This window comes from Botryllus schlosseri, chromosome 10, assembly GCF_051294905.1.
Source record: "Botryllus schlosseri isolate E-star chromosome 10, Bs_hap1, whole genome shotgun sequence".
In the NCBI taxonomy this organism is placed as follows: Eukaryota; Metazoa; Chordata; class Ascidiacea; order Stolidobranchia; family Styelidae; genus Botryllus; species Botryllus schlosseri.
In genome coordinates this window covers 22,407,821-22,551,999 of record NC_137245.1, presented here as the reverse complement: position 1 = coordinate 22,551,999, position 144,179 = coordinate 22,407,821, and the positions used below count along the sequence as shown (strand labels likewise).

General features: G+C 41.4%; 8 protein-coding genes across 10 annotated transcripts; 4 read left to right on the top strand and 4 right to left on the bottom strand.

Annotated features, from left to right (window-relative positions):
- Positions 1–16,013: 16,013 nt before the first annotated feature.
- Positions 16,014–24,322, top strand: LOC145448430 (ornithine decarboxylase-like). The gene is made up of 9 exons (XM_080326820.1): positions 16,014–16,121; positions 17,074–17,247; positions 18,477–18,649; positions 18,713–18,847; positions 21,272–21,437; positions 21,490–21,628; positions 21,833–21,954; positions 22,032–22,149; positions 22,528–24,322. The coding sequence occupies exons 1-9, from the start codon at positions 16,059–16,061 to the stop codon at positions 22,647–22,649; spliced, it is 1,212 nt and encodes a 403-aa protein (XP_080182946.1). The 5' UTR covers positions 16,014–16,058; the 3' UTR covers positions 22,650–24,322.
- An 11,110-nt stretch (positions 24,323–35,432) lies between these two features.
- On the top strand, positions 35,433–43,182 carry LOC145448517 (ornithine decarboxylase-like). The gene is made up of 9 exons (XM_080326922.1): positions 35,433–35,638; positions 36,546–36,719; positions 36,783–36,955; positions 37,018–37,152; positions 37,417–37,582; positions 37,638–37,776; positions 42,035–42,156; positions 42,265–42,382; positions 42,920–43,182. Exons 1-9 carry the CDS (start codon positions 35,567–35,569, stop codon positions 43,039–43,041), a joined length of 1,221 nt encoding a protein of 406 aa, XP_080183048.1. The 5' UTR covers positions 35,433–35,566; the 3' UTR covers positions 43,042–43,182.
- Positions 43,183–48,664: 5,482 nt separating this feature from the next.
- LOC145447887 (kinesin-like protein KIF1A) lies at positions 48,665–63,384 on the top strand. The gene is made up of 16 exons (XM_080326154.1): positions 48,665–49,031; positions 52,050–52,126; positions 52,186–52,365; positions 52,976–53,220; positions 54,575–54,686; positions 55,381–55,524; positions 55,582–55,736; positions 58,716–58,894; positions 58,991–59,055; positions 59,424–59,503; positions 59,565–59,720; positions 60,304–60,407; positions 60,466–60,606; positions 61,036–61,165; positions 61,665–61,716; positions 62,426–63,384. Exons 1-16 carry the CDS (start codon positions 48,932–48,934, stop codon positions 63,245–63,247), a joined length of 2,742 nt encoding a protein of 913 aa, XP_080182280.1. The 5' UTR covers positions 48,665–48,931; the 3' UTR covers positions 63,248–63,384.
- Positions 63,385–69,971: 6,587 nt separating this feature from the next.
- Positions 69,972–72,176, bottom strand: LOC145447886 (uncharacterized). Its single transcript, XM_080326153.1, has 4 exons — positions 71,046–72,176; positions 70,845–70,980; positions 70,589–70,776; positions 69,972–70,486 (listed from the first exon to the last, which is right to left on the bottom strand). Exons 1-4 carry the CDS (start codon positions 71,927–71,929, stop codon positions 70,234–70,236), a joined length of 1,461 nt encoding a protein of 486 aa, XP_080182279.1. The 5' UTR covers positions 71,930–72,176; the 3' UTR covers positions 69,972–70,233.
- A 14,298-nt stretch (positions 72,177–86,474) lies between these two features.
- Positions 86,475–93,812, top strand: LOC145447859 (betaine--homocysteine S-methyltransferase 1-like). The gene is made up of 7 exons (XM_080326124.1): positions 86,475–86,793; positions 88,990–89,184; positions 89,538–89,700; positions 89,853–90,026; positions 90,113–90,243; positions 93,264–93,370; positions 93,426–93,812. Exons 1-7 carry the CDS (start codon positions 86,548–86,550, stop codon positions 93,538–93,540), a joined length of 1,131 nt encoding a protein of 376 aa, XP_080182250.1. The 5' UTR covers positions 86,475–86,547; the 3' UTR covers positions 93,541–93,812.
- On the bottom strand, positions 93,694–104,759 carry LOC145447857 (uncharacterized). 2 transcript variants are annotated; one of them, XM_080326122.1, is made up of 11 exons: positions 104,619–104,759; positions 101,740–102,320; positions 101,647–101,673; positions 100,725–100,781; positions 100,534–100,667; positions 97,239–97,346; positions 96,185–96,282; positions 95,617–95,779; positions 95,436–95,556; positions 95,220–95,368; positions 93,694–94,016 (listed from the first exon to the last, which is right to left on the bottom strand). In XM_080326122.1, the coding sequence occupies exons 1-11, from the start codon at positions 104,684–104,686 to the stop codon at positions 93,831–93,833; spliced, it is 1,692 nt and encodes a 563-aa protein (XP_080182248.1). In that variant the 5' UTR covers positions 104,687–104,759; the 3' UTR covers positions 93,694–93,830. The 2 variants fall into 2 exon arrangements, with proteins under 2 accessions (XP_080182248.1, XP_080182249.1); XM_080326123.1 differs by having other exon boundaries at positions 104,585–104,726.
- Positions 104,760–119,986: 15,227 nt separating this feature from the next.
- LOC145448924 (uncharacterized) lies at positions 119,987–122,969 on the bottom strand. The gene has a single exon (XM_080327379.1). The coding sequence runs from the start codon at positions 121,543–121,545 to the stop codon at positions 120,523–120,525; it is 1,023 nt and encodes a 340-aa protein (XP_080183505.1). The 5' UTR covers positions 121,546–122,969; the 3' UTR covers positions 119,987–120,522.
- A 2,552-nt stretch (positions 122,970–125,521) lies between these two features.
- On the bottom strand, positions 125,522–143,427 carry LOC145447909 (uncharacterized). 2 transcript variants are annotated; one of them, XM_080326180.1, is made up of 29 exons: positions 143,296–143,427; positions 142,522–142,602; positions 141,407–141,520; positions 141,181–141,337; positions 140,647–140,800; positions 140,460–140,586; positions 139,713–139,823; positions 139,476–139,653; positions 139,275–139,411; positions 137,857–137,978; positions 137,205–137,385; positions 136,328–136,486; positions 135,596–135,786; positions 135,457–135,529; positions 135,360–135,393; positions 134,675–134,882; positions 133,503–133,585; positions 133,272–133,330; positions 132,271–132,610; positions 132,095–132,207; positions 131,153–131,215; positions 131,008–131,090; positions 130,823–130,947; positions 129,757–129,905; positions 129,614–129,692; positions 128,999–129,063; positions 128,860–128,922; positions 127,366–127,557; positions 125,522–125,933 (listed from the first exon to the last, which is right to left on the bottom strand). In XM_080326180.1, the coding sequence occupies exons 1-29, from the start codon at positions 143,368–143,370 to the stop codon at positions 125,862–125,864; spliced, it is 3,588 nt and encodes a 1,195-aa protein (XP_080182306.1). In that variant the 5' UTR covers positions 143,371–143,427; the 3' UTR covers positions 125,522–125,861. The 2 variants fall into 2 exon arrangements, with proteins under 2 accessions (XP_080182306.1, XP_080182307.1); XM_080326181.1 differs by having other exon boundaries at positions 140,460–140,580.
- Between the last annotated feature and the right edge of the window lie 752 nt (positions 143,428–144,179).

Sequence of the window (144,179 nt, the reverse complement as noted above, 5' to 3'; positions counted from 1 at the left end):
ATGAGAGATTTTTAAATATGAAATTCAGTCTAAATACAGTGCAACAATTATTAATGGTATGTAAATCGTGCAGAGCGCGAAAATTTTTTTCAGTTGAGCTCAGCTTCGCCCCTTTCTTCAGATGCTTTCAAGCCCCCAAGGGGGTGCGTGCCCAGTTTGAGAACCACTGTCTTAGAATTATCATGGTGAAATATGCTAAGACAAAGTTTAATCAATTCGCTGCATTATTGCGATTTTTATTGCGCATTTAATCAATATGTTTAATAGGTTTCTTTGGACTCTCGCGGGCCGCATAGAACGATGTGGAGGGCCGCATGCGGCCCGCGGGCCGTAGTTTGCCCACCCCTACCCTATAATGTTGGGCATTGGTATATTATGACGTAATAAGCAAATGACGCATGATGTATGAAGAGAGTTGATATCTCATTAAGCCTTTTCATCGCAATCCTGGTATTGTCTTCCAGTATATCATTTAAGATTATAGTCCTAAGAAGCAAAACAAATGTTATCGTGAGTAATCGTGATTACTTTTCCAATGTAATCGTAATCGTAATCGACTACTTCCTGATTTTGCTGTAATCGTAATCGTAATCGTAATCGCGTGATTCTGAAGTAATCGTAATCGCAATCGATTACATTCATGAAGTAATCACCCCATGTCTGCTTGGGACTAGGACTTGACTCGGTGGTGAATTGAAAATGACTCGACTCATGGCCTGCTAGTAGGCCATGCCCGACTTGACTAGAGTCAAAACTATGAAAGTAAGATTGACTTGTGACTCGGAACCTTTGTTACTCGATCACAACCCGCTCCGATCGATTTTTGATATTCCCTGAAATGAAATATCGCACAATGAACCTCTTTAACCGAACTAAATTCTTCTATGGGCACATTGCTGAATGAACGATTGTGCATTTCCGATACGACGCCAATAAATGTTCATTGTCAAGTTTGGATGCCGGGCTCGGAGACGTACAATCACACATGTCATCACTTTCGTAAGCGAGTCCCTTGTATATTGTAGTTTTCCATTGTCTCGTCAGGCAATGACAGAAAATTTTAACCAATAGCAATGCTTTCATCACCAACGCCTACCTGTATGTGCAAATCTATTAAAACGAAGCCAGCAATGATGGTTGTAACAAGTAGGCATACATAAAAAATAAAGCACCGGATGTCTGTCAAGGTATGTCAGACTCGTTTGTATGTGAATATATTCAACTCAAGCCCACATAAGCGGGGTGGCCTCGGTAGAAATCAAAGATGTCCAGCAAATTACCAAGGTAGGCTATACAACGCCCGACACACCTTAACGAGGATGAACTATTCCTACTCCGACGACACAAATCATTGGCCGTCTTAATAGGTCCGACACCTCCCTCCGTGTAAAATTACATTATAATTATAATAATTTATAAAGCACCGAATATAGCAATAAATCATCCGTACACTACAGCGTTGTAAAACAAGGCTAATAGAATATTCGAAGTATAAAGATGGGTATGAAAGATAGAGTTTATAGTTATACGGAATGAATGAACACTATACTCAGTATACTGCATTTGGCCGACAAAAGTACAAAAAAGTTTCAGCGAACGTAATGTTCTTCTGGTATTGTAGATTGTCACGCGCTTACGAAGATACGCTGGAGCACTTCCCCATGCAATTGAATGCATAAATAATGATTTAATAGGAAGCCAATGCAGCGATATAACAGTCATTGTTACGTAATCAGCGGATCACTCTTCGTCGATCGAGTTACCAAACAAGACGCGTTGTTTTCAATATTCTGTAACTTATCAACGTGTTTTTGGTGTACCCTGAAAAGGAGACCATTCCTAGTCAAGACGTGATATCACCAACGACAGTATTATGGCTTTACAGTGCATCCTCAGATAGGTATAGCTCACAGCTGACTCAGTATAATTCGGGCACCTGATGACATGGACAGCCGTTTTATTCTACCAAAATGCTCCGGAACATATCAAAAATATAAAAACTTCACCTAAAAATGGGGTAATTTGGGCAATTATTCGCTTAATTGGGACACAGGGTCGCAATCCTTATTGTTAGGTTATGACGCAATAAACCGGTGGTTCTCAAACTTTTTTTAGACACGCCCCTCACTATGATAGTGAAAAATTTCGCGCCCGCCTTATTGTCATATCACAAAATGCATGCAGAATGCTAGCAATCCCACCAGAGAGTTTGATGGCATGGAAGCTATGACTGTTGATGAGAGAATTCTCAAATATGAAATTCGTTTTATATACAGAGCAATAAGTATGAATTGGAGGTAAATCGCGCGAAACGCGAATTTTTTTCAGTTGACCGCACCTTCGCGCCCCCTTTAGACGCTTTCACGCCACCCCCCCCCCCCAAGAGGGGCGCGCGCTCCGGTTTGAGAACCACTGCAGTAAACAGTACTTCGTTCATTTTAACACAGGATGATTGGTTATGGTGAAACAACGTCGATCTCTCCTTCAACAATCCACAAAGAACTCAACGGAGGCCGTGGTAGCCTTATACTTGCTTTTAATTTGGTTCGAAATTTTATGAGATCAGCGAAGCGTTTAGTCTTACTGCTTATTTTTATCACTTTTTGTAACAGAACCGGCTGAAAAAGTTGAGTAGTGTTGGTTCTGTCAGTTCGACTGCAAAGTTAATAGAATATCACCACTAGGCTTACCATATTTTGGAAATCTAAAAAGAGGACGCTTTTTCAGAAATTTGAGACTTGGAAAACCGGAGAAGAATTTTTGAAAACCGGTTAATTTTTCCCACTTTGTAATCGGTTGACTAAAAAAAAGGTCATCTTTCCGCTCAGAGCTCAAAATACCGTTTTTCTCTCCACATTGCTAGGTGGATGACAAAAAACGGTCAGCTTCTCGCTCAGAGCTAAAATCACCGTTTTTCACTCCGAAATCCCCGCCGGAGCGTCATTTCTGTGCTAATTTACGGCATATCACTCGCAATTTGCTCTAAATCTGACCTAAATTTTCAAAAAAGAGGACAAAATCTCAAAAAAGAGGACGAAAGGGCGTCCTCCGAGGACACTTTCAAAAAAGTCAAAAAAAAGGACAAATCCTCTTAAAAGAGGACGTATGGTAACCCTAATCACCACTGTCTTAAGTCCCGGGCATATATTGTTCTCAATAATATGGCGAGCACTAGACCGGCAGTTTGTGGAGTTTGCTATTCTTAATTATTATGCATACGATATTTTGATTGCAAAATTTTAGTCGAAACCATATGGATATGTTCGATATTCGTTATTTACAGAGTAACCTATATATAAGAAATGCAATTTCGCGCGGTGGGGCAAGCAGTCGCATACTATACTTTTAATCTGCCACAAATGGGCGTAAGGTGAGTGATAGAATACTATATATGCAACACTTTTAACATGGACTTCACTTATCGTTGTTGCGCAGGACCTTTTCAGGCAATGAGCATCATTGTTGCTGTGTTACGATAATGATAATTGAGTCCGTGCAATGGAGTCGCAATCGATGTATCATTGATTGTTCTTAATAGGGTATAGACCCATTCTATTCTCGGGTGTCTAATATTTTTAAATTTTCACACTGATTTAGTGATGCGGTTGTCCCATGCACTTCATTTTTATGGCAATTCAGGTTTCCAGGATGGTTGCAGGATCAGCGCTCTCATCGATTCAGCACGAGTTCGTGCACTTATGGCCATCGTGCTCTGTGCGACTGCGACAGCGCAATGTCGTTTAAATGTCGCCGTTATGACAACATATCTCTCAGTAACAGCATGATATTGACAAATAAGATGCCAATTAAGTGCCAAATCGAAAAGTTATCATAGAGCCATATCATATCCTCGAAAGAGCCATACAAGGCTCGCGAGCCATAGGTTGAAGACCCTTGCCCGATATGGGTTAGAATTGATCATAGGTAAATATACTGAATACTGAAAACAATTTAACATTCATTTTGTTTCTCATAATGATAATGAGCTAAACCCGGCAATGATATCAAAATATTTGATTGCTGTAGCAGTCGCACGGCCAGATAGCCAAACCCCGCCATTACGCTTTCAAATAAACTGATCTCCAGGTGAATCCTTTAAAATTTATCAATTCGATCTCCTCCCAGAATATCGACCACTCCTTTTGGACTTTGCGACCTTGGCGAGGCCAAGAAAAAACTGGATATGTGGAACGACCTGATTCCCAGGGTGACTCCGTATTTTGCGAAGAAGAGTGCACCTCACGTGCCTCTTATAAAATTACTCGCCGACTGTGGAGCGGTTGTGGCCTGCGCGAGTCAGGTAACATATCAAGGTCGGGCTGTACAACAGCTGTATAAGCCTATATTTGGATACAGTTTTGGCGCGTGAAATGAATATGACGCCATCCCCTATTTAGGACCTGCCGATGTTAGGAATCTGTTAATCACTTTAATCGTGATGCAGGAATCTTGTACTTCTTCAAAAATGTATATTGGTGGCCTATGGCCAATCCTACGCAGAGCGTCTCGAAACTCTTCATATCCAATCCCGATAGCTTATACCAGCGGTGGCCAACCGTTTTGCGATTTACGGCCGCATTTTGATTACTTATGCCGCCTACGGCAAAATTCCAGGGCAAAGCCGTTATGAACTAACTGAACGCCAAAATACCCATGTCCATTTCCGGTGAACCCCGGACTAATCTGCGTTTTCATATCGGCTTACTGAACCAACCGAAATCACGAGTAGTCATGTTATTAACAGTTTCTGGGGATCGTTATTGTTGCACAAAGCGCGAAAATGTTTTCAGTTCGCGAATAAATTTCGTCATTGATGTTAGTAGTTTCACATATCAATATCAAATATTTATCCTTTCTCAGCCCATGGGATCAGATTCGCCGGTAGAGTTGATGGAGAGAGTGTTTTTGAAAATTCAGGGTAAATTAAAAATGATGATGCATCTTCGGGTGGGCCAATTGTTATTAGTCATGTCCTTACTTGTATGCTGTAATTTCTTGCTCTCCTATCAGGATTGTCGGTATAGCATAAAGATATCGTAATAACCCAAACGTACCAGAAACAAATTTCTTTCGTGAGGAGCACATGATTCCATGTTGGTATTTCAATATGGGGCGCATCATTTTCCTCTGCTCTTCGCGTCTATACTGTAGGGATCAGATTGAAAAGAGTGCCACGCCTGGCCCAATGCCACTGCATTTCGAACCTACAGCAGTTGGTTGGCATCAATCTACCCCTGGAAACGTGAAAGTTATGATGGGGTTAGCCTTAGCATCAGACCATCAGACTACTATAGTTTGGACCGTAAAATGGTACGCGAGGGGAGGTACTATCGGGCCGGGGCGCATGATGTACAGCTGCTAACCCATAGCAGCCACCGCGCGGCTACGCGGCCGCGCTACCTCCGCCCAGGATGGATGATCTGAGAGGTGGGTGTTAGAAGTTATGTTGTTGTTTTGAGCGTTAAATGTCTTTCGATTACATTGGTAATTTTACATCAGGCCGATATTCTTTATTATGAATTATGATTCAGCCTGAATTGTAGCACGGCCGACTTTCGTTCTCGGTCAGTGGTTCTTGACCTTTTGTAAACTGACGATCCTCAGATATTCGCCTTATCAATTACAGTATTCATTTAATACATTACTATCAAATACTGACGCAAAAAATGAAATGTGTGTGCATCAACAATCGAAACCATTCGAACATGATTATGATGAATATTTAATGCAAATCAGTGTGACGTCAGCTGTGTCAATCGCGTGTGACCGTGTGTGTGTCGTGACCTCCACGGCACCCTTGCCACTAAATCAGCGAGCGCCTGGCGTTCGTGTTAGCCCTGGTTAAGAGTCACTGTTCTAGCCTTTTGTGAGACGAGATTGGTGCGGTCTTGGTCATGCGTGGCCGCTGATCAGTAACAGAGCGCGATTGAATATCAACTCATTTCAGTTAAATTCATGTCACATATCGTTGATGGCTTCAACCATACAACCTTCAATATATTTTGCTTTCACACATGGCTGGCTATTAATTTGGTTGACTAATGTAAATCCTGCTATCTGATCGATCTTCCAAGCAATCCACGCCTAAGCAAGCGAAAAGAGGATGTATTTCCACCCGTGTACAGTACACCCCTGATATACGGGTGTGATTGTACAGCCATGGCACACGAACCCAGAACCTACCTCGGACATATACCACGGTATAAGTCGAGTACAACATTTTAATCCAAGTTATGCATGCACGGAGGAAGGTATGCACATAGGCACGTAGGTTTATGACAGCGATATAATTTCTAGTTAGTTTCTGTTTTCGTGTACCACCCTTCTCGGCTCTTTGGGTATGAATAGACACTCTTTTGGCCGAGAGTGTATGATTGCTTGAAAGTTTCGCCGACCGCCCATCTATGATCCACCTCTGGTAGTATTCTGGCAGGTTCGCTGCGCTTTCGAGAGTATAATTGTCCTGATTACTCGGCGGTAACCTCGTAAATTGCACCCGTTTTTGTCGCCATTTGTACTTATTCTTTTGTCGCGGATACGCAAAATTTGCTTTAATAAAATCCCAGGCGACTATTTGACATAATTTCGGGATTGTGACCCACAGTATCAAATGTAGGGATGGTGTGAACCTTTAACAGGTTCTGGTTCGTGTGAACGCAAACCTTTTTGAAAGGTTCTGTGTGAACACGAACGTGAACCTCTTGACGTCATATTTATATTTCAAACCCTATATTTCAGTGAAGTGGTAGCCTATATTGATGTACACGATAACTAGCGACGACTTGGGCCACATAAGACGCCGCCAAATGTATCATCAACCGGGGCAATCAAATGATATAATAACCCCATAAAACCAATATCGTCTGTCGCTTTGCTAACAATTTCGACGATGACTTGCAAGGGAATATAAGCTTACGCCATAACGGTCAAGGCCCGACCGGATAATGTATTCGGCGTCTGAGTATTGCTACGTTGATATTAAGCAGAGTGTAAAACGGGTTTGTATACTTGCTACCGATATTACCCCGATAACAAGTTATACAGCAGTAGCCAACACCCCCACAGTCGCACGGATTTGGTTTTTATGATACAATGAACATATGAAGATTGGCACCGTACTCTTGCTGGATTTTTTTTTATATCAGATAACAATATCAAGTTCATTGATTGGTTGAATAATATCATTCACTGACTACATGCATAGTGTATTTGCTCTTGATGTTGTGTGATTGCGGTTCAAGCTCAAAGCATAGAGTCACCAAATAAATATTCACAAACGAAAAGCTGGATATTTCGAGCAAACTTTTGTAACAAAGCAAGTAAAATTTTTGAGATTGGCAAGGTGTATGGTCGTTTAGAGTTTATTTTGTATGCTGCCCGCGCCATGCACAGTGTTGCCCGCAATTGAAATGCAATAAATTTCAACCAAAGATATTATATTGAAGTGAATATTGTAATATAAGAAAAAGGTTCACAGTGCAGAACCTATAACTAAGGTTCGTTTGTGAACGTGAACCTCTAAATTTCTAAGGTTCACACCAGTGTTGGGATGACTCGAGTCAGACTCGAGTCACCTTTTTCGTATGACTTGACTTGACTCGAGTCACTTTGATAAAATGACTTGACTTGACTCGGCGTGTCATAAATGTGGATTGACTCGAGACTCGGAGCAAAATTCACGAGTCAATTTCAAGTCGTCAAGTAATCAGTGTCGATAAAAATCACTGTATCTTGCATATGTTCGGATGTTCACGAAACGCTGCTGTAACCCGTGAGAGCGACCAATCATTCAATGATCGTGCGTTTTACTGAGCCTCCATTGTTCTATCACAAATATATTGACCGCAAACGAAGTGATCGAAGCTTACAGCTTACGTTGTCGTAAATGAGTATGGTAAAGTAATTTAATAGCAAAATATATATTTCTCTTCTCTCTGTTCTTATACCTTAACCAAACCTCTTGTTTTATTAAAATTGAATTCCAATATAGTTTACATATAGTCCTCAACCATTGGCGCAGGCTCGAATTGTATCATATCAATTTGTGAATGGGTAATGCATTGCATCCTATCAATTCGTTTCTCTATTCTCTATTTTGGCTGGTAACTATAAACTGAGGCTTTGCAATTACTTAAATAGTTTAGCAGTTCTACGTAGCCTATATGTGGGTGATACAGCGCCTTCTTGCGTGTATATTTACCTCTATATTCGTTCATCGGTTCAAAATCAATGACCACTCAATCTGTATTTCAGACAGCTAGCAAAATCCAATGACGTAATCATGCCTCATACTTCCAAAAGGCAACTTGACTTGAGTTGTGACTTGACTCGTGACTTGACTCGACTTGACTCGAGTCACCTCCAAAAATTGAGTGACTTGACTTGAATCGAGTCACTTCCGAAAATCGATTGACTTGACTTGACTCGAGTCAAAATGTGCAATGACTCGAAATGATTCGTGACTCGAAGGGAGTGACTTGATCCCAACACTGGTTCACACACAGAAAGCCAACGTGAACCCCACGTTCACACCATCCCTAATCAAAAGTCCTGCGCTAATGAACGCAAAACTGCAACTAATTTGATACCAACTTGCCAATTTGCGATTACTGAGGATCTTACATCGTGAAATAATCGCATTGGCCTATTCGTGAAGTAGAAAACAAATCTTGTCATTGCTATGATTGAGAGTCATATTTATTGTCGATTTTGTACTTACCTTTTACACGCTTTTTCATTTTCCAGCGCAAGTAAGGTGGCGCTACCCAATACAGTCAGGAGTCGGCAATCATCGGCCGTACGTGGCGAAACCCCCCTCCCTACCAGGCAATAGAAGAGGAGGCCTCTCCGCTCCCACATTCACCTGGAGTCTATCCTCCCAACATGCAGCAAAGGACTACAGACCTCATCTAGCCGAATCAACTACAAATCGGCGACAATTTGAAACGTTATCAACCCCAAAGTTTAACAAACACTCCTCTGATGGAGCAAGCACCGATGTATATGGTATCCCCAAGCGGACAGCCGGGCAGAAACACGCTTACCAACAAGCAAATGCGACGCGCTAATAGCGAGATCCCAACGGGATACTCCGCCAAGCCTAGTCATGTCTTGCCGCACCCGCAGTCGGCGTCTACTTATTATCCGTCTGATATTCATTCGAAAAGCAATCCGACCACTCCGGACGTGGATCCCAAGCGCAACAGTTTTTTCCGGGATCAAGTCGACCCGTCGCAAATGCGAAAGAGGCATCCTAGTGGCAAGTCGGTAAGTGAGGATGTGTTGATATCAACGTGCGTGTGTCTGGAAAGACCCTGTTGGCATTTAGCATGCACTCATAACTGGGCTGGGTGAAATCTGGTACCTGAGTGATTCGATTCTGAATTGAGAATTAGGTAGGCTCCCTACGTGTTTGGCGAGATCAAATCAAAGCCCGCCTTATAGGTCTGTTGCGTAGAAATATCGGTTTCGCTCTATCGCTCTACTCCGGACAATAGTAATCGGCCTGTCAAATGACGTGATCGCTTCTACAACTCTTCTAGTGTGATCGGTCTTCAGTGCTGTTGGATTGATTTGTAGGGGTTCACTTCGTGCGGATACCGGTAAACTTAGTTTGCCGAATTCCAAGTATGCCTGTTGTACTCAAAGTAATCATTTCTTAATAAGCTGCAAATTTAATGTAAGTAATGTGAAGTTTAAATACGGGGTGCTATAGTTCGATGTCCTTGTTGAAATTTGTCACAATTTGATTTCGGCGTAAAATATCTGGTAAAATATACTATATCGTTAAACTCAACATTTTAGTATATCAGTCGGGATATATAAGGCTGCTTATAAACGGCATAGCTTACTTCATCCCAACAAATTAAACGCCAGCGTCATTATGGAATTATCAGTAGCCGAAATACAACCGAGTATCCGCATTGGCGCATTCGTAATGCGTGATTGTTTTCAACAGACAACGCCTACGTCAAAAGAGTTCCCCGAGCGACCAGACGTCATACTATTCGCTAACCAACCGGTGGAGACAACCCATCTAGAAATCAGTCAAAGCGACCAAACTGTCTGACGGGGTCCGCCAACATCGGCGTTTCATTCATTCATTTAGTGCACTTTTCGCGATTTTATATACTGCCTGCCAACTAACATCTGCTTTTCGATACTTTAAAACGGAGCCCGATATTTTTTTCATGTCTATGATGGGCTGCGATGTCAGGGGTTGATAATGACCATTCCATTCCATTCCATACCATACCATGTCTTGGTTGTACATTTTTTACGAGTATGGTTCTCAACGGGGGTCCGCGAACCCTCTGTTTTTGCAAAATGATCGATAACTTATTCAAAATATTACACTGGTCAACAAAATGAAAAAAAAAATTTAGGCAGAACATCTGAGAGCCGTTTCTGCGGTTTTTGAGGTTGCTGATTGCGAATATCACATTAGTTTTGTCAGATTGGCTCTTTGTCAGAAGATATTCATACCCCTAAAAAAGCCCAAAATTACTGAATTTACCCTAAAATATTTCACTTGGTAGGAAAAAAATCGTGTTTTTTCTAATTTTATGCTGTGCGTAAATAACTAATTGATTAGGAAGAACCCTTATGCCATTCTATCAATATTATTATGACAAGATGCGAAATATTTGTTTGTCAAAAAAGCAGTTTGTCAAGCCTGAAAATTGTACTTTTGCACAACGGAAATATATATTCTCCTGTATCGATTGGTCATTCTACCAAGATTAAGGAGGAGTATAAAACTATAACATTTGTCCTTGGAAGGCTTACCTACAATTCTCATGTGCGTCTCCATTCTTTTGACTGGTAAATGGATAATTTTCCGCTGAGTGAACAAAGTGGGTATACCTAGTATAACCCTACCAAACGAGAAGCTTAAATCTGGTATCTGGTATATTCGAATACCGTTGAAAGATTCCAATTTCACATTAGGAAGGAGTTCACTGCGTGTAATTTTTCCTAAGATGTAGTAAATAAAACTTTTTAGATGATCATAAAGCACCCAACCACAAACAGTTGGTCCGAAAATTCGTATCTGCATATCGAACACTTGAGCACAAACATGAGCATAAAAGTTCACTTCCTGTTCAGAAATCTCGATATATTTCCTGACCATCTTGTTGATTAGCAAGGGGAGAGACTCTACCAAGACATCAGAACAACAAAAGAAAGATATCAGGGCAGATGAGATGAACAATTGGACATTTTATGACAGACCATTGCCGTAACCTTTCAAGAAACTGCACTAAATAGCTAACAGGCGAAAATCTTACAAAAAAAAAACAATTTTGATTTGAAATATATCAATAATATTATATTCCAACTGATTATTTCAAATTTAGAATAGGTGGTTGACGTAAAACTGATTGAATTAATGCCACGTTATTTGAATATCTAGGTAAATACTTATGTATACATGACTGGACTTTATTTATGTACATGATATCCGTGAAAATCTGTAACTTTGATAAATCTATTACACCTAAATATAGTGCTGTTGCTGTATTTTGATTTAAAAGAGTCTTCTGCGTGTAAAAATAACAAGTAGATTGATTTTCTAAACTTTATAGTACGACTGAGCCGATTTTATATCTAGTCATTACCGCGAAAATGGGAGATTTTGGTCAAAATAGCCCCATGGGTTATCTCCACAACAAGAGCCAATTTGAAATAATTAAGGTCATATTCGGAATCAGTGCCCTTCAAAACCCCCCAAACCACTCTTACTTTGTCTGCCTAAAAATATGTGTTGACCAGTGTTATTGAAATGACGAGTCAGTTAACTGCTAAAACTTCAGGACTCTCATCATCAGAATGATGAAATATCCTACCGTGCTAATACATTTCAATACCAAATTGCCGATAGCCCACTGATGCATTGCTGTTCAGAGATGTTTGTTGGGTTTGTGAAAATATGTTTTTTTATTTCGTGATTCGTAATTTGTACCCAAAAATAATTGAAACCTCGTCACCGACGATGAACTGCTATACTCGAAGGTGTCGTCGTAAGCGTTACGCATTAATATTACATTCGCCTCTAACAATCTTTGTGAAAATGATTTTCGGTACTTGTGTTCACATTATATCGAAGACGCGACCACATATTTTCAGAAATGCAGCTGTAGAATTCGCTTTGAAACAATAAAACTCCCCCCTCCTAGTTTTTACATAGTATGATGTTGTTTTCAAGAAAAATCTTTTTGCTGTTGTTCATCACTAGCGCACAGTTAATATTTGCACAAGACAGACGGTGGTTACACGATAATTGAGCTAAATATGAACTAGAACTTGTGAGGTCCGCGGAGGCCAGTGGCGGTCCAAACGGGGTCCGCGAACACACAAAGGCTGCGAACCACTGTTTTAGACTACACGTGGATGATGATCCCGTGCCGTGCATTGTTGAGTAGATGTGATATGCTGCAGCTGCAGAGCAGAAAAACATAAAACAGTTGAACTATTGGTGCGATTAAAAGCGATTCGAATTTGTGACAAAAGGATTCTTACCAGAACCCTATAGTTAGAGGAGCCAATGAGCTGGAGTGATCGTGCTCATTGTGAAAAATTACTCTTCGAATAAAAATCAGCGTCGACCATTGGTAATGAATATGTATGGATATTCGTCTCCAAATACGATATCGCGCTGTGTGTATCGTAATACTCCGACCGATTTTTAATATCACCAGAAATGTAATATCGAACAATGAGCCGCTTTACGTGCTTATACGATACATGTTCGTGGAACATTGCCGACTGAACGACTGCGTATATCCGATGCGACGACATTTATGTTTATTCTCTAGATTGGATGTCGGGATGGGATACGTACAATCGTGCATGTCATTGTCATCACTTTCGTAATAGAGTTCCTCGTATATTCTAGTTTTTCATTGACTCGTCATGCAATGATAGAAAGTTAACCAATAGCAATGCTTTCATCACGAACGCCTACCTGTTTTTGCAAATATATACTATGAAGCCAGAAATTATGGTTTCAACAAGTAGGCCTATTACATATGAAGTAAAGCACCGGATGTCTGATAATTGAGCCAGACTCGTTTATATATGAATATATTCAACTCAAGCCTGCATTTAGCGGGGCGGGTTCTACTAGAGAATTATTCAGAGGGTAGGCAAGATACAGTCAAAGATGTCCAGCTAGGGTTGCATTAAAAACAAACGGTGTTTTGAAACACTTTGTTCAAAACATGTTTTAAACAGTGTTTTAAACAAAGGCCTTGAAAAAAGATTTTTTTTTAAGTTGTAAAATTATGCCACATAATTGTGTAAATACTTTCCAAAAAACATGTTGCATGAGCCTGCGGACGATTACCACCCGACTGTTAATGGTCTTTTGCACCAGATGTATGATGATTGTATATCGTTTTGTATCTTTATATATTTCGACCAGCAGTTAGTATAGGACATATTCTAATTGATAGCACCGAGGCATGGAACCTCGTGGTTCGGAACGAATTTGGGTAAAAGTAATTTTCTGCATTGCTGAAAAACTCTGATTTCCATTTGAACTCGCAATGTTCTTGGATGTCAGTAAACTCAACTTCGGTAAAAGTCAAGCCTTGTTTTATGAAAAGACACAGCCTTACTCGACGAATGTTTCGGTCTGTGCGCTCTAGCAATTTTTGGTTTATATTTGGTTACGATCTTTGTATTATGAAACATTTCAGTTCGTTTCTTTTTCTGCAGATGCCTCGATGTAGATGCCGTTTCGTTATCTCTGCGACTATTGTCACAGTTATTCCATCGCGATCTCCGACGGATAATTTTGTATGCCAGATGGGCTTGGAATTAGCTCATGTATCGGATTTGTGCTGGTTTTTGGATGGGTAGGCCTACTGTTCTATTTCCGGTGGTGTGAAGGGGCGTAGTCGCGGGCGTGTCTATGTCATTTGCGATGACTGATTTATTAATCGTTGTTATAGAGGACTGTATGTACCTAATCTTGTTTCTACCCTGCGCACATGGATGGAGACTTGTCTACTTGTGTTGTTGATCGGTGGCGTAAATGAGAAATCTGGCCGAGTGTGTTACTCTGTGCGAGAGTGTGAAAGTGAAATTGGCGGAGTGTGGAAGTTTATTCCGAAGTTGCTGTTGTGTGTGATATTCATGCTGTTTATCGACTACTATTCAGAAGTTCTGTCCGGCTGATCTTGATATGGTCTCTGCACACTCACCCTCCGCGAGGGACGTCAATGTGCCTCGAATGACTTCAGTGACGAGCTGAAGAATCCCATGGCTGGAATGGAGATCATTTCCTCTTTGTGTGTCACTACTTGGATTAATGTTGCGACTAGGCAACGACGGAAATTCGGTTTCCTATACGATGTTGGGTGCGGAATGTTGCTGTTGCAACGTTCGTTTCGCATCCCAGTAATTAATGTTCGAGTCAGTCATTACTAGGGTTGCATTAAAAACAAAAATCGATGTAAAACAAACATGTTTCTAACAAGGCCCTTGATTAAAACATGTCTTTTTTTGTTTAGCCATGAAGTAACTAATATTTAATTGTGATGTCACAATGGATCGGCATTGGCAATTGAAAATGTAGGGTAAATATGGCTCCTTCGACGAAAAGGGCTTCCGATCACTGTCATAAACAGACCAAAAATATCTTTAACCAGGACTACATCGTTATGCTGCATTTAACGGTCGGCAGTCATCATCATCATAACACCCATTCCGTACCAGTGCAAAAACTATTGAACCGATTTCGATTTCGAGGGTTCCAGCCACCCCACATCGTATGCGTCGACTATTTTGGGTGGAAATCGTCCGTAGGCTCATACTACATGGTTTTTAGGACTTATTTACACAATTATGGCATAATTGGACAACGATTAAAAAATTGCTTTTTTTCAAAAATGCATTTCATTAAAACACTGTTTAAAACATGTTAAAACAAAGAGTTGCAAAACACCGTTTGTTTTAAATGCAACCCTGGTCATTACTGTGTTAAGTTTGACCTCTTGTCGATGTCGTGCGCATCCTGCATAACCCGCCGAGTGTGAACCTCCACAATTTACACGGCATGGTTCGTTTTGACAATCTTTGTACTTATGTCGCTTGCCGCATTTTTTGTATCTCTGGGCGTTACGACAGAATTTCGCTTTAGTCCAAATCGGGGGCAATTGTAGCAACGGACAGGCGGGGGATCGTTCGATATGTGAATCTACGTACAAATGACACTTTCTGATCCGTCCACTTAATTTTAATTTCTTCAGCCGTCATTTTAATGGCACATCCACGATTACACCCCGAACCTCTACCGCTCTTGTTCTTGTTCTATATAACTGAACTTTCACAAAGATAGGCTTTTCTTGGGTGCCCAGATTGTCACAAGCTAGTAGCTTTGCGAGTTGTGTACTATTATCATTTTCGCATTCTACGCATAATGAACCGGATTGCAAAAAACGAATATCCTTATATGGACAACCAAGCAAATTGTGAAGGTTCCCGTATATGACCAATTTCGAAGTGCCTTTTCCGTGACAGTTATAACGACCGAAAGCGTAGGCTCGAATTGACCAATACTAGACAAACCTTTCAGTTGAGGTCCCTCTGGTCCTCGGACCGCTTTGTTCTAGGCTTCTGTAAGACACCACTTACGACCATCAAGTGGGGAGGACGAGCCTATAGATAAGCTATCAACGCTTCGGTAGGAGTTCTTGAGTCAGCAGGTCTCAGCTGTTCGATGTAGCCTCCACACGAAATTTAATGAGATCAGGAAAGTATGTAGCGTTACTGGTTACTTTGTGTCACTTTTGTAACAGAAGCGGCTGAAAAATTTGAGCTGTGTTGGTTTTGCCAGTTCGCCTGAAAAATAAATTGAGTATCACCACTGTCTTGAGTCCCGGGCATGTATTGTTTTCAACATGACGGCCACTAGACAGGCAGTTTGTGCAATATTTTGGTATTCTTATATTTTATGCATACGATATTTTGATTTCAATAAAACTTTATTCGAGACCATATTGATATATTTTATGTTCGTTATATAAAACAGAATAACCTATACATATGATATGCAATTTCCGACAGTGGAGCAAGCAGTCGCATATTTTTCATCTGCCAAAAATGGTCGTAGGGTGAGTGATATACTTTTGTAATTCAACGCTTTTTATCATGGACTTCAGTTATCGTTGTGCAATGAGCATCATTGTTGATGTGTCACAATATCTAATGTAAATATTCGATAGTTACAATAATGGTAATTGAGTCCGTGCAATGGAGTTGCAATTGATGTATCATCAATTGTTCTTAATATGGTGTGGACTAATGTTGTTCAAAAATAACTTTTTTCCGGAATCCGGGATTGACTGAATAAATTGTTACGGCGCTCTACACCAAATTTTGCTCGATTCCAGCCAGTAAAAGCCGACGCAGAGCCAAATAAAAATTTTGAATTTATATATAAAAAAATTCAAATTTTACTGTCAGCCCCATAAAATTGTCTCTGCCTCAAAGAACGTTGCATAACAATATTTGCTCAATTCCAACGAGTAGAAGTGAAGCTATTGCAGTTTTGAAAGTTTTAAATTTGCAAATATAGCATCAACGGTGGGAAAACCAAGATTTATTAATGTAAAACTCAAATAACTTCGCATCTTAGGGTTGGATTTGCGTCAAACAGGTTTATAGTAAAATTTGAAAAAGAAATTTAAATTATAAATTAATAAATGTCAATTTCTACGTCGAATTCTCCTGGTGGGATCTGAGCCAATTTGGTGTGCAAAGCTTATTTGAGCAACCTATCAATTTAATAAATGAATCCCCGGGATTCGTAAAAAAGTTCGTTTACAACATACCTACTGTACAGTATACAACGTTTTTAAAGTAATATAAATATAATTTGTAGCTTAAAAAATTCATTTTGCAAGGCAAGAAAATAATAATGAGCTACTCAAAACGCCGCAATGATAGCAAAATATTAGATTGCTGTAGCAGCAGCGCGGTCAGTTCGCCGTACCCCAATGCTTTCTAATAAACTGATCTTCAGGTGATTCCTTTAAATTTTATCAATTCGGTCTCGATTCCCAGAATATCGACGACTCGTTTTGGATTTGCGACCTTGGCGACGCCAAGAAAAAACTGGATATGTGGAACGACCTGATGCCCAGGGTGACTCCGTATTTTGCAATGAAGAGTGCACCTCACGTGCCCCTTATAAAATTACTCACCGACTGTGGAGCGGGTGTGGACTGCGCGAGTCAGGTAACATATCAAGGTTGGGCTGTACAAGAGTATATTTCGGTTTGGCGCGTGAAATATATATGTCGTTTTCGCCTATTTAGTAGGGATGGTGTGAGCCAATGAAGGTTCTGAAAGACTCTCTCTCTCTCTCTCTCTATTTCTCTTTGTCATATTGCTAATTTCAACCCTACATTTCAGTGAAGTGATAGCCTACATTAATATACACAATACTTAGCGACGACTCGGGCCGCATAATGCCACAATGCTGAAGTACATACTGACGTTTTAAACGTCGTCTGATGTATTACTATTGGGCAATTAAATGATATAATAATCCCATAAACTCAATATCTTCTGTCGCTTTGCCAACAATTTTGACGAGGACTTGCAATGGAAAATAAGCTTACGTGAACCTCACGTTCACACCGTCCCTACTATTTAGGACCGCGCGGTTCTAGTGTAATGCGATCATTATAAGAACTGTATGCATTCTCCGCAGGAGGGCGCACTTGCTTCATATCTACTTGCTGATGGAACTGGTGGCTGCATCAGGTCATGACTAAAGTAGCGAAACTAGGCTACCTAGGCATATGGTGCCATAATTATTCTTTGTACGGATGCTGAGAATGCGTTGATGTACACAAATAAATAAATAATCTCACATATGCAAATAATGATCACTGTACCGACTTAGGCGTATAGTCAAGTCCCAAATCAAATCCTGCTCTCACAGTAAGTTATGTGAAAGGGTTCATTGAATATCGGCAGATATTATACTCTTCGGCATTTATGACATGCTTTAGTCCCTGTTACGGAAGAATATAGGAATGAATAGAACTGAAATAAACCTATACTGGGAATTTGTGAGAGATAGGATGCATCGCAAATACCTTTTCCCCTATCTGACATCAGAAGTCCGGCTTTGTATTTGCAGACCTGCGTTAGCTCCTATAGATTCTGAAACGAAATATTTGATTTATTTTTCTATTCACAGCTCGTACCCACGATTATGCCTTTACACTAATGTTTATTGGTCAAGCCAATATGGTGACTATACTAACTTTACCTCAAAAAGAAATGTATGCCTATACCTATAACTAGCTGTAAGTTTGTGGTCTCTCTGCTTTTCACATTATATGAGGTTTACAATCCCACTATATTGGCACATGACATCATAGGCTCGCATTTAATCCTCTTTAAATCGCATGTTTAATGGTCACACGTTTGGATACATCTTATTTTACGGGTAGGAGGAAATGGACATAGTGTTGGGGATGGGGTTAAGTCCCGATCGAATCGTATATTCGAATACGTCGAAGCAAATTTCACATCTTCTGCACGCCCGGGAGTTAGGAGTCAAACTGGCCACGTTCGACTCCCGGGAGGAATTGGAAAAAATAAAAGATTTCTTTCCGGAATCCGAGTATGGATGAGTCGTGACAATAACGACATGCAAGTACTGTTACACATCCCGCTATGTATTCAGGCTTCTACTACGAATCAAAACCGACTCCAAAGAATCGTATTACGACCTGAGTGAGAGGTTTGGGGCCACCATTGAAGATAGTTTTGCGCTGCTCGATTTGGCAAGGGATTTGGCGATGAACGTCGCGGGAGTGAGGTAACCATTCTTCCGGCTTCGAGTATTCGTCAATTAAAGCAGTGCTCTTCAACCTTTTTCGTCATGGTACACCCTTTTAACATTTTCTCAAAACTCGTACACCCCTGACCATATAACACATCGATAACGCAGAAAGCCGCATTTTGATTACATATACAATACGTCCGGATTCCAGCGGGGAGTCGCCATGGCCCATGGACGACAAATACTCATATGAAATTTGATACTGGGAACTTAACACCGCGGAGAGCCCTTGCAGTGTTCTGTGCCTTCACTTATTTCTTGAGATATGCCTTGCGTTGATTTTATTATTGTAGAAGCAAAACATCCCAGCAGGCTTACAATATATAATTTATGTACCGAGATTGCGAGTATAAATGTCAAGAAAAGATAACAGATTTATGTTTGCAGTCGCGCTGAGCGCGAAAATTTTGCCCCTTGAATGGATTTCATCGAAAATGTTGGTAGTTTCACATATTATCGTCAAAAGTTTATTCATTCTCACCTCATGTGATCAGATTAACCCGTAGAGCTGATGGAGGGTGTCTTCGAAAATATTAGGCACAATATTGATGATGATGCATCTTCCGGTTTTTATAAATCACTTAGTTGCATGTTGTTATTTTTTGGCCTCCCACCAGGATTGTTTGTATTGTTGTTATTAGTATTTCTATTACACATCAATGACAGTGGCGATAATCGCATGTTTAGAATTTGTGCACCTCGACAGTGCATTTCTTAAAGTTTAGTGTCTTTGCTTTGGGTAATGAGGACGACTTTCGCTTGCACGTGCACTCTCACTCTTCATTCTCTCTCGCTAATGTGCGTCCACTTTCAGGACTCTGCTGCTGACTTTGGAGCTCGGCTCACTCTTCTTCTAGCTAGGCTTTTCAAGACGCTACGACGGCGACGAGGAGCCTAGATAAACCTCCGACACATAAAAACATGGCTGAGCCGAGACTCGAATCAGCAACAATTGGTTGCGTAATGACGGCCGCCAACACACGCTAATTTAAATATGTGTAGAACGTCGCAAAATTATGGGTTTGCGGCTGAATGAGGCCGTACGCCCGCAGGTTGAGCACCCCGGGCCTAGCCGAAATAAGGATGAACATTTGATCAAGGCTGCAACGAATAGTAAATGCTAAATACGAATCAGGGCTCGAGGTTACTGGACCACCATCTAACGCAGTGGTTCGCAAACTCGACCACCTGGCTGCGCAAAAGCATGTATTCTGCGCTATTCATAAGCTTGCCGCAGGAAGCACCAATTCGAAATGTCTGAGCTGTAGCGGTGGTTTCCTCGAGAATCGTCAGACAGATATCGCAAGCTGAACACATGCTAACTCCACCCTGCTCTACTCGAAAAGGGTGTCCGGTCAATACCGAGAATGGACATTACCGAGAATGGACAATACCGAGAATGGACAGTACCGAGAATGCAATACATGCAATACAGGCATGTTATTCATATGAACAGGTCGAGTGTGTGCATAACGGCGTTGCCACACATTCGGTATCGATTCTCAGGTATAAATTTCTCCACAACGTCCGTTACATTAAGCTAGATTCTTGGCATTGGCCATTCACGGTAATGATCATTCTCGGTAATGTCCGTTCTCGGTAATGTCCATTCTCGGTAATGTCCGTTTTCGGTAATGTCCACTATCGGTAATAGCATTCTTGGTAATCGTACGGAACCCTCGAAAAGGAAGTAATGAGTCCATTACCAATGGTTAACTGATGAGAAACATTTGCTTATGACATCACATTGTACGATATTACACATCCAGTCAATCTGTTATGAAGCGTAAACTGGCGTATCCATTGTGTTGTGATAGCTATATAGTCATCGTACCATCGGTTCATCATAATGTGGATCTGGTACACCCCTGTACACCCAATCCGAGTGGTACACACTTCAAAAATTATGGTGCACCCTGGGGTGTACGAAACACCCGGTTGAAGAGCACTGCCATATTGCTCATTAACCTGTTCGTCAACCTGTACTGACGCATAAACCTGCCTTTGTGATAGCTAGCCATCGGCTCATTGTAATTCGGATCTGGTACACCCCTGTACACCCCATTCGAGTGGTACACCCTTTAAAAATTCTGGTACACCCTAGGGTGTACGAAAACCCCGGTTGAAGAGCACTGAATTAAAGCCAATTCCTACACATATATGGTCAAAGTAGTAATTGATGATCCTCAAGCGCAATTAATAGTAATTCAATAAATTTATACTCTATTTTAAAAGAATAAATTTTCAAGATATGCGCTAACTACTTGTAGATGTATAAATTAAAAGGTATGAAAATTACTCCAGTAAGCAGAAAAGCATGATCCCGTCTTTATTCCTGCATTTGTCATTTTAAGGAAGTCGCAGTCTTTCAAATTCACTCGCAGTTATCACCAATTTCAGCTTTCACGTTGGTAGCGGATGCGAAAATCCTGCTGCGTTCACAACAGCGCTGAGTGATGCCAAACGACTTTTCGACTACGCCGCCACCATTGGATTGAGGTTCGGAATGCTGGATATTGGCGGTGGATTTCACGGAACTCTTAACAAATCACCGAGTGTGGAGAAGGTAAGAAATCAGTCGAAGAGTGCCTAACTAAGGCTGAACGACTTGTGTTTAGTTTGCGTCTGTCATCAACGAAGGTTTGAAGGGATTGTTTCCAACTGCTGATTACCCTGATCTTCGAGTAATATCAGAGCCTGGAAGATACTTAGCCACCGGAACATTTTCGCTGGTCTCAACTATAATTGCTAAAAGAAGTGAGTTGGTGATTAAAACATAATACATTTGTTTGTTAAGCAGACGTTGTCAACAGTAAACGCCAGTAGACTTTTTCTAATTACGCTGTAGTCACTGAAGTGAGTATGCTTTTAGGGCCTAGTGGTTCTCAAACTGGGGGCCACTCCCCTATAGACCGATAGTTTTCTTGATGCTGGATGAACCATGAACGATGGTACATTTAGGTGTTTCCCGTAATGAGGATTACAGCTTAATTTACACAACAAATGAAGGAATCTGCAGCTGTTTCATGCCAGTTGTCGGATGTCCGATTCCGGATATGGAGGACATCTCCATACTCGGCGGGGTAGGATTTTGTTTCTGTATGAATGCGTAGATTTAAAATCCCGCTCTATTTCATTTGACGAAATGTTATTCTTGTAGGATTCGGGAAGAAAATATGTCAAATCTCGCATGTATGGCCCGATATGTTCCAACGTCGACGTACTTATGACACGACTGTTACCGGAGATGGAAGTTGGAGATAGACTAATATGGAAAAGTATATTACACAATATGTATTTGTCTCGTATAGTTTTGGCTCGTGATGCTGGGGGAAAACATAAGTGTTGATCAAGAAAGTAATATTCCATGTCATTCTCGCATGCAATCTCCATAATTGATTGTAACATAATTACTAATCAACTCCTTCAATTTATTCTGACCCTGCACAATGGATTCCGTGAAAAATGGAAATACTGAACACTATGGCCAATGACAATATACCTATTTTAAGCAAGAGTATGAAAATCATGTTAGGAATTATAGTTAACCTTGGAAGCAATATGAATTTTCTTCAATGCTAAATATTTGGTTCCATTCATCATTTACGGCCAACCATAAGGTTTACTATTGCATTAACGAGATTGTTCCGTCACAGACACGGGGGCCTACACGTTCAGTTGTGGAGGAAGGTTCAATGGATTCGGGGCAACAGTATTTTATGATATCGCAACTTCTGACATCACACCGGCTCGATCGGACACTCCGACGTCTTTGTAAATTCAATTGTATATTCGGAACACAGAGGCCTGACATATTAATTTTCTATTTCCCCAATGGATCAACTGTATCGAAATTAGCTTTATGATTCAGTAGAGTAGACGTAGTAATAAACATGGATGCCTGCTGTTGTGGAATATATCGAGAATCGAGACAGCCTCTTGGACGGTTTCAATAATACAAGGTCATAAATTATGCTGCAAGTTATAACCTGACATATAGATCTCGCCTTCCGTCACTTGCCACTTGATTTTGTCTCTTGTTATTATATATTATCTTCTGTTACTTTCAGTATGCATTAGGGATGGTGTGAACCTCTGAAAGGTTCAGGTTCGTATGAAAGCGAACCTTTTTGGTTGGTTCTGTGTGAACGCGAACGTGAACCTCATGACGTCACGAGATATCATTTTGCTAATTCCAACCCTACATTTCAGTGAAGTGATAGTATATATTATTGTACGCGATAGCCTATACCTAGCGACCACTCGGGCCACTATGCCGAAGCACAAATTGACGTTTCAAACGTCGGCAAATCTATCAACTGGAGCAATCAAATGGTGTAATAATCCCGTAAAATCAATATCTTCCGTCGCTTTGCCAACAATTTTGACGAGGACTTGCAAGGGAATATAAGCTTGCGCCTTAACGGTCTACGCCAGACCGGACAATGTATTCGGCGTCTGAGTATTACGACGTTGATATTGAGCAGAGTGTAAAACGGGTTCTATACTTGCTACCGATATTACCCCAAGTTGTACAGCAGTAGCTGACACCACATCCGCACGGATTTTGTTTCTATGATACAATAAACATATGAAGTCACCGTACACCTGCTAGATATTTTACATTAGACAACGATATCAATTCCATTGATTGGTTGAATAAGCATCATTTGCTGACTACATGTAGTGTTTTCGCTCTTGATGTTGTGTCATCGCGGGTCAAGCTCACAACAGAGAGTCACTAAATAGTCACAAACGGAAAGCTGGTTGTTTCGAGCAAACTTTTGTAATAAAGCAAGTAAAATTTTTGAGATTGTCAAGGTGCAGCATGCTCGTTTAGAGTTGATTTTATATGTTGCCAGCGCCATGCAGTGCAGAACCCACCAAGGTTCGTTTGTTAGCGTGAACCTCTAAATTTGTGAGGTTCACACACAGAACGCGAACGTCAACCTCACGTTCACACTATCACTAGTGTGCATGCCTCCTCCTTCCATCGCCTAGGCCCTGGTGGCTGTCTGATCTCAAGGACTACTCCCAGTCGTTTCGACACCTCCCTATCTTTTCATTGTATTGCAGTTTTGTGGTAATTTGAAATGGTGAAAATATCAATAAACTGATACCGATACTGATACTGATACCTGTAATAATTCTTACGGACATGGGCACTCTGCCCGCTTTACAATTGTCCCCGGCCGTGGTATCATCGGATAGTTCTTCAATTTATGTTGTTCAGGATGCTCACCATAATCAAACTGCATGGCATGCATTTCCAAACTTCAGCAAGTATAGTTAATCTAGAGTAGTGTTTCGAATGTCACCACTGACATTGCACACTTTACTAATATCATCAGGCACTTTTAAATCGAAGCATAAACCGTGGATATATTTGTGAATTGTTGTGACACCCATATACAGAACGTTCACGTTATAATATAATTGTATTGTGATGAACTGTGCGTGATCACTGATTTGAGTCAAAAGTGCAGTCAGCCATCTGTGGGATGGAGATTTTCCACCTGACGTCACTGATGCCGTTGCCAGCTGCAGATTAGCGGTTGGTGGGATTCATTGCTTGAAACGCTTAATATGACAAAATAAAAATGTTTGGCACGCCCGTTGTTAATATTTTGACAGTTTTTGACATATTGGCACGCTGCGTACGAAAGGTTGCCAATCCCTGGCTAAGTAAAGTTAGCCAATTTGTTGCACATCTGAAGAAAATATTCTTAAGTATCTTCATTTTCCTTTTGTATAACAATATGGGTTTGTTTATGTTTAGTTTGGTTGGTTTGTGCGAATGAAAATCATTTTCTAAAAAAAGTGCGAATGGAACACAATAAGGTTGAAAATCACTGCCGTAGGGTTTTCAGGGGTCTCAAAACTCAAATGTGTTCGCGGGCCAATTTCCTAGTTATTTAACACGCCGCGAGTCGCGGCACCAAAAGTTTCAATATTTAATATTCAATGTATTTATGAGTAAGTCTTATTTGATGGCATCAAATTGTCCTATTGAAAGTGAGACAGTCTTGCTGATTGACATTCCCCTCACATCGTGAAAATGTGATATACTGTTGTAGCAATTGATGCCTGGCACGAAATAAAATCACATTAATAAATATAGTTGAATGAATTTGTTGTCGTACTTGGTATATAGGTTATGTCTAGCTTGAAAATGACCATCGCCGAAATGCCGGATCATATAATAGTCGCCCTCTCGCATGAGGTAGGGCATGGAATGGTATGGTATGGAACGAGAATTTTCCATACTCCATACTTGCCTTACTCTCTCCATACCATACTTGCAATTTTCCATACCATACCAACATTGTTCCATACCATACTTGATACATATTACATACTTTCAAATACTTCAATATCATAAGTAGTACCTTTTCTAGCACCTATAATATTGATATTTCGCATGTCATTATTACTTAAACTAGCCATGATGCGAATATAACTCCTGGTAATAGTTTCATATAGTCTGTTTTGATGAGGTTTAGTTCACAGTGGTGAGGTGCCGTGTACCTCTACTCTACGGCTTCCGCGAGCAAAATGAGATAGTCAGCAGATTATTATCTAGGACCGTCCATAAAAGGGACTGGCAACATACGGCCCGCCACGAGATTTTGTCCGGCCCGCGGACAGTTTACCGTCTTACATGATAATGTGGCCCGCGGCAGATTCAACACTACTTGCCTAAACGTCAAATTTTCGTGACTGCATGTTATTATATAGGTCTGCCCACTGCGCAGCGTGCGGGAGTGGAGCTTACGGGTAAGTTCTTCGAGGCGAGAAGACTTGCATTATCGGCATTTACGATGTACTCAGCCCTAATGAACTGATATCTTGGTAAATTTTGGGTAAAGGGACTTATCAAACGCTTTGAAGGCGATAAATACTGCAGCGATCGGGGTGATTATTTTATTAGTACAGTATTTGGTTGGGGTTAGTGTGACGAGAATTTCAAACTATATCTACTCCACTCCCTGATCTATAGTCCTAATGCGAGAGCGTTTGAAATAGTACCAATGAGATATTTCGGTATGTAAATAGTATAAATGTGCGGATAATGTTTCAGAAGAAATGTAATCATCAATCACATTGAGCATTAAGTACGTTACATCATGATTGCTTGTAAGCTCTCGTCACTCAAGGAATGAGGTAGTTGGAGTGCCAACATTACCAGTTATAGCGTCACATGATAGACCAGGCCTGGGCAAAGTGCGGCCCGCGAAACCATTCTGTGTGGCTCGCGAAAGGTTGCTTGGAATTCATAACATTAAACTTGCTTTTTGAATGTTGATGCGTGGACTAAAACCCTAGGCTGTACCAACTAAACCATTAATATGCCACGATTACGCTGCCTACGTAACTCGCATGCGTAATCCAGATTCAAAAGAAATTCAATGTGGCGAAGTATGAGTACTTGAGTAGCAATTGAAGTTACAAGAAATCACCCTTTACATAAAGTTTAGGTCAAACCTTTTTTGTTGCCATTGTCTCATTACGCATTCTACAGTACGTGTATCAAATTCTTACGTGAGGCGTTTCCAAATCCCTAATTCGTGAAATCGATCAGTGGTCAGTGCTCGCGATTACTATATGACTCATCAATCATCATATCTATCAACCATAAAGGATGAACGGGCATGTCAAAAAGAGAAAGCCAAAAGCTGAAATTCAAAGAAGGTTTAGAGCACTAAATATTTGTATACTGGAGTTACGGGTAAACCCGTCCTTTTAGTTTTTGCCGAGCATGCCGCCGAGATTAAGGATTTTAATTATGACAAAAACACGAAACACTCGGTCAAGGGAGGGCGAATCTCAGAATAACCGCAAACTTCGCTCAACATCAAGGCTGATTGAGCTGCACATGCACATGCTCACTGCTAGGAATGCAGCGACCAAGACAAGCTTTGTACTATCCCATATACATTCCAGTGCAGTGGTTTTCGAACTGGGGGGCGTGACAGCATCTGAAGGGAGGCGCGAAGCCCAAGTTAAACGAAATTTTCTTCCGCGCACCGCGCGATTTACCCCCAGCTCATAACACAGTTAATGCTCTGTGTATTTTCCGACTTTGATATCACAGAATTCTCTCATCAACGCAATAATCTACCTTGCCTTCAAACCATCTGTTGGGATTGCTAGCATTCTGGTCGCTCTTTTTAATATGCTGAGATATCATGATAGGATTGGGGGGGGGGACCAAATTTTTCACTATTATAAAGGGGGCGTGCCTTAAAAAAGTGTGAGAACCACTGCTTTATTGTCTTAATAGAAAAACATGGATTGTGGTTTAAAGAGAGGTAAAAATGTATCATCTTTAACATTGTTTCGAATCACGACGGCAAATAAATATTTTTTAACTAACCGCCATATTCTCATTACCTAACATCAACACATTCACAGAGCATCATTTATTAACAATGTAATTTAGAAATAAAATTAAAAAACGCTGGAGAATATAGCTGAAAATTTTCACTCGGCCCGCCAACGTATTTTCTACTTCTCATTTGGCCCGCGGAAGAAAATAATTGCCCACCCCTGTGATAGACTATGCTCGGAGACGTCGTGTCTAAACTCCATAGAATATCGGATCAACATTACTGTTTTCATTATTACATCACAAAATCATGTCATTCCAAGTGCTCCTAAAACCGTTGCACAAGTGTGTATTTGATCCTACACAGCGTTCAATAGTTCACGTTCACACATAACAAAAGAGATCGTATTCTGTGAACAGTGAACAACGTACGCTTCATGGAAGCTTGCACAGATCTCGATAAAATGTATAAAACACCAAAGTATGGAAGTATGGAAATTGGGTTCCATACCATAGATTAAAATCTTCCATTCCATACCATACTTGCATTGTTCCATATTCCATACCAAAATATCGATCCATACCATACCATACTTCAATACCATACCATACCATACCATACCATACCATGCCCTGCTCGCAGGCTACACACTCCCGGACTAAAGAATCGAAACGGTTGCATACAATATCAGGTCGCCGTTCTTTCACAATTGGTAATACAGTTGGACTCATTTCTGTACATTTTGCATATTTAAAAAAAAATATTATAAGTATATTTCGGGAGTTCCTACGTTGTAATCAAGAATCCAGGTTCCAAGAAATCGCGGAAGCGGGGAAAAAAATTTCAAGGTAAAGGAAATCTGCCCCAAAAGACTCTATTTATGTTTTCATTCACGAAATAATTTTGGGTCGATTTCGAGCTTTGTACATTTCAAAAACTTATGTTTCACTTTTGCAAGACTTGGTTATAATATGTCGTGTGTGTCAAATCGTTTGGCGTGCGATGAAAAATCATCTCTCGTGCCGGGTATTGCCGACCCCTGACGTAGGCCATCAAGTGTCTCATTAAAAAGGCAACTCTTTTCCCTCGTTTTGATTTCAACTATTTCACTAAAACCCTTCTCGGTCAAACAAGTTGTTGGGTTTTTAGGCTACAAGAACGTATTTTAGTTCTTGGGTGGCCAGGTATTAGGAACTGTTCTGCACTCCTATCCAAAATACAGCGTATGTTCCGCGAATGAAAAATACTTGCAGGCAGAAATCGTTTTTGAGAGATGACACAAAGGTCACGGAGGCTTCAGTTTGTCGAATGGGGGAAAAATCCACATAATTCTGTTGAGGCTTTGGTCGGATGTCTTGGAAAATAAGCTGCAAAAACGGTCAAGGAGAGTAGGCACAGTAGAGGTCGCTACCTTATGATATGTTTCTCCAACTTGTGTTCTGTTTTTATAGACTTCCCACTTTCTGTCTCGCGAGTAATTGAAAAGAGCAAAGAATGTCACGATCCCGTGTGTACGGCTCTTTAGCTCAATATATCTCGAAAGTTCATAACAGCTCACTTCAATAACCAAGAACCAGTTTCTTAGACCACGACAAAAATCAGAGTTTTAGTGCCATTTCGCGACCCGAGTCTCACAGTTGAAAAAGAATGCATTTTTAGATTACAGTTGTATGCTACGATTTTGCGTACATGTATGACATACAGAACGCGTACACCACAATTGTACCCAACACGAAATATGTCTGACGCACGCAATTGCAAGTAGGGGCCATTTAAATTCCTCTGCTCGTCGCATTTGTTCTACCAGTGGTCGGGAACCTTTTTTGTCCGAAGAACCATATTGGCCCTATTTTTTCCATTTTAACTCCCAAAGAGCCATACATGTAGATCGACCGTTACGTCACAATTGAAAATTCGTGACGTCACGGTAGCACTAATTTCAACTAACTACATGGGATCCGTCGGGTGCGCCACATTTTCTCTGTTAAAACCCGTTCTAATCATACTGGTTACCTTATTTAAGCATGCAAAACATGAGTTACTAGAACGTAGATTCGTCGTGATTGTCCTTTTAAATGCGAGAACCCATGATCACATACGTAGGTGGAGCCAAACATGGCCACTACTGCAGTAATATGCCTACCAATCTAAAATTTGTGATACATCAGTGACGTCGGGTTAGGGGAGGCAAGTGAGGCAGTACCTCACCTGTCGTCAGGATGAGTGAACGAAAATTTTGAAACCTTCAATTAATTTTGGTATCTTCTATCGATGTTAAGTGGAAGGGAGAATTTTAAGTTCACTTTTTCATTTTCTCATATGACTACTTGAAACGGGCGCCAATCGTTATTTCACAATTCTTCACTCGACATTTATACCTGTCGTCATAGCCACCCGCTTATACACCATGTTAACGTGAGTTGTAGGTACAATTCGGACCAAAACAGCAATTCGTCCCACACTACAAACGTTGGTATTGGTAAGGCTGTAACCAAGTTACGATGTTCCGAGTCACAAGTCAATCTCACTTTTATAGTTTTGACTCGAGTCAAGTCGATTCATTTTCAATTCACCCCCGAGTCAAGTCCGAGTCCAAGTCAGCTAGTATAGGGTCGAGTCATATTTTTTGACTCGACTACGAGTCCGAGTCATGATGTTCACAGATCAGTTTTCTGATCAATCCGGTTCAACCCACTTTTTTCAACTCTGCTCGAGTGATATAGAATGGCTCGTATTCATAATATAGTAATTTTCATCAGTTTACGGCCCCATTTCCAAGTATCAGGACTGATAGACGATAGACAAATAATGTGGTAACTTTACTATTCTTCGAAGTTACATGGAATGTCTGTCTTTGCCGTTCTAGTCTCGAGTCATATGACTTGGTTCGAGTCATGCAAAATGAATCCAGTACAAGTCGAGTCAATACAAAAAATGACTCGAGTCAAGTCTAGTCACCAAAAAATCGCGACTCGAGTCGAGTCATGACTCGACTCATTACAACCCTGGGTATTGGGGCCCCATAGGGTGGTCAGTTTTCAAATTGATGACTGAATTTCGTCAATGATATTGGTAATTGCATTATCTTGCTAATCATTCAGATTTACCGGTAGAGCTGGAGGCAAGTAATTCATAATTATAGCATCTGGTATGTTGTTGTAATTTCATTATTGTATGTTGGTAATTCGTGACCTCCCGCCTTTTATATAATCAAAAGATACTGTAGTCGCCCAAATGTAGCAGACTAAATGAAAAAAAACTTTCGCGAGACGCACACACAAATTGCCATGTCTTCATTCCTCTGTGAGTGCCCCGGGTGGCATCTTCATTGTTAGGGCTCAGATTGGAAGGACCCGACTATTCGTCACGCCCACAGAGCGCGGCTACTGACAATGGATACATACCCAACGTTTTGGCCAAGGTCATTCTTTGGTAGCACACTTTGTGGAGTTGCATGTTGGCCGAAATTGCATACGTCTTTTGGTGTGTCGTGGCGGGGTAATGAACGCCACCGAAATGCCTATTCCTATAAATTATGCATGCTTTTTTTCTTGAGGGGGAGAGGTATGCATTTCAAAATCAAGCTATTTAGAGACATTAAATCCCGAAGCTCGAAGAAAATTTTCAAGTTAATTAACTCTCTAGAAAATATGTTGATTTACGAAATACTTTGGAGTCCCCTTAGAGCCCGCTTCCGGTCCTATTGGGGAGTTTGGGGTGTGGCATGTTACGGACCTGGCAAGAATGAAAATCGCTGGGTGCGACGAATAGTCCTGCATAGCGGTGGGCTATGGGTGCATTATGACGTAACAAGCAAATGACGTATGATTTATAAAGAAAGTTGTTATCTCATTAGACCTTTTCATCGCAAGCCATATTTATATTGTCTTCCAATATCTCTTCTAAAATTAGTTCTAAGAAGCAAAACAAATGTAATCGTGAGTAATCGTGATTACTTTTGAAAAGTAATCGTAATCGCAATCGACTACTTCCTGATTTGGCTGTAATCGTAATCGTAATCGTAATCGCGGGATTCACAAGTAATCGTAATCGCATTCGATTACATTCGTGAAGTAATCACCCCATGTCTGTTGATAACACAATTCATCGTAAATAGCTTATATGATTTATTATAACTGATATTAATCTAGTCTAATTGTCCCCGTGATTCCGAAGATCTAAATACTGATCGAATTCTCAATCCTCAAAGTATTCGGCAGTTACACATAACGTTGCGCCGCACGCCTACGTCTTATTTCCGGTAGTACAGAGCTACTTAGGCCTACCAATCAAAAACATGGATAGCTACTACATTTTTTGTAATTTGAGTATTGTAATTGTGAACGTAACGTCCACGGCATTTCATTTCGCGCCGTAGATCAGTAAGATAATATGTATTTGAAAACTGCGTTGTCATATGGGCGTCGCCATGTCTGCTAATCTCTTTGATCAATCAACGTATTGTGCAATCCAAGATTTCGTGTCGGGTACATCGAATTCGCGAGTGATATTGGTCGCCGGCGCGACAGTACCTTAAATTTGATGATTTTGAAAAGAGGGGGTTCCTGCCCCCAAACCTGAAGACGGCGTTGTATTTACCTCTCAAAGCCATGTGTATATTGCCACGAGAATACTTATTCTGGCCGTGATGAAAATTTTCTAGCAAGTTGCTGCAATATTGACCAATTCAGTACAACAATATATATTTGGCAAAGAAGCATATTTAAATGCTCGAAAGAGCTACATATGGCTCGCAGTGCCTCACCTGTCTACTAGATTTTGAACATTTTTACTACCAAAATCACGTAACTTATTGCCTATTTATTGTCAGAAAATAAAGTTCGAAACAGAGGACAAGGTATTGTGATAGGGCAATTCATCGTAAATATCATTGAATGTATAATGACTGATATTATTCGAATGTAATTGTCTCACTGATACCGATTCGGCTTCTTAATTATCACGTGTTCGGCGGTAACATTTGCGCAACACGCCTACAGCGTCTACATTCTACAAAGCTACGTTATCAATCAAGAACGTGGATAGCTATGGCGTTGTTTGTAATTTGTATTTGTAATTGTGAATGTCACTGCCATCGCAGTTTATTTCTCGCCGCAGATCAGAAAGACAATGCATATTTGAAAACTGCATTGTGATACAGGCGCCGCCATGTCTCCTCGTCTCTTTGATCAATGAATGCATCGTGCAATTCAAGATTTCGTACCGGGTACTAGGGCTGGGCACAATGATTCGAGTACTCGAATCTTAATCGAGTATTAATTTTAATGATTCGAGTCGAGTAGTAAAAGTCGATTTTTTCGAATACTGAAATTATACGTTCCTCGCCACTGAAAGGTAATTTGTCAACGAGAATTATAATTCCGATACTAATTTCCTCTGTGGAAGCCTTGAAACCTTGATTGGACATATCGCAGCATACGAAACAGATAATGCAAGCTACTAACGTTACAGAAAATAACACATTTCCAAAATTATGATCATCCCACAACATTGTTACAAAGTGCAAAGAAATCCGTATGGTTGAAAAATACCGGAGTATCTGTAATGTGACGGAATACAGGCATCATATTCTTTGTGGTAGCATAAAAAGTGCTCAGTTGATCTTTGACATATGACATTCTGTTATGACGTCATAATGTTTGATACTCGAATACTCGACTCGAAGCATATTACGTGATTCAGAATCGAATCACTCAGGTACTCGATTTTGCCCAGCCCTACCGGGTACATCGAATTTATTGCGAGTGATATTGGTCGCTGACGCGACAGCAACTTCAATTTGAGGATTTTGTACAGGAAGTCCGAATTCTTAACCTTGAATACGTCACTGTAATAACCTCTCAAATACATTTTATACTGCCACAAGAATAATTATACTGCTCGTCCTGAAGATTTTATAACTCGTTGCTTCAATATTGAAAAATTGGGCACAAAAATAAAAAAATTCGCAGAGCCATATGTTATGCCCAAAAGAGCCATATATGGCTCGCGAGCCATAGGTTCCCGACCACTGTTCTATACTGTCACCTCAGGTAGCAAGAACGGGACTATTATCTGCCGACTGCCGACAACGGAGTATATCGATATCGAAAGGTTTGGACTTGGGCGCAACTATTTGTAGAATTACTGTAGAACTCAGACTCACTGTGTAATAAAAAGACTCGAGTTGAGTCGCATCAAACGTTACAATCAGAGAACGACTTATTGTGACTCGGTACGCCGTGATTTGGTGCAGCCACGCACGCAACAAACTATGAAACTGGTATGGGGAATGGTAATATATCGAAACGTCCTGGCTTGTGTTGAGTAGCATATTTAGATATCTAAGCAGCCCGGTGTCGTAACCATTGGCATTATGTTGCCCTCTTGATGTATACGGTAGTTAGTTGCATCCTCCGTCATCTTGGGTATCTTTATCCTTGTTATCATCGCCAATTAAATGTGGCGAGTATTATAAAGTAGTTGTAACCTACGCTTCACAGCTGTAACACCAATGGATTCTTCTATTGCTATGGCACGGTAATCATTATATTCAAGTTGTTAAAGATCTGTTCCAAGATTCGCAGATAAATCTAACGCTGATTTAATTTGACTTTGGTAATAACATGATCAATAGCCTAGTTATCAGGAGTATACAACTATACATGCCCGAAACCAGGATCAGGCTGAACTGCTCCAATGTTCTGATATAAGATTGATCAATCTTTGTAAAATTCTAAAATATTCTAAAACCTATAATTGTGACACGTCAAATGTCCGCTAACTGTAAAATTTTAATGCAACAGCTTTTACGATATCCTGGTGCATTTATACTGTTTATTGGTGTCTGCAACTAAATATACAGCTACTATGCCAAGTACAGCAACAAATTTTATTCGAATATATCTATGTTAAAATGTGATTTTTTTTCGTGCCAGGCGTGAATTGACAATAGTAATTCACTTTTTCACGGTGCATGTGGAATGTCAGTCTGCAAGGTCCCGTCAAATAAGACCTACCTGGATATACATTGAATTCCCCTATTATTGGTGCTGCGGCCCGCGGCGCTATCAAAGAGTAGGAAATTGGCCCGCGAGCACGATTGAGTTTGAGACCTCTTGTCTACACATTATAGTTCACCCCTACCGTCTTTGGCCATGTTTTCCAAAAAACCAGTCGGACAAATCTTATCGTGAATTTTCAAACCAAAGATCGGCAGATCTTCATGATCAAGCCATATTTTCTGTGTGTCTCGCTTAATGGCTATGGTACCCAACACAATAACCTTGGATATGTAAAAACCATCGCAGGTTTTTTTTTGCAATAAATTCAACAAATAATACATACATATTAACACATAGCTCTGGCACCGTGTCGACACAAAATTATACTCTTTGCGGTCCATACTTGAACAACCCTTGAAGGGGTAAAAATTTGCGTTACAGTAACTTGCAAATGTGAGTCTGTAATGTTGTTATTTACTACTATCCTCGTGCCTCGCGCTGATCGAACTGTTATTACCAAAATATGATCGCCGGCTCGCATGGGCTGATATACACTGTGTGTCTGCCACCACAACGACTTTCAAACCAGGCATTTGGTTATGTAACAGTCATAGTGCGAAATTATTAATTTACTATTACCGCTTAGTATTGCGTTGTAAGTCAAACAAGTTTTTACAATTGCGTCGCAAACGTTAGGGAGATACTGCCCTATTAGGTTCATTTGAATTATTCCTCGTCGGAAAAATTACCAATTATTTACGATTTTCATCCGCACTCATCCGGATATTCACTTGCACCACCTTCGTCATTCGCACTGCAAATTCCCACAGGTTGAAAAGCGCTGCCCTACGGTTTGGGTGCGACAATTAGTAGAATTACGCGATTCTCGTTTATAGACTTAAAGTGTATGACCCCATGATGAAAAGACGATGCGTTTTATCTATCTTTTATGCCCCCGCGGCCCCACCACTAATAAAACACCACCTCATTCTATTTGAATCTTGCCTCGGTCGAGAGTTCAAGGATTTTATTTCACCATATTTTAAACGCACTTCCCACTCATTGAGTAACGTTTCAAACAAGAATACTTCCGAAACCGGATATCATTTCACCTAACATAATTTCTCATTTTTATAGATATCCTTCCTGGCATCAATATGGAGACTCGTTCGGATGCCTCCGTCGGCTGACTCAAACTAAGCGTTTATTTAATCCGGAATCTGACGAAACTCAAAATCATACGGCAATGGTTTTATAGTTGCACGTTTCGCGAGTCGCGATTCATAGAGAGTAGCTAATCTGAGTTCGATATCCTTTCCACATCTGTCAGTTTCTGTATTTATATTTACCAACCCCGCTATATGTACAAAATGGAATTCACTACAGTGGATGAGGCTGCGGAACACTTCGCATCCAACTTGAATGGCCGCAAGGTGAGGATTGTTTGCTTTGTGGTATTCGTGGAGTTTTTGGACGACATATTAAACGTACAGATAAAAATGCTGGTCGACAATAAATGGTTACAAATTACAGTATGAGTGAAATTATACCCCCGCGGATAGACTTTAATTAATTCAAATCCACAATGCCCTATCCTATCCGGTGTTATGTTTATTGTACAATCGCAGTGTATTAAACAACTTGGTATTTTGATAACGTATTCTCATTCAACATTTGACTATACATAACATAAGGGTTACCATACGTCCTCCTTTAGGGGGATTTGTCCTCCTTTTTCAAGTTTTTAAAAATGTCCTCCGAGGACGCCTAAATGTCTTACTTTTTGACAATTCGTCCTCCTTTGCAGCTTTTAGAGCTATGATAATGTATAGATTTGAGTGAAATGGGCATAAATGACGTTAAATATGAGATTCGTGGTTCGAACGAAAGCGACGGTTTATTTTTCTTAGTCAACCAACGAAAAGTATGAAAGAAAGACTGTATTTCGGAGGTTGAGCCGGAAAGCTGACCTTCTTTTAGTGAACAAACCACAATGTCGTGAAAAAATTACCATTTTTCCGGTTTTTACTCCAGTGTTGTGAGTCTGAAAATTTTGAAGAGTGTCCTACTTTCCCGATTCCAAAATATGGTAACCCTATATAGCATTATAACAGATATGACGGGGTCCGACAAGGCCGTAACTGTTACTTCACAATTCACATGAATATATGATTTTCGAAGGATTGTACCAATGGCACAAGTTGGATGGATACTAGACAGTATAATGTGGCTTCATGCGTTTTGTGCTGCTTGATAGGTGTATTGTCGCTTTTAAGGCGTCACAATCAGGTTATGATGTCTCTTGTTATGTACATCGTCCGAATGCTCTCTTATTCGCAGAATATCGATGATTCCTTCTGGATTTGCGACCTCGCAGATGTGAAGAACAAACTGGATAGATGGAACGAACTGATGCCGCGCGTGACCCCATTCTACGCAATGAAGAGCGCCCCTCATTTGCCATTGATTAAATTGCTTATCGATTCCGGAGCGGGAGTTGACTGCGCCAGCCAGGTTACATTTAGGAAATATTTGAACGGCTTTTGAAGGCGCGGGATAACGAATCGCTCTTTGCAGCAAGAAATGGATGCTGTGCTGCGACTGGGACTTAGTCCGGACCGAGTCGTATATTCAAACACGGCCAAGCAGATTTCTCATGTTTTGCATGCGAAAAGTCACGGAATCAAATTGGCTACCTTTGACTCGCGAGAAGAACTGGAAAAAATGAAACAAGTATTCCCAGAATCTGAGTAAGTATTAATTACACATGATCACGATTCGGCTTCTTTGTGATTTCACGCTCTGTTGACAGACTTCTGTTGCGAATCAAGACCGATTCCAAGGAGTCCTATTTCGACCTTAGCGAAAGATTCGGAGCCACCATTGAGGAGAGCTTCGCCTTGCTTGAATTGGCGAGCCATTTGGGAATGAATGTCGTAGGCATAAGGTATGTCGTGTCATCTTGGGCGCGCCCAGCTTCTCGAGATAGTGGATTTCATTGGCATATTTCGGTGATACAAAAGTGGTTGCTTATTGAATTATGACTGAGCATGAGCGTTGTCCGATGTCCAGTCGATGCGGTATAACTCTTCATTTTGTTACGCAACGAAAAGCTTTAACAACACCGACGACTGCTTCAATCGACTGTAATGATATGAGAGTCTCCTGATACCCAATCGGTTAGCGGACTAAAGCTGCGACTGTCTTCCAGCTTTCACGTCGGTAGCGGTTGTAAAAATACTTCCGCGTTTGCTACGGCGCTGAGTGATTCCAGACGACTTTTTGACTACGCCGCAACAGTTGGATTGCGATTAAAGATGCTGGATATTGGCGGTGGATTCCACGGTAGCATGAACAAGTCTCCCAGCGTAGAAAAGGTGAGTTCGTTGGACAGATGAAAGAATTGATAATTGAACACAAATGAATTTCTAGTTCGCGTCTGTGATCAACGACAGTTTGGACGAATTATTTCCCGCGATCGAATATCCTGATCTACGCGTGATTTCAGAGCCGGGGAGATATTTTGCGTCGGAAGCATTTACCCTGGTTTCGAGCATAATTGGGAAACAGAGTGGGTATAGAGCAATTATTCTCGACCTTCGTGCTGGTCCATTTATATGTAATTTATTGTTGCCCACTCATCAACTGTTGACAGGTTGTGAGAGAAGGCCCTATAGATAATTCCCTACCGCTTGGTAACAATTTGAGAATTATTCAGGGTGACATTCGTCAATCGATAACTCCCACGGGCTTGGTATTCCTTAGTCATCGTATTCAATGCGAAACTGATTAGCGGCATTTTAAACTATCGAACACCATCCGTGTCCACATCGAAATTACAAATCGGAGATGAGAGCACACAACGCTGAACTCTGAATTTTTTTGATTCGCATGAAAAATTAAAACCATTCAACATTCCACGTCCAAATCCAAATCCTCCCGGGATCCGGGTTCATCAGCAGAAGAATAAATCCGGTTCCAATCCAACTCTGGCCAAGAAATATAATGAATGCGGCGGATATCCAGTCCATTAACTAGCTATCCATGCCCCACTCTGTATTAGCTATCCGTGTCCAGCTGTTCACCCGTCTTGCATGCGCTGAGCGCGTGGCTGGCTCTGCGAGTGAATGATGTCTGGGAATGGTGCTCAGTAGAGACTCCTTCTCTTCTGTCATTAAAAATTGTCCCCATATAAATTGTCAGGGACTTACACTGGAATCGTCAGTAACTAGCAGACTGTAGAGAATTGGAAAGAACATTGTATATCAACAATCTTATCACCGGGGACGTCATATATTGTGATATGATGGTTGATATACAATGTTCTTTCCAATTCTCTACAGTCTCTACGGTCTGATAGTTGCTGACGATTAGCCCTGACGAGTGTCAGCCGAAAATATTCGGGTTCATTTCAATAGGAATATACTATTCAATTGTCTATCAGTGTTGGGAAGACTCGAGTCATGACTTGACTCGAGTCAGACTCGAGTCAACTTTTTCGTATGACTTGACTTGACTCGAGTCACTTTGCCAAAATGACTTGACTTGACTTGACTCAGCGCTTCAGAAATGTGTATTGACTTGTGACTCGGAGCAAAATATACGAGTCAATTTCAAGTCATCAAGTAAACGGTGTAGATTAAATCTCTGCATTTTGTTTATGTTCGGATTATTCGCCATACGCTGTTGTAACTTGTGACAGCAACCGGCCCTTCACTGATTGTACCTTTCACCGGTCCTCCATTGTTATATCACAAATACCATTGTTATATCACAAATAAATTTACCGAAAACGAACTGATGACAGGTTACGTTTATGTACTAGCAGTAGCATAATCTAATATCAACATATCTATGCTTCTTAGACGGCTCAGTGATTATATCGCGAAGTGCCCACCTTAACCAATAACCCTGTTGAATGATCTAAATCGAACGAATATAGTTTATGCGTTTATATTCTCACGGATTTGTAGATGGGTAGTATATTATATCATATCATTTTCTTTCAAATTCTTGACGCTTCGTATTCGATCCTCTATTTTGGCTCACGTATTTGATTAGCTGCTCTACGTCTGCGTGAGCAATCCAGCGCCCTTTTGCATGTAGGCCTATATTTGACCTTATACTCATTATTTGATTCAAGATATATGACCTATACATATGTCTTTTACACATCTAGCAAAATGTAATGACATTGAATCATCATTCATACTTTGAAAATTCAATTTGACTCGAATTGTGACTTGACTCGTGACTTGACTTGACTTGACTTGACTTGACTCGATTTGACTCGAGTCACCTCCAAAAAACGAGTGACTTGACTTGACTCGAGTCACCTTCGAAAATCGATTGACTTGACTTGACTCGAGTCAAAATGTGCAATGACTCGAAATGACTCGTGACTCGAAGGTAGTGACTTGATCCCAACACCGTTGTCTATTTCTATTGATTAAAGGACTAAAAGGACAAATAAGAATAAAAACCGTACTCAAGTTCGAGTATGTTTCCGAGACAGTTCGGTTTCAGGCAACAACCGCAACTCATCGTGCAAAAGTGGGTATTATGAATTCTCGAATATGTATACCATGAACCTTTCGGAACGTTTCTTCCAGACTTATACGAGTCGATGTGCAGTATCTAACTTTCGAAATCCATCAGCGTGATTACTAGATAGTTTCCGTTTTGTTATATAATGAGATGCTATTCCGCAACTAATTTCCGTTCAATAATGGAGGAGACATATTGATGCATCCGCGAATGTAAAAAATTTCATTCACAAAAACGGCGGAAACACGTCAGTAAACAGCTTTCCACTTAAACATGAGATATTAAGTAGGCTAACTTGATAAACGAAATCTAAGTAGCATATCTCTCTATATATATGACAGTCAATTAGTCATTTCTTGACATTTTTGTCGATTGAAAACACCACGGTATCGTGACATGGTGAAAAGATAGGTGTCGAAACGGCGTGGGGTGGTCTTTTAATTCAGACACCCACATCGGCGCAGAACATGTAAATGCGTAAGAGGCATGCACACATAAAAAAGGACAAGAGATAAAAAGGAAGAGGCATATGTGACGGAAGGCGCAGTCGATATATCTGATCGACGTTCGTTAATATTGAGCGTTTACTATATAGCATTTATCCAGAGATTTAATAAGATTGGATAGGATAAGACGTAGTATATTTTTGACCTTGATGTTTTTGCGGCATTGATATGCATACACACGGTCTGCGCCTATGCATACCATGAATGCATCTGAACGATGTGCATGTGCAGTGTGCACTGTGCATGTGCATGTGCCGCTGGACAAGGAAGGTTCACATCTAGCCGTGTGAGGCTTTCTAAGTCTTGCACCACCCCGAAATGCTATACCCCGAAATGTTGAGCGCCAAGCGAGGAAGTCGTGGATACCAGTGTTAGGCTACTAATCTGTTCTTTGGTCTGACCCGGCCGTGGATTAAATTCTCGCCCTCCCGATCAAGAATCCCGACGCTCCACCATTACGCTATCGCTTGTCGGTTCATATACCCTAAAAAGGATATTACAAGTGAAGGCATATGTATTACAGACATATAGCTTACCCTTTAGATATGGGTGGCTCCAAGTCATATATAGCTGTCACCAACGTTATCATAGACCAATCAATTTCCGCCGAAATATTGGTTAGAGCCTTTACACCATATGGCACCGGCCGGCTCATTTACTTTACTAAAATTGACTATTGATGAGACACAATCTATACGATCATCACGCTCGACAAGAGGCTCACCTTTGACTCATCCCCTGAAGCTTGATTCAGAACGGGCAAAGCCCATAAATTCTGCCATTAGCAAACATTTGTTGGATAATCCTGTTTACTCGAAAAATTATCGGGATGACAGACTTGGACTTTGGAGTTGTTAGGAGTGGCCGTTCACACTTCATTTGGGTACCATGGACATGACTTTTATCAAATACGCCAACCATCTCTGTGCCTGCAGAAGGAGTTCTTATACAATCTACAAACAGTACATTAAGCTCTTGAGTGTCAGCCGAAAACACTCGGGTTCATTTCAATATGAATTTGAATATACCATACAATCTATTGTCCATAGCATACCGCGCAGTTTTACTCATTGGAAATACTTTTTGAATGAATGAATGAATGAATGAATGAATGAATGAATGAATGAATGAATGAATGAATGAATGAATGAATGAATGAATGAATGAATGAATGAATGAATGAATGAATGAATGAATGAATGAATGAATGAATGAATGAATGAATGAATGAATGAATGAATGAATGAATTGAATGAAGATATCTACCAATCCTCGTTATTTGATTCAATGCGTACAGAATCGCCTCGCTCCCTTATAGGCTCAATGAGATTTTCGTCCGTTTGCAATCCGCCGTATTTTCGGAATCCCAATACTTGCAGCATGATAAAAATAAACAATTTTTATGCATGTTCATTGTTCATCCATCCATAATCAATTACAAAAGTAGATGTAGCAGCCAATGTAGGATCGTTGCATAAAACTTCTCTTATCCAAATGACGTATTCTGACATGGAAATGTGCCTTCACGGCGGTTACACAATACCTTGAGAGCATCGCTCTTCAACAGATGTGCACCTTCGCAATATTGCATATTCCAGAATAATCAATAATATCCACTTTGATAGTGAGTTCCAGTTTCGACACACTTCATCAAATCTTCCATAAATTGTAGCAAACGTTGCGCAAAGGAAAGGAAACCAAAAGTTGTTAATATCAAATATGGAGTTATAGTTCGTCTTGCTAACTTAACCGATTCTCGCAAATCTGTATCTTTAGAAACATACTGTAATGAAGATCACAGCGTCAGTTACGTCACGAATGAGGGGGTGTTCAGTTCATTTCTTCCTAAAATAGGAGCACCAGTGCCGGATATGGAAGATGTGTACATACTTGGAGGGGTAAGTTTTATCATAATTTTTATTAGATATAACATAAGTATTGTATCAAAAGAGATTGTGATCGACCAACAATATTTAATATGATAATATTAACATATATTCTGCCAGGACTCAGGGAGAAAGTGCACGAAGGCTCGACTGTATGGTCCCACTTGTGCCAATACAGATGTTCTGATGACACGACTGCTACCAGATATGACCGTGGGAGATAGAATACTATGGAAAAGTATGTCGTGTGCAATGTGCATATCGCGTGGATTCTTGAACGGATTTCAATAATTAATTTATTCAGACATTTGACTGCAATGAGACTCAATTGTATACACATCACTGCAGTCCCTTTAAATAGGAGTACTCTGCTTTTAAAATTATCCAATGCTTGAAAATGATTCGCTATTGGAAAGCTTCTCTCGATGAAACGGGATTGGATTAAGCTCACGCGTCTAAATATGGCTCATCGCAGCACAGCCTGACACCATCGTTGTTCGCAAAGGGACCGGAAGACCTGTATGATATCAGTGTAAACTTAGATATGAAAACCCACTTCGATTTACGACTATTCCGTAACAAATGGTATGAGATATAAATTTGGATATCGAATTTACATTGGATTCAGCGAGTTTTGTTTGATTCAGAATCAAATACGGGCTTGTATTTACATCTATAATAAGAAATACATTATGAATTTAACTCGAGTTTCAAGGTCAAACCCGGCGCTTGAATTTTTCGTATTTGAAATAATAATTCACATTTTTCTCAACAGATACGGGTGCATACACATTCAGTATTGGAGGGAAATTCAACGGATTCGGAGCATCTATGTTTTACGATATTATAACTGCTGATATTGCACGGATGCGATCTGAAACGCCGCCATCAGTATAGAGCCTAAAAGGAATTAATAGCGAGAAAACAGACGCACTTACTCGAGCCTATTTTTATGAATGCGTGATTATTGTAAATATAGTGCCTGAAATTATATATATAAGAGGAATAAATACATAGGTTATCTATACATCCAAAGAATATGTTTACGTGAGTGCATTTATAATAGGGTTACCATATTTTGGAATCGGGAAAGAAGGACAGTTTTCAAAATTTTCAGACTTACAATACTGTAGTAAAATCCGGAGAAATGGTAAATTTACCACGATATTGTGGTTGGTTGACTAAAAAAAGGGTCAACTTTCCGGCTCAACTCACTCCCGAAGTACAGTTTTCTGTCGCGTTTTTCGTTGGTTGACTATAAAAAAAATGGTCGTCGCTCACGTTCGAAACACGAATTTCCAGTTTAGCGTCATCTATGCCCATTTTCACTCGAATATATCCATCATCTTAGCTTTAAAAGCTGTAAAGCAGACCTGGGCATAGTGCGGCCCGCGGGCCAATTGCGGCCCACGGAGCCATTCTGTGCGACAGGTTGCTTGGAATTTTTAACAATAAACCTGCTTTTTTAATGTTGATGTGTGGACTAAAACCATAGCCTGTATCAACTTAACAGGAAATTCGTCTACTTTCAAGCCTGTTCACGATAAAGCTGCGTACCTTGCGTGCGTAATCCAGATTTTAAAAAAGGCTTTGTGGCAAAGTATGAGTAACAATTAAATTCACAAAGAATTATTCTTTCCATTAGTTTGACTAAAACCTTTGTTGCCATTGTCACATTACGCATTATAGGCCTACGGTAGGCCTACGTGTTTCAAATTGCAACGTGAGGCATTTCCAAATCCCTAATTCGTAAAACCAGTCAATCAGTGCTCGCGATTACTACATGACTGAGCTTATCTATCACCTATTAAGGATGAACGGGCATGCCCAAAAGATGAAGATGAAAGCTGAATTTCAAAGAATGTTCAGGGCCCTAACTATTTGTATATTGGAGTCAGGGGTAACCCTGTCTTTTTAGTTTTTGCTGAGCATGTCGCCGAGATTAAGGATTTTAATTGTGACAAAAACACGAAACACTTGGTCAAGGGATGGTGAATTAAAAAAAACGCTAACTTCGCTCAACATCAAGGCTATTTGATTTGTAGTCTGCTGGGAATGCAACGACCAAGACCAGCTTTGTACTATCCCGTATACATTTCAGTGCAGTGGCTGTCGAAATTGAGGGTGCGGGAAAGCATCTGAAGGGGGTCGCGAAACCAAAGAAAATGAAAAAAAATTTGCGCTCGCGCTCGAATCAACTTTTTCGTATGACTTGACTTGACTCGAGTCACTTTGAAAAAATGACTTGACTTGACTTGACTTGACTCGACGCCTCAGAAATGTGGATTGACTCGTGACTCGGAGAAAAATTGACGAGTCAATTTCAAGTCATCAATAAGTAAAAGGTGTCGACTAAATCACTGTATCATATGTAGGCTATGTTCGGATTATTTATAGATAACTAATCTACAGATAGATACGCAACACCCGTCGTCACGCTTGCTTGATCGGAGGAAATTACTGCTCAGCAATCTGAACGCAATATAATTGCTAATCCCATAGCTGACGACCCGCGAGCTTAAATTCAATAAAGTTGATCTTATTTGAAAGCTACTGTCTCACTGATTCCGAAAATATACATTAAAATCCAACCAGGGCAATGGAACCCCCTTTAAATACACCTCAAAGTTTGAAAATCGGCATTGTTTTGAACAATCGTGACCACGCAAGGGCCATTGTTATGGTCATTATGCTACGTCACCGCCGATGGACCGATGCGGGATCTGGGACCGGCTTCTTGATCGTTAGGTCGTGGGTTCGATCCCCGGCCGGGTCAGACCAAAGACCTGATTAGTAACACTGGTATCCATAACTTCCCTGCTTGGCGCTCATGCATTACTGGGATAGCATGGAGGGGTGGTGCATGACTTAGAAAGCCGTAAAGGCTATATCTGCACTTCCTTGTCCAGCGGCATATGCACATCATGCACTCATGGTATGCATATGCCCAGATCGTGTGTAGGCTATGTGTATCATGAGCAGGGCTTTGGAGCAGCCGTAAATTTGCATTGCTCCAGCTCCGGCTCCGGAGCTTTCTTCTATCATACATTAGCTCCGGCTCCTGCTCCGAAGCCGCATTTTTACCACTGCTCCGGCTCCAGCTCCGGCTCCAGCTCCGGCTCCGGCTCTGAAAACTATGGAAGGTGTCTGTCTATATCAGGGGGGGGGGGCAACCCGCGGCCTGCGGGCCATATGTGGCCCGCGAGAAGGTTTTGAGTAACCCGCGAGCTAATTTCCCATTATATTATCGAAATTCCGTTATATTATCGAAATTGAATTGCTCAGATTTTGAACTTGCAAGGCCAACCAAAAATATAATTAGTACGGCCGCGACACTTGGGATGTTGATGACTAAAATATCAGTTCCGACGCATTGACAGATCCAGGGTCCAGCAGTCACATTTTTAGAAAATCGTCGTACATTACAAGAAACTAAAAAAGCAGTAAAATTTTTCTTCACGCTTCGCGTGTTTAATTGCCACGCGATTTCTTTCTCTGTAGCCTACCCCCACTTGAAAATGAATAAACGTCCGATTTAGCCGATTGAGTCTAACTGTATTAGCAATTACGAGGGAAAGTATATTTACGTTTGCGCTCGCAGAAAGATCGTAGACGATGAAATGTAGGCACAAAATGATTGTCGTATATTAGCGGAAATCTTCGATATCGATATGTCCCGATGCCGAATAGTCCTGTCCTTACGAACTAAGCCCAGCGGGCGGTAGGCTATACAGTCGACCCGCAATATACCCAAGTAATAATAATACTAACTTTGAAAATTTTACGCGCCTGGCGCGGCTAGGGGGCAACGCACTCGTTCGTCAATTTCACGTGGCCCTTTAGCCGAAAAGTTTGGCCACCTCTGGTCTATATAGATTACTAATTTACTCGTAGGTTAGTTATCTATAGTAATCTAGAGTCTGTCAGCCGTCAGTAACATCGGATGCAGCCACGAAGACAAAGGTGCCACCGTGCCGGCTTGTGACGACATAATGAATACTCGTCAATTGTCGATAACTAACATCATAGTTGCACTAGACCGCACTTTACTCCGTGCCATTGCTGGTACACTGTACAGTGTACACTTGTACAGCATTAAAATTCTGATGCGGCGTTTTAACACTGGCACTGTACTCGTTAACATTAAGCCATACAGCTCAATTCAATCTTTAAATGTGCGATTATTATTCAACTGTAACTGTAGTAAGAGCAATATGGGCGGATATAACGACGTGATCAATCGAAATTCGATTTGTATCAAATGACCAATGGTGTGACGTTCCATGTTGGTGCACTCGTTACCAGCAGTCCATCCGGTGTCGACCAAGTTTATCAGAATATAATATTTTCCCGTTGAAACGAATCGAATAATCGAATTAAACACCGTGCCATGCACATTGCGCCATGTCCATAACGAATTAAACTATGCAGTATGCACATTGCACATTTACAAGTTTACGAAACAGATGATTACAAATTGGAAATCGCGTATCAAATCAGTAATTTGACTCCAACATAAAATCCCATGGGGTTTTGGGCTATTCTTCTGCCATCCCCTATTTACGCTAGAAAATCCTTACTGGAGTGAATGACGATGATGCGCAGTAATGAATCCCAATTAGCATGCATAATTTCATACTCAATAACACTGTCCAATATCGCAGACCGATGAAAGAACTATCACGAAAGAACGAGTATTTGCTCATCCAATTCATAGCAACGATGAGATGGAATTTCTCGGCTCATACTCGTCATATCGACATGTGCTTCGAAATCCCGTTTTTATCCTCTCTCCCATTTCGCGTAATACATAGTGATCATTATTTTCGAGCCGTATACAATTGACCAACAAGGTTGTGCTGATGATGAAATTGCGGGTATGCCGAATACCCACAATATTCACAGGCATATTTCGCATACCGAGGTTCGGCACTAATGTATGAAAATTGAACATTCAACATCCGACTGCTCTGCTGTTAAATCCCCAGGAACATGGTTAGCCGGAAAAGGTAGCGCCAAAGAGGAAAATATTCTTAATTTCGCGAAGGCCTGCTGTTGAATTATGTGAACTCAGCAGATTTGGTTGTTGCATATATAATAGCATCCTATGAAATACGTCGGAGCAGGAGCTACCCCTCAAATAACTGGCTCCAGCTCCGGATCCGGCTCCGGCTGAATTTTATGTAGAGCTCCGGCTCTGGCTCCAGCTCCGGTAAAAATGCACCGCTCCGGGACTCCGGCTCCGGGCTCCGGCTTCGGCTCCGGGCTCCGGCTCCAGCTCCGGCTCCAAAGCCCTGATCATGAGTCGGTGTATATGCCGCAAAAAAATCAAGGACAAAAATACACTACATCCTCCTCCTCCTACAGTAGCTGCCGTGAAATAAGTCTGAGTAAAGCTTCAGCGAAGCGGAACGAAGTTGCAAAATCGGTCGTTGCCATTCCATGTTTACATTCTATAATGGTACCATAGTGTCCTATATGGTGTCGACACAAGCAAATCTCACGGCTCAGTGAAATTGTATCACGTCACAATTTCCATTTTGCTACAGGCAATTTGACGGTCATTTTTGACCGGCTTGCCGAGCATTAAATTTGGTAAAACGGGTATCAATCGAAAGCCGACTCTGCACTGATGACGAAAATATAAATTTTATTCCGCTCGTGGCCCTGGAACTCCCACAATCAGCCTCGAATTTTTCATTGTTATGTAGATTGGCATTGGGACGCAACAATGCTGTCTAGCGAAACGAGAGAGTAGCTCATGACGCAACAATGCTGTCCGGCGAAACGAGAGAGTAGCTCAAGAGAAAACAGCCAGAAAGCATTGTTGCGTCCCAATGCCAACCTACATAACAATGAAAAATTCGAGGCTGATTGTGGGTGTTCCATCATCATCATCATTTGTTTATTAGCAATTTTATCAGTTCAATACACCACACAAAATGCGATACAATGAAAAGAAAGGAAGATGTCGAAGCGACTAGGAGTTGTCTATGGAATCGGGCACCCACCTTGGCCTAGGCGATGTAAAGAGAGAGAGAGAGAGAGAGATATGATATTCTTTCTCGCCTGCACTGCGCACTGAATGAAAGTAAAGAAGATAGTATAGTAAAAGGAAGCGACAAGAAATAGGGCGGCATGTCATGGGAAACGAGATCGATAGGTCTGTCGTGGTCCGGTAATCCAGGGCCGCGAGCGGAATAAAATTTATATTTTCGTCATCATTGCAGAGTCGTTTTTCGATTGATACCCGTTTTACCAAATTTAATGCTCGGTAAGCCGGTCAAAAATGACCGTCAAATTGCCTGTAGCCAAATGGAAATTGTGACGTGATACAATTTCACTGAGCCGTGAGATTTGCTTGTGTCGACACCATATAGGACACTATGATCATAGCAATTTATAACGTACGTTGTAAATTGCTATGCTATGATGGTACTCTACTGCCATAAAATACGTGGTAGCGATATATTCGATATGGTTGAGGGGGAACTCACTTAAACGCACCCTGGCATTGTTGTGATGAAATTTAGTGCTATTCGTGTTGTTTGTGTTCATGCAGGTCTTTACTGCTGCAGCTGCTCCCGTGCTGCATGCATATGAATGCATCTATGTGGGTTGGATAACAGCAAAATCTTACTAAAGATTCTGAGGAAAATCAAGATAATTTCGATAAAGGGGCATTGTCCTTCATCTGCAAGCTAGGATACATACTGATGAATGATGATCACCACGCTTGCCACGGTATAGTTCTACGAGACAACATCACGCAACTCTCGTCAAGCTCATGTCTTCTGTCAAAGTGGCAGTGCGTGTGCGGCCATTCAACAGCAGAGAGAAACAACTCAATTCGAAATGTATTATAGAAATGAAAGATACTATGACAGGTGAGTCTTCAATAAATCACATTCACACTCTTTGCACAGCATAACGTTTTGTTGTCCTCTGTTGTCCTCTGCCAGACTGTTCAGAGTCAAGTGTACCTGTTTGATGCTGGTGTAATCAGACTAGATGACCTTCACGGTCTTATCGATTATTCCTATCGAATACCGTGCGCGCATATTTTCTGTACCACCATCACTGCCGTTTGTTATGTATTTTGGTTAGATGAAAATAAAGACTCTCTCTCTCTTTCTCTCTCCTCTAACTCTTTCCAGATAAGTATCATCTATCGTTGATAATGATAAAGGAAAGTTTTATTTACAAACTTTATTTACTATTAGAATTATTGGACAGCCTATAAATATGAAAATATGGATTTTATAGGTTTTATACAATATATGTTGCCTTTTCCCGAACTAATAACTGGCTGTTTTCTATTGATTTGATTGTTAGTAACGATAAGTAACTGAGGATATTGAAAATTGTGGAAATGAGGTCGATACCTATAGGCCTAATGTAACCAACATATTTTATTTGAGCAAATGTCTAACATTAGCGACTAAGCGTAGCCTCATGTGGCATCAGCGTCCAACCAAATGAAGTAGTTGCTGAAAATGCTATCATCGATGTAAGTGATTACTGATCACAATTAGAGACCATCTGCTGCAAACATCAGTGATTATTTAGTCAGTTAAGCATTGTAGTTAGAGAGAGAGAGAGTCTTTATTTTCATCCAACCAAAATACATGAAAAACAGACGGCAATGGTGGTGGTACAGAAAATATGCGTGCACATTATTCAGTATCTGATAGGAATGATTGATACGACCGTGAGTGTCAACTAGTCTGATCACACCAGGTACACTTGACTCTATACAGTCTAGCTGTAAAAAATGTCGGTATAAAAAAGGAACATTGAAAAGAAAAGTAAGTGACGGTAGCAAATGATCAATGAAGCAATGTCCGGGCAAGGCAGGACAATGATGTTAATATAACGACAAGAGGTGATTAAGTAGGTCTTTTTTAAATCTCTTATAAGGCAATTCACGGATATCTTGTGGTAATTCATTTAAGATGATAGGTCCTGAGTAGTCGATAGATCTCTTAGCTTGATTGCTATTGGGTGGGGGCAAGTAGATATTTCCCTTTGATGAGGATATCGTGTAATGGGAGTAGACATTTTTAGCAGGCATGAAAAAGTCATCAAACACATGAGGCAAACTATTGGAAAAATATTTGAGTATAACTTTTGATACTTCGAAGCGATATAGTTCGTCAACTTGAAAAATCAGCTTGTATATTGTGCATTGCCTGATACAGGCTAATGCACCTGTCACTCCACAAACTTGAAGAGCAAGGGTATATGCCTAGCCGATGAATACAAGGTTGCATTGTAATTGAACTGTATCTACTCAGTCTCTCAAGGGAGCCCTTCTTCGTTTCAAATCAAGACAGTCTGGCTCAGTCTCATGGGAATGCTTAGTGTGGTGTGAGTCATTTAACCATAACCATTGCATAAGGAAGATTCACTTGGAAACCTCAACCATTAACCAGCACACAATTGAACAAACAGTTATACTTATAAACACTATGATGTGATTAATAATCTATAAGCAGGGCTATAGAGTGGGCTCAATTTACCACCAACTTCAATTCCGACAGGCATTTTCAATATACCGGTACTGACTTAGATGCCTAAAATTTGAATTACGCTGACTCCAGCTCTTACTCCTAATATTTTCTTCACGGAACAGAAATTTTCTAATAACAAGTATTAGGTTGACGAAATCATATCTAATTGTGACATTGACTGCAATTTTTGCTGTGCAGTGACGACGACAGGGCTGAATTAGAGATATATATTTCTTTGTTTTGTCAGTTATCATTCTACGTTAATCAAAATTCATGTATTTCATGACTTAGTCATGCCATGAATATTTTCATATGTATGACTCATCGCTACACAATATAATTATGCCCTACCATGTTGTTAAATCAGCAGAAATATGATTAAAAGTAAGAGAAGTGTAGTGCTTGTGTATGTTATCAACACAGAAAACAACAATAAAGAGTCGTAATTATCCAAACTACAGAACTGATAATCAGCTGCTTTATTATTTTCAGCCGTTCAACACACAATGTAGGCCTACTGTACAGTGTACAATGCAATACACAGGACACAATGCAATGAAGCATTCTATCTTGATCTTCCGGTCTTTCCTCACTCTTTTCATTCGCTTCCTTGTATTTGTCCGTCACTGCGTCTTCCTCTAGGCTTATATAAAAAGATGCCATAAGAACACCCCTGATACAAGCACACACTATCTAACTACTGATCACAAGCAAACAGTGCTCGAGTACTCGTGAGTGCAGGAAGTTTTACCCACTATAGGATTTTTAAACATGCAGATATATTTCTATCACCAACTTGACAAACTTGTTAATTTCTGTTACTGCAAGTAATATACGTAGATGCATACAATCATAAATGATTGTATCAATTTTTTTTTGGTAATTATAATTTCAATTACCCTGCTTACTAGTTTATGTATAGCTTCTAAATTTTACAGACTTTGTCGCTGTAGAGTGCATGAGATGCATCACTGTCAAGCTATCAAACTTTTCCGCACTCCGTTTTGTTCGACGTTATTGCCAGTAAATTTTCACGATTTGTGATATAGCCTATTGCCTATAGCCTACCCAAACCCATGAATCCGAAGGGTGTAACAAAATTTCTACGACTCTGACTCCAACAAGAAGAAAAAAATAACTGTAACTCCGACTCCACATCCCTATCTATAACAGTGTTATGGTAACGAGTATCGGCCTTGATATACTGTCTCATACTAAGCTTTGATGCCTCATCGCGTGTTGCTTCCATTGAGAAATATCAGGATATAAGATCTCTCTGTATTCATTTGATCGGAAGAGTTTTTAAATACGCTCAAAAGTTAGGATTAATAAAATCGGATAAAAATTAGCATGTATGCAAGTCTATTTTATGCCCGCACCCCATATTTTCAGTGATCAAAAATCCAAAGTTACCAAACGAAAAACCAAGAACCTTCAACTACGACTTTTCATACTCCTCCTTCGACAAGGTAAGCTGACATCGTCGATTCCAACAATTCAACCTATATTCTATATTATATTCCATCAGGATGCAAACGGGAATTATGCGTCACAAAAAACTGTCTACAACGAGTTAGGCAAAGAAATGCTTGAGCATGCAGTGCAAGGTTACAATATATGCATTTTTGCGTACGGTCAAACTGGTGCGGGAAAATCATACACAATGATGGGCAAGTCAACAGACGAAGAACCTGGGATTATACCTCAGGTGATATTTAGAAATATGTGCCACTGCATCTGCATGGACTGACAAGCTGCAATGTAGAGTCACAAATTGTTCCATACAATTTCTACCCGTGCATTTGTACATAGGCCTAACAGTCAAGGCCATTTGTGAACGTGAGTGATCCAGTGGCAATATCTTTTTCCTCGTGGAAAAATATGCACAATCGATTCAATTTCATGAATTTCTACTATGAAAATAACTGCAATACGAGTATCGTTGGATCACTTTGCGCAGAATTTCTTTTTACTACTGAAAAACGAATCTAATATTGCCACCAACGTTTAGTTTGTTAATCTCATGCTGTAACTTTTCACAGTTATTATGCAAATGCTAGAGGAGATGTTCCTAAAAAACTAATGAATGGAATGGGTGACTAGTTCTGCTGCAATTACCTCATTGATATTTGTTTTGGTTTTGGATAGCGTGACTCGCATGCACTGCACTAGATCAAGTCAGTTTTGGTATTTTTATTTATTGAGTAAATCCGCATTGCGTAGTTTCTTGAACTGCTGAATTGACCCCACTAAGATTATTTGAATATTTAGACTGAGCACCGCTGACGGTGAATTTAACACTCACATGTCATGTTTAGCTATGCCAGGACCTTTTCGGTATTGTCAGCGACAATGCCGATGAGCATCAGACCATGACTGTTGAAGCGACCTACATGGAAATTTATCGCGAAAAAGTGCGAGACTTGCTGAATCCACTCGGCGACAGAAACCTGCGCGTACGGGAACACCCGCTGCTGGGTCCGTACGTGGAGGACTTGTCAAAGTCTGTCGTTCAGTGCTACGACGACGTGCGCGATCTGTTGCACGACGGGAACAAAGCGAGGTAGGACGCCGTGGGAGTGTTGATGTCACACAATGACCATATTGCTTAATACCAGGTAGCACGTTGAACTGACAATGCATGGCTTGGAGCATGTTTACTACCGGCATTGGTAAGCGGATATTAATAATTCTCGGCTGTTTTCCGTGTACCAGAGGTTTTCGATTCGAAGTGGTCAGCATTTAGTGACGTAGAAGTAGTACTGTGAATTTCTACTCCAATTCAACTAAAAGTCGATGCAGAGAATGAAAGCTTTGGAAAGCAGGCTTCTCGACAGGGTTGTAATTGTACCCAACTCACAAGGTTATTTTCACTGTTATAGTTTTGACTTGAGCCAAGTCGAGTCATTTCTAATTCGCCACCGATTCAAGTCCGAGTCCAAGTCGGTGAGTAGAGGGTCGAGTCCAGGCCATAGTGTTGTGACTCGAGTCCAAGTCATTGTGTTCAGTTTTTAATGCTCAGTTTTGAATTCATTCCGGTTCAACCCACTTTTTTCAACTCTGCTCGAGCGATATCGAATGGCTCGCATTTATAATATCGTAATTTTCCTCAGTCCTTACAGTTTCTGGCCCTGTTTTCCAAGTATCAGGGCTGATAGACGAGACACCAATCATGTGGGGGCTTAGCTATTCTTCAAAGTTACTATGAAATGTCTGTCTCGGCCGTCCTAGTCTCGAGTCATATGACTTTGTTCGAGTCGTTTTACGCATTTGAAGAAATGAGTCAAGTCGAGTCATTGAAACCCTCCAACTTGAGTAAGTAGTTCCGACGGTAGATTTGGTCGAGGAGCTGCATGCTTTCTGCAATTAGACAGTGGTACATCGTGCATCTTTGCCACTAACACAAAACGGTTAACGACAGTTCAGACAAGTGGAATTCTTTCGGAAATAAATTCGGTTACTGTGGTAGGGGGCTAGTTTGCCCAGTTGTTGTGGCAAGTTCTCTTGTAAAGGTGATGCAAACATACCCGGAGACTACTTTCTACTTTACAAACTCAAAAAGTAGTCTACAAACATAACCACTTGAGTAAATAGTGCGGATAGGCAAAACCTACTGGAGAACTCGGAAAAATGTAGAAGTACTTTAATACCGACCACCTCTGGCGTCTGGCACTCTCTGCAAATTTTATATGTCAATGGTCGGTAAGGGAAAGAGAGTGACCTCACGCGCATGAACCTTTCGCTTCTGAATGCTTCATCGCTAGCTCTTCGACTCATTCTTGATTAAAATTCACGTCACCGAAATGGGGGTGCTGTATTCCTTCCAAAGCAAAGTGCTGGGGTAATGGGACTATTGCGATTGTGATCCAGTCATTTTCTTTCTGACATATTAATTGTTTGCGTTACACGTGCTTCAGAACTGTAGCCGCCACGAATATGAACGCCACCAGCAGCCGGTCTCACGGAATTTTCACCATTATATTCACGCAGAAAAGGCAGGACCCGCTACTCGATATCACAAGCGAAAAAGTGAGTCTACAACTACCCCAGTGGGTGTAGCGATTCCGAGGGCTGTTAGCCTTGTGGGGAATGGCGTTATTTTTCAAGGATTGGAAGAAATATTGTGCGTAATTGTGGGTTGAACAAGCCTAGCAAAATTTAGTGAAAGTATCTTTCGCTATTTTGCAATTTTATTTAAAGCACTCCTAATTTTTTGCAGTACTCAGGTAGTCTTTGCCCACTCCACATATACCGCTAACTCAGTCAAGTTTATGTGTTTTTTTACTACTTCAACTACCACTTGACGGTTGAAGTAAAGATACTTTTTCAAGTTTGGATTTTGTAATGTAGATAGTAGTTTCGGGATAAGATAGCATCACTTTTACAGGTGAAATTGTCATGACATCTGACCGAAAATGGCCCCTGCATCATGGGAACTGAATATATATATTCTTTATTTCCGATTTAAGTAGTCACCTTCAAATCTCCTTGAAACTGCTTACTTGAGCACTTTTCATACGTCTCGCTTTCCAAATTTACATGATGTAAGTTTTACGTCTCTTGGGAATCGCTACTTTGACTTGTAATTGAGTAGCAATACCAACTACTTTCAGCACATCTTTACTTCAACAGGTATTTGACGACCTAGCCTAAGAAACTTCACCAACTCTCTTTAACCAGTGTCATGTCCGTCAGCTTAAAAATAAAATATAATTGTTTTTAGGTGAGCAAAATCTGTTTGGTTGATCTGGCTGGAAGCGAAAGATCCAGATCGGCTGGAACTAGCGGGAATCGTCTCAAGGAAGGGGCCGATATCAATAAGTCGCTGACGACGTTAGGTAAAGTGATTTCGGCCTTAGCAGAACAGGTGAGTTTATTTCATAGATTTAGTGTCAGTAGGCTTATTTCTTGCTATCTCGCGCAGACGAAAAAGAAAAAGAAAGGGGACTACGTCCCGTACCGAGATTCGGTGCTGACTTGGTTGCTGAAGGAGAGCCTCGGGGGAAATTCAAAAACTGCTATGATTGCAGCCATCAGTCCGGCAGATCACAATTATGACGAGACGCTCAGCACGTTAAGGCAAGTATTTGGGTGGACGGTGGACATATGAGCGCACAAGACTCGAGCATTCGGGTTGAGGCTAGGCAAAGGGCTAGATTTGGGGTTAGGGCATTAGTTTTTAATTAGGGTTCACACAAACCTCTGGGGTTCACTGAGGCAGTCTCGCAGGCTTGCTGGAGGTGATGACACACACCCGAGTGATACAGCAGGAGTTACACTGATTGTCTGCTAACTTCACACGGTCGGTACTTACTATGCTTCAGTGGTTTACTTGTGATATTTGTTTGAAGTAAATTTACAAGTATAATCAAGTCATTTGGGGTACAGAACTTGAGAATAACGTGAAACAATAACTTCATATTGTTAATTTATTCACTACAAGCTTTTCGACTAATTCTCATCAGTAGCGAACGTCAGTAATAGGGTGAATCAAATTTGAAATGTAGGGACTATTTTGTCTGTATGATGTAATAATATCAAAAACAAACAACAAATAGTCAGGCAAGATATAGTAGTAACGATACAAAACAAACGTTAACGAGTACATATTCGCTCATAAATAACTGAGAACGACATCACAGAACGGTCCGTGGACGTATGAGCAATGAGCATGCGACATATGAGCATGTGGGTTGAATTACGGGTTAGGGTGGGTCAGGGCAAGACTTGAGGTTAGTATGTATATAGCGGTTAATTTCGGGGTTATGTTTTGAGTTAGGGTTAGTATTGGGGTTACAAAGTCGCATGCTGAAGTGACGCATGCTAATGTGTCCCATGCTCAACTGTCGTTTTCCATTGTGTCGCATGCTTGTGTGTCGGGCAACCCACAGAACATTGATGAAATATTCCAAGAGTGTAGAGGAGCTCGTTCTGGCGACGGAGAATCGGCTTGCACAGCGGTATGATCGTAGATTCCAGAACCTTCAAATGAAGAAGAGAATGGCCACGAGCAACTATAAAAAATTGTCTGTCAATGTGATGATTAGCATATTCTAGGTGGGGTTATAGATGCTGTCCAATAGCTAAATTACAATCAGTAACTTGCCAATTTTGTGTCATTACTTATTGTACTGGGATGACGTCAGAAAACAACATGTAATGATGAACACCTCTATTTTGGGGATGGTGTAAAATTGTTGTAGAGTTTCGTCCTTCTGGTTATTTATGCTTGCAAATTCAAAGCATTAGTATTACACTGGTCTACAAAAAATTTCAGGTTTGGGTTTTGACAACTGATTTTGGCTAATTTTGGGGCGCTGAATCCGAAAATGACCTCAGATTTTCTCCATCACATCACGTTTTTGAGATATGAAATATTCCTAATTTTTCAAAAAATCAATTTTTGACCCCCTCCGTTGTTAAAACAAGGAATTCTGATGCAATAAACACTGTTTTACCTGTATTAATCTAGCTTTAATTAGCAAACAAGCATTCTATATTAGATTCACGCAAGTTTGAGTTGTTTTTATTAAAATTTTATGCCCCGGAATAAAAAATAGGCATGCAAAAGAGCAACCATAATAAAATTAAACGCTACATTATGCAGACGAAGATTTCGATAGGACAGTAACAAGGTATCATCTGAATTACAGCCGAGAGTTCACACAATATGGACATAGACATTCCAATGAAGTGCATAAATTCTTAAGACAGAAACTTGGGCAGGGCGAGACCAGAAACAGTAAAAAAAAAGAGGTTTCATAAAATATGAACTCGATCTTCACTTATAATCTTTTGAGGGACGAACAGCATCTGGAATTTCTCTTTACCAACTCCAGCAATAGTCGGCTATCATACGAAAATTCAGGTACAGGTGGCGACTATGTCCTAGTCCTTGCTCTTACCGGATTTTCACTGGTGTGGGAAATGAATGAATCCATTAGTCCCATCGACCTTCACAACGTGCCTCTATAATATTAATATCTTGGCTGAAACGTTCACCCTGTTCTTCACTTACTTTCCCAAGGTTTTCTCTAAACTCACCCGCATGGCTCTACAAATCGTTAACTTTGATGTTCATCCTGCATCCCAAATCTTCAAAACTAAGCAGTAGCTCCCTTAAGAGGTCTTTTCTAATTTTCGGCATTTCTGTTCCCCAAAAAACAGCTCCGAAAGCATTCCAAGCTCTAGACTCGAATGGCAACATTGATTATATACAAGATTTTAATTCTTTGAAAATTGCCTTATTTGAGGTCCATTGAAAATCCCAGTTCTTTTTTCTCTTCACTGAGACCAGAAAAAGCTTAACAATATCATTTAAAACACCCCCTTCATGATCCAAAGCTTTTACACATTGTTTCATGAGACCAAGTTTAATGTGAAGAGGAGGCAAGAGGATCTTTTTGATATCAACAAACCGATCACGTATGATATTTTTGTCTCCAGCCGTCAAAGTGAGCCTTGGACGTCACTCTTCTTTGTTCCAGAGCCGATCCTTGACCCTGCTGTCCCAGTAGCATAGGAAACGTGGGTATTCGGTGTAGCCACTTTGCTGCCCCAGCAAAAAGTTCACCATTTTAAAATCTTGACATATGAGCCAGCCATGGTCATGGTGCTACAACTTTTCGAGAACGGTTTTGATGTTCTGATACTCTTCTTTCATTTTTCATTGCGATAAAATGTCACGCTTGTACCAGCTTTGAGAGTTGCATTTTTGCATGCCTATTTTTTATTCCAAGGCATGAAATTTTAATAAAGACAATGCAAATTTATTTGAATATAATATAGAATGCTTTGTCGCTAATTAAAGCTGGATTATTGCATATAAAACAGCGTTTATTGCATCAGAATTCCTTGTTTTGAAAACAGAGGGGGGTCAAAAATTGAATTTTTTGGAAAAATTATGGATATTTCATATCTCGAAAACGTGATGTGACAGAGAAAATCTGAGGCCATTTTCGGATTCAGCGCCCAAAAATTAGCCAAAATCAGTTGTCAAAACCCAAACCTGAAAAAAAAAAGTTCAAATTTGTAGACCAGTGTTATTATTTGTGCCAGGTATGCAGATAGTGCTAAACAGATCAAGTGCAACGCCGTGGTGAACGAAGATCCCAACGTGAAACTCATTCGCGAGCTGCGTGCCGAGATTGAAGAATTGAGGACACTTCTGCTGGCAAAGGACGCCCGGGCGGTTGTACCACCGCCCGTTGAAGAATGCCTGCTGACTGATTCAAACGGTTATTATTTTTCGAGAGTTTTTTGCCTTCACTAAGTCCGTTGTGTTATCAAGAAACACGATTTGCGGTTTGTTATCCAAATTTCGACATTTACAGGAGACTCGGCGGAGAAAGGTACATCGGATATTCTGGTGACTTCGAGCACTCTTGATCTGATACAGGTAGGCATCCCTTTATCAATGTTCAACTCGTGATAATTGACTCTGACCACTAGTATTGAGCAGAATTGTGGATTTTCGTAGGTCGAGCCAATTTGAGCTTATCTTTTGCACCACAAAAAGCCCTCCTGCAGCCAAGTTGTCCTATGAAAAAGGCTTCATATAGATAACAATCACAACTTCGTAAATACGAAGGTAGCCAAAGTGGTCAGTGTACAGCGTGAGCGTCCTGACAGCGTACTAAATACATCCTGGTTTTGGTATAATCGCTTGGCGTACCGAAAGGGTTCTTTACTGACCGGACCGTCCATCCCTACTTTTACGACCTGGTTCGGCCGCACGCTTCCTAAAGCTCGTGTTTACCGTGCAAGGTGTCTGAAAAAATCATAGCGGAACTGAACGAGACGTGGGAAGAGAAAGTGAAGAGATCCGAATTCATGAAACAGCAGAGGTCTGCTGTTTTTGCACGACCTGAAATCTGTTCGGGCGTCCGGCAACTTTTTGCGTTTCAGGGAAAGCGCGTTGACCGAACTGGGCGTGTCGTTGCATCAGTCTGGCGGGGCTCTGGGTCTGTTTTCTCCGAAGCAATTCCCGCATCTCGTCAACCTGAACGAGGACCCGCTCATGTCCGAGTGCCTGCTGTATTCGGTGAGAGCTGGAATCACAAGGTCGGTGCCGTTGATACTTCGCGAAATCTGTCGGAAAGTCGGAATCTAGTAAAAGCTGAAAATATGCACGAGTCTCGTAGGCCGGGTATATATTTTTTTAATAACTAAAGTATACGCCTTCACACTAACAATGCTTCATCACCAACATTAAAGCCTTGGAACCTTAGTTATCGATATCTCAGCATCGAAAAGCATGTTGCTACGAATACTCAGGGAATGACAATTCTGTCGAGTACAGATCAACGCGCACAATGACCCCGAAGCGCAACAAAATGGTCATGCCCCAGAAATCGGAAATTATCTTTCATGACGTCTGACGTGTGGTCGAAAAAGATACGTATTTGAACTTTCCATGGCAACATTATTATTGTAATTGCGTCGTAATTAAGGGTTCTCGAATACTCTACTCGACTCTAAGCTTGATTGACTAGAAATGTTTCACCCAGTTTTTTGATTGACGGCACGAGTCTACCCCATCGTTTTCTTTGTGTTGGTATAATGAACAGTACTAATTTAATATGTTTGATTTTTTTCTGTATATGACTCCACAAAGTTTCTTGCAAGTCATACTCGTACATCCTAGGGTGGGGTCTGGTAACGCGAGCGTCCCTCAAGACATTGTGTTGAGCGGAAAAAGCATTCGGGACGAGCACTGCATCTTTCATAACGTGACGGAAGACGACAGGGGTATGCGCGAGGCACTCGAGCGTGACTGAAATGTGCGTTACTCTTTCGTTGTTTGCAGTCGTCGTGAGAATCATACCTTGTGAAGCAGCGCAGTCTTACGTGAATGGAAGGGAAGTCACCGAAGCTTTGGAGCTTCAAACCGGTAGCAGGCTCATTTTCGGGAAGACCCACGCGTTTCGATTCGTCAATCCGAATCAAGGTAATGTAGAGTGTCTGGCGCCACGTGTGTTTTTGTGGGGTAAATGTTGTTTCAAAATGTATGTTCTGTTGCAATACCTGTGCCGGTATATCTTGAGATTGACTCTTCATGTCGTGTTCTCGTGGTACTAAGATCGGTGGTATGTCACAGATACCTGTCTGAAACCTATTACGGACAGAAACCCAGCCATTACACTTGTTGCACCATTGTCACATCCTGCTGAGAGCACCAATTAGCAGGACTGATGTCAGGCATAGCATTATAGTTTTTTATTCATAGCAGTGACGGGATTTCAAGGGTGGCTTTTTTGTTACATTAAAATCGAAAAGACAGGATCAACTTACCGTAATGGGACCGCTGACACTTAAATCTGCCCAAGCGTGTCTTAAAGACAAGACCACCAGCTAACACAGACGCGTGCCTTTTCAGCTCGCACCAGCGTCAGGCCTACCAGCTGCGGATATAATGAGAGCGTGTCCGATGTCGTAGACTGGGACTTTGCGCAACGCGAACTGCTGCACGAGCAAGGCATCGATATGAGATCGGAGGCCCAAAGACGGTAAGTCATGATAGCGTAGCTATATCCTAGTATTTCAGAGAATGATTTCCCAAATAGGGCCCTAACCGAGTCAGTCCAAAGACTAGCTTGGTAAAAACTAATTACTGCAAGGCGCCTGGCTCTCCGGGATAGTCCGTTTTATATTTTTAGAATCCTGTGTGTTCTTATTTGATCGCACATGACCTCGAATTGGCATACTACCTCCCAACTTCCAAGTTGTAAGGGACAAAGTCTTAATCAGTGACTGCGCGAACTCATTTGTGATAAATAGCGAGAACTCCGATATGATTACCGGGATATCAGATACATTCACACATGCGGCAGCATCGCTGCTACTGTCATTTTCTATGCCTGCATTCGCGACCATTGCTCGTGTTTTGATCCATAAATTTAGCTAGCTCACGTTAGGGAATGGCAGGTTATCGTAGAAATATTCTCGACTACGCTGTTCAAATTGCGTCTGCATTGACGATGTTTTCTATTTGGATTACTTGTTTAGATTGATTGAGGCCGGTACGGAGAGCAGTGGAATATCTGTCGGGGAAGCATCGGTGAGTATCAGTATGTGTAGTTCAGAATTACGGTGACGTGACGGGTGTTGGAGAACATCTCGCATGCCGACAAGGCAACCAAATTGTAGAGGAAATGGCACCCTCCGATTTGTTGCGAGTGCACCATCGGTCTGATAGAATGCCGACAATACTCTGTGGACATATGAGCATCTGACCCTTGCTCATGCTACACTTGGACATGATGGATAACGTTATGGTTTGTTTTGGTGAGAAAACTCAGATGCTCAAGTTTCGCATGCTCAAGTGTCAGTTTTCGTTGTGTCGCGTGCTGAAATGTTTGGCAACTGCCGGCAATATCTTTTTTATAATGACATGGTTTGATATCGTTTCGCTCGTGAAAATAGCAGTTCCTTGTGTCAGGAAACGGTTCCTGTTTTATGTCATTTCTTGTGGAAGTGGCCTGTAAGTAAGCACTTGGAGTACTCAAGTATGTTTTCACTACTTGTACTACTCGAGTAGTTGTATTTTTAAACCTACATTTCCACTTTGAGAGTGTTTGAAGTCCAACTACTTACGCTTTACTTCTAGGATGTTGTGCAATAAAAATTAGTGTGTTTACGAAAATATTAGTTTTTCTGAGTGAAATTGTCAAAACAATTCATCAATGTTGCCACAACGATGGCGTATAATTCTGGAAGTTTTCAGAAGTATTTCTCTGGACTACCTCTGACTTTTTATTCCGTCTTAGATCGATGAATCGGTTGCGACGGAAGCGAACTGCGCGGAACGCAAGAAGCCGCGATCCTGGAGAAAAGTCGCGGACTGGGTGGAAGACTGTGATCCCGACGCAGACGCCAGCAACCGCAAGGAAGACTCGCCCCCTCTCGCCGAAGAAAGCCACGTAGACGACGAGAACGCAGGCGACGCGCGAAACAAAGACATCGCTCAGCTCAAACAGTTACTCAGAAAGCTTAACGTTTCCGGCGACGACACGCAGGAACTGTCGAAAGCGATGTTGAGCGCCGTTCTGTCCGAGGAGAACGCGGCCGACTGCGAGAGAACGGAATTCGAGAGAGCGAATGCGCGCGTTGACGCGAGCGACGCCAGGCGCGCGGACGCGTCGCCGCGATACGTGTTCTCCGAGGACTTTAGCAGGCCGTCGCACGGCGTGGTACTGCCGCGCCAGTTCGACACCAAGGAAGAGCAGATCGCGTGGCTGATGGAGAACGACAAGGCCTTCCGGCGCGGCAGGTTGCAGTGGCTAGCCAGGCAGGAGAGACACAGGAAAAACTTGGAGATGCGAGAAATCAACAAGCGTAACAGGCGATCGTGGCGTGGCGGGAACTTATTGGAATCGGACGCGCGGCCTAGCGTACAGCGTAGGTCCTACGGTAACGGTAGGGATTCGTATTACAGCCACAAACGAAGGACGATGCCTTGCGAAAGGGAATTTTCGGACACACAAAGCGACTCTCAACCTAAGCGCAGATCGGCGTACTTTGACAGGCGAAGGAGGACTAGTAATAATTTCGGCCGTTGCGGTAACGACGACGTTGTTCCGCAACGATAGCTTTGTCTTTATCCTGTGTTGTATATCTTGTGCATGCGAATGATATAGTGCCTTTTCTGATGTATTGATGAGACTTGTACTGTGATTGCGGGTTCGCGATTGGTCTTCAAATAAAACACGTTTGAGAATGGACGATATACAGTGCTGGCTATTAATGTGGGCGAGGCCCACTTAGTTTTAATGTAGTCTATCCTTGCATCCATGCAACAATGGATATGGCCTAATCCAGCGCCTGATTCGAGTAGTCGAACCTGAATCGAGTATCAATTTTAATGATTCGAGTCTAGTGAAAGACGATCGTTTCGAGTACTGAAATTATACCCTCGCCACTGAAAGTTCATTCACCAACGACAATTCAAGTTTTGATACTATTTTCCACTCAGGAAATCTCGATTGGCCGTGTCGCAGCTTACGAGACACAGTACAAAGCTACGAACGTTACTGGAAATAACACATTTGTGAAGTCACCATCATCCCACAATATTGTCAAGAAGTGCAATGAAATCGGTATGGTCGAAAAAAAATCTATCCAGGCCCGATTCAAAGCCGTGTTATAGTGTCATATATACATCACGTAATTCCGTTCCATATGGCGCACTAATATCTAGTTGGTAGTCTAGATGCGAAAAGGGGGTCTGGGGGATCCACTCCCTCCCCAGAGGCTGCGATTACATACTTATAGGGGGCCCCGGAAGTGTCACAGGAGCAGGCACAAGTTTTTAAATCCCACGGACTCGGGAGTTCATTGATACCACTGCTCCAGCTCCATTAAATACCCGAGCGTAAACTATCAAATGGGGCAGTTGGTAGTTAATATCATCGGTTGCAGCAATGATCATGTGACTTCTCTTCTGTCAAATCACAGGCGACGCGGTTAGTTAAAAAAGGTAGCCCAACGAGGCAACAATTCTTAATTTAGTGAAGGGTTGCTGTTAAATTATGCGAGGTCAGGCGAGAGTATTAGCGTAGCATCTTATGAAATGAATCGGAACCGTAGCAATTTTCAAACAACTGACGGCTTCAAGTTGATAAAGTAACTGTCAGTGTTGGGATCAAGTCACTACCTTCGAGTCACGAGTCATTTCGAGTCATTGCACATTTTGACTCGAGTCAAGTCAAGTCAATCGATTTTCGAAGGTGACTCGAGTCAAGTCAAATCACTCAATTTTTGGAGGTGACTCGAGTCAAGTCATAAGTCAAGTCACGAGTCAAGTCACAATTCAAGTCAAATTGCCTTTTCGAGGTAGGCATAATTACGACATTGCATTTTGCTAGCTGTCTGAAATACGGATTGAGTGGTCATTGATTTTGAACCGATGAACGAATATAGAGTTAAATATAGACGCAAGTAAGGCGCTGTTTCGCTCACATATACGTAGAGCTGCTAGACTACGTAAGTAATTGCATAGCCTCAGTTTATAGTTACCAGCCAAAATAGAGAATAGAGAACAAAAGGTTTGGTTAAGTTAAGAACACAGAACAGAAATAGACATTTTGCTATTACATTACTTTACTATACTATACTAGAGTTTATGACAACGTAGGCTGTAAGCTTCGATCACTTCGTTTGCGGTCAATATATTTCTGAGAGAACAATGGAGTCTCAGTAAAACGCACGATCATAGAATGATTGGTCGCTCTCACGGGTTACATTAGCGTCGCGCAAACAATACGAGCATATGCAAGATACGGTGATTTTTATCGACACCGATTACTTGATGACTTGAATTTGACTCGTTAATTTTGCTCCGAGTCACGAGTCAATCCACATTTCTGATACGCCGAGTCAAGTCAAGTCATTTTATCAAGGTGACTCGTGTCAAGTCAAGTCATACGAAAAAGGTGACTTGAGTCTGACTCGAGTCATCCCAACACTGGTAACTGTTAGTGGCTAGGATCGTACAATTTCAAGACCCAAAAATATCATCTTTCACTACGCATCTCGAATCATTAGAATCATTACTCGACTCGAAAACTGATATCCGCAGCTCTCCTGCTAGGCGCTCAGCAATCACGGATAGCATGGAGGAGATAAAACCGGGGGTGCAGACTAGATGACCTTACTATAAAGGCCGTATCGCATCTCCGACGTCAAAGCATCTCGATGGTGCAGGCGAAAAAGAATACCATATCTCTCTCTCTCTCTGCTTCGAGCACTCGAATCATAGTGTCCTATATGGTGTCGACACAAGCAAATCTCACGACTCAGTGAAATTGATTCACGTCACAATTTCCATTTGGCTACAGGCAATTTGACGGTCATTTTTGACCGGCTTGCCGAGCATTAAATTTGGCAAAACGGGCATCAATCGAAAGCTGACTCTGCACTGATTACGAAAATATAAATTTTATTCCGCTCGCGGCCCTGGAACCCCCACAATCAGCCTCGATTTTTTTATTGTTATGGAGATTGGCATTGGGACGTAACAATGCTGCCTGGCTCTTTTTCTCTTGAGTCACTCTCTCGTTTCGCCAGACAGCATTGTTGCGTCCCAATACCAATCTCCATAACAATCAAAAATTCGAGGCTGATTGTGGGGGTTCCAGGGCCGCGAGCGGAATAAAATTTATATTTTCGTAATCAGTGCAGAGTCAGCTTTCGATTGATGCCCGTTTTACCAAATTTAATGCTCGGTAAGCCGGTCAAAAATGACCGTCAAATTGCCTGTAGTCAAATGGAAATTGTGACGTGAATCAATTTCACTGAGCCGTGAGATTTGCTTGTGTCGACACCATATAGGACACCATGCTCGAATCATTGCACCCAGCCCGAGTGGCGTACGCATGGGAATCGAAATCTAAAAATCGTCCTTGTGACATGCAAATTCTAAGCTTATTTGCGTTACGATGACACTTTCCATTGTGAAGCCTCGCATTAGCGAACTGGAATCTGAAAGGGAACCGAAGAAGTCACGCCGATTGCAAATATTCATTATAATGTTTTCGTTTTGGGAGGAAATCATATTTCTCTGTTGATGAGCAGTTCATTTTATGCAGCAGTAATTTACAGTCATGTGGTAGATGCAGAGGGGGTCAGTAACCAGATACTTCTACTTTTTCGAAGAACTCAAGTAGTTCTCCTGTACTTGCAGTAGTTACTAAAGTTAATTTAATATTTCACTACTTCTACCTCGTCATATTTTGTAACTTACTTACTTTTCGCTGCTATGTACCGATTGTCAAATAGAAGTATACCTTCAATTAATGAGATAGAGAAAGACCATGACGGTGAAATTGCGGCTATCTTTTCACGGAGAGTCCAAAGTTTTCGACATGCTTCGTATGAAAGGATTAGGCCAATTGATCCACGAAAGTCTCAATCAATATAATTTTGTGGCTGTTGCGTGGTTCATTTGTCCAATTTCAGACTGCTATATTCGCCCATATGACAATTTCACCACTGTAAATAGAGTTAAGCAAACTGTTAGGAATTGGACGATCCACCATATTTTCAGTTACTTTCCTAGTCGCGTAAAGCGGTTATGTATAGTACCCGATGCAACTTATCCGTACCGCTCATCGTCTTATTAACTACGGGCCTTATAATAAGAGTGAGGACGCCGTACTGTCACATTTTCTGAAATGAGAACTGGAGTGGAAAAATGGTATAGAACCACTGTTCCATAGCAAAGGCATCATTTGTATCACATGATACGGCGGCTGAAAATGTATATGTTGTGATGAGCAATGCAAAGCTAACTATGCACCGCTTGCATATGCCAATTTCCGGGTTTTAGCGAACAATGAAAGAGTATGTCTGACTGCTTTTCATAAGTACTTACTTGCCTGGGTAATTTTAAAAGACAGCAAATTCTACATCTACTTGAAGTAGCTTCGGACTGCTTCGAAAAGCACTACATCTACTCGTATTTGAGTTATAAGGTTCTGAGTCGCTACTTCCACTTCTAATTGAGTATCCGTCCTGACTACTTTGGCCACCTCTGCTGGTTAGATGTGTAGCTAGAATTATTACGTTATTAGATTATTACGTAACTGTTTTCGTGTTCACGGGACCGGGGACCGGATTGGTGGTTGTACCATCCCTTGTGACAGCCTAAAAATCGTTTGGTCCGGTTGAAAGAATTGTAGGGTTGTTCGCTTTCGGTGGGCCCGAAATGGGTATCGGATCTGCATGTCATTTATCGGTTTACCTGAGTCATCTTTCCCGTGAATCCCCTCGATTTTTGACCGAAATTTTGTTGGCCAATCAGTGGTCGAGAGAAATGGCGCATTCGAAAATCTCGGAATACTGCTATTGAAATTAGACTACATTGGACAAATCGATTGGGTGGGAGAATCATATGCTGTATTTTCACGATTCGGTTGAAGCATCTAACATTTGTCGTACCACTATAACTATTGATGTTGGGGGGTATCCACAATACAGCACAAGGAAATGTTTACCCTATAATGATATTGCAGGAGGGGCAATTGCGTTAGTTACAGTGGCTAGCGTATGAGCTTATGAGTGAAAAAATATCTTGGTAGCAAGCCAAGACAATTCAGAAAGACATCTGCAAATTCTAAAAGAGATTACCGTCTCAAATATCAGGTTACTGTTCGTGATTATTCGTTCAACCTCTCGTCACTTGCGGACGAGGCGAGTTCTCAAGTAACACGGAATACTCAACAAGCCATGAAGCTTGTGATGCTCACAAAACTAACACCGCAATGCGTACGAGAGTTTACATCTGGTTATGACGACGTAAGGCTGTGTTGTGATGATGAAGATTCAACAGTGCGGTTGTGATGCTTAATGGTACGCGCCTGTCGGAACGTGTAACAACTTTCAACCGAAAGTTACACAATGGGGAGTGAAAGATACCAACTTACGCGAAACATATCCACTTGATAACATATCAAGCACCCTAGAGCCTATTGATCAAGTACCCGTTGTAATTAGTTGATACAGAACAGGTGATGGCAAGGGAACTCGATCGAATTATGAAGGATAGAACTCATTTATAAAACAATGTAACTAAATGTCGATGATGCTTTCAAAACTACAAGAGACCTCGAAATATTATTCGTCATCCCGGTTATATTCACCAGCCAGAGACTACTCGCTCCCATACGTATCCTTTCTCTTTGTACCGAAATAATGGTTCACTTTCACAACAACATAACGACATGTGCGACACATGCGATGTTTCTGGCACATTTGAATTCACCGGTTATTTCCAATTTCCGGATATCGGGTAACAAATAAATTCCTGTCCCGTTAATATTCCCACCAATCTCACGCTATGTCTTGAAGATAGGAAATTAAAAAGCGCGATCTGTTTGGAGAATTGCGATTGGAAAAGGTGAATAATAATACATCTCACGCGAGGCCACGATAGGCATTGCAGGCGATAATTATTCATCATTTGTGTAGGAGTGGGACAGTGGAACTGGTCTGCGCGAGGCCGCAATTATTGCAAATTGACTCAGAAGTCGGTTGTTAAATTAGTTGTTGTTCCGATATCTGTGTTTCCCTGATAGAAATAGTTTAAACACGGATCAGATTTTCTCTCCTTGCTCATTGCTCATGCCAAATGTCCTGCCCATACTTCGTGACGTACTAAATATATGAAATGATTCAGAAAATTTCTAAATTTTCTATGGATTCGTATCGATTTAGTGACGTGACGCGGGGTGACTGCTGTGCCATTGGGAGATATAGTGGCCGTTGTCATCTGATAAATGTTGCCATGCAGGTCACATCCATCCAGAGGATTTTTTGCGCCTTCGTTCCAGCTCGCAACGAAGCTGTTGAATTTGCAAAATCTTGTCAAAATGAGTTGAGTATCGCTTCAAATGCGCGTTTCCATTTAATTCACGAGTCACGGCCGCTGATCTACAGACTGCGATGTATTATTGCGTATTGCAAGGGTTGTATTGTAAGTGCATTTCGTGGAGGGCGCCGGTTTAAAACATGTTTCGATTTTATTTTTTCGATGATCAGTTATATATGAAAATTAGCATCGGAAATTATTGTATTTGGTTCATGTTTATGTATGTGCTGTACATCGCATAGAGTGCTCGAAAGTCATGTAAATGTCTCGCGACGAAATCACTCAGATATATTCATGTTGCTGCATAAAACCGTGATTGCTGGACTTTCGGGCAGCATCTTCAATGTTTCAAATAAACATAAGTCATCTTGGGCCATGATAAACATAGTAAGTATACAAAGTGTGTCATAAATGTGCCATTAATGACGCTTCTGAAATGCGTCGAGGTTTATTCCATGCGCTGGTATCGCAAGTCGTTGCGTTCGTTGGTTTGAATTGTATGGGTCCAATTATAGTATCCAATGTGAGTGGAGTGGCATCCATGAGCGACTCGATGTGCCAAGGAAGAGATTAGTTAACATTGATATAGCTCTGTAGCCTGTTGTATTTACTGACTCCTCAAATGTCATAAATTTCAACTTCAGCGGGGGCGAAACTTTATTCTTTTTTTACAAAAACACGGAAAAGTACATTTATGTTAAGTGAAAACGCTAATAATACCCCATGCGTATCAGTGGCATGCGTGGTACGTAATGTAACACAATGCCTATCGCTTGATTCTACCTTCCCGGAATACAGTGCGTAAATACATATGAACAGCAATACGAACATGCGTTCCAGTAAAGAAATAACAATAACGAATTTGAGCCTGGCAATTTTGAGTATCGTCAAGACATCCGCTTTGCGTATAGCTACGTAGAAACACAACTCACCATAAGAAGACAATGTATCTGATTCTGTTTATTTTTGAAAAGTCAGCAAAATCTTAACTACAGCTTCAACTTTTCACAGGGACTATAACAAAAAATATTTACTAAACGAAAATTTCGCTGGATTGCAATCACCATATCGCATCCCACTTCATCACACATCAAATATAAGTTTGCGATTAACTTTTACAGTGGATTATGTCAAATGGGGCGATACCACGTATTTTGGTAGAACTTTATTGAGAGATTAGAACGTACAATTATAATGCGGAAAACGCAGTTATTTGATGTCCGAATGTCTAGCGTCAGTGACCGGAAAATGGTTTGATTTTGCAAACCCAAGAAGCGTTGGATCGAACATATTTCCGATTAGTCTGTTGTGATTTGCAAAGAAATTTGGTGGGCACATCGGTCCTCGGTGATTAAATCCAGTGAGTAATGGTCTTTCGGGTGGCGACAGTGACTTTCGGCGGGCTTCGCGGTCAGACGGTTTGTAAGATCCAAGTTTGCAATTATTGAACTGGTTTTCATTGCTGAAATAATAATACCAGCGTTATAAACATGGATTGAAAAGGCATAGCAATGGTGTCCAGCAAACTGATGAAAACTTATTCATGTAATAAATATGAACTCACTTGTGAAGTCTACTGTGCGTCTTCAAGTTACTTGAAGAGCTGAAGCGTTTGTGGCAGCTCGTACATTCGTATGGTTTCTCGCCAGTATGCACTAAATGATGCTTTTGCAGATGGGCTAGCTGTGTGAAACCTTTGCCGCATTCGTCGCACGAAAATGGACGCTCCCCCGTGTGTACGCGTAAATGAACCTGCAAAAGAGTTGACATTTTAATACAGACAGACCACAACACGATTTGGATGTATAGTGCAGGCATACTTTCAGATTTGACAGCTGTCCGAATACTTTGAGGCACACGTTGCATTCGTATACAATCTTTCCGTTTTCTTTACGAAGCGGGTATGGCAATGAACGGTACCCGGAATTGGGCCCTCTTTTTAATTTGCTGCCGGAACTGAAGAAAAATACCTTCATATTTAGAAACTATAAACCCAACAACGAGATAAATGTGTACTTCACCTAAAATCGTTGTCGCCTTTGGTAAATGATTGCTTTTCCCTAGGGTATTGCATGGAATATGTCGGGGTAAACCGCGGTCGACTGTCAAAAGATCTTGCGATCGGATGATGTTTTCCCGCAGAGCCCCTTAATTCCTGATGAGGCGAAGCTCTCGAGAAGCTTTTATACACATGATCCTTGCCTGCGTGGTTATTTTCCTTCTGCAGTAACGACATCATTAGCTTGCACTGCTCGTGGTACAGTAGATACGGCAAGGTCGGCAAATTTGGGAAATACGAAGGCTGCGGTGAAAAATACGGGGGTACGAATCTTGATAGCGCATTTAATTTAGATGCCGCGGGGTAATACAATCCGAGTGGAAATGGATGCAGTAGATTTTCCGGAGTCGGCGGTTGTGTGGCATTATCCGGAACCCCTATCTTATATTGCTCCTCGCTAATAAGAAAGTCCTGCATAGAACGCCCATGTCCCTGCGATTGCAATAGAAATAAACGGTTCATATCTGACAGCAACTTTTGCTGGGCCTCCGGTAGGGATGTCGCGGTGATTTTATGGGAATTTCCGTAATCTCTTGCTTCCGCGGTGGCCACAGGACGATGAGGGATGTCGACAAGATTGAAATTAGAATATTGACCCGTTGTGCAATCTGGGCTTGGACTTGCACTACCGTAACCGCTTTCAGCAAATCCAGTTTTGCCAGTCAAAATCCTCATGTTTGAAACTGCCTTTTGCTTGACATCTTGAACTGTGCTGCTGCTCCATCCTTCCGGAGATGTAGATCTTTTGGATAGATTTATAGCCTTTTCGTGCCCCGAACACTTCTCTTCTTTGATGATATCGCTGATGCTGAAGAACGATTTTTTCCTACTTGCGTCCTCACCCATTCCTGAATTCGATGTGCCGGAATATATGAAATATATCGTCCCAAGGCAGAAGAGAATCTAAGTGACACGGTACATAAACAGAGCACTAAACTATTGCTGGCGAAGAGGCAGTTTATATGTCTCGGGACAAAGCTTTCTTCTCTCACAAAACCAAAATGGAGTACGACCGAGAGAGTCGCAAGAGCAAAGCGTTTCCGTCACCGCAAGCGTCCGCGCGCAACACCCTGCCTATTAAAACATAAGGTAACAAACCAATATTACTCTAGCACTTTTACATACGTAACATCGCGCGAATCTGCACCAACATATAATTTAAATGTGGAATGAACTGCAGTTCGCGATGTCCTCTTCCGTGTTGACTTTCGTATCGCATTTATCAAAACAAACTGCTTAATCGTCTTAAATCACCGTCTTACTACCAGGTGTGATAAGGCTTGCTTGGGCAAGCAAAACCTCGCGATGTTCACATGCATACCTTTATCGGTAATTAGCGGGGGCACAATCTAGATTCATGCTAATTCGCTTTGCAAACATCAGGTCAGTTACATGAGCGTGCGATTAGCTCTCATAATCTGATACAATAGAAAAGCATTATTAATGCAACAATGTGTTTTTCTGGGAACCCTCGATCCAAGCACACATGTACAATAGGTAATGATCGGTAAGGACTCGCAATATATGCATTCAATCGTGTAGTGCGATATTCGGAAGGAAATCAGCGTTGTTAACGTATCTTCGACGCTAATGATCGTTCTTTGTCATTATATACAAGATATGAGAATATTTCTTCTCGGAAAGATTCAATCACAAGCAAATTTACTCAGTTTCCAATCTATCACAATCAATGTGGCTCATTTCTTACCGCTCAATAGAATCGTGCGCATCGCATTGAGGTGATAGTTGAAAACCTGGGCACTACCCAGAAAATAGCATCACAATATGAAATCGTTACGCATCTTATCCGCCCAAGTTTCCTATTCCCCGAAAGCCCAGGAGCATTGGACCTCATTGAATCAGGTTGCTATTCGATGGCAATAGCATTTTCAATGTATAGTCAGAATTACGCTTTTAGAAGACATTGCGTTGATGACTTTAGTAATATGATTATGATTAATCGCGTAGCCATTAACAGTACGAAACTACAGGCAATATTGAGCACCAAACACCATCACCGCCTCCGTCTCACCAAGTAATTAAAAGTCGATTTTCTTACTTACATCGATTATATCTGTTGGTGATGCACAGGGTTGAGGCATCGCCTTGTGTCTGTAAGGTACTTGAGCAAATGTGTGGGCATTATGTGATACTGCATACTTTACCGCATACGAGATCGGTAATTTGTCACGCGAGTGAAGGCCATTTGAATTCAAAGGAACAAGTCAAGCCTCTCTGCCTATAGCCCAGTGACGCACTCTAGTCACCGAACAGTGGGTATCGCAATAATCCGCAGGTAACATTATCCGATCCACTACAAGACAAAAATGCGCCCAGGCAAAGAAACCCTCACTGATTTACCAAGTTCGATTTGCGAGCGGTTTCACTTCCATTGGTACGAAACAGTAGAAGGCGGAAATCCGGTAACGATTTCGCACGCAAACACCAACAACGACGTCGTCACGGGTCACGGCAGACGCGAGTATCCTCAACAGACGCAGTAACAACTGTGAACACATTTATTCCATTTAATTTCAATATTCCAATTATAATTTCGCCGACATAAGGCTACCGAAAAGACATGTTCGCTTGAATAAGTTATATGTCACTGTTAACAATCAAATCCAGTAGGTTAATAAATGCCGCATAAGGAGTCGAAGGAACCTACAAAGTACTCGTCATTCCGCTAGCATCAAGTTTCACCCAAAACATTGTTTTTCGCGTGCAAATGAAATTATAAGCCCCGAATGTAAGCGTTCAAGTTTTTCTAATTCAGGGTTAATGCTTCCTAAACAGCTGAAACCACTTCACATCCAAGTAGGCTTCGATATAAAATTAAAAGTATTGGCATGGAACAAATGGGACGAAGTGTACCGGTATATGAAATAGCGTCATGTAATACACCAAGTCAATAGCGAGAATATTCACTTACTTTTTGGTAATTTGATTCCATTTGACTCATAATCATGCAAATGCCAATAATTTTAGAATATGAAAACAATGCACAACTATGATGGACTGGCATTGTCGCCTACGCGTTGTAGGCGGGTTTTCATTGCAGTTCTCTCAATGTAAATTGCTCTGTTTGCTAAACAAACTTGCAAGAGGGAATAGAAATCTTTCGGAAGCCAGGTCTATCATCATCCAACAGAATCAGCACTTCTCATGTATTGATATCTTGCACATTTCCTGAACTTTAAGGGTTGAAACCGTTTCGAAATCAAATGGAGGCACTCGCTTATCATAACATTGTATTTTCGTATGCAGTTTCTAACCATACGCTGTTTTATAATGTACCTACCAGCTTGTTAATATAACTTGAAACGGGTCAATGATACCCATATTATTCAATTCACACAAGGACGCATAGCGATATAAATTCTCCATTCATTAGTGCCATTAACATTTTATACGGATGGTGGAAATTATATGCAGGAAACCACAATCGTATAAATAAATCAACTAATTATTTTCATATCTTCGTGGATCTTATCGCCAGTTGCATTAAGGATTTTACAAAGATATCCCAACAACGCGCTTTCGTTTGCAGGTATGGACTGTAGGTCCTTATATTATGTAGCATAGTTCTGATAACATATGATCTTATCTATATTTGGTACCCCGCTTCTGGACCTACTTATTATAGCCAGATAAACATTTGGGAATGAGTTGAAAATTGCCGTGGACTAGCAAGGACGTAAGATCACGGATCCATTGTGACGGAGTGAACGACATCGAAATGGATGAGTAAAAAATTGGGTGTGCGAAGGAGTCCTGCGCCCCCCATCTCTATGGCTGTAGCCGATGGCCGGGGGTTATAGGTTACTCTCGCCGTCCTACGAACCGTGTTCTGAGATCACCTTTACCTAGTTTGCGAAATTCGCATGGTATTCTTTGCTAAATGTATTTGTACTTTTTGATTTGTGACTTTCATGTTAGCGCGGCGCAAGCAATCGATAGCAGTGAATTAATTGTAGCTATTGCATTTTCCAAATTGCTTAATTAACTAAACCATGACTAACAGAAAAATACACGCATATCGAACTCATACCGCATATAAGACCGTGTTCACGACTAAGTAATTTCATCCCATTCGGTACAGTTACGCTCAGTTACTTGTGAACTTATTATGGACAAACCAAAGAAGTGTCAGTCTCTATACAAGCCCAATTAACGGCTTGATTTGTTTATGAGTTTTTTTTATTCCTTTCGTATTCGTCAATTCAGTTAGCTGGCGATTCCACATTTTGCACCATCCGTATATTTATAACATGATGCCTGCGACATCTTCGGTATCCTCCTTGTAATCAATCCTATCATTCATCGAATGAGTGACTGTACTATACGCAAAGAATCACAAGCTGCTTCTTTGATTATTGTAATTGCGATCCAGCCATTCGTCTATTCATCGAAGGCACGGTATTTGGCAGCACCGAAAGTCCGTAAATCGCCGGAAATTAATATTCTGAGTGAGATGATTGGCGGATGATTACAGTCTCGATTTTACAAGACTTGGTGTAGCTTTCTTTCCATAATAGAGTCGAATCGGGGCGCTGGCCGATTGCTTTTGGGACACGATCCGCAATGGCGTCTCATTTCAATGCTCCAGGAATATATACTTACCATCGAAACCGCATTGAAATAAAATTGAATTTGATCGATTACGCGCTCACAATGAGAGGAAAGTGGAATGACAGGGACTATGATTAAGTGCTTATCTCCGAGATTTCTAATAATTTCTGTCATCGAAATTGTCGGAGACAATATACAGTGTGTTTGTTTACTTGGAGTTTTAATGATGCTATACGGTCGTTGCGTGGTCTATATGTAATTGCGTTGCAATAATATATATCATCTGAGTTCCTTCGCTATTACGCGGAGAGCACGAATGATCTGGAGTCCCATCGTTTCATCTATAGAAGTTTAACCAGGTGATAAATGTATTCTTCTCTCCGCTGACTTTCGTCATACCCGTCCTGATTTCAAAGACTACTCCAAGTCGTCGCCTTCCTATCTTTTCGTTGTATCGCAGATTTTGTGGTGTATTGAATTGATAAATTTGCTGATAAACCGAACCGAACCCGATGTGATGTTATATTCGTCCGCTACGTCGCGATGCAATCATAACTTTCATTGTTGATATTTCTTGCCCCGTCCAGATTTTCCTTCCGGCATGCCGGTACCGCTTATGCGGATGATCATTAAGTAGCATTTCCGAAGAAAAAAAAACTTTCCATTTGTTTTTCCGAGAGGATAGGGTTATATAATGTTGAATTTATATTAGGCAAATACCATTTATTAGTAGCCCTTCTAACTGGTTCTAAACTTATTCATGCAGTTGCTGTTCGTTGTTGTTTGTGGTATTCATGGTGTTTGTCGACTACTATGTCCATTTAAACCAGGCCAATTTTATTTTATTTTTAACCCGTAGCTGTCGACTTGTACCATGACCCACTCCAAGGCTTTTATAAGACACCGCGAACACGGATGATATGGCGAGGAAGAGCCTAGATAAAGCTCAAGCACTTAGGTGGGAATTCTGGAATCGACCTCGGTCGGACTCGAATCTGCAACCCATTGATGTTGCAGCTGTGGATTATACCACTATGCTCACTCGCTACTTATTCATGCAGTGCGGGTCTCCGTATATTTCAAGATCTTCCGGTGTGTCGCTGGAACCCAATACCGATACAAGATGCTTTAATGAATAACGTCGTTGGGGGATAGGAATCGGATGGGCAGTAAATTCATTATTTGCAATGCGTGCTGGTGGTGTTTTGATTGGCATATTAATATATTTTCTTTTCACCTACGCGATCCGGTATTGCCAATTGCCTTCCCCAAATTTATCTCTTCGATACGGGAAATATGTCTAAGGTAATCTGTTCCAATTTTAGGGTGGGCAAGTTTCTATGTCGGTTACGAAGTATCTATTACGTGGTTAGAAACTAACTGTGAAACAGCTGCGCGCATTTATGCATGTACGTTGTACGATTGCAGATTTATTTCATCGCTGAACTTCGACTTACGCGGAAATTAGCATCATTTCAGGACGCAATCTGCAAATTTCTGAATCATATACGTTCAATGTGCCGCGAAGAGTAAAGTCCGTAGATCTTGCGTTTCATTTTTCTTTCAAAGCACACATAACAGTGCAGAAAAACCATTTCCTGGTAGTGCTTGTAGAAGAATATACGGGTAATCACCACCGTGTAATTTGTACTTCCTTGATTTTCAATGGAAAATACCAATATCATTTCTTCACATGTCGATGTCTGACTTATCAGAATGTAACTGATCCTAGTAGGTAAAACCCGGTTTCATACAACGCCTATTCGACAGGTTAGTGAACTATAGAGATTGACGTGATAGCCAACATTATGTGCATACACTATAGTTACAAGCTTCCTCTACATTGATGAATTTAATTTCACTTAGGTGTTTACATCGCAGTAATCGAAGTATCGGGACCTAAACAATTGGATTTTCGCGGCGTTTACATTGTCTTTTCTTACTAATAAATTAGGCGGACTTTCCGGACATTTGGCCTTATCTGTGATTGTATCTATATACAATATACATACAAATTTTATTTCTACAGCAACGCAATTTTATATTTGTTGCCTGTAAATTCGATATATGATGCGACAAGAAAGGACTATTCTGAAGGGCTATTATCCCATAGTTGAACCGCTACCCACCAAGTACGTTTCACAATATTTGAATTACAAGAGGTGTTGTAGTCATTAGTTTATTATTTTCACGAAGCACTACTTGAAATCAAATCCGCTAATCAGTGAACGTTCAATGGACTTCGTCAACATCGTAATAATCAATTAAATTCCTCGCAATGAACGCGTTAGATCAAACTGTCCAGCCAAATGTATTTGCCGTGCTTTCACCCTTTTCAAAATTGGAGTGCTGTCATTCATTGACGCGCCCCACGGAATGAACACCCGATGTCATTTATCGTGAAATCATCAATTTTACATACCAAGGCGGTCCTTATTGGTACTCAGTTTCGAGAATTAATATAATCCCACTGTTTGTTATGCATTGTCGATATGCGATTATTCGCACACAATATGCAATTTATCCATCCTTTCACTGGGAATACATATTGGGCGCATTGGATTACCACACGGATCGAAATAGTCAATATCTGCCAATTCCACTTGTGCATTGCGCTGTTGAGAACATATTCCACATTGTAATAATGACTGCCGAAAATATGTTAGCATGTACAATTTCGTACGGCAAGTATGAAAAATTGAGATTGAAATAATATTTTGACAATTCCGCGACGTCAGGAATTCATACGAACATAAATAACGTCAGAATGCCATATCCTGGTAATGTGGAAGGGCAAGAAAGCCCAACGTCCTGTTTGCGACCACAGGCGTATCCGGGCTAAAAATTGAGAAGGGTCGAAATATTTTTAAGAATAAGGTGATCAATGACAGATGCATTTCGACGTTGTAAAACACATGATTTCACAATGACGACGACAAAAATTGGTGATGGCGACGCAACTTTCATTCCCCCTGACTACGCCTATGCACCGATTAATATTTAAACAAATATACAATATACATGCACAACGCACTCCTTGGGTTAGCGCCGCCGATGATGATACCGTCAAAGCGTTGGTGCATGGAATAACACTTTTAGGTGTTACGGTATTGTACTGGACAAACCATGTGCTGATATAGTAACATATAGGCTACCAGTAACTCGAAATATACCAGCTGCGCGTTCTAATTTACATGCGTCAAGTGCTGCAGACACAATTGTGAATTACTGAGCACTCAAGGCTGCGCTAGACATGCTGATTGACCCAAGGATCTACTCCAGGTATATCGTCACACCTAGCGAAAAGATTTTGCATTCCCACCCTTGTATCACCCGTCCTACACGGGTGTGAATTTACACCGGTGTTATGCGAAGCCAGAACCTACCTCAAATTTACACCACGGTATACATCAAGCACGATATTTTAATCCCCGGGCTGACCAAGTGCCTAGTCCATTCGTCAAATACTATAATTAATGATTATATTTTTGCTATTTGATGATTGATTTCGTTGTTTTTGTTGTTGCGAGTTTCTAACAAATCGGTCAATATGACAGTCTGTATGCGAACATTGCGAAGCAGGCTGTCTTGGTGTTGCTGACATCTAGCGGATTCCGCGACACCGGTGTAACGACGCGCGGGTCTCCGCTCCATCACTCATGCGTCAGCACTCAGCATGTCGGCCCCACGTAGCGGATCACACTGAGTGACCCGAGCAGGTAGTCGCCAATGAAGGCCCCTAACAAGCATAGGCTACGCTACACCAAAGCAAGCGAGAAAATAGGCGTACCCATGAAAAGTCACCTACGAAATGCTTACGTTAAGAAGTGCATTGGTATTGCGCGCAGGGCTCACACCTGGAATAGGAATCTTAAAAACTGGCGACGCATCCTTGCAATGCAGTGCAAATATTCTGTTCAGAAATCCCGTTTTTCTGTTATATTCTGGCAGATTGGCAGTCATAGTTTACTCTGCCCCGACGCTCAAAAATGTCAGTAACGAGCCGAAAGCAAAATTCAAGTTGTTGTTGTTGTTAATGATATTCATGGTGTTTCCACTACATTGGTCACTTTAGACCAGGCCGATATTCTTTATTATGATTCCTTATTTACCGAATTGTAGCACTGGCACGGCCCACTTTTAGGCTTTTTCAAGACACCGCTTACCTTACGCGGATCACGTGGCGAGGAGAAGCCAAGTAATATGTATTACTAGTAGGGATGGTGTGAACGCGAACCCTTTTAAAAGGTTTTGTGTGAACGCGAACGTGAGCCTCATGACGTCACGTGACGTCATTTTGCTAATTCCAACCCTACATTTCAGTGAAGTGATAGCCTAGCCTATATTAATGTAGGGATTGTAGGCCTACACGATACCTAGCGGCCACAGAATGTCACAATGCTGAAGTACATATTGACGTTTTAAACGTCGCCGAATGTATCAACTTGGACAATCAAATGATAAAATAATCACAGCAAATCAATATCTTCTGTCGCTTTGCCAACAATTTCGACGAGGACTTGCAAGGGAATATAAGCTTACGCCTTAACGGTCTAAGCCAGACCGGACAATGTATTCGGCGTCTGAGTATTGCTACGTTGATATTGAGCATAGTGTAAAACGGATTTTGCTACATATTACTCCTTTAACAAGTTATACAGCAGTAACCAACACCCCAATCGCACGGATTTGATATTTGCGATAAAATATACATATGAAGTCAAGATTGACCCCATACGCCTGCTAGATTTTTTTACGTCAGACAACGATATCAATTTCATTGATTGGTTGAATAAGCATCAGTCGCTGACTACGTACAAGTTGTGCATTTTCGCTCTTGATGTTGTGTGATTGCGGGTCAAGCTCACACCAGAAAGTCACTAAATATTCACAAACGGAAAGCTGGATATTTCGAGCAAACTTTTGTAACAAAGCAAGTAACATTTTTGAGATTGTCAAGGTGCATGCTCGTTTATTGTTGATTTTATTATGCTGCCAGCGATATGCATACAGTAGCCCACAGTTGAAATGCAATAAATTTCAACTAAAGATGTTATAATGCAGTGAAAATTGTAATATATGAGAAAGGTTCACAGTGCAGAACCTACCAAGGTTCGTTTGCGAACGTAAACCTCTAAATTTGTGAGGTTCACACACAGAACGCGAACGTGAACCTCACGTTCACACCATCACTAATTACCAGAGATGAGCAATTGAGCATGGATTAGGATTAGGATTTCAAAAAACAGGATTTGTGAAATTTATTCGGATTTGGATTGGATTAGGATTAGAGATTTTTTTCTGAACGGATTAGGATTTGGATTGGATTTACCGATTTTCTGGAAGATTGATTTGTCGTGTGGCGAATGGCGACAAACTTTATTTAGATCCGCTATCAATTTAATCATGGTTACTAAGTTATCTTGAATCGAGAGAATCGTTGGTAGTGAAAGAAAAATTTCCAATCCCTCCCTACCATAAATTAGGATTTTTACTGAATTTCCAGTTGGAATCGGATTAGGATTGGACATGGACTTGAATATGAAAAAGTTATGGATTATGATTTGGATTTGGAGGTTCGGATTTCGATTGGATTAGGACATAGAAATTCCAAATCCGCTCATCTCTGCTAATTACTAGGTAACTTATTAACCGCACCGGTGCGCCTGAAAGTAAACATCACTCGATGGCAGCAACAATGAGCTATAGCAGTAATAGGCCTAACCAATGTTCAACGCACTAGTAATGAATTCCATGTTATCGTATTTTTATAGAAGCTTCATGTATAAGTGGGCGTTAGAATTGTAGACAGGCAAGTTGAGCCCCCGTTGTATGAGATCGAATATAATCTGACGATTATCATATTCATTCATAGTGAAAAGTAATGACTGATGAGTGATGAGTGATGACACATAACAGATTACGAATTTATAGCTTTGTCAATCGGAACATTAGCAACAAACAATATAGGATGTGCTTCCGCGATCCCTGGGCTGGTCACCAGAAGCTGTTTTCCAACGTCGCCTACTTTTTACAGCGTGACTTACTGTGCTTATGGGCTTTTCAAGATACTGTTAGTACAGCGGGATCAGCGATGAGGAGCCCAGATAAACCTCCGGCACATAGAAACTAGCCCGAGCAGGGCTTCGAACCAGCCACCATTGGTGTCTTAGCGGAGTTTTACTCACTGATTTTAATTTATGTTGACCACCGAGCGTTCAAGGAACATAATTTGAGGCGGCATCGTGAGAACAATCTTGCAGTGAAATACATGCACTCGACTGATGCGGAAGACCTGCTACCGAAGCAAAACAGCAAGTCACACAGAGATCGGCATACAACCTAATATTAACATATGGGCTTAGCAACATGTGTTACCAATCCAATTCACTGCTTTCAATTCATACAAAAATTATATACCCCACAAAATATAGCCCAAACTTGTCTCGGCCCGCCAACGTATTGTCTGCCTCACATTTGGCCCGCTGGGGAATAACTGCTTGCCCCTGGCGTAGTGGTAGTGGTAGCCACAGGTGCAACAAAAAAAGTCGCGGATTCGAATCCTACCTAGGTCGACTCCAGAATCCCGCCCCAAGTGCTGGCGGTTATTTCTGCTCCTCCTCGCCTTCTGATACGCGTTAGCAATGCCTTAAAAAGTCTGCAAGTTGCCCGTGCTACAAGTCGGCAAATACTGAATCACGAAAAATAATATCGGCCCGGTGTAAATGACCATTGCAGTTGAAAAACACCGTGATAAACAAACACCATACACAACAAAAACAATATGCAAACACATATATGCTATTATGTTGTTATCTTTTTTTTAAATTGTGTCTCGGATGGCCAGTTCCCCATCCTTGCTGTAAACTCTGAAACCAATATTATAGAGGTAGGGAGTATTATATACGAATTATAATCAAATGTTGCTCAGAAACAAAATGCTACATTCAACGCAGAAGCGGATGTGGGGGAAGCTTTCCGGATCCAGACCGGATCCAGGTGTATCTTCGTTAAATATTTTGGGCTTCAATGGGACAGTTGTCACTCGATTAATCATTGATATAAATTTGTAATAAGCCCAGCTTTCGGTTTCAATTCGGCTGCAATCAAACGCCAGGTCCGGGCCCAATAAACGGCCATACCCTATCTGATTCCATCAATCACTCTAAAAATTATTTCAAACAAGCGCATAATATCAACATGATATCATGGAAAACTTAATGTGATTCAGTTTTCCATGATGATATAAACGTGAAACGACTATTATGAGAAGCCAAATGTTGAAGCATTTTCGGCGTCTCCAATCTCCTTAGCATGCAGAAAAGCAAATTGATTCGCACCATCATCACGCAAGGCTTAATCCGATCTTGTGACAGGAAATGGCAATGCACATTTGCTGTTTCTTTATCCATTCCGGCATGACTATTGACGAGACACCGATGCACCGAAACAATAAATATGCGCTTCGTTTGCCTGCGAATGCCTGCTGTTGTTTAGATGTGGTTTGTTACAGACAATGTGCGGTCCTGCATCGCTATAATAGCCTATATAGCATTAACTTAGTCCAGTGGTGGGTAAATTGCGGCTCTCTAACGTGTTTGTGAAGCCGCGAATACAATTCTGACTTACTTTAAATAACGATATGCAGTGCCTCGGTCTGCAAGAGAGAGGTAGAGAGAGAGAATGTTTCGGTTTGTAAAAAAATGCCGAGGAAATCAAAACGCCGTATTAGAAATTTGTGTTGTAAGTCGACAGAATTCAGAAAATCTGTATATATATATATACTCAGGTAGGTCCACGTTTCAGGTTTTCCGCAGAGGGACCACAATTTATTTTTTAGCGATTTCATTTGGCCAGTTGGCCACACGCAGTCACACACCGGAGCCAGCAAAAGGTGACGAATTTCATAAATGTGTTCAAAGAGGACATGTATTCGCGATTGTTTGAAGGGCCCTTCAAACAAGTTTCCGAGCATTTGTACAGATAGGCCACCCATTGCGCAGATTTGTACATAGCGGCTATGATTTTCAAACGGTGTACAGACAGGCCGCGTATGCACGATAATTTGTACAGATTGGCCACTAAAATTGTCGAAAATTTGTGTACATCTACATTGTACCTACATGCTACATTGTACGACGTACAGTGAGACCGCATATTAGCCATTAAACGTTGTGTTCCATAGCGTCATGCTTTTCTCGTCTTCCAGTTCGCAATCCAGGAGGAAGTTGGAATTCCTATTTTCTCTTAAAGAATCCCGTAGTACAATCGTCTCTCCGGTATCAAAATAATAACTACGACCACCGTCGGTACAAAGCTGTTTCTTTGAAGTGACATCATGAGAATCGATTGTCTCGTTCTTGATGGTCGATTGTATGAAATAATATCAATTTGGCACGGTATCATCTAACAGCGTACCAACATTCCTACTCAATATCAGTCGCAGATTACATAAGTCTCTGACTTACTACTCCCATTCTGGGACGTCACGAAAATTGTCGATATCCCCTGCATCTAATGGCCGATACAGATGTTTCTTTCAAATTGTAATATCTATACTGGATGTTATCGCCGAACCGATAATAATCGGTTGCTCGGCTCTAATTATAGGCTTCAAACGTTTTCGTTTAAATGCCTATATACCAGGTTACAGTTATACAAGTCAGATCCATACCAAATAATGCCACAGATTATTGTCGGAAGATAGTGGCTCAGGTAGATGTCATTTGACAGCGGTGGTAGGGCCACCAGATTGTTTGCTATAGTTTACATAAATAATGGGAACCGATAGGACAGAACAAAAGATTTAGAACAGTGGTTCTCAACCACCGGCCCGTGGCAAGTTTTTTGTCGGTCCGCCTAATGTATTAGAATTTTATACCTCAAACCGGAATTACAAGAACTTGGACGCTTGCCCACTAATTAGAGTAATAAAACATCAAATTCTAAATTGATTTAGAAGTTCGCAACGTATATGGCTCATGCTGGTCTACTTTGAGAGTGCGTCACGATGGTGCAAATGTTGTACGAAACTATTTAAAAGTAGCATCCAACTCGTTTCTGCCAAGTTATGTGTGAAAGCTATACGGAGACTTTTGAACAAACATTGGCAAATTTCGGCATTGTGATTAAGTGGCAATTGGCAGGACTATAGAAAACAGCAAAGTTGTGTTTCTTTCAAGGATACCGAACTATTTCAATCAAGTTAGTGGTCTTTAACAGGACTTCACAAGCTTCAACTTGCAGAACCTTTAATATTCAAAATGCAGCATTAAATTAAGTTTCTTTTATTACATATGAGTTGCATACATTACTTATAAATTTAATTTAGGGTTATTTTTGAATTTTCAAGGTTTACCGGTCCGCAACACTTGTTTTGAATTTCTACCGGTCCGCGAGGTCAAAAAGATTAGGAACCATTAGATATAGAACACCTTCTTAAACTTGCCTGAAGCGCAGCGATACATGAAACCGATAATAACCGAGTTTAGGAATCCAAGCGTATAAAGTGGTTGCTTCAATAAAAATAAATTACTTGGTCGGATAAGTTGGCATGATTCAACTGACCGACGTGATCACCGCTGCGCTACAGCGCTGCATCGAAGCTACACGCATTTTGACTGAAAACAGCCCTGTAAACATCCAAGAGAACTACGCAATAGTATATATCTGACATATACGGAAACTTACACTAGATCACTTTTACAATGTCGATGTAGTAATAGAGAGTAAGCCAAGCGAAGGCATAAAATATAGAATCAGGAAGGCTATACTGTAAGTATAGTTTGGGGGGTTCCCACATTATGATCAATAAATCAAGTCCCATAAACCGCGCCAAGCGCGGAAAATTTTTCTTAGATAAATAAAATCTGCCCTAAAAGACTATTTTTAACGGATTTACGAAATAATTTTGTGTCGCCGACGAGCTTTACACATTTAAAAAACTTCTGTTGAACTTTTCGCGAAAACATGATTATAATATGTTGTGTGCGTCAAATCATTTGGTGTGCCATGAAAAGCACAAATTGCACGCGAGCCGGGAGTTGCCGGCCCCCTGGTACGTATAAGCCAAGCCCAAATAAAACGTATTAAACTATAAAATCGATAAAATATATGTATGCCACGTGCTATCATTGCACATGATTATTTTTAACAAAATACTTAACCGAAAGTTTTTCTCGCGCTCCACGTGATTTGTATCCAGATCGTAATAATTTCTCTGTTTGTAGTCCCTATTTAATATTTGAAATGTCTCTGAACAGTGATCCCCTTTCATGACATTAAACTATGTGTTTGGACTGCAAGCATTCTGGTTGCTCTTTTGAAGGGGTGCGAAGTTTTTCACTATCATCAAGGGGGACGTATCGAAAAAAGTTTGAGAACCACTGCTCTAGCTTGTTTGTCGATAACAAATAGGCACGATGAAATGTTGAGCAAAGGCCACACGTACCTTTGGGACTCATGCACAATGTTATTGACCGTGGTGCAAAAGGCCGTCAGGCGATAAGTGCCAAATCTTTTTGTTTAATAAACCAACAAACACACCTATGGGACTTGTGTATTTTCGAATTCAATGCGGATCGCCTGAACAAATCCCACAACCAGATCTGACCACAAGTTGAAGTACTTATAAATACAATTCCAAGATCAGTTATCCGATGAATCATGTTTCAATATCAATTCTCTTCCATTAACAAATATAGGACTACTTCGCCTACACAGCATTGTCGTAGATTTGGCACTCGCAAGGAATTGTGTAATAATTAACTATTACTATAGTTATCGAGTCAAGATGAACTTTGATATTAATATATCCCAACACTGTTGGGCCAACAGGTGAATGAACTCAGACATTTGTAGTAACTATATATCATTATAGGTAGTAAGGAACGATGAGTGTAGGAATATTAGAAAGGTTAGCTAAAGGCCCAGTTGTGGGCGATGGAAGTATGGTGTTTACCCTTGAGAAGCGGGGATACGCTTTGGCCGGGCCCTGGACGACCGAAGCCGTCGTGGAGTACCCGGAAGCTGTTTTGCAGCTTCACCGGGAATTCGTTCGCGCCGGGGCAGACGTTTTGCAGACGGCTACGTTCTTCTCGTCAGATTCCAAACTGACTACTGGAAAACGTGATTATACGGCAAGTATCCATAGGTGTGTATATAGTCGGGTCCTTTCCGGTACTCATCGATAAGTCGCCTCAACTGGATGGATACACTGTGTACAAAACATACAGCACATTGCTTCCGTCACCCGCGCAATTTGAGTGGTCCGAATGTCGTGACATTACGCATGTATTGTGACCTAGAATATATATATGGCGTCACAATGCCGATGTCGAAAATTAATTGATGGGGCTACACTACACGCAGAGGTGGTCAGTAACGATGTACTTCTACTTTTTTGAAGTACTAAAGTAGTTTTCCGTTACTTGGATACTTAAACAAGTAGATCTAATTTCCCGCTACTTATACTTCTACTTCGTAATATTTTGTGAACTACTTACTTACTTTTCGCTATTTTCAGTTTGTCACGTAGAAGTAGTTTAATCCTCCAATCAGAAAGATAGCCTGAGTAATTTTAGGGCTGTTTTCACAGAGCATCAACATTTAATTTCATAAAAGTTGAGTAAAGCCCAGAATTTTCGTCGCGCGTCGTGCACAGTGGATATGGAGTGACCAATATGATTTTGATTGCACGAAAGCATCGGTGAATTTATCTTAGGTAGCGGTTTGCATTGTCGCCCATATGAAATATTTCATCACAGTATACATGACCCATCATAACGTTTGAAACTGATGTTTCGCAATCTAGCATTTACTTATCATATCGTAATCTAGCAACATGAAATACATTTTCCTCTTTTAGAAGTAGCATTTATATTTCTCTTTCAATTCCTAGTATCATACTTTGAGTTCTAATTAGTATCAGTTCTTCTTTCTGGAGAACATACATCTTGAAGGATAAAAGCAAGTGTAGTAATGCCATTAATTTCCGAAAATAAAGCTACACAACATAGCATTTTTACGTTCCACCATATTTTTATTAACGTTTACTTATCGCGGAAAGTGCTTACACCGTATCCGATAAAACTTCTCCGTATTGCTCTTCGACTAAACTACGAGCCTTATAATAAGGGGGCGGGTGCCATACCATGATATTTTCTAAAACGGGATGTTCGAGTAAACAGACGATTATAGTATCGCATTTCCATATCAATACTATCATTTTCATTCCATGATGCGGACGAATACTTATGCTGTCGAAAATTTGATACCTCCTGGTATGCATCAATATGAATCAAGTTTTGCACCTTTCGCAGAGCTGAATTTGCAGCTTTTGACAATCCATGCGAACGAATTACGATCGTTTTCTCAACTACTTACTTACTTGAGAAGATTTAAAGTCAGTCAATTCTAATTCTACGTCAAGTAGTTTTAGGTTGCTTATGGAAGAAGTACTTCTACTTCTACTTGAGTAGCCTTCTCGACTACTTTGATGACTTCTGGCTACCGCCACTACTCACGAGCTTATACGATACATCCACCGCATTCTAGATTCATTCACTAAATGCATATTTGTGGGAAGCAACAATCAAACTTCCGTCGCTAAGTTTTTTTACCGCTCCTTTCCACTCTTTAATGGTGGGGTTTGTATATTGTTGGTAATAACTGGGTGACAGAGCTGAGTAGCGATTTGGATTTGAATATTTTGGTCGGATTTTGATTGGATTCGAATTTATAACGTTATAGAAACTGCATTTGGATTTAGACAAGGAATTACTTAATTTCATTTCTCTCTGAAACATTTGAGCCTTTTCAGGGCTTGGATTTGGACATGATACGGAATAATTGTCGGGATTGGATTTGGACATGGCTATGAAATTCAAATCCAGAACAGAGGACCGGGATTTTAAATATCAGTCAGTCATATCAGTTGCTGACGATTACCACTAACAAGTGTCAGCCAGCATATTCGAATATTTGAATATATTTTTCAAATATCAGTCATTTATTGATATTTTTGACGGTTCAAAAACACCACAATATCGCGATATAATGAAACGATATAGGAAGTTGTCGAAGCTTACAGAATGAAAAGTAATCGAAGAAAACGTAGAAAGGACAAGCGGTTAAAATGAAGTAACATTTGTCGGAAGGCGAAGTCCATATGTCAGATCATGTCCTAGCAATCAATCTTGAATGCTGATTAGTATCAAGTCAGCTCATCTCCGCAATGTTGTCGTAAAGTTGTTAGCTCGATGTCTCTAATCAAGTAGGACTATACTACACCGTCTTAGTACTGAAGTTTTTTTTCTCCATTTCACCGGTACCAGTCAAAGGAGATCAATGACGCTGCTTGCATGCTAGCGAGGAAAGCCGCGGATGAGAACGCGTGCCTAGTATGCGGCAGCATTTCTCCGGCGGTGCCGCTCGATTCGGGGAGAAAGAACCAACATTTGCTCGCCGCGGAATTCACGAAGCAGTGTAACGTTTATCGCGAACATCGAATGGACCTGGTGACATGCGAGGTAGGTTCCTTATTATCGAAGATTGTGTCGTACGTAGCGCCGTAATACATTTCGCGTTAGCCTCGAAGACGTGTCATGAACTTTCGAAAGTACCCACCTTCGGTTGACTGCCAAAAGCGTGCCGACTTTTGACCAAATCTGTTTCCCGACATAACTGACTTCAGTAGTCCTACTTACATGGCCTGCGATACCTGTCCTATCTTCATTTTCGACATTTACTTGTAATTGGGTAGAAATTCACTGCGTTACTTCTATTTATACTTGAGTAGCATCATGAATACTTTTACTGCCTCTGGTTGAAATATGCGTGACCATAATCTACACTTCTATACTGACCTCCATTTGGTATGCAGTTTTTCAATAACATCGAGGAAGTCGAGATATGTGCCGTGGAAATGAAGAAATTGAACATTCCGGTATCGCTGTCGATGAGGCTTGGACCTGGGGGCGACGAAAAGGGGGTTTCCGTCGAGGAGTGCGCGGTCCGCATGGCAAAGACGGGTGCCGATATGATAGGTGTGTGTCCACTGTCCATGCATGAACATTGAACAATAGTTTGGTTCACTTTCGTAATGCTTCACTAGAAAATTTGGAGACATAAATCCTGCCAAGAATACGCTTGTTACAATATATGGAAGAGGTTTTACCCTCCTTATTTTAATGTCGAGGTACGCAGTGCGGCTACGACATCAACACAGCACTAAACGTGATGTCCAGATTCAAGTCGGCTCTGCAAGAAGCTGACCTGCGTCCATTTTTGTCGTGCCAACCCCAAGGAATGCTTTGCCCAGAAGTCGAGCAAAGCCCGGCCGGTTACATCGCCCTGCAGGAATTTCCTTTCGGCAAGTTCTCTACTATACTTGGCACCTCTGACGTTATAAATTATACTCGCACGTCGGACCCGTTAAACTTTCATGTTCGACTTCAGCTGTGGAACCGCGGATTATTACCAGGATCGAGGCGCACCAATTCGCCAGAAAAGCCTACGAGTTGGGAGTCAATTACATCGGCGGTTGTTGCGGTTTCGAATCTCATCACATACGCTCCATAGCCCAAGAAGTAAGTACGTTGTTGGTTGACTGGCGCTTAAAATGTTGGTGAATGGAATGCGGGAACTTACACGTTTAGCAAAATACTTTAAGCGCGCAGAACAACATTCGCCGACGATCACAGTATATTTCAAAAACCTTATTCCGTTTCGTCGCTATTTTGGGCTCATTGATAACATGATGTAAGTAACACCAGAGGTGATCTCTAGTACTCCAGTATACTTGAAGTATAACGAAAAGTAACGCCGTAAATTTCTACTCAGTGTAGAAAGAAGTAACGATTTCGAATGCATCAAAAAGGCTGCTTAAAGCATGGAAAATGAAGGTTTAAATGTACTCAGATACGGGTAGTTTTAAGAAGTAGATTGTTGGAGGGGTAGCATACTTTTATTAACTAGAGGTGACTTGTTACGGAATTGCAAGACACATTTTCGAGTGAGTGAGTAGTAGGATGTTGCGTAAAATAGCTTAACGTAGAAATGAAAGTACTCCAAATATATAACGACTTGAAACCAGTGGCGGCTCGTGACAATATCGGGTGGTGGGGCAAGGGCTGCGAGCGACTTTTATCAACATGACGTCACAATGGCGTTTTCCAACGTAAAAAAGTAACTTTAATATGATGGTCACATGAATTTCCCGACAACAGTGATTTTAACGTAGGTGCCGCGAGAGGTTTGCCGGTGAGCCGTGACTTGAAGTGTGGTAACAAATGTTTTATTCATTTTTTTTTAATCAAAGGATTATTTTACATAATGTACGTGAACTAAGAATCGTCCCTATGCCACGAATCAATTATCAGGTCATCCTTAGTAGCATGCGTTATGATTTCATGGTAGAGTTAGAGATTACGCAAATCGATAGGCCGTCCGAAAGTGTTTCGTACACGACCACTGAGCTGGTGGTTACGAGTTACGACCAGGTGATAGGCAACCAAAGCGGAGGTACCCGGCGTACGATTGGATCAATGGACTGGACAATTTCTATCATCATCATCATTGGTTTATTAGCAATTTTATCAGTTCAATACACCACAAAAATGCGATACAATGAAAAGACAGGAATATGTCGAAGCGACAAGGAGTAGTCTTCTAGACCTTTAATTTTCGCTCTAAAGGCAACTGCGTAAACTAGCCTATACGTACGGAGCAAAGATTCAATACGATTCATGTTCGCACTTGACTTGACCAGACTAATTCCAATGACTAGAACTCGAGAGATTGCGTAAGCCTAACTGCAAAGGTCAACGACTTCGGACACATACGCAATTGTTATCTCATAGATTGGGCCTGTCATATTGAATCCAGAACATCAATTTGAATGGTCTTTGAAGAACTAAGGACAGCAGCCTCGGAACTTCGGTCTCGGAACAACATAGTACATTTTGGCCTTGAAACTGGAGATTGTGACGCAACACATACGGCTTACTGTCTGCTGCCAAATCGCCGTTGGAAAATATATTAATCAATAAATACATGAATGAAAGCCGTAAACTTAGCATACTGTTACATGAAATCATCGAGAAGTAGCATTCGCAATCTCATAACCCATTCCGGCATGGTACACTGTCAAAATCAATATAAACAGACGAACACCGAACTTTGAGTAAAATAGATCGAGGAATAGGCTGATCGAATGATCAGCTGTTAGCCGACATCGAAAATGAAATAGCTATCGCATTTGACAGGGGATTGTAAGCAAATGGTTTGAAGGCCACAATTTCACAGTGAAATGCACATTGGCGAACATAAAATTATGTGAATATTTGAATGCAAACCGAGAATCTTAGTTAGCTGTTTCATGCGATCATCGAGATATACCATTGGAAATATCATCACCGATCTCGTTATGGAACGCAGACTAGATTAGCACAGACAGACACCGGCTTTTCCGTGAGATCCGCAATGATGTAGGTAGTATCAGATCAGCGCGCATCTCTACCATACTCGACCTCGAAAACGAAATAACTGCCTCAATCATTGAGCGTCAACTTTAAGACTTGGCACCGCGTTCGATACTAAAATCAAGACATACCGTGCAAAAGCTCATGACAGATCTAGGTATGAAACATCGTTAAAATCAATAGAGACCAATAACGGCTTTTGCGTAAATCTGTTAGCGATAAATGAAGAGTCAGCTCTCACTCGACTTTGGAAACGAAATTACCACCCACATAGTTCAGTGACAAACTTAAAACTTATTACAGCGGTCGATACTAACATTAAGACTTACTGTGCCAAATATCATGACCGATCTCGGTATGGAACATCGTCAAAATCAATGGAGACCAATACCGGCTTTTGAGTAAAATCTGTTTGCTGTACAATGTACATGATAGATCAGCACACACTGAACTTCGGAAACGAAATTACCACCCTTATCTTTGAGTAGCAAGCCTGAAACTTGGAGCAGTGCTAAATACTACCTTCACGACATATCGTACCAAGTTTCAAGAATTATCATGGTGCGAAACACCGTCAAAATCGACATATACCAGCAAAGGTCGAGTCAACGCATATCACGGTAACCGAGTTCAGATATAGATACGATTGTTACATCACACCTTAAGGGCGACAGGCATAGTTGCCCCACTTGCTCGGCCATTTTACGAATAGGAGAGAGTAAATCACCGTTTCTTTATTGTGCGCGGCTTTGAGAGAATAAATAGTGAAAGCTTGTTATGAGCGCTACCGGGGCAAGCCCCGGCTAGGCATTCACAAAGCGAAAACACAGAAGAGAATTCGATTTTCGCAGAGACTTCGCTATGTATGGGCATTTGTTAGCGAAAGCACAAGAATAATGCGGGTTTCGCCGTGATCTCGGTATATACTGATTGATGTGCGTCTATACAGAATTTTAGGTGGGGCAATGCCCCAGTTGCCCTATAGGACGAGCCGCCACTGCTTGAAACTCCTAAAAGTAGTAGCTTCCTTCGTTACTGACCCCATCTGCTTAACAAGCAACAGCTATGTAAATTCAAGAATGCATTACGTTGGTCGTAGAACTCAAATTCGTTATTACCTTTGTTAGTTACAAAGCGAGAGGGGGATTGTGCCGCCCGTGGCTGACAAAGCAGTACCGTTTGGAGGCGATGCTCTCAAATTGAGTACTGTCAATGAATTCCACAATGGAAACAGGTAAATTGATAGTGCTGGTGAAATTATTTGGCTCAATCGAATTTCCTCCGAACAGGAGCACCAGGGAATATTGGTACAACATTAACAAAGGATCTGGCAGGCCGTATCAATCGGCTCTTACTGAGGCAGCTATGCAGACCGGATACCCCGGCAGAATGTATTTACAATGACTGACCCGTAACTACAGTCCCTCATCTTTGATCGTCAGAACCTTATTTAAATCAGTAGGGAGAATACAGCAAATTCATTGCTGCATTTTCCTCGTTACTGGCTATTTTCTGACATACATTAACCGTGTCGTCGTAACATTGAAACTCAAGATATTTCGCTGCAGTTACGCATGTTTCACAGTATACAAATATTATTTAATTGCAATGTTCGTTGTTGAGTACTACTAATAAAAAGACTTACAAAATGAAATTAAATATAAATTTGAAACTCATATTTTGCGATATTGTTTTCATGCCTTATGGCAATTGCTTCTATTGGCGATGGTCGTCCATATCCAGTCCATGAATACGCTAATCTTCGTGTAGACTCCAGGCGCTTTCGGTTGTCCACAGCCTTTTCCCCAGCTAACAATGCCAGCTAGGGTCCAGGCGCCGACATCGTTGTCAAAGCAAGACAGTGGTCCGCCTGAATCACCCTATATATATTTATATAGGTCACGAGTAGCGTAGAGTTATGTATTACACTGCTTCGCCGCTGATAGGTAGCGGGTTCGAGTCCGACCGAGGTAGACTCTATCGTCATCCGATAAGCGTAGGGGGTCTGGGTCTCACAAGTTCGAGTTCAAGCTTATTCATAAAATTTCATCGTTTCGAAACATCTCAAGACTGCAATACAACGAAGGATAGGAAGATGCCGAAACGAAAGTCTAACCCGTGCCGTATAAGGCCCGTCGGCGAATCGGTAATTACAAAATGGGATACCGACTGGTGTGAAATGACCAACGTACGCTAAGCACCATGGAACCACTTTAAAACAACAAAAACCGTAGACGAATACAGGAATATTGAACAAACCAATTGCTGTTGGATGCAACATACCATACTGAGCATTACTGGTCCACAGGTAAGCACATGCTTAGTGGAATGGAAAACTGGACAGTGGGCATAAGCATGCGACTGCCCTAGGCCCACAATAATCAATAGAAAATTATAACCGGTTTCTTGCCTTGGCTCCTTCATGCGTCTGTACCCAGTGGTGGTCAGTAAGTCAGTATCGATGTTTTTTCCTACTTCAACTACTTAATCAACTGGTGATGTATTTATGTTTTTAGAATACTTCCAATTCTACTTCAATAGTCTTCCAAGACCAGCAGACTATACTTGCATCAGTTTCAATTGAATAGTATATTCAATTCATCATCATCATCATCATTGGTTTATTAGCAATTTTATCAGTTCAATACACCACAAAAATGCGATACAATGAAAAGAAAGGAAGATGTCGAAGCGACTAGGAGTTGTCTATGGAATCGGACACCCACCTTGGCCTAGGCGATGTAAAGAGGAGGCATGCACACTGAATGAAAGTAAAGAAGATAGTATATAGAAAAAGGAAGCGACAAGAAATTGTATATTGAAGTTCTGTAACTCAAACAAGCGCATCAGTTTATGAGTTGAATTCGCAATAGAACTTTGTGATGTAGTCCCGTATCACGGCAACAATATACAATTTTGAGAAATAGTGTCAACATATTTAGAAAATCTCTACTTCTACTCGTAATTGAGGAAACGCTTACGGCATGGCTTCTACTTCTACTTTGATTCAACCAGACACATCTTCCTAACTATTAGAGACGAGTAATAACGCACGCGAGTTAATACATCACAACCAAACCAACCTGACAAGCGTCCTTGCTACCGTCGGCTTCCCCAGCGCATATCATCCTATCGGTAACAAGAGGCCCCAACCAGTCCATTTGACCACACGTCGCGTGACCGACGATTTTAATTTCCGCGTACTGCAACAGATCGGGCGCGTTCATTCGTCCTGCAATGCATAGAAGAGAAGAGTCGTAATTCAATCAGCACCCGTCAACTGCAATAGTAAACATTACCTGAATTTAACGTAGCTCCCCAGCCGCTAACAAAGCAGGACATCCCGTCTGCAAATTCCCGCTGCACACTTGGCAAGCAAACGGGCTTCACGGTGTACGAATATCGGGCTTCTGTTACAAGCTGCGGTGAATACCAAGATTTAACTCGATTCTCATTTGACTATGCCAGCAATCAACTTACTCTAAGCAGACCAATGTCATAGTCGTATTGAAAATGAAACGCGGTGCGATAGTCAGGGTGTACAACAGCGCAGTCAGCATCGAACGATTGCACCGAGGACTTGTATCTGTCGCTCATGCGCGACAATCCCATGTACAAAGTCCATTCATTGGCGTCTGGGTGTCTGGAGAGTAATATAAATCTCCTTCAGCTACATGTTTCGAGGTTTACGCCGGTAGATCAGTCCGTGTGTACCAAATATATATCAAATAAAGCAGTTGGTGTAACCCAAATATATTACAGAGCAGTGGAAGAGTGAAGGAATGATATCGTAGGAGCGCGTAATACAGAACCCTTATCGTCAAATACAACAAGGATTTGAAATATATTTTTTCAAAATTATGATTAAGGACCTAGTTTAATATTAATCCAGAGAACTAGAGGAAATGCCTGTTGTCATACGGTTTCGAAAGAACTGTAGCGTACATGATGTATAGGAAACGGATAAGCTATTTTCATTGTGGTGTAAACCGGTATCAGTTTAGGGCATAAATATATAGTTTTGGATGAGGTGCAGGGAGTCACTTACTTGTGGATACAGTGGGCTGCCGTGACCACCCACTTTGGTGTGATAAGGGCTCCGCCGCACTTCATTCTTGCGTTTGTTTTGGGCGCCCATAGACTGACCTATAGAATACGCGATCCGTAATGTTAAATGGCACACAAATAAAATCCCACCTTGCATGCATGGCATAATCGACAAATCCGTTCAATTTACACATGCAACACCTGATTGCGATTTCAACAGGTCACACCAGTAATGTCGATAACCTCTATATCAGGGGCGGGCAACTTCTCCATGCGGCGGGCCGGATATGGGAAAATGAAGTACTTGACAGGCCGGATTACTCAATTGATACATTAAGCGCGTATTTATCCACCTATACAAGGATCAATCGCAATTAATGTAAACTTCAAGTCTAAAGCATAGACACTAAAACAATATTCATTAAATTTATTAACGTAATGTACTTCAATAGCTGTTGAAGTCAAAGGGACATTTGTGGTCGGTCAAAGTTGCGATTGGCAAGTTCTTTGAACTCTGGATGCGTGTCGGGCATGAAGAAAATAAATAACTATAACGAATAACTTACAGCTACCATAATTTGACATAATAAAGCAGTGGAGAATTGCGGCACTATGACCGCGGGCCATATTATCATGTAAGACCGGAACCTGTCCGCGGGCCGTATGTTGCCCGCCCGTGCTCTATATGGAGACGTAATTGTGACCGTAACAGTCACTAACACAAGCTTTTACGCCAACGAGGAATCAATCATTTTCAAAACACACTGCTGAAGTAATTTTACGCGTGCTGCATTAGTTCAAAGTTACGCGACGGTTGGTATATGCATCAATTTCTTGACCTCTTGGAAATCAAGAGACATGTCGCAATTACGAGAAATCACTTAAAGATACTGTTGTGAAGTCACTGTTTCAAAAACTGCGGCACTATTGCAACTAAATAAATTTCTCAACGAGCCAGTGATGCAATTGAGTTAATGGCGGTTTGATAATAATCCAGAGATCAATCGCTCACGTATTCTGCGCCTAAGCCGATACAAAATCGCGCTCCTTCTTACCTGCCACGGAAAGCGAGATATGACCACGCTCTGGCCACCAAAAATCCTTCCTGCTATCGGCAGGGCACCGTTGTTGGAGAATGGTATCAAGACGTTGGAATGTGGTTTCTAAACGAGGTATTTAGATTAAAAGCATTTCGTGCGCATTTGTGTTAAACGCCATAGCGTTATCCTTTTTGAATGTCAACATCGCAATCATCTTCGTGCTTCCTACTGCACTGTATATCCGACATACCCATGTTTTGGATATATAACACAGTCAGTTTTCAATACAACATCCATTGTAACAGAATATTTATTAAACTTGAAGACTTTTCGGTTGCCTCTTTTCAAGAGTTAACGGCACACTAAAGGGATTTAAACAGATCTAAAAGCAAAAACTAAAAAAGGCAGAGTATGACGCAACAGTCAAAATCACAGACCATGAAATTCGCATTGTAGCAATGGCAACAATAAAAAACTATAGAGACTGTCATCCTCTATAAACAAACTATAAGTATACGGACATACGCTACTGTACTATAGTAGGGTTACCATACGTCCTCTTTTAAGAGGATTTGTCCACTTTTTGGACTTTTTTGAAAGTGTCCTCGGAGGACGCCCTTTTGTCCTCTTTTTTGAGATTTTGTCCTCTTTTTTGAAAATTTGGGTCAGATTTAGAGCAAATTGCGAGTGATATGCTGTAAATTAGCACAAAAGTGACGCTCCGGCGGGTATTTCGGAGTGAAAAACGGTGATTTTAGCTCTGAGCGAAAAGTTGACTTTTTTTTTAGTCATCCACCCGGCAATGTGGAGAGAAAAACGGTATTTTGAGCTCTGAGCGGAAAGATGACCTTTTTTTAGTCAACCGATCACAAAGTGGGAGAAATTCACCGGTTTTTGAGAATTCTTCTCCGGTTTTGCAAGTCTCAAATTTCTGAAAAAGTGTCCTCTTTTAAGATATCCAAAATATGGTAAGCCTATACCAGTGGTTCCCAAACGGTGGGGAATTCCCCACTGGTGGGGAATTCAATGGTTTCTGGTGGGGAATAGACGCATTTGTTCAAAATTAGATACAGGACAGTCTACATATTCACGGAGACACATGCGCAATTACCGTTACCAGTTAACTGCTCTGGAATGTATGTATCGAAAATGATATTGCGTGTTGCTCACTAAACCTCATTTTTAACTTTGGATGGCCAAGATGGCGTCACAAACGCATCCAGCACGACTAGTTTGCTGTGAAATAACGCTTTCGCGAAATTTTGAGCGTTACTGGTATCGGTTCACAATACGTTTTATGTTGCAGTTATAGGCGATTGTCTTGCGTACTGGTATGGTTGTGTGTCTTGTGTAGTCAAACCAGCAGATAGCTGCTCTGTGATGACAAAAGTGTTGGGTAGTGGGGAACAGGATCGTAACTGCCGCACCCAAACCTCCCAATTGGGGGGGGCGAGCTCGAAAGGGCCTAAAATTATTTCGTGAATTAACATGATTTAAAGTATATTTTAAAAACTTTATGTCACTTTTTCAAAAAAATTTCGCGCTTGTTGCGCGATTTAATATTGCCGAATATCTGATTATTGGGTTCCCTTGCCCCACGAAAATACGTAGAATTTATAGAAATGAAGACTTCGGCGTCTGCCATTACTGTGCCACGACGCACCGAGGCATATGGAGTTATAGGCCATGTAACATGCAACTCCGAGAAGTGTGCCAGAACGATCAGCGGCGAAAAGACTTTGGCCGAGAAGGAATGCCCTTTTGGTGACCCAAAACTTCGATATATATACAATATACATATATGTTTAATCGGCTAAATGGCTGGTGCCGAATGTTCCTGTCCTTGCGATCTGAACCCCTAAGGACAAATGCCATCCCACAGGGAAAATTATTTCCCAGTAAAGCAATACCAATTTGAAATCGTGTGTGACTTTTAGTTTTGGCGATTTCCATATCTTTTGACATAGCAGAAAGCAGATATAGGAGGTCACGAAAGAGCATAATGTAACGAAGTCAATATACCAACAGGTCCGCCCGAAGATGTTCAATTCTTATTTAGGGGTCATACCTTTTCCGACACACCTCACTCATCTCTACAGGTAAATCTGATTACGTGAGCAGAGAGGGATGAAAAATTGATAGCAAAATATATACAATGCCCGATCATATTTGCCGATTCAAACAGAAATTATATAAATTTTTCGCGCTTCACGCGTTTAGTCGTAATAAGGCGACGCACTAAACAGTAGACCCAATGTAGCTGATAAGTTGCAGTGAAAAAGCTTACAGGCTCAGAGGGGGGTCTGGGGGCCCAAGACCAACGCTTTTTTGGCGGGGATGACAAAGTGCTGTTACGGTCTTGGTGGGAAATGAAGGCTCGGAATAAATCTGAAGTGGGGAATGAAGACAAAAAGGTTGGGAACCACTGGCCTATACGATAGTAGCAAAGAAATTTGTAAAAAAAGGGAAAAGAGGCACCCGAAAAGTCTTCGAGTTTAATAAATATTCTGTTACAATGGATGTTGTATTGAAAGCTATATTCAAGTTCTGTACCACGAACCAGCTATTTATCAAGTCAGTAGCCTACTCTCGAGTCACAAGTCATTTGTAATGAATGCAAACGGTTGACTCGAGTCGAGGCAAGTCATTTTAAAAAAAATCTAGTCAAGTCACAGAAATGTTCAAAGTGACCCGAGTCAAGTTGATTAATCTCAAATTTACCGATTTCTAGTCAAATTCAAGTCATCAAATATATTCAGTTTGCGTCGTTTTGATATCGATGGGCAGTGGTGGCTTTTGGGGTGGGCGAGGTGGGCGGTCGCGTCGTCACGTCGTCGTAAATATGACCGAAAGTTAAAATCCGGTTTGTGTTTACCCGATATGAAAACCTTCAGACTCACACCCTCACAAGTCGGCTATGTGGAGACAAATCCACACTTAAAGAGTCATATATATAGGCAGTAGCCACTAATATGAAGATTCCCCTTTTCAACTGGTTTGGTTAAATGGTGAAGGTGATTCGATTGAAAACGTAACCCGCTCTTATTAATATTCCCCCTGGAAGTGGTTCGTTCCGAGGGTTAACAAAATCTCAAACTCGGTAATTTTGGTAATATTACCGCAAAATTCGATTTTCTTTCGAGTGCTAACGAAACCAGATTACGATTATTTAAAATGTACAATTTATATCATTTGGTTTCTTCGCGCCATATAGTGCACGGAACATTCATTTGTTATAGCGCTCTCGTTATCAGCTCTCCTGATGTACTGCTTATAAACACCCGCTATAAAACAAATATGAGAAACTCACTTTTCGCTGTGCAGTGTTATTGTGAGAACCGTCAGGTACAGTGGATTGAAATGAATTTACTTGAGTCGTAGCGGTCAAGCGAGCTCGTATTGACGAAGATAAATAGTTGGGTGGCCTCTTCCCACATGTTATGGCTAAATATGTAAGCCGATATTAGGATCAATGCGTGAAATTCGTATTATTGCATCTACTTTGATTCACCAACGAAGAGAGGTCTGGTGTTGCGGGAAGGTCGGAAGCAGAAGCGGCTGAAAAAAAAAATAGTGTTGAAAAAGAAATATTTCCAAGTATATAATTATCCCTCAAAATAGCAAATGCCTGGCATGTTTCTATGCCACAACCATCCGATAACGATGCTTGGTTTCCAGTCTGGTGAGCAATAGTAAAAAGTCAGTGACATCCATACTGAATAGCGAGAAGGGCAAAAGACGCGCGAGAGAGTGTCGACTTTTCATGAATAATGGCCCGAAAGCTAGTTATTCACATAGGCGAAAACGCACGGATAAACCACTGTAGACATACTATACACTTGCTACAGTGCTCAAAAATATGCTGCAGATATATATGTAAACTCCGACTCAATAGGTCCCAGACTAACAAAGTCATTTGGCCTAACTCTATCTTTTAAATGTGCCATTTAAAAGCATGTCCGTGACGCAGCATGGCAGCTATCGAAATCCTGCAGCAAATTTGCAAAATCCAATTGTGGGTATAAAGTTTTTTTTTCATCTTTGATATCAATCAAAAACGATTATACAATTCTGTTAAATATAAAGTGGAGGGCTTCACGTTGCTGTTTACAGCTAAACGTAAACCGTGATCATTCTCATCAAACCAAGCACAAGTATCTCGTTGAAATAAATCACAATGTGTGTTTTTATATATTTCATATATAGTTTCAGTTACATTTGTAATTGAAGTGTGTCACCCAATGCTGAACGATTAGAGATTGTGTTGTAAGTGTAAAAAGGTCGCGGAGCACAGCCCTATGCTCATTATTATTATCAGTCATCATACGACAGTTAACATTGCATAGCTTGCCATCGCATATACGAGCCTTACTAAACCAAAGACCAACGATCGCAATCTATGATAATACATATAGCCGCCTACCTTCAGAATTTGATTCGCCTTGAAACACTGTAAAGGAGATGATTATATAAGTGCATGATAGGTAGATAGATATTGAACAGCCGATTTACTCACGAAAATACACCACTCCAGACGCTAATCCGAGAATTATGATGACGAGAACACTCATGATTCCCATCACCGATCGACTATCTGTCCCGCAGACAGATGTATCCTTTTTCAAGGATCGCTGGTAGCGGTACTCGGCCCGACACGGGTCTACCATACCGCCAGCGGGAGTTCTTTGCGGTTTTGACTTATTGCAGTTATGATTTTGGTTCATGTGAGCTAATACGCCGCTATACTTGTTGGCAGGATCGCTCAAATTAGTAGAAAATTCAATATACACGGAGGTATCTGTTGATGCTACGACGTTGAACCTCGCTAGTGCATCGTTCGTAATTTGTTCATGTTGAGTTTTGTTGATCATAGAGTCACCATCCTCTTCGCCGCAGTCTGTGCATAACGCTGTATCAGGTGAGCGCAAGTCAAAGTTTGCATCATATCCACGGCGTAAATTTGAAGTGTCGTTAATTTGTTCTGTTTGAATGCTTGAAGTTTGCGGTAAAAGCATTTCATTATGGGTTGGCATTGTTACGGTGCTGTCGGTGGGTACGCTGTTGGTATCATCGCGCCTCATTATATTGGCGTAAAATCTGTAAAGATGAAACGTATCTTTAGTAGCCAATCGTTGTGATGAACGGAACAGCGACAAGCTGTGTTGGAAAACCGAAATATAATAATAAGGCCGCTTACTGGCCCGCTTCGCTCGTATTCTAACAACGAATTATATTGGATTGATCCAAATGGGCCGATTCTGGTTGGTTTATTAATATTATTACAAAACTCCACGAGATTGCGATACAATAAAAATATAGAACAGTGTCGAATCGTGTTGGAGTGGACTGTCAATCAGACAATTGCAATTTAGCTGTTGCTGTTTTGATATTCACAGTGTTACATTGTATACATTGTGATTGTCGTGTAACACCAACCCGAATCTTGCATATGATTCTGGAGCTTCCGACTGACAGCACGGCTAACTGTCATTCTAAGCTGTGCGACTTTGATGGAGATGAGGAGCCTGCATACACCTCCACTACTTAAGAAAGGCTTCTTGGAGTCAACCCCGACCTCGCCACCACCAAATCCAGATGCATGAAAGCAGTTTTAATCCATTAATTCAAATCGGTGAACTTAAGAGAGGTTATGCATAACTTATACGAGAAATGTATTTTTACGCTAACTGATGTTCTTGTACGCGCACTTTTTCTGAACAAAAATAGACCAAAGACTTTGTAAGGCAGGGTCGATCGAGTCATAAGTCCTAGCAGCGCGACCACAAAAATTTGCATCGTATTATTCGATGGATTTGATCACACCATGATACCAAGCATACTTCGGCATTGCGTTCATCTCAGTCCACGTCTATTGCCATTTTCGGACTTAGGTTTTGGTGTCCATGATAACTTGTAATAATGGACCGGTGACAGATGCAAAGGCCGACGAACAGCGGGCATGGGCCATTTGAACATGTTCGATATTGTGGCGGTTGGAGTTAACAACGCGTTTCTTTTCAAACATAAAACCTTTTGGTTGAAATGAGCTGGAGACTCTATATCATACATTCAATTTCCAACATCAGTCATTTCGGGCTGCACGAACGCTTGACATATCTGCATTACAGGAATAGCTCTTCGCGTATTATCCTGGGACGTCTGAACTGATTGCCTGAACTGATTGGGTAAGCTTGACCAACAAATCTGTGCTCTCAAATATCTAGTCCGAATGCGATCAAACAGTGAACTTGTATATTAGGGCTGTTCAAAAATGACTTTTTTTCTCAAATCGTACTGGCTACTTGATAAAATTGTTAGGTTACCAAATTTAAGCCTACACACAAAATTTGGTTCAATTCCAGCCAGTAACCGCTTTGCTACAGGTGAAGTAAGTTTCTATTTATTATATAAATATAAATATTAAAAAATTTGAAAATTTTCTGTTCACCCCATAAAAGTGTTAGGCTGTCTATAGAAACGATGCTCACCAAATTTGGTTCAATTCCAACCAGTGGAAGCGGAGTTATTGCCGTCGAAAAATTTGGATTTGAATAAAATAGTATTTACGGTGAGCACAACTAAAATAAATAAACAAAGAATCGGTCACCGTAAATACTATTTTATTCAAATCCAAGGTCATCTTCCCGACTCAGCTTCCGAAATAGTTGCCGGAGCGTTACTTCAGTGCTGATTTACTGTAAATCAGTCGAATTTGCCCTACATTTCTCACAAAAGAGGACAAAATCTCAAAATGGAGGACATTCAAGTGTCATCGGAGGTCTGGTCAATCAGTTTTATTAATATTTTCATCGTTTCAAAACACCACAAAACTGCGATACAATGAAAAGATAGGTAACCCTAACACAATACTATTTTCTATGCCTGGGCGTAGAACTGTAGCTATCTTAGTCTTATTAGTATCGCCATTATAAAATAGAAAACGTTAGTTACAAATTTTATTCTCGACATATACCCGATTCACACTTGATATATCTTTCTGCGACTTTACTAACTGCTATGACGCTTGGTACCTTGTTGTGAAACTGCTGACAGAGACTCGAGAGTGACGTGATTGCGAAGCGCTTCGTGAATTCCAGGAAATACGTATTTAATCAAATGACACAAACGGCAGGCAAACTGTTCAATGCGCGCGGGCACGGTGCATAGGTCTACTGCATGCAACAGGGCTATCACGGACTGCCTTCCCATGAACGCCAGACAGGTATAGGCCTACCTAGGAAATTAAATCTGCACTAACTGCCATTATCAACCTGTTTTGCCCAAGCATTAAGCGATTGCAAATACACTATTCGCTTCAGTATAATGAACTTGTTGGTAATCCTTGAAAGCGTCATACTTACGTCAAAGCTATTTAACAACTGCAGGAAGTCCTACCTCGGGTGACTTTTCCTTCCGTTCTCGGCGGATAACCGCGATCTCCACTGCACTTCTCCACTGTACATTTCTCGGCCTAATTTATGACATGTACCTCGCGGAGCCGCCGCGACTGAATGAACTAATCACGCGTGCAGGAAATGACACAAGACACGCATAGCATCAATCATGGGAAAAACATAGCCGAATTTGTGATCTGCTTTTGATGCTTGCATCATGAATACGGTGAAATGAAACTTTTCATAGTCGACCGTTGATCTTAGTGGCTCTCAACCGGTATGTTGCGAGAGATAATAAAGCAATGCGGTCTGCTGTCGACATATATCAAAAATCGAGGATCGGTACACGGGTACAGTGCACTGTAGTGCACTACCGCACACATGACCGTAACAGCACTTCGTCATCCCCCCAAACCTTGGTCTTGGGCCCCCACAGGGTGATAAACCGAACTTCTGGGGGGTTGCCCCCAGCCCCACTCAGCTATACGTTCGTTGCCGCTACTTACCATTTGAATTCGGTGTCCCGGGGCCTACGATAACTTACGACCTTATATCGCGCAGTCCACTTGGGGAGGCCGACGTTCGCAAAACAGACATCGGCGATTGTTTTCGATTTCGACCAGAAGAATCCCACTTTGAAGCCATAATACTCATTACTCAACAACCCTCAACTTAAGTCATCGTAGGCCTCGAGCAACCGTTGTGCAATGTGCAATGTGCATTGTGCAATGTGCATTTGCGATTGCGCTTCTCTGTATATCGGACAGCTTACATTTTGAGGCTAAAATTTTGAGCTCGTCTTTGCGTTTAAATTATTATGCAGTATCGAATATCGTAGGCCCCGGGCTACAGCACAAGACAATATATGTACAATTGTACATTGTACAGCACAAACAATGTTCAATTGACAACCTTGAATTGTGCATTTCAAAAATGCACCTGATAACTGAAGGTGGATATCTTCTGCCGAATTTCGAGCACTCAGGGAGTGCTTATGGAGTTTTCAACCATTGTTTCAAGTATTCATCATCATTTGAGCAATTCTGAATCATTCCCTCCATTTCGTGTGACACTTGAAGTTCTGATTCTTTTAATTCAAAACCTTTCATGAACGCGGGCCTCCATGCAAAAATTTAATTAGGTTTACAGAAATGTTGCTAAAATCCGAACCGCGAGACTTGAACCAACGACCCAAACATCGCAAGAAACCACGTTGCAATGCGCAACCATTAAATTAGCCCAGTTGGTGGCTTCTGTTGTCTGGAAGCAGCTGAGGAGCAGCGCAAACCGCAAGCGTATTGGCCATTGTTGCGCAACCGATTGAGCATTCACACTCTCACTCTCGTGCGCACCTGCTCCTTAGCTGCTCAGACGGCATGGTTGCGTCACAATACCAAACTCCGTTACAATGCAACATTTGAGGCTGATTTTGGAGGGTTTCAGGACCACGAGCAGAATAAAATTTAATTCTCGCAATCAGTACCGCGGTAGCTTTCGATTGATACCCGTTTTATCAAATTTCATGCTCGGCAAGCCGGTCAAAAATTACCGTCAAATTGCCTTTGACCAAATGAAACGTATGACGTAAACCAATCTCACTGAGCCGTGAGAGAGAGCCGTGAGACCACGATGAAACTTATACCGGTCACTAGCGGTCGATGCAAAGACTTCTTGCAAGACACGGTGGTATGCGCTCGATTGGAGTCGACGCTACAGTTCCTCTTGTGCGCACTAGCCGACTGACTAATGACCGCTCTAGTTCTCTTGCATGCCTGATCCCACACGCAGATCCAAGGAGCTTTGTTTAATAACACAGAACAACCAAATAGTAGTAAGTAGAGGTCAGAAACTTGTAGATTCACCAGGTTCGAATGATACTGGGGTAAAATAATAAATAGAAAAATACATTAATCGAAATGAAGCCAATGTACTGTACAGTGTACATCTTACGATTGAAGCTCGAGCGCGCAAACCACAATATGCGAGCTCTCAGAACGCGTGCCTCGAAGACTGTCTATACCAGTGGTTCCCAACCTTTTTCGACCCATCGCCCCCATTTCAAAGTCAACACCGATCATCGCCCCCCAAATTTTGTGTACCGAAAATTGGGCATACAAACTGTAATCACCGGCGGGTTGACTAAAAAAAAAGGTCAAATTTTCAGCTTGATATCTAATTTAACACACTTTTGTAACTGAATTAACTAAATTTAATTTCTGTGGGAAAAAAGGGTCAGCCGTTTTGACGCGTCATCGCCCCCCTATCGCCCCTTCGCTATTTTCGCCCCCCCGTCGCGCCCTTTGTCCATTTTCGCCCCCCTGTCGCCCCCTTCGTCATTTTCGCCCCCCTAGATGTCTTCGTAAGTCGATATGCCTATTTTTACAAATCCTGGAGCACTAAATCGCGCGCAGCGCGAAAAAAAATTGAAAAAGGTTGCAAAAATTAATAAAATTCTCTTTAATTTATGTTCATTCACGTAATAATTTTGGGCGACTTTCGAGCTCGCTCCCTCCATTTGGGGGGTTTCGTGTGCGGCAGTTACGGTCCTGATTAGAGTGGTAATTGTAAATTCCAGTGTTGCAGATTATTACAAGATGTCATCAAATATATTTTCGTCACCTGTACTACTAGTCAGCAGTGTTGGGATCAAGTCACTACCTTCGAGTCACGAGTCATCTCGAGTCATTGCAGCTTTCGACTCGAGTCAAGTCAAGTCACTCGATTTTCAAAGGTGACTCGAGTCAAGTCAAGTCACCCGATTTTAGGAGGTGACTCGAGTCAAGTCGAGTCAAGTCAAGTCACGAGTCAAGTCACCAGTCGAGTCAAGTTGAATTTTCAAAGTACGATACATGATTCAAGGTCATTGCATTTTGCTAAGTGTTTCAAATACAGATGGGGTACCCATTTACTCTGAATCGAGGAAAGAATAGAGAGTTGATTATACACGCAAGAAGGTGCTCTATCGCTCATGCATACGTACAACTCTCAAATTACGCAAGTATAGCGGTATAACCTCAGTCTATAACAGGGTTGGGAAAACAGCGACTCGCGACTCGCGCGCCGCACGCAGCATGCTCTTTGAGTCTTTGATTGCGACTCTTCAATGAGTGTGCATTTGTGCAATGTGCGTTCGGCGATAATGAACGTAACTCACTGTGCCTTTTCCGTCAAGATTCGCCCAATAGTCACAAAGCTAGAATTGAAACGTCATTACGAAACCAAACACCAAAACCTTAATTGCCAAGAGTTATCCAAAAAAGACGTATTTACGAAGTATTATGATTACCGAGCTCCGCACTGTTTGACGTCATATCAGTCCGATTTCAAACACCTTACAGCCTAGGTGAAGACGCATCGTTTGATACCACACAACAATAAACTTCATCCGATACCCTATATTTCCTTGTGACAGAATATAGCAGTAGATATAAATTTTTGTGTTGTGACTCTTAAGGCAACGATTTTTGGTATGCGGCTCGCGAGTGAAGCAGCTCTGCTGCCACCCCTGATCTATAATTTTCAGCCAAAATATAGGATAGCATATGAAACATCAGAAAGTTCAATAAAATGATATGGAGCAATACCCTAACCACATATATATCCATGATATACAACTACAAACGTATGGACGATATTCGTTCGATTTAAAGCACGCAAGAGGGTTGGTTGAGGTGAGCAAGTTTACGACAACGTAAGCTATGAGCTCCGAAGACTGCGTTAACGATCAATTCATTAGTGATGTAACAATGGAGGCTCGGTAAAACGCAAAATCATTGAGTGATCGGTTAACAATCCGAACTTATACAAGATACGGCAATTTATTCGACATCGATTACTTGATGACTTGAAATTGACTCGTAAATTTTGCTCCGAGTCACGAGTCAATCTGCATTTTTGAAGCGTCGAGTCAAGTCAAGTCAAGTCATTTTTACAAAGTGACTCGAGTCAAGTCAAGTCATAAGAAAAATGTGACTCGAGTCATCCCAACACTTCTAGTCAGTGGTAGGCCACCTCTTCACTATCGTGCCTCCTTAAGCAACGAAATTTTGTCCCGTTTCGCCATTCTACGACTTTACATGAAGACGTCAGCAAACGCGTTTTATGCATACGTATTGATATTATATATGGAACTAGGACACATGGGGAGTTGGTCCAAGTAGTCAAAACTCTATAGTTTAGGGATGTCAAACATAACTTGGGTAGAGACTAGAGGTCGACCGATTATCAACCTGGCCGATTATCGAGGCCACTTTCCCGATTATCGGTATCGGCATGAAGGCCGATATCGCGGCCGATATTTTATATCTAATAAAAAAATCAAAAATATTGGAATTTCAATGTTCCGTGTGCTCAATCTCAAGAAATCGACGACGCAAAAGGCAGTACGTGACAGATTTACCATTTCAGGACGAGTTTAACCAGATTAGCATGCAGAGAAACTATGCTTCCTGCATTCGAATCTACCTCGGCTGGACTGATCTGCAATTCTGTATCACGTTTTGCTTTTTAAGCTATCCCAAATTTCAATGAATGTCCACAATTAAGCAATAATTCTTTTGCATTTCAGTTTTCTCGTTTATTGTTCAGCTTTCTGTGGCATGTTCAAGTGTCATCTTGCCTAATATGAAATATTTTTGGCGAAATGGTTCTGTGCTCCTTCCATATCAATATCGGTCTATGATATCGGTTATCGGCCTTGTGAGTGTGTCGATAATCGGTATTAGCCTGCAAAATTAATATCGGTCGACCTCTAGTAGAGACTGATAGCGCAACTCATTGTAAATAGTACAGAATTCATTATCACTGGTATTAGTCGAATGTAATTGTCGCACTGAATTCGCAAATCTAAATATTGATTGACTTCTCAAGAATGCGGCATAAAATAACGCTGCACTCTTACATTCTAACGATGGTACTAGAAAGCTACTTACCAATCAAGAACATGGATGTATAGGCCTACTGGATAGCTATGCCGTTTTTTTTTTTCAATTTGAATGTGTTATTGTAAATGTCACTTCTAAGGCAGCTCATTTCTCGGCGTAGTTCAGGAAGACAATTGTTATTTGAAAACTGCATTGTCATACGAGCGTCGCCTTGTCTGCTATTACCTTTGATCAAGCAAGACATCGTCCAATCCAAGATTTCGAGGCGCGCAATGTCGGGTAGATCGAGTTCGCGAGTGCTGTTAGTCTCCGGCGATTTAAAAATGGGGGGTATGAGGCCTAACCATGGATACCCCATTGTCTAGATCTCTCAACGATATGTTTATTCTGCTACAAGAATAAATATTCTGGTCGTTATGAAATTTTACGAACAAGTTGATGCAGTATCGATAAATTAAGTACAAAATTAGGAATTTGTCAAAGAGCCATATTTTATACCGTATACCCCAAAGAGCCATATATGGCTAGCGAGCCATAGGTTCCCGAGCCCTGTTATAGTTGAAGGAAGTCAAAAGTGCCAACGTGATAAACGCGAAATTCTGGTGGCAACCAACATGAATATGTCCCAAAATTCTAATACTTTGCATTCAAATATGCCAAATGTCAACACTGTCATCGGCTGCTATTATTATCTACAACAGAGGCGGCCAACCTATGACCCGCGTGCCAAATGAGGCCAGCGAGAAGGTTTTGAGTGGCCCGCGAGGTAATTCTCGAAATGAGTTACAATAAAAAAATTACTCAACTAATTTATTATGAACTTGCAAGGACTGTTTGCAAGGATGTTGATGACTATTCAGACGCATTGACGTCGCCAGGAGCCAGTCACATTTTTTCAGATCTTCGTTTGTGATCATAAAGTAGGATATTTCGTGGCAGATTTATTTGACGTGATAGTTCTCTTAGCACTGCGCGCAATTTCTTGTCAGTCGATTCTTGCTTTTAGTATTGGTAACCCGTCATAAAAATTAAAAATACGCCCAATTTACAGATTTGAGTCCGACTATAATCGCAATGATGAGAGAACGTGCCATCCAACATGCGACTTCTCGTCTGCAATCGCAGAAAGATCGTCAGCGATGAAACCATTGCACACAATGATGACGCATCTTCGCTGAAATCTTCGATATGTATACGTCCGTTTGGCCAAGAGCCGAATAATCCTGTCCTTGCCAAATGACCCCAATGGTTTACAGTATAACGTACGTTTTGGCCGTTGCCTAGCTCAAACGATAGTTCGTTATATTTACTTCATCATCATTGGTTTATTAGCAATTTTATCAGTTCAATACACCACAAAAAATGCGATACAATGAAAAGAAAGGAAGATGTCGAAGCGACTAGGAGTAGTCTATGGAATCAGACACCCACATTGGCCTAGGCGATGTAAAGAGGAGGCATGCACACTGAATGAAAGCAAAGAAGATAGTATAGAAAAAGAAAACGACAAGAAATAGGGCGGCATGTCATGGGAAGCGAGATCGATAGGTCAGTCGTGGTCCGGTAATCTTGAGGATGGACTGTATTTATTTAGTAGTAATTGCTTGTATTTCGACTTGAATGTGGACTGGACCAGACATGGGGTAATCGCGATTAGTAATCGTAATCGATTACGACGATTACAGCATTTTCAAGTAATCGTAATCGCAATCGATTACATTCGAAAAAATTCCGAAGTAATCGTAATCGACTACTTCGCATATCTAATCGATTTCTTAGTGAAAGAACGATTACTTTTTATTTGTACAAGGACTATGACATAAACTGAGCATTCGTGAATAAGGAAGAGATATTATTCCAGGTTCTCGATAGCACAAACGTCTGATTTCCAAATGCTATTGCTGATTATTACGTCAGAAGTAGCCTATTAGCTTTGCTCGTCATTGCATAAGAAGTATCCACAGTAAATAGATATTCGATGAACGTAGCCTACATTAGTGTGGTTGTAAGAACACCCGCCGTGCTGTATATCAGATTATCAACACGTTCCATACGCCACTGCCTCGCAGCAGGATAATTAATCTCCATTCTGCCTAGTTTAAAATAGTAACTTATGTATTGATGTTTGGCTATGCTTAGTTAAACGCAGTTTGACCGTTGCTTCGGGAGAGCAGTAGGCCTATGTACTACGTACGTACACCGGACAAAGAATTGAAATTTTGTACTCGCCAAATAAAACATTACGGTTCCCACAAGGAAGCAGTAAAAATCAACAGCTAATGATATATAATCATAACCGAGCCGTCTTTGCCGTTTCTTGTAATGGCAGCATGCAGTACATTATCTGTATGAAGTTGAAGGCAGAATTTTATGTTCGTTTCATCGGGCCCCGGCTTCATCTTATTCTCATATGACTCTACTTGAAACGGGCGTCAATCGTTATTTCACAATTCTTTACTCAACATTGGGACCTGCAGCCATGGCCATGGGCTTCAATATCATGTTAACGTGGGTGGTATAGCTAGAATCTGGACCTAAATAGCAATTCGTCCCCCAGTTCAAACATTGGTCTTTGGCCCCATAGGGTGGTATTTTCAAGTTGAAGACTGAATTTCGTCAATATTTTTAGTAATTGCATTATATTACTATTAATTTTTAATCTTCTCTCAGCCCCGATGGTCAGATTTACCTGTAGAGCTGGAAGCAAGTAATTCATACTTATATGTCCGGTATCTTGTTATAATTACTTTAGTTTATGTTGTTAATTCGTGACCTCCGGTCTGTTATATGGTCAAAAGATACTGAAGTGGCGCAAGAACTTTGGTGAGACGCACACTCACACAAATTGTCATGTCTTTAAAATTCTCTGGGTGCCCCGGGTGGCATTTGTATTATGAGCTCAGATTGGAAGGACCGGACTATTAGTCACGTCCACCCAGCGTGGCTATTGACAATGGACACATACCCAAAGTTTCGACCAAGGTCCTTCTTTAGTAGCACACTTCGTGAAGACGCATGTTGGTCGAAACTGCGTATGGCTTTTGATGTGTTGTGGCACGGTATTGACTGGCACCTGAATGCCTATTACTATAAATTAGGTTGCATTTAAAACAAAAATCAATTTAAAACAGACATGTTTAAAACAAGACCCTTGTTTGAAAAATGTTTTTTTTCAAACCACGACGTCACCATTATAAAATTGTGACGTCATAGTGGGTTGAGATTGACAATTGAAAATATAGGGTAAATATAGCTCATTTGACGAAATATCTGGACTATAACTGTTGAACAGACTATTTTGAGGGTTCCAACCATCCCATATCGATGTACGTCGGCCAAATCAAGTGGTAATTGTCCGTAGGCTCATACAAAATGTTTTTTGAAAAGTGTTTACACAATTATGGCATAATGTTACAACTTTAAAAACAAAATTTAGTTTGTTTTTAAGCCTTTATTTTTAAAACACCGTTTAAAACATGTTTTAAACAACCATTTGTTTTAAATGCAACCCTATACTATAAATAATGTATGCTTTGTTTTAGGAGGAGACGTATGCATTTCTAAATCAAGCTATCCAGAGAGAATTTTCAAGTTGATCAAATCTCTCGAAAAGACTGTATAATTTATGTTGGTTTACGAAATACTTTTGAGTCCCCTTCGATCTCGCTCCCCGCCCTATTTGGAAATTTGGGGGAGGCGGTTATTGACCTGGCATGAATGCAAATCGTTGGGTGCGATAAATCGACCACTATAAAAATGGGCAATCGGTACATCATGACGTAACATGCCAATGACGCATCTTTTTTTAAGGAAGATTGTTATCTCATTAGGCCTTTTCAGCGCAATCCCTATATTGTCTTCCGATATAACTTCTAAGATGCAAAATAAATGTAATCGTGACTCGTGAGTAATCGTGATTACTTTTCCAATGTAATCGTAATCGCAATCGACTACTTCCTGATTTTGCTGTAATCGTAATCGTAATCGTAATCGCGTCATTCAGAAGTAATCGTAATCCCAATCGATTACATTCATGAAGTAATCACCCCATGTCTGCTCACAATAACTTGACCATTTATCGTGTTACATACAGAGGCGACCCGTAATATATTCAAATGACATTATTCTTGACCGAATTAATCCATTAACTTTGAAAAAATTTCGCGCTTCGCGGTTAGTAGACGGATGCGCAGGACACTGACTTTTCATGACATAATTGATATCGATTTTGATGCGTAGCCTAGTGACAGAAATTTTTTTTTCACCGTTACCTAATTCGTTCGCTCTTATCGGACGACAAAAAAAGATCATCAACATCCATGTGGCCCGCGCAATGCTTCGTTACTCTCATGTGGCCCTTTGGCCGAAAAGGTTGTCCTCCCTTGGTCTACAAGGTTCGTACACGGCTGATGTTTCCGAGCAACTGAAGAACTGATACCGATTCCACTACTTCTTTTTTCTAGGCCGTGACGTAATATTCTCGCGCGGAAAAATTCGCATCGGAAGCATTCCTCACTTGTGAACTAGAAAAGGACAACCACCATCAAACTTTTAGAATGGCGTCCGAACGACAAAAGTTACGAAATCACTGTTCCTAATATCCTATTAAGTTTATTGGAATTATTTCACGTCAGAAAAAAGGAGAAATACGGACAATTTTCATTCACACCATTCTTGTGTGGAAGACATCCTAATATAGTCGATGTAAAGAGATGCACAATCGTTTTTAGACAGCTTTATTTCTGTGTCCTCACGGCAGCCAGTTCAGACAAGAAGGTATCCATTTCACGTAGTCGGTGCTAGACACTTGGCGTCCCTAGAAATAACACAGTACCATCACAATAGCAACTAACAATCATTACACATACAGTCATACACCCCTATGGGTGGGCTGTCATTCACGCTGATTTTTTTCCTTCGCACAACTGCCAACCGTCACACAGGTTGAACAGCACTGATGTACATTAAAACATTACCTAACGGAAATGTAGGGTTAGAATTAGCAATATGACGTCCCATGACGTCATAGGCTCACGTTCGCGGTCACACAGAACCTTTCAGGGGTACGCACCATCCCTAACACATTCATCCATCATTTCTGGGGGTCGTTATGAAGTTTCGAGAACGTAGGCACGGCAAAGCAAGATAGAACGTAAAATGAAAAGATGTGTCTTGTTCATGTGTTGAAGAGAGTTATCTTCTCGAATGCATATGTCATTCATTCCGATACAACATTATTACCAAATCACTTCGAGATATTAGATCAGCAGATATCTGCCCAGCAATACCGATGTATGATTGGTCGCCTATAATATACCAAGTAGCAATCTTGTGCTGTCGTGAATTTATGACAATATATGTATTAATAATTGTTAGATTAATCAATATTAATATTAATTGGCAGTCATGCAATAACCTTCTTTGCATATTAACTTGGGATGATCTTGTCTCGTTGAAACAGAATACACAATATTGCGATCATTATAACTTTTCGGAGAGTCTCAACCGTCGCTATTTATTAAGATGTTGAAGAGTGGTTTTTCATTTTCACAATCGCCTAGAGCAGTAGTTCCCGACCTTGTTCGACTCATCGCCCTCTTATCAAGCTCGACACCAATTTTCGTCCGACATATTCACAGATCCGAAAAAAGAGGACATTTAAACGGGAAATTTATTCAGCTAATTCTGATACCGGGTGAATCGACTAAAAAAAGGTCATTTTTCCAAGTAAGTGCTCGGAAACCGGTTTCCGCGTCTGCTTTCCGTTGAGTTGACGTTTCTTAGTCAAATTTCGTCGTGTTGATTAAATGTATCCCACTGGACGTTAAACAGTTCCGCTACCTATCGTCCCTTTGCTATTTTCGCCCCATGTTTCTCAAAATCGCCCACCGGGGAGCCACTGCTCTGAAGCAGTGGTTGTTAAGCTTTAGACCGCGACCCAAATCTGAGTTTTAGTGGCATCTCGCGATCCAAACCTCTGCTACGTTTCGAAGGGCATGTATGACATAGAGAATGCGCAGAAAACCAGTTCCATGAAGCATGTGTGACGCACGCGATTTTAAATTTTCCTATGCGAGTCGCTCAGATTGCAAGGACGGGACTATTTGGTGCCGACCAGTTCGACGACCAGACATATGGATATCGAAGGTATTGACTAACCAGTGATAGTCATTTTGGGCAAAGGTTTTGTCGCCGCTGATCATTGTGGCACGGCACTTTTCCCAGCAAGATGATGGCAAAACGTTATGTCTTCATGTGTGCCGGCGTGGAAAGAGCCAGCCCCGAAATAACTGTCTCTACTAGTCCCACACCCGCTCGTTGCGCACCTCTAGACTAAATCATCCCACGGTCTTCGCTGGTGTTAGGCAATACTAGGAATATACTGTCCTCTGACAATTGCGATGGCATTTCGATTCAATTCTGTAAATTATACGCATTCAAAAATCATACGGAGTGCGGAAGTTATGGCTCCGCTCTTTCCCTATCTCTACACTGCACGAGTATAAACCTTGCAGGTTCGAAATTTCCGATTTTGGAATGCAATGTCGGACACATCTTATCATGACATCAAACCAATTTCCGTGATACAAAGGTCGACACATTTTCAGCCATATCAGTCACATTTTTATGCGTGTCTCGGTTATTGACTATAGTACCCAACAAAGTGACATTCGATAAGGACAATCCTTTCACAGGAGATCGCGCGGAGCGCGAAGAAACTACATGATACAAGACATTCAGCAAATATTACATACATATTCAAAGATCTTTCTGGTGCGGTCGCGACTAAAATTTATACCCTTCGCGACCCATACTTTGAGGTTTCCCTTTTTAGAGGCTTTCCCAATTCCCATCTCTTATTTAATTGCGGACCCCTTTAAAAGAATTAATAAGGTTACGAAACCTAATGCTTTAAGACATTCCCCACTGACTAGTTTTGCATATATGAATACAAATAACACATGTCTACACTATTTTTGCGCCAGCAGGACTTCTTTGGGTCAATTATACCTAATTTGGGGGCGCTGAATACAAATCTGACGTTATTTTTGCTTTATCACATCACGTTTTTGAGATATTGTATATGTTGAATATTTCTACTTTTTCGAGGTAATGTTTTACAACTACTTCAACATCTAGCTGAACAGTATTCTGGATGAACTAATTTGGATTTTGTATAGTAGAAAGTGTAGTTCAGGGATAATATTGCACCACTATCATGAGTTCAATTGTCATAAAAGACGCGTGAAATAGCCTCTGAATCACGGTAACTGAATATATTTTTTCGAAGATTCTAGCCATGGATGGTGTCATTGTAGCCATTTTGCGTTAGCTGCGAGGATACCTCTTGCGATTTCGTGTGTAGCCACCTATGGCTAACTGTTGAAAGTATATGCAATAACCGTCCAAACACACTTAGATATTTACTGACTTTTAGTAATTTTCAGACCTTACATTTCGTCTTCCACTTGAAATAATTTTCACATGTCTTAGAAAATAGTACTACTACTTGTAATTGGGTATAAATACAAGACGTTACTTGTGCTACTTGGGTAGCAACGATGATCGCTTCGACCAACTCTAGTTCATAGTAAAATATTACGACAATTCAGAAACCGCCGAAAATGTAAAGCTTTTTGCATTTAGAACTGGCGTTTCATGCAAAACACTAAGAAAAAGTCTCGAAACCATTTATAATAGACAAAGCAAAAGAAGCCCTTTACATCATGGCAATAAACCTAAAGAAAAACAGTTCAGAAATCGCTTTCCTTGATTCCGATAAAATGTGACAGTATATGGAAACTGCGGAGAAGAAGAATTAGCATGATAAGTACAGGCGGAGATTATTGATGACAAATTCTTTCAAGTTATCACGATAAGCAACCTAATATTAGCCTTATTCAATCATTATAATTTTTGGTGCAAATTATTTTAGAAATTTGTAGACCAGAGTAATTTTATGGGTCGAAAAGAGCTTCTGATTGAACGAAGATAGAGAATCGCTGGATTCAAATTCACCGAAAACTCACACATTCTGTACTATAACAACCCAGGTTTCATGATAGATGATTTCAACAACAATATTTGATCTGTTGCTGTTACATGCTTACCGTGTTGTCACTTACGAAAGCCGAAATTTCATAAATTTATTAAAATGAGAAAAATTCATACGGAAAAAATCGGACATGATAGGGACATTATGAGTAGGGATGGTGTGAACGTGAGGTTCACGTTCGCGTCCTGCGTGTGAACCTCGGAAATTTAGAGGTTCGTGTTCACAACAGAACCTTGGTCGGTTCTGCACTGTGAACCTTTTGATAAATTGTAATTTTCACTCCATTATAAGATCTTTGGCTAAAATTTATTGCATTTCAACTGCGGGCCACTCCATGCATGCATGGTGCTGGCAGCATAAGAAATCAACGCTTAACGAGCATGCACCACGCACCTCGACAACCTTAAAAGTTTTAGTTGCTTTGTTGCAAAAATTTTCTCGGAATAACCAGCTTTCCCTTTGTGAATATTTAGTGACTATCTGCTGTGAGCTTGACCCGCAATCACACAACATCACGAGCGATATACGTAGTCAGCGAATGATGCTTATTCAACCAATCAATGACATTGATATCGTCTTCTGATGTAAAAAATCGAACGGGCGTACGGGTCAATCTTTACTTCATATCTTTACTGTATCATTAAAACCAAATCCGTGCGATTAAGGTGCTTGTTACTGCTGCATAACTTGTTGTTGTTTGTGGTATCGGTAGCGAGTATTGATACCCGTTGTACACTCTGCTCAATATCAATGTAGCAATACCCAGACTCCGAACACATTGTCCGGTCTGGCTAAGACCGTTAAGGCGTAAGCTTATATTCCGTAGTAAGTCCTCGTCGAAATTGTTGGCAAAGCGACGGAATGTATTGATTTTACGCAATTATTATATCCTTTGATTACCGCTGTTGATACATTTAGCGACGTTTAGAACGCCGATATGTACTTCAGCATTGTGGCATTATGTGGACCGAGTCTTCGCTAGGTATCGTGTACATTAATATAGGCTATCACTTCATTGGAAGATAGGGTTGGAATTAGCAATATGACGTCACGTGACGTCACGAGGTTCACGTTCGTGTTCACACAGAACCTTTCAAAAAGGTTCGCGTTCACACGAACCTGAACCTTTCAGAGGTTCACACCATCCCTAATTATGAGCACAGAATCGGATTCGGCATCCTTAAATTAGGCTAAATCAATCAATAAAATTTTTGGCGCAAAAATGTTTCGAAATTTGTAGACCAGTGAAATCTTTAAAAGTAATAATATAGTACGATTATGCTGATAATTGCTCCTAAATATACATTGATGAACCATCGAAAAAATAACTTCGAGCGAATAGAGATACGTTCGTTTACTTTTAATTTCACAATTTAGACCAGAGGTCTCAACCACGCGGCCAGAGGTCCGCATGCGACCCGCGAGACCATTTTATGCGGCCCGCGTCGGTATTTTGTATTTTGAAGTATTTGGCAATATTTACCTCCCTAATATTTTTTTCTATTTGAGAACTGGAAACTACTCCAGAAGCCTGAAGCTACTCATCAACCTTCACTATTACATCACTTTCAAAAGTTACCACGCCGTGGAAGTACAACTATTGCGTCACATCACTTGTTTATGATGGTAAAACATGACCCGATGATGATTCGTGACTGAACATTTTGATTTGGACTTAGGCGCAACCTTTTGTAGAATTACTCGAACTCAGACTCATTGTCTGATAAAATATAAATGATTCGAGTTGAGTCGCGTCCAATGTTACAATCAGAAAAGGACTTGTTGTGACTCGAAGGGCCGTGACTTGGTGCAACCCAGGCACGCAACAAACTATGAAATTGGTATGGGATTGGTAATATATTAAAAGGTCTTGGTTTGTGTTGCGTAGCTTATTTGGATATCTGACCAGCTCGGTATGGCAACCAATGCCATTATGTTGTCCTCTTGATGTATAGTTAGATACATCCTCTGTCATCTTGGGTATCTTTATCCTTGTTATCATCGCCAATTAAATGAGGCGAGTATTATAAAGTAGTCGTAGCCTACGCTTCACAGCTGTAACATCAATGGATTCTTCTTGACATTTCTATTTCTATTGCTATGGCACAGTAATCATTATATTTAAGTTGTTATAAATCTGTTCCAATATTCGCATATAAATCTAACGCTGATTTAATTTAACTTCGGTAATAACATGATCAATAGCCTAGTCATCGGGAGTAGGCATGACCAAAACCCGGATTAAGCTGTAATGCTCCAATGCCCTGATATAAGATTGATCAATCTTTGTAAAATTCTAAAATATTCTACCTATAATTGTGACACGACAAATGTCCGCTAACTGCAAAATATCAACGCGACAGCTTGTAGGATATCCTGATGCATTTATACTGTTTATTGGTGTCTGCAACTAAATATACAGCAACTATGCCAAGTAGAGCAACAATTTTATCCGAATATATTAAAATGTTTGTTTTTTCGTGCTAGGCGTCAATTCACAATAGTAAATCACTTTTTCATGATGCGTGAGGAATGTCAGTCTGCAAGGTCCCGTCAAATAAGACCTACTTGGAAACACATTGAATTCCCTTATTATTGGTGCTGCGGCCGGAGGCGCCATCAAAAAGTAGGAAATTGGCCCGCGAGCACATTTGAGTTTGAGACCTCTGATTTAGACTAACCAGCAAAATGTACAAAAACAGTTCTTAATCAATTATGTAAACAATTGCTGGTACTTATTTTTCGCATCTTCCACTATACATCATTGCTTTGCCGGACGTGAATTTTGGTCTTCGATATTGTCCGTTTTCAGTGCACCAGCCGACGCCCTGCAGCATCTCGCTTGCGGTCACTGAGATTGGTTGAAGATAGCGATTTCGCGTTATTCTCCGGTTTTGCTGGATATGACGGTTTAACATTCAGCACAGCAGCGTACAACACAAGTGATGCACACCAAGCTGTATCATTCACAAGACCGCGAATATAATATTGCGGGGTTTGTTGAAAGTCGCTAGCATGCAGAAAGTGTTTATGACAATGCTCATGTCGTATATTGTAGCAGTAATTGCTCTGGGTAGCGAGTCTGGAAATGCCGTGGAAACCAGGATACCGGCTGCTACATCGGTCACCACAGATACCACACAGCTGATAACGGATCTGCGCATAATCGGCAGTAGGCTTGCCAACTTCATTGTGAGATCTTGTCGGTTCGGGTTGTATTCCATGATGGTTTGAGATATTGTACGCGTTCCCAATGAATGTACTGCACACTCAGCTTCACACTTCTTTTTTCGTCTCATGGTTACGATCGTCGGATAAATAAAAAGTAGCAGGAGGATAATTTGAGTAAACACTAATAAAAAAGCAATCCCATAATAGACAACCAAAGTGAACCCTATTTCAGAAACGGGAGTAGGAGCTACAACACATTGATCTCCGTCGTTAGTGAAATTTCTTGGGTACACCCATCCCACCGTACAGCCAACACCGGCAATTGAGACAAACACTATTACAAACCAGCTGCAACAGCTCGAATGCTTTGCAATTATACTCTTCACCATTGGATGAGCGTAGATAACTCTGTGACGGAACCACAGGAAATAATAAATGCACCACGTTGATATTCCATACATAACGATTCCAGCATCCATTAGCTGTTCACAGTATCGAATTGAACTTCTGTAGAAAAGAAGGTGACTCAGAACCAGTCTTGGTATGGTCGACCCCAGTGCAATTATGCACACGATGAAGATAGTTCCGCGATCCACTCTTCTTTTATCCGAAACTGAGCTCCATATCCCCGTTCTTTTTCCAAACACAACCATATTGACAAGAATCCATAATACTGTCACTATCATTACGATATTCAGAGTTAGAAAAACATACAGCGTCCTGGAGCGTCCTAGCGAAAGAACCCGTGATTGTTCAGTGGCATTGTTCGAGATCATTTCTTCGACGAGGCCGCGCTCCGTTGCGGATAGATTTGCCATGCCTCGACCATATAATTGGGTACGTCATATACGTTAACAGTTACATTACGGCTTTGCGAATTGCATTCAGAAGTATATATAGGATGAAAGAGAGTGTGAGTCATTTCAAATCCACTGCTCGTTGAAAAAAGTTCAAAGCAGTCACAGTTTTTTGCGTAGGAGAGTTCAGTGAAATTTTGTGTCGAGGTAAACGTTTTGAAAGCTGCCGAAGAATGACATGCTACTATGTCGTTCTGTGGACAATGTCAGCATATTTGTCATTTGCATCGAGCTAATATCTCGTCGTCAGCGGAGTCTTGACTTCTGGAGCCACACACTACATACACCCTACATCAGGGGTTCTCAAACCGCGGCCCTCAGACGTTTATTTTGCGGCCCGCGACATCTTTCACTATAAACCCAATTGCTACCTGCACGATATTGTTACATATCAATTTAGCTACACTTAGGTCTCTTATCGCACCGTCTCTGTCTCGTTTGATTACTCATTCTTTGATGTGTTCTGATTTCTTGATATATGCTCGAGTGTATATTGTTATATTGTTTGGAATCGGTATTCGACTGGACTCTGGTTCAAGGAACGGGAAATTAAACGGCGCGAACTGGGTGTGTAACTCTGCGTGGAACAATCAATTTGCTTTCTCAGATATAAATGGAAAACCGATGTGACATATTTGTCGAAGAATAGTTTTCGTAACGAAGCGTAGAAGGTTAAAATTATACCACGACACTTTTTTCTGAAGTTATTCGTATCGCCTGATGTTAGGAAAAAAACATTGCTAGCTAGCTGTCAATCCCACCAATCCATATTTCGAAGCATTGTTAAAATTATCGACGGTGTTACAGACGCATGATTCAAAATTGCTTGGAACCCATGAAATCTGCCGGAGAAGGTGTGATTTCGATAGAACTTGAACATACTCTGCGAATACTCGATGCTTCCGAAACTTAACAGCAAGACAACATCACCTGACAAATTTTGAAGCTACGGTTGTCTGATTCAACCGTGACCAGATGAGTAACAGCAATTTCAGTCGATCTTTCATCGCATGTTGTGAAATACGTTGCCGCGTAGACCACTTTAGCCTAGCATCGGACAAATCCACTGACTCCACGGACATTACATAGCTAATTATCTGGGTCCTTTTTATCAGAGTAGAAATGCTGGCAGGGCAAACGCCAGGAGGGACCAGCGAAAAACATCATCTTAACAAAGCTGACTTCTATCTGTATGACTATTGGTGCAGGGCTCCAGCCATGGAAGGAAAGGAGTAGGGTTGATTGGTTTGTTCAGAAATGACCCTGAAACGCTAGACTTCGTCTCATAATACTGAGAGCTCAAAGTGATAATGGCCTCTGCAACGAAAAAGTTACCGTAATTTTATACTTGCTCGCTCGCGCATTGAAGCAGAGAATTCCGTTCTCCGGTGGAAGGGTTTGAAGGTGCACATCTGCACAATCTGCACATACCGACTTGGCAACTAATGCAATGCACGCTCAATGATGGGATATACTTGCGTCGCTGGAAGATATTATTCTCACAAAATATACAGTCTTACGAATCCTGTCCATTATTGCTTTAGAATGCACGAAAATGTACTAAACGCCCGTATACGACTGGTAAATAGGCTACAGTAGCCTAAATTGAATAGCTGCCCACAAATACATGGAAATAATGTTCTGCGGCCCGCAGCGTCTTTTGCTGTTAAATTGCGGCCTGTTATACTAGGGAAGTTGAGAACCCCTGCCGTACATAGTATATTCAACTTCATATTGAAATGAACCTGAATATTGTCGCCTGACACTTATCAGGGGTAATCGTCAGCAACTAGTAGAGAATGGAAAATAACATCGTATATCCACAATCGTATCACATCGTTATTTAGAAATTTGGTGGTGTTTGGTTGGAATAAATATTGTAAAGTGATGAGCTGATGAGTGTAATTGAGACACGCGACGATATTTGGCAAATGCCCGCAATGTATATCCTCCATTACATATAACCTGTAGCCTACTATTTCCGCAAAGACAGACATGTTTCATGTCGGAAACATGTTGCATTTTATTTTGAGCGATGCAACATATGCCGCTGCCTTCATAATAAACCTCCTACAAGGAGTATAAGCTATTAAACGTCATCCCTGGCTAATATTACCTCATCAAGCCAGTCGCTGTTTTATGTGAAATGTGATGATTCTGGGGTCACGTCCCGAATATCCAGCGTTGCCGAGCCGACTGATCAAATGAACACTCGCCTGTGATCAAATACCCACATTCCAACATAGCTCCACGAAATAGTCGGCATTGCATTAGAACGTTTTTGATGGATCAAATGGAAGCGTCCCGGAGAAAATCCGGAATGATGAAATGACGTCACAGATACCCGATGTTTTCAGAATACCCAAACATAAAAATTAGAGCGGGTGCAAGAGAAACCTACACCCTATCCGCCTTTTGCACTGCTCGCGAAAACAGTTGCTATCGGACTGAATCCACACACAAGAAATACTTTTATGTGCGATATGGCGCAACCGGAAAAAGCACGACTGACCGGTGACCGTATCGGAAGTAGCACGTTTCGACGTGCAAGAGGTTTCTCTAGGCACCTCTTCTCTTGTATCTGTCATTGTTCTTACTGCGTCTTTACAAAAAGCCCAGAGAAGGACCAGGTGAAGGAAGGATTCAAAGAAGCGAGGGATAAGATCGAGGAAAGCGTCAAAGTGAAAACAGCCGAAAGATCACGATTGAACACTGTTACATTGGGCATTAGGCCGAGGTCAATGCTAGATCGATAGATCATATCTGGTCATCTCAACATTCTGCAACCGGTTCATTGCATTGAGTCTGGTGTGTCGCATTGACAGTGGATTAAAATAATAAAAACCATGATTATCGTTACCCGCATTGCTATAAAGCGGCGTTTATGATGACTCGGGTCAATGAGCGAACTGACAGGTTTTCCCGGCCGCTCGGCGCGTGCTGTGGAACTCGTTTCGGCGGCAACCGGTACGACACAGTTATCCTAAAATCAGCAACTCCCGAATATATTTCGTTCGTCAGTCAGCGGCCCTTTCAAGCCAAAATATTCGCATACTCTACTGAATGAATAGTGAATACTCGTCTGCCCTCTTGATTACCCGACCACGATCTGACATATATCGCAGTGTAAATTGTATTTGTCTTGATCGGATAAAAGTATAAGCTGACGGTTATTTATTGTTATTATCTAATTCGCCTACCAACACATGTCATTTCCATCGTTTGTCCTTTTATGTTAGGCTTACCATATTTCGGAAATGAAAAAAGAGGACACTTTTTCAGAAATTTTAGACAAGCAAAACTGGAGAAGAATTCTCAAAAACAGGTAAATTTCACCCGCTCCATGATCGGTTGACTAAAAAAAAAAAAAAGGTCATCACTTACACTCAGAGCCCAAAAACACGTTTTTCAGTCCACATTGCCAGGTGGATGACTAAAAAAAAAAAGGTCATCACTTCCGCTCAGAGCTGAAATAACCCCTTTTCCCTCCGAAATACCCGCCGGAGCTTCACTTCTGCGCTAATTTGCGGCATATGACTCGCGATTTCCTCTAAATCTGACCTAAATTTTCAAAAAAGAGGACAAAATATCAAAAAAGAGGACAAAAGGGCGTCCTCCGAGGACACTTTCAAAAAAGTCAAAAAAGAGGACAAATCCTCTTAAAAGAGGACGTATGGTAAGCCTATTTTATGTTATCTTGCGTTGCTGTTAATTCCTGAGCGTGCGTTTCACCGGAAGACTGCTCCAAGTACGTCCTATCTTTTCTATATTATCGAAATCTTCTTGTGTGACTGACCTAAACGACACGGCTCTCTTTCTGAGATTATTAGCCTGCATCATCGTCCGTCTCGCTAATAAGAATCTATCATAGCAATAAATATTCGACATAGTCTCCACTAAACCTTTCACAGACGCGTCACACTTTGTATCATGGCACTTTTCATTCCATCAGGTCAAACTTTATTAAAATGCCAGCAACCTGGTACCGGCGTATGTGGAGAGACGGCACGCATACAAACAGCTGATTACACCAGCGCGAAAAGTTCAAACATACAAAATGGGTGGAGATCAGCTGAAATCCATGGGATAAGCAGAGAGTGGGGGGGAGCCGTCGGGTAGGAAATCGATAGGAAATACAAAAAGGAACGTCGTAACTGCGCGGTAGAACGGTAAGCACGTACTGTACACAAATGACCGGGGGCTTGAAGCGTTTACACAGACAACTATTTTTAAACATCTCAAAAAGAATTTGAGTAGGATAACGACATTCAGGAATTCTAATTAGCCCAGTACGAGGACGCGGTACCGTAAGCTCCACGCTTGTTAGACTTCACCATGCCGCTGGTGCCCTGGAAACAAAAACGGCAAAGATTAGCGTGGTATATAATATATAGTGGGCACAAGTCATCATGCTGGTGCTGAAATTGTCATCAACTTCAACAACAACTGACGAATTCGGCACTAGAGTATTGGAAATAATCGAACGATGACGCCAGCATACTAAGACTACCGTGTGTAACGCATGTAGAATTCTATCATCATAATTTACGGAGGAGATGCATCACCGATTTTGTGATAGCAGTTTCGAATGACAGTTCGTAAAAAAATGTTGAACATGGGAATAAAGGCACGACTCATGTCATGTAATGATTTCAAAGCTTTGGGTATGTTTTATGGACTATCTTGCTCACTGTGCCGGTCACAGCATGAGTTAATCAACCACAACGTAAAGATTTCCAGTATCCAAAGGAGGCATCCCAAGATAGATTTTCCCAGTCGAATGGAGACAACATTTTACTGTGGTGCAGCAAGGGTGTTCAATGTTCATTCGAGTAATTGTGGACATAAGCAAACTCGGCTTACTGAAATTGACAAAATGCCATTTCTACAGCGATAAAAACAGTACAAAGGAAGTGCTTTTTCGCAACGAAACCTACACGACAGCAAGGGCGCGTCCCGGCCTGTTGACGGACATAGATGGTCACAACAGTCAACATTGCTACTCAAGTAGAAGAAGAAACGCAATAAATTTCTACTCGATTACAATTAGAAGTCACGACTTCCAAGATATTCCAAAATTACTTCAATTGTATAAAAATGAAAGATCTAAGATGTAATCAAAAGAGTAGTATTGAAAAGTAGTAGTCAAGGCGTCGGACGCATTTGGTAGCAAATCGGAAAGGGGTTACTGTTGAAATTGGAAGATTTATCTTTGCGGCAGCGCAAAACACATGTCAGCAACCTCATTAACAATGTCCCCTCTAATTTTTGACGAGTCTGCGCACACTCAACACAACAGTGCGTAACGACTAAAAAAAAGGTCATCACTTCGGATTTTTTGTGCGCAACTTAGATTTTCTGTGCGCAGAGACCGTATCAGCACTGCGCATTTGCGCACGTGCACACTGCGCAGCTCAAAGGGAACATTGCTCATTAGCCTCATTAATTGTGTGAATTTGGAAAATATATTCCACTACCACGACACGTGGGTCAAGTAGAAGTGGAAATCGTCAGAAAACATAACCACTCTCGAGAATAAGTACTGCAAGTAGGCGAAATCTATTTGGGATAGATAGATCATTTATTAAATTCGTCTCACCAGGAAAACTTGAATATTTCAAATAAAAAGTATTGACAGGGAAGGTACAATACAGCCAACGGTCATCTAGTCAACGCCTTCCCGATACAGCAGACAAATTCCAGAACTTCGAAACAGAATAACTACTTCAATATCGACCACCTCCGTCTGCTATTTAGCATATTAAAAGAGGACCATCATACCAGGCTTCTCTGCGATCCGACCGAGTGTCCGCTGGACGGGTCCTGGTGCTGGTGCTGTAGAAGGTGCATGGCCTGCTGCTGCGACGCGTGGTGAGGCTGCAAGAGCGTCATGTACGGCGGCGCGGCATACGGGCTCAAGCCCGGCGCCGTGTTTCCGTTCGCGGTTCCACCCGCCACGGCGGCCGTAATCGTCTGGCGGGAAAGAAAATTCAACGGTAGCATTTTGAAGGCAAGCTCACCTACATCAAGTGCCGGACGCATGCCGAATGAAACCAGGAGGTACGCCAATGGTTTCAGCATCATCAAACGTTTACTATCCCATCATGTTGAACGATAAAACAACAAGAGGTAGTCGAAGTAGCGGTAATGTCATAAATTTTCACAGAAGTAGAAGTGGTGATTTTCAAGTTAAGTAAAAAGCAAGTGTTTTAGCATCTGGAAGTAGAAATAGTCTAAAATCATAACTAGGGCAAGTTTTTGTTGCAGTTAAATCCGTGGAAAGTTGCATTTATTTTTGACAAAAGTTGCAGTAAAAAGTTGCATTCATTTTTTTCACAAAAGTTGCACTAAAAGACCACATTTTGCTCGGTTGACTAAAAAAAAAAAAGGTCAACTTTCCGGCTCAGCTCCCGAAATACACGAAAGAGCGTTACTTCAGTGCTGATTAGCGGTATTGCAGTCGAATTTGGCCGTGAATTTCACCCAAAATCGAAAATACTTGCATGCAAAGTCGAAAAAGTTGCATGAAAGAACATGGACAAAAGTTGCAAAAAGTTGCACTATAAGATTCATTCAAACAGCTTAAAACATCATTCTACATATCTTACGAGTATTTAGGAAGGTGCTGGAAGCTGTAAAAAAAAGTTGCGAAAGTTGCAAAAACTTGCCCTAATCATGACCATTCATGGTAAACAAGCAGGCATTGCAGTGTAGGTGCTGATTATTCAGCTTGATTGCTGGCTGCTGATTATTAAAATTGTGGGGTCACGGAAGCAGCAACTACGAGCTGGACTAAAGTTTTTACTAAATGCCCTCATAATTTAATCGAACATCGCTACGCTTTCAGCTAGAACGAAAAAAGTACTTTCGTCAGTATTAATATGGATTTTCATATGTTCATGAACTGTCCTCAAAAAGCAAGAGCCCTGAATTCGGAGAACTACCAGACATCAAGTAGATTTGGTCATATATCATTTGCTTATCACTTTCATGCCGTACTCCACATAGCGTCATTTAACGACAGTGGTAAGGACGGTAGTGTGGGTCAGAATCACAAACACCGAGATACTATAGACTGACAAAACAATAATAAAAGTGTATCACTTCGAAATTCCTGTGGTAAACCAAGCAGACAAGTTTCATTGTTAAACAAAGCGAAACGAGGAGGCTCAACAACATTGACAACTTGTCTAACCGGTCACCGGGTCGGCGGATTAACTCATCCGAAACCTACATCTAGCAACACAAGTAGAAATGATCTAACGGTCGACTCACTTGCAAATTAAACGATGGCGGGGTATTCGTATGCTGATGATACCCTTGCTTGTCCAATCCCGACTGAAAATTGACAACGTTTTCATGAGAGGGATAAATTATAGAATACGTTCAGCAAGATAACGAGAACGCCACCTACCGGGTGTGACTTTTGGAAATTATTCCTGGAAAGTTCGGACAGACCACTCGAAGACGTCATCGATGCTAATAAAAGAAATAGACGGCGTGTATATAATATAGAGGTAAACGGCCTATCTAAATTATAGACATATGTATATATATATAGAGAGAGAGTAGACATGGGACGGCTACATTTACAATACCCGCTGAAGACCAGGGTCACAACTTCGTTGCAAATAATATCGAGGTAGCTAATTTCCCTCCTGAAACAATCATACTGCGGCACTGCATCTCAACTGCTTCAACACTGAATTATTCTAGTTCCAGGACGTGTTCAGGACTGGTGTTCCAAGGCGGTGAGCTCTTGGAACGCTCAAACAACGTGACCATGTGGGTCCTAATATCGGATTCCAGTGCGCAAAGCGCTATTGAATGGAATACCCATATCGCAATCGTCAGCAACTAGTAGTGAATTGAAACGAACATCATATATCAAGAATCGTATCACCCAATACGGCGATGGCATTAAATTTTGGAACCAGCGGTCAGCATAAAAGCTACAGTGATACCACACAGCTACCACAATAGAAGCACCAGTTAATTTGTAAGGAGGAAAAAACAAAAAACAACCTACACGACGTGTGGTTAAATCTCGTGGAGGATTGCGGAAAGCTATCAGACGAGCTAGCGGCGTGCTTCGGAGCCTGGTGCATCTGTCAAGACAAAAGCTCGATCTAAAACACCTTGACACACCACGAGCGACCACACGCGTCTTACCGCCGCAGCAAACATAGTCGCGGGATATTGAAATCCGGCGTTGGCCATTCCCAAGCTGTAATACGGCGCGGCTAAATTGCCGTAATTAGGATAAGCGGGCATTCCGACGTACGGCTGCTGTCCCGGCAGATGAGTAGACGACTGAGTCACTGAAACATCGGAATTTTCATTACAATCGCACGCTGTAAACATCAGTTAACAGAAACGATGGTGCAATGATTGATTACTAAAATATTTCCAATTAAATACCCGATAATAATAATAATAAGGTTGGCTGAACCCGTAGTAGGTCATTGGAACGATACATAAGCGAACCGAGGTTAGTTACAGATAGAGTTTTGTCATTTCTGGACTGCAGAGTACAGCGGCGCAGAGATACATAGTGCGACGCTTGAAATGTGTTTCTAATTGAACTTAGTCGGATACTTTTGAGCATGGTAAGACAATGGGACTAAACATACTAAAATATGCATATTTTGACTTTGGTATGAATGTGGTAAACTTTGAACTTTGTACGCTTCACTCTCAGGCCACCGACAGGTATTGATACTTGACGAGTCCAGCCCATCTAATTTATTGATGAGTCCACCATCACCACTATCAATTCTTGATGAGAAAATGGGACTTACGACCACTTGCAGGCCGCATGTGAAAAAGTTTTCGCACCCCCCTTTCTGTGCATGAAATTGCAGCTGATCTCCCGTTTAAAGCTACATATTCGAGAACTGTTGAAACCACACTATGGTATTTCTATCTGAACCACATCGGAAAAGCAATTGTGCCAAATTCTGCCAGCTACTTGTCACGTAGAGGCAGAGGCAACGCCCCGACCACATCTACATCCGGATTACTATGGCAAGCCCTGTCAAACTTATGACATTTTACTGCTTCATGGATATTTTCAGTCAGATAGGGAGGACCAGTTTCCAAGATGCTCTAGGCAACCCCACTTCAACGACAAATATGTTCAATTTCATTGATGCGACAGGCGTTTTTATACGAGAAATATCAGCATCGTATCGTATTTATAATAATTTTAAATATATCTTACGCAACCACGACTTACCTTTGTGCGGAATGGCTTGCATTGGCATGGTGGAACTGTGCTGGGTCAGGTCTGAGCTGACGGCGCCGGGCATTCCCATCTGCGTCGGCGGCGTTGAGCTTGACACGTCTCCTCTGTTGAACTTACTAAACACGAGAAGGACTCAATCGAAAAGCGGTTCCCCGCTAAAAACAGGACAACGGTACCTGTGTCCGGACAGGTTTTGCGGCACAGACGAGTCTTGGTTGTCCGTGTGCGTGTTGCCGTGGAAAGGGACGTCGTAGAAGTTCTAAAAACGAATACGCACCGTCTTAGTGGTTTTGATCGGACGCGCAGAAACGTGTCACTCACCAACGGGTTCACAACCCGCGACTGAGCCAGCAAGAGCGGGTCGTATCCGTACTGCATTTCGGGCTGAAAACATCAACAACGACATTGACAACAGATACATATAGCTACGCCCAAGAATTGCGCGTGATGGTTAGCCAGGGTTGCAGATTCGGCGTTTGGTCAAATTATCTTACGATGAAGTCGTAATCACATAAATTTTGTAAGTCCATTCATAGTCCTACTCTGTCTCTGATTCTTTAGCAAATAATAACAGGATATTAAAGAGTAACAAACATCCTTTTCCGAGTAGATTCATAAGAATGTCAGAGTGAGTGTAGGAGTTCGGTGAAGAAAATATTAGCAGTAGAGTGTTGAAGTTCCCAGGGTCAAAAGATATAAAATGTCTGGAGTCGCTAAAGGAAACGTGAACCGACTCCGTATCACCGATTAAGCCTCGCTCAAACGGCTTTATCCACAACCTACTAACCAGGGTTGTATCGCCTCGAGTCGCGATTTTTTGGTGACTCGACTTGAGTCATTTTTTCAAATGCGTGAAATGACTCGACTCAAGTCAATCTTTATATTGACTCGACTTGTACTCGAGTCATTGTGCATGACTCGAGATTAGGGCGGCCAAGACAGACATTTCAGTCTGACCTCGAAGAATAGCAAAGTCACCACGATATTGGTATTTCGTCTATCGGTCCTGATACTTGGAGAACAGGTCCAGAAACTGTTAAAATTACTATTACGAATGCGAGCCATTCTATATCACTCGAGCAGACTTGAAAAAGTGGGTCGAAGCAGATCGAACTGAAAGCTGAACGGTGAATATAATGACTTCGACTAGAGGCAAAACACCATGACTCGGAATTGACTCGACTTGACTCGAGGCTAAACTATGAAAGTGCGATTGACTCGTGACTCGGAACCTTCCGACTTGATTCTAACCCTGCCACTAACCGGATAAGGCATGATGCCAGGCATGTGTATCCCGTACTGAATCGGAGTCGTAACGCCAGACGGCAAACTCGGATTGCCCTTATTCGACAGGACGGGCGCCGTTTTCGCAGAACCTGTCCAAAAAACGGACACCCGTTGCGTAAAGGTTACAATTTTGAAACCTAAATCGACCGTACCGAATCCGCCAAGCGTTCCAGGCGACGACACAGTCTGAGCCTTATACGACGAGTTGGTCTGGTCGCCGGCGTTGTCGGCGGTTTGATGCCCGGTCTGCGACTGCTGCATGCCCATCCCCATGGCGGACATGTCCGAGCCGCCGTCATGCACAGTGTTGTAGACGGGCTTCCGGTTGTGGGTGGACGCGGGGCCCGGGGCGGCGTGGGACTCGGCCGGGGTCGCGGCGGCCGACGTGTACGAGACGGGCGACGTGCGGCTCAGCGGTACGGACGAATCGCTTTTCGACATGACGACCTGGCCCAACGCCGACGTCAGTGATGATAGGGCTGATTGCGAAGTCTTAACAAAACGAACAAGTGTTGATATAGTGCGCTTTTCCCTCAACCCCAAGCGAATACTCGAATATGAATCACGCATTAATTCTAAAAATTCAAATCAAGTTGTGAGAGATGATTTTCTCGAATACTGAAATATATCACGAAACAATAACTTCGTACTGTTAATTTATTCGCTAAAAGCTTTACGACCGGTTCTCATCAGTAAAAAAGCTTTTAGCGAATAAATTAACAATATGAAGCTATTGTTTCGCGTTATTCCGAAGTTCTGTACATTGAATGGCTTGTTGCTGAAATTTATGCTCCTTGACAGTAATAGTTAATTTATCGACAAGAATTATTTGCACTGTGGATCTTAATAATATTTGTTTTGTAAGCTCAACAATTTTCATGAAAATCTGAGACATTGGGTTACGTTTACCGTTTTTCTGGATCACTGCACATGGAATGACCCTGTACAACAATGTATTTCTAAAGTTTGGAGTATGTACAGAATTGGGGTGGCCCGCCTGCTGAAGACAGCCGTCAAAAAATCAATTGCTGTCTCCTGTACACAGCTCGAATCGCACGCCAGGGCGTTGGACTGTTTTCATAGCAGATTTGGGTACACGACACCCAAAATCACAGCTATCCCCATACTAGGTCGGCAAAAGGGTGACACTCACCTCCAAGTTATCCTGATTGTGAGACTGCGCTTGTGTAACGGGTGATAGGGATGACGGCCCTGCAATATCACGAATAGCAAATTGACAATAGCCAAGACAGTTTGTGTCTCACATGGACGATAAGTTCTCATATTATGTTATTGTAAGTCACAGAGCTTGGAATGTATCGCCATACACATCAGTCAGGAATCCACGTAAAAATTACTCAACACAGACCAGCGACATACTTACCCGAGCTGTTCACTCCGGGCCTCGACTTCGGGCTTTGGTTAGAGGTAGATGCAACGTAATAGGGATTTACTTCGTGAGAGAAACTGCAATCGAAGCAAGCGACGAACGTTACAATCCGACAATTTATCGTACGTCGCAGTATCCGCGAGGCGAGATCACAAATAAATTCACGGCACACCTAAGGCGGGTTGATATAAAACTTCGCCGGCCAACCGCTGGCCCGCGAGGTAATTTCCGAAATTAGTAATATTATCACAAATGGATTGCACAGATTGTGAACTTGCAAGGCCAACCGAAAATTTCATGAGTCTGGCCGCCACACTCGAGATGTGATGACTAAAATATCAGTTCCGACGCATTGGCAGATCCATGAGCCAGTCACATTTTGGTAGATCTTCGTACACTCCAATAAACCAGAATAATTTGCGATCGATTTATCGAAGTAAAAATGTTCTACGCGCTTCGCGCAACGTGTTGTCACTTGATTTCCTGCTATTAATATTGTTACCCCTTTGTGAAAATGAAAGAACTCCTAATGTATCAGATTGAGTCTAACTATATTCGCGATTACGAGACGAAGTGTCGTTCAGCATATGCGACCTTGCGTTTGCGCTTGCAGAAAGACCGTCGACTATGAGACCTAGGCTCAAAATGATTGACGCATGTTGTTCAGGCGCCGAATACTCCAGCCCTTGCAAACTGAGCCCAGCTATATATAGCAGGCCCGCAATATAGTCAAGTGACAATATTATTGACCTATGAGCTTCGAAAAAAAACTGATATAAAAGAATCACAGGCCACAACAAAACACCAACACAACGAAACCAAGTATCAACGCTGGCTCAGTGATTGTCAAAGTAACTATTGTAAAAGTAACCATGGTAAAAGCATCGGTGTCCAATTAAGTAAAAAAGCAAGTAATCTAGGCCTAGGTCTTACTAGAAAACTTGAAAGATGAAGCAGTCTAAAATCCTAACCTCTTGAGTGTAGGCAAGGCAAAACCTATTTTATTTCTCAAAAAAAGTAAAACTACTTCATGACCGGCTTCCCTGGCAGCGAAGACTAGACTAGAAACACAAGACCACACAAACGAATGTAATCGGCAAAGTTATCGTTCTATAAAACACTGTAAACACACCCAAGCAACACACGTAACACGCGTCAGAACCCACCTCGTCTGCCCATGGTGTCCCGAGTCCTGAATCTGTCCTGAACCGTCGTCGGCGGCTAGATTGCGTGACAGGAAACTGCCCGCCACGTTGCCTTGGCCATCCGCGCTGGTCATCGGCATGAAAGACGAGCTCGTAGTGGCAGACATATTCAGCCCCGGCGGAACCTTTATTGTGTGATCAACAGTCGGCACCCCGCTCCCACTTTGTACTGAAAAAAACGATCAGACACGCTTGATAAACCAGGGGTTCAGTGTTCAACCCGTAAATATTTTAGCGTGGTTGCGCAGACCCCTAAAACTTATTGTACTCAACAAAACATTCTGCATAAAATCTATTTTTCAACGTAGACGGGAAGTTGGTGTCGAAAAAAAAGACACCACGTTTAGCTGCCTGATGACAAAAAAAGGCTATCGCTTGTGCCAATGACACCTCATTCACATACGGACAAGCTGCAGAGACACCTGGCGACTGAAAACATATTTATCAAGCACTCGTATCTTACAAATAAAGGACAGAGTAGTTTTATAGTGGCATTTGCGAATGTCTCCTGTTTTTGTTTTGGTAATCGTTACATCACAATAACTCCAATAGATTAACGGAAAACCGTCCAGTTGCGCTACGTTCACAAAATTTCCCATCTAAAACACAATCTGCCAAATCGAGAAAGATTTCAAAGCAAACTCACGCTCGTCACCCTGATGGTCGGAATTCGACGGCATCTGAAACAAAACACACAGTCGATGAAACCAATCGTCGCGAACATTCCTCGTTTCACCACAAACCTGCATGCCCGAGCTGAACAAGGAGTCCACGTTGCCAGACGAGTGGCTCGCGCTTGACTTCTGACCCTGGTCCCTGAGACACCGACAAATAATGATAAATAACGATAAAAAATCCACATGCGCACAGCGTGGCACTCACTTGTTCATGAACAGCCCGTTTCTCTGGGCCATGATATTAGTCGGGGTGCTTCTGGGAATGTTAACGTCGTAGTCGTGGTTCTGGGGGTCCGGCATCGACGCCGCGTCGTCCGAACCAAATTGCAGCGAGAACTGGTTGTAGTCCTGCGGGCTGCCCTTGTTTTGGGGCATTTCCACGGCCGTCGCGGGCATCTAGGAAAAACAGAGAAGCAGTCAGCCAGAAGCAGTCATTGATGCCCAAGTAGAGTAGAAATGGCAAGCCCGAGTAGCAACTCCGAACAAATAACAAACCAGTACTCATCGCCTAGCTTTGCCTGAAAAACCGAAACATAGAAGAAAAACATCATAAATCACAACCGGAAAGGTAGGCCTACTTCGTTATTGACCAGTCACTGTCGGTGAACAAGCAGGAGTGAAGGACACATCGTAAATCGCTACTCAGGTATAAGTGTATAAGTAGCGATTCGCAAGTAAAAAAGTGTATACTGTAAGCCTAGCTCTACCGGAGAGACTGAAAACTATACAGCAGAAGTGACAGTAATCTAAAATCATAACCATATTACTAAGCAGCGCAAGGAGGCAATACCTACTGGAGTACTCTAAAAATGTAGAACTGCTTCGGTAATGCCCGCCTCAGAGAAAATGGCTGATTTGAAAAAATGCGATCGACGCCATAAGCTTAGTGCGTAACAAGTATTGCGAAACCTAAAGTCAATTTGAGGCAAATTCTCACCTTGGGAGGCAACGTTGCCTTCCGGTGTTGCCGCGTTTGCTGACTCAGCTGCGGGGGAAGCGGCGAGCCAAAAGACAGGAGGCTTTCGTTTCTCCCCTTCGAGAAGTTGTCCATCGTCGCCGAGTCGGCGTGGCTGCTCTTTCCGATCGGCATTCGCATCTGAACATGCGTGCCATGCAGTGGTTGACATAAGACGGAGTATCGCGAGCTATCGACAAGGTTAGCATAGCCGTCCTTACAATAAGACTTGTCCTTATATTGAAGGCGGATGTATGATAAAACGACATCGTCCTCATTTCTCAGATTTGTTCTTATCTTCAACCCGTGTCGTTAGTCATAGCCGTGCTTATTTTCAGCAATGTGGCCGACGACCACTGCCCGTGATGACTGTTTTTTTATTAGCTTACCAAACAGAACAGCTTAACAGGTGACATTCGGATCTGGCAAATTTGCGTTGACCTTTTTTTAGTCTTCAATCTACTAATTTCGCAGTTTATTTTGCGGTCTCCGTTTCATGTCGATTGGCAACCCTGATTACGGCAGTGGCCCTCGATCGGGGCCAGCAAAATCGAATGGGTGGTTTTAACACGACTGTGCCTTCCAGAAAATAGATCCACGCTCAAGAGGTATTGCAATGTCAAAAAGAGAGCAGCAAATTTCTAGTACAATAGCCTACTAGCTAATATTGATTTTTTACAATTCACTGGCCCGCAAGTTGAGATGGTTAATAACTGCTGGATTATACCAAATTTTTACTAGCGATTATAAATCGGTCAATATCCGCTGTGAGGCAATTCCGAATATCTGGCTCCGCTTCACATTTGAACTAAGTTGACAACAACCCTGGTTATGTATTTCATAGGTCGACTAGACTCACCTGCGAGTAAGACGGCATCGACGGCTGCACGTTCGGCAAGCCGCTCAGCTGGCTCAGAATGTCGGGCTGCGAAGATTTGTTTTGCGCCGAGGAATGCAATCCGCTGAACGAGTCCAAAAACGAATTTCCGTCCTTCGCCTGGCCGTGCAACGGCCCACCGCCGTTTAATTGAGGGAAAGCGCTGCGCGACAAGGCGAGACATTTGTGAAATCCAGTGGGTTCTCGGAAAAAGTAGCTCTCCCAAGGATTAGCTGTGCAACCCAGATCAATGCCGCAAAGAAACATTCTATTTCAGGAGGCGTCAAGTCTAGAGCTGAGCTGAGTATTAGGGTTCGAATCTAGCATTCCAGCTTCGCTCATTGTGGTTGGTTGTGTTGGTTCATTTCCACCGTACCTATTTCATTGTGATGGGAATGCTGTAGGTTGATTATAATCTAACAGACATGTCATTTCCACTCATATGCATGGCTAAATGTTTTAGATGACGTCTCTGTCCACTCGACGCAAATCATATCAATAAAAACTCGATTCAGATTCCAGCACACACTAATCACTGCGCCCAGCTCCAGAGCTAAGGCTAGGAAGGAAATCGATTCGCAGCACTAAAAGACTCTATTCATAAAGCATCACGAAAGCTTTCAGCAATCGCTACCTTTTCATAATATTTTGAGACTGGTCCGATTGGAATATCGACTTTGACTGCGGCTGCTCGTAGTCGCCAAACAATCTTGAAGTAACGGTATTGGACGGCATGTTGGAATCTTTGTAAGTAACCTGAGAAAGAACGGATCAAGTTAGGAAACGTAATGCGTATTGTATAAACTCACCACCACCACCACGCAACGCCACCACATTACGGTGTGTGGCACAATCAAAACAGAAGTAAAAAGGTCAGTTATTCCATCTTTAAATACCCTGCGGGCTGCCTACCATACGCGTCATTCACTGTTCATAAAACCTCCAAACGAAAATGTCATTCAACTGAAAGACGGCATTCTGTTTAGGAAGTTGATTTGCTGTTACAAATAAATTTGACAACACGCCTGTATATCTACAATCCGATACAGGCGAAATAAACAACGTTTTGAAATTACTATTGCCACCATCGTGTCACATGTATTACATTGTAATTGCTTGCTAAGTAGGCTGTGTGTGGCAGCTTACAAGATGCAAACAGTCGACTGCACCATGCTATTGAATGAGGTCAATTAGAATATCGATAGTAAAAGCCTAATCCAACGCATGATGTAATACCAAGTTATTACTCACCGGACGCTCATTATTACCATTTTCATTTCACAGCAGCAAAACTTATGAATGACTCAACCCCTCACATAACAAGAACACAGGCAATATAGTCAGAAATACACTAAGGAATAAGATAAGAATTTGTTGAAGACAAGAAGCAAAGTGATTGGTACAGGTGACCACAACAAATCGCACAGATGACCAGCAGACAAAGAAAGCAACAAACAATTCCTTCAGAACAAAAACACAAAGCAGTTGGAACACAGTAGACAGCTCATTTTTTCAAGATATAATGAAACAATTCTGGTGGTTCCGTGCACAAATACAGCGGGGCAGTGTTAATGGAACATAACCCCGTACTCTAACGGAAGTTCAAACTATTTGAGGAGTTGGGTACTGAGTATTGTGTCTGTATGGAAGGTCGCCAGCAAATTCAGCACTTGAATTCAGCATAGTGAATTCGGCACTTGGCAGCCCCTAATACTAATCCTTAATCCTGAACTAACCCTAACTTAACAGGTAGATATTAAAACATATAACAAGTGCCGAGTGCCTAATGAATCATGTTCATGCTTATATTCAGGTAAATAATCTTTTCGAATGCATTAATACAATATTGATTTAAATTCGATTCGAATTCACTGGTAACCATACGAATATCGAGTTCAGATTTTCACTTGGACACAATTTACAAGCGCAATACCACCGGTAAACAAGGACTTCAAGCGACGACTCAACCGCCAACAAAACAAAGCACTTGCTTCAAAACAAACCACCACAGGCGATATAACTACTATTCTACAGGTAAAATAAATGAATCACCTGGCAGTGCTGATGGATTCCCGGTACGCCATCGGACGACTCCCCTTCATTTCGGGAGTCGCTTTTACCTTGAGTCATATTTACAAGTCCGGAGTAATTTGTCGAACCCTGCATGGCAGGATTTCTGATTCCAGTATCTAAACGCCGACAGATTACTACGTGCACGACTCGGAAACAACAAACAGGCGGTTCTGCACTCACCCATTTTTTTGAAGAGCAATCCCAAGTCGATTCGCTCGCCAGTTTTCGGAATAGAATTCGACGCACGCTCGTGACCAGAGTAGCTGTCCGCCGTGGTTGGAATGCTGTTGCTTTCAGTGGTGACCTCCGGTTCCACCGTGACCTGGTTCTGAGCTTGGAAAACCCGCGATTCCGACAGCTGAAACGAGAGAAAATTGCAAATAATCCCAGCGGCCATCACAGATCAACGAAAGTTACGTTAGGTTCGCCCCAGGATTCCGTGCCCCAGTCAGACGGGTATATGTCAGCGTCGGACTTTTTGTCGGCCTCCCGATGCTTTTTCGCTTCCTTATTCGACCAGGTCCCGACCTGAACAGAACGGTTTGCGCTCGATTTAAAGGCGCCCTGCGCTCTGAACATTGATGTAGTCTCAAATGACAGTTGAGAGTGTTCAAAACATTCCTCACAAAGCCACATTATTCAAACTGCATCTAAACTGTGTCTTACGATACCACGGTGGTTTAGTTACGGTAAATGGGCTTATGCTGTATGGTATTGACGATCAACGGACAGCGTTCAATCACGTATATTTGTGCATCCACCTTGTTACGGGTCCTAGAACCAGCCTGTCTTCAGTCGCAGTTGTTACACACTCCGTCGAGCTTGGTAATGTAATCATAATATCGGTTGACAACTATCTAGAATTAATTCTCAGCCCTAACAGTGTTGGAAAAGCACAACGGAGAGGAAATCCAAGACCAAAGAAGCGGTGACACATCACCTCGATATCACAGAGATCAACGAAATAGTATGTTACATTTCGTGTAAATATTTTAGCTGTTCGTATACCATGGCTTTATGAAGAAAATGGAAGATACAAATGTCTTTCACTCTCTCAATAGTTATTCTTAAAGCCCAATGCCCCGCTAAAAGACCTGACGATGGAAACACGTCACGTTTGTTAACAAAACGACTGCAAATATTCTTTTGCGATTCCAGACTTACCTCGATGTCCCAGCACTTCACAGTGGTGGGCTTTGGATTCTCCCAAACTTCCACCGGGTCCTGGAGTCCGTCGCCAGCGTCGGAATGAAACGTAGACCCGTCATTTTTCGTCCCAGGCTGTCTGTGTCTGCCAGAATATACATTTTCAAACTCGGACGCCTGCCGAGACAATCCGCTATTGACTGACCTGCTGTGTCGCGGGGCGCCACCGCGCCCTCTGCCGCGACCCATCCCAGGCCGGCTTCGCCCCCGGCCCGGTCTTCTGTCTCTGGAGTTGTACGCGCTTTCGTTTTCTTTGTTGTTAACATCGTCTGTCGATTTGCTTTGGTCGAATGTTCTTCCTGCTCGAAAAAGAAGTCATCCGCTCACCCGGTGATTCCCAAAGTGGGCGCGATATCGCTCAAATTGGCGGAACATTCACATCCAACAGTCTGGATTATTGCTAATTTCAATTCACAATCCATGGACGACGGGACGTCCATAAAAAAGCAGCTCAACGCTTGACCCATCACAGCCCATGAAAGGTGAAAATCGCAAAATCGTGAAATTCGATTCGCATTGAGCACATTTACGAATTGTCACAATTTAGCAGTTTGGCAGAGAGGCGGAAGAATTTACCACCAAGAGTATGATCAACCAAAAAAGGTCGGTGAGATTCCTGTCGGATTTAGAAGAATTTCAGACCTATTAATATGAACCACTGCAATACGATGCCACCAACCTTTGGTGCGTCTGCCCTTGCTGGTGCCGCCGCCTCTGTCGGATCTGCTTCTGTCACCTGGTTCCGTCTTTGTATCTGTGTTTGTTGGATCTGTGTTTCGCGTCACGCTGTTCGCCCCTCGGTTTTTTCTGCGCCCCGCCGTCTCCCATCCGTTGTCCTAAGGCAGAATCGATGGATAGGATAACACTACACGCGATGAAAGCACTATTTCAAGAGGAGTACGTACTTCCCCTGCAGACTGTCTCTCCAGCAGAAGTTCTATAGCCCGACTGGGATCGTCATTTGAATCGTAAAGCGCCAAAAGGGCTTTCTCTTCGCCGACACCAGTCACTTCGACAATCTGAAACGAAAATCTCATTTCCAGATGTGCCGAACTGCCGGCGCATCATTAGTGGCTGACATGAAGTGTGAATGATGAGCATAGAAGTGGGAAGGACTGTCTCCAAAAAGAAACTTACAAAAATCAAGAATTTGAGACTTCACCTATAAAACCCATCATGATTACAATCGACATTCCCTGTCTCCACAGGAAATGTCAAGAAAAAGAATTTCACACGCAAATATTTCTTATGTACTTCAATTTATTGGGACGAGACCAGCAGCTTACTAAAAACTATAGTACACCAACTGGCATAAGGGTGGCAGACTAAAAAGCATCCTAGCATCAGAATGAAGATCAGTGCTAATCCTGCTAGTAATATAAGAAACAAATTGGAATAGATATTGCAGAGATATCTAGTGAATAAAACCTATGTTACTGGTCCACATGACAGTGTGTAGTCATGTAATTATAGAGCTGTGCTAGTACACAACATTTGTACATATAGTGATCGTCAGGGTCATACAAGATGAAGATCTCTTGTAGGATGTTGCTTCTATTCAATTCACAATCTCATCCTCATTTCTATTTTGAAGATACAAAAAACATTAAGGACTCCGGACTCTATCCCATGCCAAAAAGTTTACTTCGACACCCCACAAGATAAAGTAATGTCGCCGATTTATTAAACCTATGGGCTCGCTATCTATAATATAAAATTCTAGACATTCTGCTCCTAACATCTAATGCAAAACAACATACAAGTTTCTGGACAGTTTTCATTTCCGTTATACAGACTACTGGTTTGGCAAGTGCGTATTGAATTCCAATACATTTTTGTACATGCGCATGCACCATTTTACAATAAAGCATTTCCTGAAATACTCTTCTGGTATCGTTCAGAGGACCATAAAAATTCTATTCAGCTAAGCAAGTGGACACGTTCCGAATGAAAAAGTATAATTTGGCTCTGAATACATATAGCTTCTGGGTTGGTTGGAAAGTAATACTGAAAAACGTACCTTCGACACATTCTTCCGTAACTGTGTATCTTCATTATCATGGTCGACCAGTTTTGCAATCATTATCTGTTCTTGCGTGGCCTACAGCATCAAAACCAAAGATTTGAAATTGTAAACCACAAAATATGTAGCTTAATGAACAAGGGCATCATCTATGAATCAGAGAACATACAACAGCCCGCCAAGTCGCACAAAATTCCAGTGCTTGATGTGAACACAATTTTAAAAGCCAGGTCGTACTTGGAGATGGTAAATGGGATGTTGATATGAGTAACATATATCATTTCACCGAGTAATCTTCCTACAGACATTCAAAGTTTGAAGTTATAGTAATGAAACCAGATATCGAAAATTGGCCAGAAGGATGTTGATAGGTAACATGCCATGACCCAAGGATCAATTATTGCCAAACAGGATGCGATATAAAACTACAGTAAAAACTGTAGATGTAAATATTGGCAAGCTATTGGCTTATGTTGCACTCTGTAAGAGATTGATTCATGGTAAAGTTAGGCTAAGCTAGATTTGGCAGGCATTTAGATGAAATTTTATCAAGCATTTCACAGAAGAAGATACCTAGTAAGCAGGAAATCAATTTAAGGCAGCATTACATATCAAGCTGTTTTGAAATGGCAACGTAAAATATTTATACTGCTGTCGGAATCATTTGAATGAAGAATTATAATATAATACGTATATAATACGTTGGCAAGTTGCAAATCAAACAACACATTGTCATTGTGCAAAAATTACTATAGAAAAAGCGTACAATACCTTTGGCGTTTTTTCAGATACAGCTTTTGCAGGGGCTGATTTATCCCTTTTCTGATTACGTGCTTCTTTCCACATGGCTTACCATTAAATTATATAGTACAAGCAATATACGGGTAAAGAAAATTTACCACTGCCAGCAGGAAATTCAAAGGGAATTTTAAAGGATAACTTTAAGGTGCTGCAAACTGCTTCAAAACTCACAAGCCAAAATTTAAATAGATATACAAAAATACCTATAAGCATGTACGTTGTACGGTGAACGAATAATCGTACATGGTATAAGCAAGGTGTTCACATCGCACTGTAGCAATGGACAGCATGCCGAGTGTAAATGGGATCGCGCATGAGTGAATATAGCAGAGTACCAGCCATTGAGTGATAAAGCCAAAGGTAATAAGGCTTCGGTTAGATCAGTGGTCATTCGACAGACTAGAAACAGTGGTTGTTTTCGACAATGAATTGTGCATGAAGGAAGGGTTTCTTGTATGGAATAACTACCGTAGGTTATTAAACGGAAAGTTACATACATGACGTTTCAACCGATTCCAATCTGGTCAGAAAATTGTGATTGGCCCTAAAATAGTCCTATTTTTGGTTTAGTGAGATCAAACTAGATATCCATAAATGATTAAATAGATTGAGTCCCAAACTATATGCTTTAAAACATTGGGAAGAACAGGTGTTACGCTATGAAGCGACTGATATTGGGAATTTTTTTACTGATCGTAGCACTCTAGTAGTCGTGGTTTACACTTCACGTAAAATATGCTGATAATTAGGTCATATATTCGAACCAAAAGGTAAAACGTTCGGTGAATTAGGGATAGTTGCCTATTACATTATACATATCATGGCAAGACACAACAAGCATATAAGAAAGGTGA

Coding starts and splice junctions, on each gene's coding strand:
- LOC145448430 (XM_080326820.1), top strand. CDS start 16,059: ATGCAATTTCCGACAGTGGAGCAAGCAGTCGCATATTTTTCATCTGCC. Junction 18,650..18,712: donor GATTTCTTTCCGGAATCCGA/GTATGGATGAGT, acceptor CTATGTATTCAG/GCTTCTACTACGAATCAAAA. Junction 18,848..21,271: donor ATGAACGTCGCGGGAGTGAG/GTAACCATTCTT, acceptor CACCAATTTCAG/CTTTCACGTTGGTAGCGGAT.
- LOC145448517 (XM_080326922.1), top strand. CDS start 35,567: ATGTACAAAATGGAATTCACTACAGTGGATGAGGCTGCGGAACACTTC. Junction 37,153..37,416: donor ATGAATGTCGTAGGCATAAG/GTATGTCGTGTC, acceptor ACTGTCTTCCAG/CTTTCACGTCGGTAGCGGTT. Junction 37,777..42,034: donor GAGCATAATTGGGAAACAGA/GTGGGTATAGAG, acceptor CTGTATCTTTAG/AAACATACTGTAATGAAGAT.
- LOC145447887 (XM_080326154.1), top strand. CDS start 48,932: ATGTCTTCTGTCAAAGTGGCAGTGCGTGTGCGGCCATTCAACAGCAGA. Junction 49,032..52,049: donor AATGAAAGATACTATGACAG/GTGAGTCTTCAA, acceptor CCATATTTTCAG/TGATCAAAAATCCAAAGTTA. Junction 60,408..60,465: donor CGTGACGGAAGACGACAGGG/GTATGCGCGAGG, acceptor CGTTGTTTGCAG/TCGTCGTGAGAATCATACCT.
- LOC145447886 (XM_080326153.1), bottom strand. CDS start 71,929: ATGGGTGAGGACGCAAGTAGGAAAAAATCGTTCTTCAGCATCAGCGAT. Junction 70,981..71,045: donor AAAGGCGACAACGATTTTAG/GTGAAGTACACA, acceptor ATTTTTCTTCAG/TTCCGGCAGCAAATTAAAAA. Junction 70,777..70,844: donor GACAGCTGTCAAATCTGAAA/GTATGCCTGCAC, acceptor ACTCTTTTGCAG/GTTCATTTACGCGTACACAC.
- LOC145447859 (XM_080326124.1), top strand. CDS start 86,548: ATGAGTGTAGGAATATTAGAAAGGTTAGCTAAAGGCCCAGTTGTGGGC. Junction 89,185..89,537: donor TGGACCTGGTGACATGCGAG/GTAGGTTCCTTA, acceptor TTTGGTATGCAG/TTTTTCAATAACATCGAGGA. Junction 90,027..90,112: donor CCTGCAGGAATTTCCTTTCG/GCAAGTTCTCTA, acceptor GTTCGACTTCAG/CTGTGGAACCGCGGATTATT.
- LOC145447857 (XM_080326122.1), bottom strand. CDS start 104,686: ATGTACAGTGGAGAAGTGCAGTGGAGATCGCGGTTATCCGCCGAGAAC. Junction 102,321..104,618: donor GGAAGGAAAAGTCACCCGAG/GTAGGACTTCCT, acceptor TCATCTTTACAG/ATTTTACGCCAATATAATGA. Junction 95,369..95,435: donor GGGAGCTACGTTAAATTCAG/GTAATGTTTACT, acceptor TATGCATTGCAG/GACGAATGAACGCGCCCGAT.
- LOC145448924 (XM_080327379.1), bottom strand. CDS start 121,545: ATGGCAAATCTATCCGCAACGGAGCGCGGCCTCGTCGAAGAAATGATC.
- LOC145447909 (XM_080326180.1), bottom strand. CDS start 143,370: ATGTGGAAAGAAGCACGTAATCAGAAAAGGGATAAATCAGCCCCTGCA. Junction 131,091..131,152: donor CGCGGGTTGTGAACCCGTTG/GTGAGTGACACG, acceptor ATTCGTTTTTAG/AACTTCTACGACGTCCCTTT. Junction 127,558..128,859: donor CGCCATCGTTTAATTTGCAA/GTGAGTCGACCG, acceptor CTTTCCCGCCAG/ACGATTACGGCCGCCGTGGC.